Source organism: Pristis pectinata, chromosome 10 (assembly GCF_009764475.1).
Source record: "Pristis pectinata isolate sPriPec2 chromosome 10, sPriPec2.1.pri, whole genome shotgun sequence".
In the NCBI taxonomy this organism is placed as follows: domain Eukaryota; kingdom Metazoa; phylum Chordata; class Chondrichthyes; order Rhinopristiformes; family Pristidae; genus Pristis; species Pristis pectinata.
Window position 1 is genome coordinate 12,215,990 of NC_067414.1, and position 121,896 is coordinate 12,337,885.

A 121,896-nucleotide genomic window follows, 5' to 3' on the forward strand; every position below is an offset into this window, starting at 1 on the left:
TGTCCCCATACTCACAGGTACATTCACTTGGGATGTGGGATACTGAGCTGGGACTCCAGTACAAAGCCCTGTCCAATGACTACAATCTCTCAAGCCTGTCCCACCATTCAATACAGTCATGGATGATCTGCCCCATGCTTCAACTCCCCCTCTGGGTCAGTTCCCCAGAGCCCTCAATTCCTTGATCTTTCACAAAGGTATCTCCCTCCACTTGAAATGCCTCTAATGATCCAGCCTCCACAACCCTCTGGGGCAGAGGATTCCTGAGATTCACCACCCTCTGCCAAAGGAAATTTCTATGTACCACAGTTTTCAATGACCACCCTTTATCTTGAAAACACATCCCCTTTGTTCGAGACTCTCCCATTAGTGAATATGTCCCAAGATCTACCCTGGCAAACCTCCTCAGGATCCAATAAGATCATCCCCCACTCTAAACTCCAAGGGACACAGACCCAACCTGTTCAGCCTCTCATCTCGGGAATGGTGAATCTCCTTTGGATCGTCTCCAATGTTACCATGTCCTTTCTCAGGTAAGGGGACCAAATCTGAGTTGTGGGACCCGGACTGTCCCCCCAAGCAACACAGTGAGTGTTGGCCATTGCTGGGGATGGGCAGTACCTTCCCCGTGTGTGGACAGACTGCCAGGATCCCACCATCTCCCTCACCACCTCCTGTAGAAGGTACTGGCAGCTGCGGTCTTTGTTCAGCTGCACAGCCCAGGGATTCTCATCCAGTGATAGATCCGGGCGTTCCATGAACGTCTGGGCCAGCTGCTGCTAGTCCCCAGCCGTGCAGGTCAGGGTACAGCTTTCAGCCCTGAGTGTCTACACCACTCATTTACGACGATGCTGCCAGGATTCGAGGGCCTGACTTACAGGAAGAGGTGGGCAGGCTAGGAATGTAGGAGATTGAGGGCACATCACGAAAACCAGCCTCCCTTCCATGGACTCTTGTCTTCAGTCTACACTTCTCACTGCCTCGATAAAGCAGCCGGCATAATCAAAGACCCCACCCACCCCGGACACCCCGGACATTCTCTCTTCTCCCCCTTCCCATCAGGCAGAAGCCACAAAAGCCTGAAAACACGTACCACCAGGCTCAAGGACAGCTTCTATCCTGTTGTTATAAGGCAATTGAATGGACCTCTTGTATGATAAGATGGATTCTTGACCTCACAATCTACCTTGTTATGACCTTGTACCTTATTGTTGGCCTGCACTGCACCTTTTCTGTTGCTGTAACACTATATTCTGCATTCTGTTGTTGCATTTCCTTTATTCCTTATACTACCTTGATGTACTGAAGTGATGAAATGATCATAGATAGGAGGAATGCCCACAGTCTTCTTCTCAGGGAACGGGAATCAGAAACTAGAGAGAATAGATTTAAGGTGAGAGGTGAAAGATTTAAAAGGGACCTGAGGGACAACTTCTTCACCCAGAGGGTGGTGTGTATATGGAACGAACTGCCAGAGGAGGTGGCTGAAGCAGGTACAATAACAACATTTAAAAGACAGACTAGGGGCAGCCAGATAGGGTTCAGATCCAGGCTAGCGGTGGGGAGAGGAATGGGAAGGGAAAGGTGGGGAAGATGGAGGAAGGGAAGAGAGAGGGAGGCAAGGACTGGGGTGGAGAGGGATGAGGGACGAGGGGGGGTGGAGACAGAAGGTGGGAAGGAAGGAGGCTTTGGAAGGAAGATAGACGTGGTTTGTGGCAGGGGGTGAATGCCTGAGCATTCACACTATAACGTAACCCTTTCCCCTGTCCCAGTGGAACTCTGCAAACGCCTGGACCCAGATACCTTGCGTCTTGGGCACTAAGGAACCTCTGCAGTGTCATTTCATGAGAAAACAACCTGGCCAGCCAGCTATCAAAGAAAACCTAAACCTGATGGTGAAAAAGCTGAACTGTTGGAAACACTCAGCAGGTCAAGCAGCATCTGTGGGGAGACAAACAAGTGTTTCAGTCCCGAGAGCCTTCGTCAGAACTGAAACATTGACTCTGCAGTTTTTTTCTGATCTTCTAGGGCTGAGTGGTGTTATTTTAGAGTCATAGAATCACACCACACAGAAATTGTCACTTCAGCCCACCTTGTCCATGCCGACCGTCAAGTCCTGTCTATACTAATCCCATTGACTAGCACTTGGTCCACAGCCTACTATACCTTGACAATTCAAGTGCTCGCCCAGATGCTTCTTTTTTTTATATAAGATAAGATATCTTTATTAGTCACATGTAAATGGAAACACACAGTGAAATATATCTTTTGCATAGAGTGTTCTGGGGGCAGCCCGCAAGTGTCGCCACGCTTCCGGTGCCAACATAGCATGCCCACAACTTCCTAATCTGTACGTCTTTGGAATGTGGGAGGAAACCGGAGCACCCGGAGGAAACCCACACAGACACGGGGAGAACGTACAAACTCCTTACAGACAGCGGCAGGAATTGAACCCGGGTCGCTGGCGCTGTAAAGCATTATGCTAACCACTACACTACCATGCCTGCCCTTAAATGCTGTGAGAGTTTCTGCTCCAGCACCTTCTCAGGCAGTGTTCCAGATTCCAACCACCTTCCGGGCAATAAAATTCTTCCTCAGATCACTCCTCACCTTAAACCTGAGCCCTCCGGTTTTAGACACCTCTGCCTTGGGGAAAGGTTTCTCACTCTCTCCCCTATCTTCACTCCTCATAAATGTGTACCACTCCATCGGGCTCCCCCCTCAGCCTCTTCTGCTCCAAGGAAAACAAACCCAGTCTTTCCATTTCTTCATTTCAACATTACAATCACACATTATAAAGTGAAAGCTGGTTCAATCTACCTGTCTTGTTGATCTTTTATCCTTTGCACTCAGTGCTTATGATCCCAAGAAAATGCTGGGACAAGTAGAGGACAACAAACTGCTTACCTTACATGGCAACACTCACACCTTCTGTTAGTCCTCTCTCCCTCCACTTCCTGCCTAAGGCGAGGTCCCAGCCCACGACCCTCAGTTCTCAATCAGCATTTAGTTGGTCGTTCACAGTCCTTAGTTCGACTGATAGATTCACTGGAGAATTCAGGGGGTGCTTGCCTTGACTAGCAATGCACTCCTTTATGCCTGATGCGCTTGTCTCTGAGTCAGAAGCTGGCTGGAACAAATGGCATCACCAAGTAGTCAACAGCCCGGCCGACACAGGGCCCGGTCAATCAACGTAACTCAAACCGATTAAGATAATGGAGGCACTGTGTCACAGCTAGTAGAGCCTCTGCCTCACAGCTCCAGCGACCCGGTTTCAATCCTGGCCTCGGGCGCTGTCTGTGAGGAGTTTGCATGTTCTCCCTGTGACCGTGTGGGCTTCCTCCAGGTGCTCCGGTTTCCTCCCACATCCCAAAGACGTGTGGGTTGGTAGGTGTGATTGGCCTCTGTAGATTGCCCCCAGTGTGTAGGTGAGTGGTAGAATCTGGGTGGGAGTTGATGGAAATGTGGGGAGAATAAAAACGGGGTTATTTTAGGATTACTGTAAATGGGCAGTTGATGGGCTGAAGGGCCTGTTTCTGTGCTGTATCTCTCCAGGCCTCTAGGACTGTGACTTCATGACATTAACCATCTGTTACCTCACTTGGAGACTGCAATTGATTGCTACATTTCTGGCTTATAGCTTCAAAAATATGTATTTGGGGCATTCTGAGGATGTACACAGCGCCATTGAAATAGACCTTCTTTTGTAAGTGGAGCAACACACACAAAGTGCTGGAGGAACCCAGCAGGTCAGGCAGCATCTATGGAGGGAAATAAACGTCGACTTTTTAGGCCGAGACCCTTCATCAGGACCGGAAAGGAAGAGGGCAGAAGCCAGAATAAGAAGGTGGGGGGAGGGGGAGGAGCACAGGCCGGCAGGGGAGAGGTGAGTCCAAGTGAGAGGGGGAAGGTAGGTGGGTGGAGGGGGGGGGGGGGAAGATGTAATAAGCTGAGAGGTGATGGGTAGAAGGGGCAAAGGGCTGAAGAAGAAAGAATCCAGTAGGAGAGGGCAGTGGACCATAGAATAAAGGATAGAGGAGGGGAGGAGAGGAGATGGGCAGGTCATCTGGGCAGGTCAAAGAAGTTGGTGGGGGGAGAAAAAGAAGGGGTGGGGTTACGAGAAATCGATGTTGAGGCCGTCAGGTTGGAGACTCCCAAGGCGGAATATGAGGTGTTGTTCCTCCAACCTGCACCTGGCCTCAACGTGGCAGTAGAGGAGGCCGTGGATAGACATGTCAGTATGGGAGTGGGACGTGGAATTGAAGTGGGTGGCCACCGGGAGATCCTGGCTGTTGCGGCGGTCAGTGATAGTGCGGGAGACGATGGCCTGATGTTCCTTGGTGGGGTCAAGGTGGAGACATAAGTAAGAGGAGGCATCCGAGAGTTGACGTCTGGCCTTGGCGATGTAATGGTCATTCCGTCAGACTACAACGGCACTACCCCCTCGTCTGCGGGTTTGATAGTGAGATTGGGACTGGTGCGGAGGGAGTGGAGGGAAGTGTGTTCAGAGGGGGTGACGTTGGAGCAGGTAACGGGAGTGGTAAAGTTGAGACGGTTAATGACCCGTTGGCAGTTAAATGACAGTGCGGGACAAAATTTTCAGACAAAACCTGCACAAGTCAAAGCGCCACGCCCGGGGCGGCCTGGATTCGTGGCTTCCTGGGGCGCAAAAAGAACATAAACAAAAAGAATTGCCCCCAAACTGCGTGGCACTTACAGTCTTGGAATCGTCACATCAGTCCACAGTTGTAAAGCGGATGGCTTCATGAGGAACTTGGGCATGTCCGTTCAGTAAGTGCAGACACAGAGACAGCTGGAATACATCACTTGTGTCTCGGGTTTTAGTCAACATGTAATCCAGCACCAGGGGTGTGTCGCATTCTGAGCATTAATCACTTCTGGCACTAGACAAGGGCTCCACAAAGTATACAACCCATGCCAACAACCTAGGCCACACAAATTCTAATCATTATCCTCTAACGATGTGGCTCCATGCTACACATTCAAGGGTCAATCACTATGTTAGGGTAAGTGTAACTATAAAAAGTAAGATCCTATCATAGGATTAGAAAGAGCAATAACATGTTGATGTTCCTCCATTGTTATCTCTGAAGACAGTCTGCGTTTGACTGGCTGGTACCTCTAACTACAGGTTCCCCCTTCTCGGATGGAGGCTGTAGCTTGCCAGTGGGATACTTGCGTCCAGTGGGTGAAAATGCCAACCAAACCCTGGATCACATTGGTGGTGGGACTCTCTAAACCACCCTGCCATTCAGGATGGGGTTGGGATGTCCTGTATTAGAAGCTACAATAGAAGATATTAAGATATTTGTTTCTTAGTCACATGTACATCGAAACGCACAGTGAAATGCATCTTTTGCATAGAGTGTTCTGGGGGCAGCCCCGCGAGTGTCGCCACGCTTCCGGCGCCAACATAGCACGCCCACAACTTCCTAACCCATACGTCTTTTGGAATGTGGGAGGAAACTGGAGCACCCGGAGGAAACCCACGCAGACATGGGGAGAACGTACAAACTCCTTACAGACAGCAGCGGGAATTGAACCCAGGTCGCTGGCGCTGTAACAGCGTTACGCTAACCGCTACACTACCGTGCCGCCAACCTCTCCACAAACAACCTCTCCGGAAATCAAAACAGGACTGCAGATGCTGCAAATCCGAAATAAAATAGAAAATGCTGGAAACACTCAAAGTCAGGCAGCATCTGTGGTAAAAGAGAAACATGTAACATTTGAGTTTGAAGATCCTTTATCAATACATTATTTCTTTTTCCTTTACATTCTATTTAAGAAAGTTACATTGCAGAAATGGGCCATTCAGCCCATCTGGTTGGTATGCTCAAGGAGACCTATTTCCACCTTATTTCAACTCACCTCATCAATGCATCTTCTCAACAGCGGTGTGTATCCTAGCTCACCCCAAGTTCCTGTCCACCCTTTGCCCCTGTGTAGATCCTGACCACCTGATCTAAGCCCACGACCCGACAAAAGGTTCGGTAGTGTTACGGTTAGCGTAATGTTATTACAGCGCCAGCGACCCGGGTTCAATTCCGCCACCGTCTGTAAGGAGTTTGTACGTTCTCCTTGTGCCTGCGTGGGTTTCCTCCGGATGCTCCAGTTTCCTCCCACGTTCCAAAGACGTACAGGTTAGGAAGTTGTCGGCATGCTATGTTGGCGCCGGAAGCGTGGCGACACTTGTGGGCTGCCCCCAGAACACTCTACACAAAAGATGCATTTCACTGTGTGTTTCGATGTACATGTGACTAGTAAACAAATCTTATCTGTTCAGGCCAGACATGAAAAACTTGTAAGTCTTCAACCTCATCTCAGCTTCGTAATGGCTGTGGTTGAGTCAGGTTCTTCAATACTCCTTGAGGCTTACCATGAGTGGTAGGGCCAAAGGGAGTATTGGGCAACAGAGAGACCTTAGTGCATAAGTCCAAAGTTCCCTCAAGGTAGATAAGGTGGTGAAGAAGGCATACAGAAGACTAACCTTCATTAGTCAAGGCAAAGAATATAAAAGCAGGGGGTAATGATATAGCTTTAGTATTGGAATTGGTTTACTATTGTCACATGTACCGAGATACAGTGAAAAGCTTTTGTTTGCATGCCCTCTAGACAGATCATTCCATACTCCTGGAATATTGTGTTCAGTTTTGGTCACATCAATGTAAGAAGGATCTGATAGTTCTGGAGAGGATGCAGGGGAGATTCATCAGGATCCAGGCTGCAGTGTCTCAGCTATGAGGAGAGACTGGATGGGCTGGGTTTGTTTTCCTTGGAGTGGAATGGGTTGAGGGGGGACCTGATGTAGATGATCACTTGAATAGCCAAGGCATAGCAGGCTACGAACCAAGTGCTGGTAAATGGGATTAGAATAGATGGGTATTTGATGATCAGCATTAACATAACGCATGGGGAGAAAAGTGAGAGTAGAGACGGGCAGTTGACAGATGGGATTGGAGAGGAAGTCCCTCAGACTGGGCTTGGGAATGCTGGTTTCCAGGGATCAGTGGTGGGTCTTCGTTTGTGCCAGGCTCAACCTCGGAGACAGGGGTGCTGGATTTGACAAAGTGTCAACAAGTAAAAGACTTCTGGAAGACCAGTTAGTGAAGCAGCAGACATGTGGCAGATGGAACTCAATCCGTCTCAGCTGCTTTTCAATGTCTGTTGTAGAATCAGAAGTGGTGATATTCCCCAGTGATCACACAATGTTTCCATCTCATCAACAAACTGCAGAGTGGCGCAGCGGATAGAGCTGCTGCCTCACAGCGCCAGAGACCCAGGTTCGATCCTGGCCTCAGGGGTTGTCTGCGTGGAGTTTGCATGTTATCCTTGTATCACATAGGTTTCCTCCTGGTGCTCTGGTTTCCTCCAACATCGCAAACGTTGATAGGTTAATTGGCCACTGTAAATTGCCTCAGATATGTAGGTGAGGGGTAGAGTTTGGGGGAGGTTGATGGGAATGAGGGGATAATAACATAGGTTAGGGTAGGATTAGTGTGAAAATGAGTGCTTGATGGTCAGTGCGGATTTGGTGGGGTTAAGGGTCTGTTTCTGTGCAGTATGACTCAATCACTCTATTACACCATATGCACCAAGACCTGAGCAACATTCAGGCAAAGACTGATAATTGGCAAGGAATATTCAGACATGCCTGAATGACCACCTCCAACACCAGAGAGTCTAACCAACTACCTTTGACTTTCAATAGCCCCCCCACCATCAACATCCTGAGGGTCATTCAACTGGATCGGTCTTCCAAGAGCAGGCCAGAGGCTGGGTATCCTGTAGCGAGTGATTCACCTCCTGATACCCCAAAGTCTTCCCACCATCTTCAAAACACAAGTAAAGAGTGGAATAAAACTCTGCTTGCCTGGATGAATACACTTCAGAAATTCAGCACCACTCATGATAAAGCAGCCTGATTATTTGATGCCTGATTCAACAGCTAACTCTCCACTGGCGAGCCACTGCGCCCACAATGCATCAGCTCACCAAGGCAACTCTGACAACACTTCCCAATCTCCTGACCAGGACAAGGACTACAAGCTTGTGGGAATACCAAAAGGTGCGGGTTTCCTGCTAAGTCATGTGCCGTGCCTAGAAATAAAACATAAAATGCTGGAACCACTCAGCAGGTGATATACAGCTTCACTGAATGCTCCGTCAAGGTCCCTGAAGTCTCGGTCCCACTGCACCGTAGGAGTGCCTTCCCACACCAACCGCGGTATCTCGGAAGGTGGCCTTTCACTAACATCTCCAGGAGCAACTGCAGAGAGACTTCCCCAGCAATACTCAGATCCCAGGGGACAGAAAATAGTCGCTGATGCTTCAAACAGCAGAGTTTCATGTAAAAGCAGCTAAATCTACATAAGATAAGATAAGATATCTTTATTAGTCACATGTACATCGAAACATACAGTGAAATGTGCCTTTTGTGTAGAGTGTTCTGGGGGCAGCCCGCAAGTGTCGCCATGCTTCCAGCGCCAACATAGCATGCCCACAACTCCCTAACCCGTACGTCCTTGGAATGTGGGAGGAAACTGGAGCACCCGGAGGAAACCCACACAGACACGGGGAGAACGTACAAGCTCCTTACTGACAGCGGCGGGAATTGAACCCGTGTCACTGACGCTGTAATAGCGTTACGCTAACTGCTACACTACTGTGCCATCAAGCCTCACATAAAGGAATGGAAACTGAATTCTAATCCACAATGTCAGCTGACGTTTGTTTACATTTGTACATCCTGCTGCGTCTCACTCACCTCTGCCAGTGATATCACTCCCCATGCACTTGGCATAAGACCATAGACCATAAGATATAGGAGCAGAATTAGGCCATTCAGCCCATCGAGTCTGCTCCGCCATTCAATCATGGCTGATTTTTCAACCCCATTGCCCTGCCTTCTCCCCGTAACCCTTAACCCCCCCGCCCACCCAGCCACCCCATACCAATCAAGAACCTATCAATCACTGCCATAAATACACCCAGTGACTTGGTCTCCACAGCCGTCTGTGGCAACAAATTCCACAGTTTCACCACCCTCTGGCTAAAGAAATTCCTCCTCATCCCTTTATTCTGAGGCTGTGCTCTCGGATCCTCGGCTCTCTTACCAATGGAGACATCCTCTCCACATCCACTCTATCCAGGCCTTTCAGTATCTTGTAGGTTTCAATGAGGTTCCCCCTCCATCCTTCTGAACTCCATCGAGTACAGGGCCAGAGACATCAAACGCTCCTCATATGTTAAATCTTTCATTCCGGGACCATTCTTGTGAATCTCTTCTGAGCCCCCTCCAAGGCCAGCACGTCCTTCCTCAGATACAGGGCTCAAAACAGGCATACACCAGTAAGGGCCTTGCATTCAAGGCTTGCCAATACATGATATAACCCAGGACTGTTGGCAATGGCTGCTGACTGTAGGAAATGGGTGCGCACTGAGTTGCATCAACTATAAGGTAAGTGGAATAACAAACAGAAGTGGGCTCAGGTCAGTGTGATCTCCTGGATTATTTTCAGTCAGCTGTGGATGTCAGAGTAAATCTTTCTAATCTTTATTTTCCTTTGCAGGCTGTTTCCAGGTTATGAAAGCCTAACTTACAGACACCCCTGCACACAGATGAGCTCCTATAATATCATTAAATTCAAGCGTCCAATGTACGTACACACTTCTGTTCCTATGAACGGCAGAACCAGTTTCCTCTCTCTCTCTCCACTTTTAGTAATTGTTCTTTCTGATCAGTCTTGTGTGCTTTTGATGCCATTCATTGCAATGCTGTGGAGGCGTGGTTACCATATCGAGCGATCTTTGTGCATTTTCTGACTTATGGACAAAACGCACCCATGGACGTTGGTATAAACAGAACCCGTTCACAACTCGGGAATGGCCTGCATTGGCTCTGTGTTTCTTTCCCTGATAGTCTTATTCCTAATCCACAGTGATTATGTGTCTGCAGGGGGAGGGGGAGAGAGAGGAGCAGTATGATGTTCCAAGCATCACAAGGAAACAGGAGCAGGATGAGGCCACTTGGCCCCTCGAGCCTGTCCTACCATTTAATATGATCATGGATGATCTATGCTGCCTTCAACTCCTCCTGCGCCAGTTCCCCATAACTCTCAATTCCTCAATTTTTCAAATATTTATCTATCTCCACCTTAACCATATCCAATGATCTGGCCTCTACCACCCTCGGGGGCAGAGAATTCTTGAGACTCTGAGAAGAGAAGAAATTTTTACCCAGCTCAGTTTTAAATGAGAGTGAGTCAGGCCTGGTCGGGGTAAGGAGACTCAGAGAACTAAAGAAAGATAGGGAGCGGACAAGGGGCAGATACATTAGGGACATTTAAGAGACTCTTAGATAGACACATGAATGATAGAGAGATGGGGGGCTATGGGGGAGGGAAGGGTTAGATAGATCTTAGAGCAGGATAAAATGTCGGCACAACATTGTGGGCCGAAGGGCCTGTACTGTGCTGTAATGTTCTATGTTCTGTGTTCTATGTTCTATGTTCTGCCCTATTTGTCCAATTCACATCTCAGAGGCTCCACTGAAGCCACATTATTGGCAATGCCAGGTTCACGGCCAGGGAGATATCCATTTAACTTCTGCACTGGATGACCTGGAACATTAATCTGTATCATCCCTGGCTGAGACATGTTACGGTATTCTTTATTTCTGCTTCAACAACCTTGTAAGATAACAGTAAAAACTTCAAAAGCTGTTATAACATAGAACATAGAACAGTACAGCACAATACAGGCCCTTTGGCCCACAATGTTGTGCCGACCTTTAAACCTCACCTAAGACTATTCCACATATCCCTCTATTTTAAATTCCTCCATATGCTTATCTAGTAATCTCTTGAATTTGACCAATGTACCTGCCTCCACCACCACCCCAGGCAGCACATTCCACACCCCAACCAATCTATGGGTAAAAAACCTTCCTCTGACATCTCCCTTGAACTTCCCACCCATTACTTTAAAGCCATGCCCTCTTGTATTGAGCATTGGTGCCCTGGGAAAGAGGCGCTGGCTGCCCACTCTATCTATTCCTCTTAATATTTTGTACACCTCTATCATGTCTCCCCTCATCCTCCTCCTCTCCGAAGAATAAAGCCCTAGCTCCCTTACTCTCTCCTCATAATGCATACTCTCCAAACCAGGCAGCATCCTGGTAAATCTCCTCTGCACCCTTTCCAACGCTTCCACATCCTTCCTATAATGAGGTGACCAGAACTGGACACAGTACTCTGAGTGTGGTCTAACCAGAGTTTTATAGAGCTGCATCATTACCTCACTATGCCCTGATGTTTATCAGCAAATCTCTTTCTCTGCCACCACAGAGCCACTCAGGTTTGGAATGCCTCGTCACTCTCTCTGCGAGTCCTATCCTCGTTCACAATCCACCTCACCCAGACTGGCAGCAGCCACAGCAACAACCATAAGGTAAACTTCTGCCATTTAGTTTAAATCTGTGCTCTTTTGTCAGTAGACAAGGAAACGTTTGCCCCCTTACTATCCCATAAAAAACCTTTCCACCCTTTGCCTTCACACCTCACATTTGTCTTGCAGAAATATAGGAACAGGAGGTGACTTGGCCCATTGAGTCTGGTCAACCATGCAGTGAGGTCAGAGCTGACCTGTAACAGACTGACAACCTTGCCTGCATTTGCCTATAAAGCTCCTATTTTGTTAATGTTCTCTCTTGGGATCTGGGCTTCACTGGTAAGGCCAGAATTTGTTGCCCAACCTTTATTGCTCTTAAGAAGATGGTGGTGAGCTGCCCTCTTGAACTGCTGAAGTCTTTCTGGGGAAGGTACACCCATGATGCTATAAGGAGATACATCACCAATAGCCTGTCCTGGTCCAACCACGTAGACGCCACGGCCAAGAAAGCCCACCAGCGCCTCTACTTCCTCAGGAGGCTAAAGAAATTTGGCATGTCCCCTTTGACACTCACCAACTTTTATCGATGCAGCATAGAAAGCATCCTATCTGGATGCATCACGGCTTGGTATGGCAACTGCTCTGCCCAGGACCGCAAGAAACTGCAGAGAGTTGTGGACACAGCGCATCATGGAAACCAGCCTCCCCTCCATGGACTCTGTCCATACCTCTCGTTGCCTTGGTGAAGCAGCCAGCATAATCAAAGACCCCACCCATCTGGGTCAGCCTTTCTTCTCTCCTCTCCCATTAGGCAGAAGATACAGGAACCTGAGGGCACGTACCACCAGGCTCAAGGACAGCTTCTATCCCACGGTGATAAGACTATTGAACGGTTCCCTTATACTTTGAGATGGACTCTTGACCTCACAATCTATCTTGTTGCGACCTTGCACCTTATTGTCTACCTGCAATGCACTTCCCTGTAGCTGTGACTCTTTACTCTGTATTCTGTTATTGTATTTTTTTTACTTGCACTACCTCAATGCACTCTGTACTATCTCAATGCACTGTGTAATGAATTGACCTGTACAATCAGTATGCAAGACAAGCTTTTCACTGTACCTCAGTACAAGTGACAATAATAAACCAATACCAATACCAATGTTCAAGTCAGGATGGTGTTGTGACTTGGAGGGGAACCTGCAGGCAGTGGTGGTCTCATGCACTTACTGCCCTTGTCCTTCTTGGTTTATGTGACAATAATAAACCAACTTATTAATTTATTAATTTTAACTCTTGATCTCTTGTGACCCTTGCACTGCACTTTCTCTGTAACTGTAACACTTTATTCTGCATTCTGTTATTGTTTTCCTTTTGTACTTCCTCGATGTACTTACACATGGAATGATCTATCTGGATGGCATGCAAACAGAGTTTTTCATTATGTCTCAATATATGTGACAATAATAAGCCAATTACAAATTACTAATCAGAATGAAGATTGAGATTGAAAAACACGATGATGCTGGAGGAACTCAGCAGGCCAGGCAGCATCCGTGGAGAAAAGCAGGCGGTCAACGTTTTGGGTCAGGACCCTTCTTCTGGACTGAAGATAGGGAAAGGGGAAGCCCAATATATAGGAGGGAAAAGCAGAGCAGTGATAGGTGGACAAAAGAGGGGAGGCGGGGTGGGCACAGGGTGGTGATAGGTTGATGCAGGTAAGAGATAGTGATGGGCAGGTGTGGGGGAGGAGGGGGGAGCAGATCCACCAGGGGATGGGTCAAAGGTAAGGAGAGAGAGAGAGAAAAAAAAGTTAGAAAAAAGAGGCTAGGAAAGGGAAGAAGAGAAGAAGAATGGGGGGGGGCGCGGGTGGGTGTTATGGGGAAAGGGGGTGGGGATTACCTAAAGTGGGAGAATTCAATGTTCCTCCAGCATCACCGTGTTTTTCATCTAGATTCCAGCATCTGCAGTCCTTTGTTTCTCTTTTTTCTGAAGATTGAGATTATCTCCGGGAGTGGGAACATGAAGGGTCGGACGTGGCCGGTCGGATCCCAGCTGGAGATCAGCCCTCGCACCTGGGCTTTGCATCACAGCCAGGATATATGGCCTAGGAAATGGGCAGAACAGGTCCAGCAGAGTGATGCAGGGAGTAAAGGGTTAATATGTGAGGACAGGTGATGTAGACAGAGCTTGCATTCCAAGTTTAGAAGGTTTGCAGAGAAATCCAAGGTGCCTAAAATGATTAGCGTTGATAAAAGCATTTCCTCTGATGCAGGAGTCCAAAGCAACGAGGGTATAATATTAACTTCAAGCTCGGCTGTTTGAGGGTGATGTCAAGAAACAGCTCTCCACACAAAGTAGAGAAAACCTTGAACTTTTTCCCCCAAATAAAACCGTCAAGGTTATGTGAGCCGATGGAACATTTTAAACCCAAGATTGATAGGTTTTTGTGAGGTGGGAGTGTTAGTGGCTACAGAACCAAGACTAGTGGACGGAATAAGGATCTGATCAAAGTGAAAGTGGAACAGGCCAGTGGTCTGAGTGGCTTTCTCCTGAAATTAAGTTCATTTCTTTGTGATGAAAGCAGCTGTGCGATACGCAAACTGTCTGCAGTAAAGGTACTGAGATTTATTCACCTCAAGCAGAATTCAAGTCTGTGCAATATATTAACAAAGCAAGTCCTGCTGCCTCACCAAGAATGCTAATGTCAGGAATTGTGCAAGATTGAACAGTACACCACACCTTCATCCTCTGCATCACTGAATGGAACTAACCCCCAGGCTGAACATATCATTGCTATCAAATAATAAAGCACATAACCAAGCCCAGCTTACTGACAAGGATGTATTCCTTGAGGTTCTGTCACATTATCTCCTGACATCCAACCATCCCAAAGACTAAAACCTGTATTTATATTTAACACAGTGAACATCCCAAGACACTCCATTGGAGTGTAATCAAACGCACCTTGACACATAAGGAGATGCTAGGACTGGTGACCATCACATTGGTCAAAGAGGCAGATCTGAAGCATCATCATAAAGAAGGAGAGAGGTAGACACTTGGCAAACAACCTGACTTTCCCATTTTGAATATTTAAATAATAGAAATATTCAAAATCTGTGAAGTATTTTTTTGAAACTAAATTTGCTTCTCCATAATTTTCCAGTAGTTTTTATTTCCTTCGAGCTGTGTTACGGAGTTTAGTCCTCAATGCCCATAGACTCTGGGGCAGTCCTGGAGGTCTGCCAACCCACCGCTCCTTCCTTTTCTTCCTCAGAGAGTAGCCACTGAGCTTTGTTTACACATAAACCGTGAAAGTGAATAGTCCAAATAGGACGAGTTCCCAAAATCAGGCTCCCCGAAAGGCTTGGGATAAACAACAGGGAGAGGGAGATAGGAATATATGATGATGTAACTGATTCAGTAAAGGAATACTCAGTTCTGCTGCTCAGCTATTTTAGGCTTCCATGGAAACATCTCCGGAAACATAATGTTATAAATACAGCAAACATCAAAAAGGCAGAGGTTCTTTTCTCAAAGAAAAGACTTGACATTTGCCTCAAACGTGTGACGGGACTGAGACTCCGGCTGTGCACAAAGGATCTAATGGGGAGGCCCTTCTCACCACCAGCCAAGCAAGGTCGAGGTGCTTGTTTGAAAGTTCGATGACGAGGCCAGGATGTGTCATCTCCTCTTCCTGCAAGGGCAGACTACAGACTGATCAACTTTTGGACAAAAGTTTCTCTGCGCCATCTTTTCTACGAGGGGCTGATGACGTGGCACAGTGCGACTGAATGGAACGTTCCTCGGTCACCATGCCAGGCCTTGGAAAGTGACTGCTTGAGTCTGCATTGGTGCTGCAGGGAAGGAGTGGAGGTAATGCAGATTCTATTGAAAGAGGATTATCCCCACGTACATCTTGTCCACTGACTGACTTTGATAATGCATCAAGGAAAAACACAGAAGGGGAAGGTTTTTTGGCTGTGGGCCTGTCAGCCTTTGAAGCTTCAAGTGAACTCAAAGGCCAGTGGGACTTGTTGGAACGTTAAACACAGTTCTGTTATTGTTGCTTGGGAGACTTCAGACAGTCTAAGAGAAAGCATGGAAAACATTCAAGAACAACCTGCCTGATCAGTGAAGCATCTGCTCTGTGCAGGAACCCACATTGCTTTCCAGTCAGTTGGAGCCTTCCACTGTGGTCAGCCGGAAACTGACATGTTGTGTACCATCCTACAGAAACCTGGTATCGAGACAGTTGCAGTGAATTAAGTTTATGGACAACTTCAAATTGAATATGAACAAAATTAAGGAATGCATTGATTCACCAGCATCTGTAAACATGGGAAAACAGCCAGCTTCAGAACAAATGAAATACTGGCTAAAACGAGAGAGACTTATAGACTAAAACCACATAAGGAGAGCACAGAGTTGATCAAAGTGATCGTTTGATTGAGACAATGTTAGTTGGCTGCTTATTTTTCAAAACTTTTACAAAGTGCGGAGGAACAGAGGGATCTTGGGGTCCACGTCCATAGACCCCTCAAGGTTGCTGCGCATGTCGATAGGGTTGTTAAGAAGGCGTATGGTGTTTCGGCCTTCATTAGTCGGGGTATTGAGTTCAAGAGCCGCTCTATAGAACTCTGGTTAGGTCACACTTGGAGTATTGTGTTCAGTTCTGGTCACCTCATTATAGAAAGGATGTGGAAGCTTTAGAGAGAGTGCAGAGGAGATTTACCAGGATGTTGCCTGGATTGGAAAGCATGTCTTATGAGGATAGGTTGAGTGAGCTAGGGCTTTTCTCTTTGGAGAGAAGGAGGGTGAGAGGTGACTTGATAGAGGTGTACAAGATGATAAGAGGCATAGATTGAGTGGACAGTCAGAGACTTTTTCCCAGGGTGATAATGGCTAACATGAGGGGACATAATTTTAAGGTGATTGGAGGAAGGTATAACGGGGATGTCAGGGGTAAGTTTTTTACACAGAGAGTGGTGGGTGCGTGGAACGCACTGCCGGCAGAGGTTGTGGGGGCAGATACATTAGGGACATTTAAGAGACTCTTAGATAGACACATGAATGACAGAAAAATAGGGGGCTATGTAGGCGGGAAGGGTTACATAGATCTTAGAGCAGGATAAAATGTTGGCACAACATTGTGAGCCAAAGGGCCTGTACTGTGCTGTAGTGTTCTATGTTCTATGTTCTAAATAAGTTCCAATAGAGGACTTACACTGAGCCATCAACCTCTAGCCCAGAGGTTGACCAACCAAAGCTAACATGTGAGCTTCCAGTACTGTATTGCAACACTGCACCACACAGCACTGTCCCTGTTAAAAACCAATCTGCAAAAATAATCCACATAAAACATTGTCCTAATCTGTTCACTTTCTTCAAGTTGCCATAATAACTCCAATCTGCCTACAAACTCGAGAGGTGTTTTAAGATATCTTTATTAGTCACATGTACATCAAAACACACAGGGAAATGCATCTTTGCGTAGAGGTCCAGCCCTTGAAGGGAATAAAACCTTCTAGAGCAATGCTGTGTGATAAGGTGGACTCACCGCCGCTCTCCTGAACACAAGAAGTTACAGAAAGTGGCAATTGTGAACACAAGAACCACTGAAAACTTCACCAGATGGAAAAATAACATATCCAATACCTATTTAAACAGGAGAAAATATATGAAGCCTCAGAAATGCAGGAAGTTGCAGAGACTGATTACTAAATTGGTTGAGTTCAGTTATCCAAGATTTTACAGTAGTTAGAACATAGAACATAGAAATCCTACAGCACAATACAGGCCCTTCGGCCCACAAAGTTGTGTTGAACATGTCCCTACCTTAGAAATTACTAGGCTTACTCATAGCCCTCTATTTTTCTAAGCTCCATGTACCTATCCAAAAGTCTCTTAAAAGACCCTATCATATCAGCCTCCACCACCATTGCCAGCAGCCCATTCCACACACTCACCACTCTCTGAGTAAAAAACTTACCCCTGACATCTCCTCTGTACCTGCTCCCCAGCACCTTAAACCTGTGTCCTCTTGTGGCCACCATTTCAGCCGTGGGGAAAAGCCTCTGACTATCCACATGATCAATGCCTCTCATCACCTTATACACCTCTGTCAGGTCCCCCCTCATCCTCCGTCGCTCCAAAGAGAAAAGGCTGAGTTCACTCAACCTGTTTTCATAAGGCATGCTCCCCAATCCAGTAATTCTCCAATAATCCGATATCCAACCATTCTGAACTCCCAATGGCTCACCAGGTGATGTCCACTGCATTCCCCATCCAACTGCCATACTCCCCTTTCACTCTCCAAGACCCTGATTCCCGCTCTTCCTTCCTCTACCCGGGACCCCAGTTCCTGCACTCCTTTTAAACTAACCTGGTCCTGTTGACCTTGCTCCCTTGAAACTTACCAGGTTCGCTGGAATGTTACTGAGCAACATCTTTTCAAAAAGTGAATTAAAAGTGTATTAATAAAATACCATCTGATAGTCCAGAAAACTGCAAGCCCCGCATGCCGGATTATCAGAGTATTACTGCACATTTGACTTTGAAAGTTGAAATGTGGCAGTGGCGTCAGAACTATCTGTGATCACGAGGTTCTCGCTTTTGTACAGTTTAATGAAAATCCAATGCACGCAGCATTATGGTAAGTTTGTGTTTGTCTGTTCTGTTCCCCTCCACCTCCTGCGTATCACACAGTACCAGGGCAGGTGCAGAGTTGCCCACCCACTCAAATTCATTTTGCAGCCGTAAGATAATCTGATTGAAATCAAATGAATTCTCTGTTCCAGAGAACATTAAAGGGAAGTTGCACAAACATAAAAGCCAGGGAATATGACCACCCAGAAGAAAGGAGAGCAGAGCCAAACAGTAAATAGTCTCTCACCACCAACATCAACAGTTCTGAAGCCAAACGAGATACTGTAACTTCTTGACTCAAGCTTCAGTGTAGGACACGCTCACACACACTGAAAACTCACCGGGGCCCTAAGCTATTTTGAGTCAGGATGTAGTCAAAAAGTATTTTGTAAATCACTCTAATCTTTGTCTTATATTTCAAAAATAAACTTAATTCATAATAAAAACATATATACAAAAGAATAAACAGTGCAAAACATTTTACATTCATGATCAATACATTCAGTAGTGTTCATTTAACTTTTTAAACCATGCAATCTACTCAAATGATGTCTTTGAACTCAAATTTTGAAAAAGTGAGCTCCGCGACCAATCACATGACAATCTCCTCATCCGTGTAGAAGCAAACACTTTGTGCAGAAGCGAAGTACTGATTTTGGTGCAGGGACGGAGCCTGGGAGGTAAGATAAGATAAGATATCTTTAGTAGTCACACGGACATCAAAACAGTGAAATGCATCTTTTGCGTACAGTGTTCTGGGGGCAGCCCACAAGTGTCACCATGCTTCTGGCGCCAACACAGCATGCCCACAACTTCCTAATCCATATATCTTTGGAACGTGGGAGGAAACCGGAGCACCCAGAGGAAATGCACACAGACATGGGGAGAACGTACAAACTCCTTACAGGCAGTGGCCGGAATTGAACCTGGGTCACTGGCGCTGTAATAGCGTTACGCTAAGCGCTACACTACTGTGCCTGACCAGTTGAAGTGGGAATCCAGCCCGTGGATAGTTGGTGAGGTGAAGGCTGAACTCCTCGTGGGACTGCTGCTTCCATGAAGCTTGAGGGAGATGTTGTCTGCAGCGGACTGCAGCTGTAAGCTCGGATTTGTTCGCAGATTGTCGGAAGTGAGCTGTGTCCCGAGGAGACATAATGATCTCACTGAGGATGCACAGGGCCACTTTAGCTGTTGTATAAATAGTACTTGGTCTGGCAGCGCACTGTATTCATAGCAGTGTGCGGAAAAAAAATAATGGACATTCATTGAGCTATTGCAAGAGGCTACACATATTCTCCAATGACATAAGCTGCTGTGTCCACAGGGTCAGTATCTGTTTCCGTTTACAAGTCCTTTCCCATCATTACTGTGAACCAGTGCCCCCATCACTCAGACAGTGAATCCTGCCCAAATCCCCAGGCTGAACCTAAACAATCACATTTCCCTTTCTTTTCCTTTTCCAGAGGTTTATTCAGTGATTATAGCATGACATTACTACAATACTGCAGTATTCCACGATTCACACTATTTACAGTCAACAGATTATAACCCAGCCATCTCTATCCAGAATGCACTCGAGCCCCTGTGGGGCCCACCGGTCCCGGAAATTCCCCTTTGTACCCGTGGATACTGCGTGCTCCTTCTCCAGGGGCACACGGGCATGGACGTCACCCTGGAAGAGGGGCAGGGAGTCAGCTGGGGCAGAACCCTCGACTGCCCGCCACCTGGACACGTGAATGGACACCTCGGCCAGGCCCAGGCAATCACACCTCTCAGGGGCTGTTAACAGAATGTCGTCAAAGTGCCAAAAAAACTGTGAAGGAATCGGAGAACTTTTCACCCAGCACCTTCACATGGATGCTTATTTTGCAGAATAACAATCTGGCTGGTGCAGTCTGTGTGAAGAAGCTCTCCAATCAATCCCACTTCCCTTCTCCTCCCCAGAACCCTGAAAACCTTCCTCCTTCATGCATTAATGTAGTTCCAGCTCTCAACTGGTCAAAACAAAGACGCAAGCTCATAATAATTTCTGGAACATTATTTAGTAAACTTGTGCTGCATGTCACATGTGTCCAGGCATTGTATGTGTAGGTGCCAATGTGTACAAGCTATATACCTGCTATTATTGGTAGTGTAGCGGTTAGCGTAACGCAATTCCAGCCACTGTCTGTAAGGAGTTTGTACGTTCTCCCCTGGTCTGCGTGGGTTTCCTCCGGGTGCTCCGATTTCCTCCCACATTCCAAAGATGTACGGGTTAGGAAGTTGTGGGCATGATATGTTGGCGCCGGAAGTGTGGCGACACTTGTGGGCTGCCCCCAGAACACTCTACACAAAAGGTGTATTTCACTGTGTTTCAATGTACATGTGATTAATAAAGAAATCTTATCTTATTAATTATGCATGTACCATACAGATGTGACACATACAATGTATATTTGTTGTATATGTGTGTATAAACTCTATCGCACTGAATGCAGATTGATGATTCGAGAAGACAGGCAGCTGCAGGGTGGCTCTGACTTGCCACAGAGAGTGAAAGCCGAGCTGTGCCTCGGGGGCAGTAACTGGGCTGGGTGAGTGGAGCAGATGAGTGCCTGGAACAGATCACAAGGGGAGGCAGGTACCAGGAGGAGTTGAAGAAAGTGACAGCAAAGAGATGGATAGGGCCCTTATAAATCCACGCAATAATAATGTGTCCAACGCTGAGAAATATGGGCAGGAACAATCGGTTTCACACAGCCACAGCCCTTCACATTCCGACATACAACCCCTCGCTTGACAGCTGCCCGTAAATCTCTTGACCTAAATCTTCTTCTCCTTCCTTCCTGCCTTACCTCGCTCAGTCTGAGCAGACAGAAGCCAGGAGCCTGCCAGCAAGTGAAAAATAGCAGCGAGGACCTGCCTTTGAACTTCATTCCAAGGCCCATCTGTCTGACAAGAGACGACCCGGTTGCACTGAAGTGCCTGTTGCGGATTGCCATGCCTGACCCCTCTCCTTCGGGATGGTGCCGGTGAGTGGCACTCTCGCCACGGGGCCGGGCTCCAGCTTGGTTCGATCAGGGCTCAAGCAAAACCCTTGGGGACCAAGGCTGTCCGCATTCGCTAGCTGCAACTGCCTACCTAGTCCACTCAAAACACATTCGCCACTGCTGGGCAGTCCCTCAGGGATGAGGTAACTTGCCTCCTCTACAATTCTGAGGTGACTCTGTGGGGATCCACAGACCATCAGCACTGGGACGGGTAGATTGCAGTGGTGGGCAAGTATTTTGATGGGACGATTGCACCTTCCTTCTGCCCTTTGTGGCTTCCCTCCACCAGCTCCCATTGAAGACGCTCCAAGCGTTTGCAACTTCTCCGCCAGGGTTGAGTGGCCTTGAGCCAGGGATTCACACAAGTTGGTGAGCATGTTACACTTCCTCAAGGAAGCTTCGAGCAAGGAAATGTCCCGTGGAATAGAATGCTTGATTTGGGATAAAATAAAGAAACAAAAAATGCTGGAACTACTCAGCAGGTCAAGCCGCATCTGTGGGAGGGGAAACAGAGATAATGTTTCTTGTTGGTTGAGTGCGATGGGGACGTTGGCCTGAGGGAGGACCTTGACACTAGTTCACCCGTCCTGCTAGTGGATATGGAGGAGCTTGAGGAGGCAATGTTGGTGGAACTCCTGCAGTGCTTCGAGTTGACTGGTGTAGGTTGTCCATGACTCCAGGCCACACAGGAAGGAAGGGATCAATGCAGCTCTGTAGACCGTGAGCTTGGTGCCAGGTTTGAGGACATTTGGATAGCTTTTTTTTCTGTGTGAGTGTGAAGGCCATGCTGGTGCGCTGAAGGTGCTTATGGATTTCATTAACTTCTGTCACACTGAGGGCTGACTCCTGAGATGTGGCCTGGATCCTGATTGTTGGGGGCAGTGTTGTGAGGTGGGGCAAGTTGTTAAAGGATCCTGGTGTTCCAGATATTTCAGTATCAGATCCACCTTCTCGCACACTTCTGTCAACAATGGTAGGAGCTTGTGCAGTTACACAAGCACGGTAGTGTAGCGGTTAGCGTAACGCCCTATAGTGCCAGCGACCCAGGTTCAAATCTGGCCGCTGTCTGTGAGGAGTTTGCACGTTCTCCCCGTGTGTCTGCGTGGGTTTCCTCCGGGTGCTCCGGTTTCCTCCCACATTCCAAAGACGTATGGGTTGGGAAGTTGCGGGCATGCTATGTTGGCGCTGGAAGCGTGGCGACACTTGCGGGCTGCTCCCAGAACACTCTACGCAAAAGAGGCATTTCACTGTGTGTTTTGATGTACATGTGACTAATAAAGATATCTTAAATCTTAAATCCTTTTAACTGTAGTTCGATGACTGAAATTGGGGTGATCTTTGTGCCATAGTGGAGGTGGTGAAAGTTGAACAGCGGAGGTTGGAGGTGAGGTATGGTAATGGAGCAAGGAAGACTGGAATTGGAGAAACAAAGGACTTCAAATGCTGGAATCTAGATGAAAAACACTATGATGCTGGAGGAACTCAGCAGGCCGGGCAGCATCTGTTTTCTCCACGGATGCTGCCTGGTCTGCTGAATTCCTCCAGCATCGTAAGATTGGAATTAGAATCGGTTTATTACTGTCACTTGTACTGAAGTACAGTGAAAAACTTGCCTTGCATACCGTTCATACAGATCAATTCATTACATTAAATCCATCCATTCATTCAATCCACTGAGGTAGTACAAGGTAACACAATAACAGAATGCAGAATAAAGTGTCACAGCTACAGAGAAAGTGCAGTGCAGGCAGACAATCAGGTGCAATTTCAGAAGATCCAGACACAGGTTAGTGTGATGGCTCAGCCTGGCTTGACACTGGGGTTGGGCACGTGGTGGACCTGGGAGGATATCCGTAATCCCTCCATCGAGGCCATAAAGGCGCTGATGGGGAGGGGTGTGGGCTGTGCTTGGTGTTGCTCCTGTACTCTGCTTGGATTAGCCACATAGTGAAGAGCCTCTTGAGGTGCGGAATTGGCACAGTGACCCTGGGAGGAGCTCTTTGGCCAAAGGAGGGAGCAGGTGAGGAAGACCCTGGCAATGACATTCCGTGTGGAGGAGAGTGGAGAGAACCCTCTGTAATTACTGCCACAAAACACACCTCCTTTCTTAAAGATGGTCAAGGTCACAGTGTCTCTGAGACCCGGCTGGCACACTCTGTACCTCCCATGGGGTTGGTGGTGGATGTATCCCCTGGTTATTGCTCAGCAGGATTCTATCCACTCCAGAAGCCCTGTTTGTCAGCTGATCGATGGCCAAGGCTACAATAGACAATACACTGTGGCATGGAGTCAGGAACACTCACAGCTGAGGAGATCTTCAGCGTGATTCTTCCAGGGGTTCCCAGCTGCTTCACTGGCCTTGAAACGCACTTGGCTCTTAATGGGTGGATCTTGGGTGTTTGGGCACCTGACAGTGCTGATGAATCCACGCCAGGCTGGCTCTCTTCCTATCTCCGCACTCATCGCCTGTCCTGTAGGTCACAGGCTTTTGGTTTCAGTCCCCAGTCGCTCTGTTTCTCTCCCTTTGAGCTGCGATGTGGCTCCCAGACTTGGGACAACTTCTCATCAAGACAACACCAATGTTTTCTGGGCGAGAAACTGAGAGTCTCTTCACAGGTGCTCGTTATGGCAGGTTTCGGGCTGATCAACCACTGTCAGCACTCTGAGACTTCGGTTTGTTGGGAGTTGTCACTTGTCTCTGAGGTGAGTAAGGCTTCCTTTGAATCATTCTACGCCGATTCATCCGTGGCAGTGTTGCTGTGTTGGAGAGGACAGACCAGTGGATCAGGCGATGAGTTTGCCCAATAGTCATTGACTTCTTTCATGGTCAAGGTGATGTCCCTCAGTATCTGGGTGGCTGGTGGTATAATGAGGTCTTGTTCTTGCCTCTCTGATGAATCAGGACATTTGGTAGGACCATGTTTGAAGCATGCATCGTGTACTAATAGACTGCCCACAAACTGAAACGGCTTCCTGTTCTTGTTTGAAGAGAGAGGGAAATAATGACTTGGAGACACAGGAGACTGCAGATGCTGGAAGCTGGAGCAACAAAGAAGACGCTGGAGGAACTCAGTGGATCAGGCAGCATCTGTGGAGGGGAATGGACAGTCAACGTTCTGGGTCGAGACCCTTCATCAGGGTCTTGCCCCAAAACATCGACTGTCAATTTCCCTTCACAGATGCTGCCCGACCCACTGAATTCCTCCCGCATCTTGATTAAATAACGACTTGTTGACACCTCTGCAAGCAATGTTAGACATTCCTGAGAGGCCAGGGATTTAAGTGATCCCAGAGTGAATTATAGTTTTCGACTGTGCTGTCAGAACTTAACGGTGCAAGTTCAAGTCAGGAGCCCAGCCTCACCTCAGGCATCCCATTGCCACCAGACCTGGCCCCAGTCTCACTGTGTGAGTCTCCCCTGTCCCTTGTTTGAACACAGATTGAGGCAGGACACACACGGTGACTTGGTTAATAATACAGGCACTGGGATTAGTGAACCAAATTTAATGTATGAGTGGGGACTTAGCTTCCTTTCAACAACTTCCATTTTATATATCAGAATCAGTCAGATTTATTATCACTGACATTTGCTGTTTTGTGACAGCAGTACAGTGCAGACATAAAATTACTATAAATTACAACATAAATAAATAGTGCAGAAAAAAATAACAAAGTAGTGTTCGTGGGTTCATGGACCGTTCAGAAATTTGATGGTGGAGGGGAAGAAGCTGTTCCTAAATCGTTGAGTGTGGGTCTTCAGTCTCCTGTACCTCCTCCCCCCCGATGGTAGTAATGAGAAGAGGGCATGTCCCGGATGGTGGGGGTCCTTACTGGCACTGCCTCTTGAAGATGTCTTTGATGGTGGGGAGGGTTGTACCCATGATGGAGCTGGCTGAGTCTACAACCCTCTGCAGCCTCTTGCAATCCTCCATACCAGGCTGTGATGCAACCAGTCAGAATGCTCTCCACCGTACATCTATAGAAATTTGTAAAAGTCTTTGGTGACATAGCAAATCTCCTCAAACTCCTAATGAAGTAGAGCTGCTGGCGTGCCTTCTTCGTGATTGCATCAATGTGTTGGGCCCAGGATAGATCCTCTGAGATGTTGACGCCCAGGAACTTGGTAAAAAATATCCCGAAGAGTTCCATCTGCACAAAGAACGATAACTTGACGTTAGGAGAGGTAACTGGTCAAAGAAGGAGGTCTGAAGGAACTTCTTAAAGTAAGAGCAGAGTGGTGATTAAATGTGGATGTAGGAATCTAAGGAAGTCTCCGTGCCCACGGATACCACAGAACCAGTGCAGAGAAGTTTACCTTGAATAGTCCCTGAGCCAGCCAGATTAGCCACTGAAGAGAGACAGAGCAGAAGTCTCTGGAATTTAGAAATGATCTCAGCGAAACAAAGTCTGAGTGAGCGAGAGAGGGAGATGGTTAGAGGTCCTAGTCCCTCATTTCCAATTCCATGCTCCCCAGCCTCCTCGCTCCCCTCCTCCCTCACCCACTCTCCACCTCCCACCCCCTCTTCCTCTCCCACCACCCCCTCAGGCCCCTCCTCCCTCCTGCCCGCAGTTCCCCGCGCATTCCACCATTGCCGTGGGGCTGGGTAGGCCTGAAACAGTAATTGTGCCTGGAGCTGTAATTAATGTGAAGTGGTTGGTGCTAGAGGGACATCAATCAACACCAGAGCAAGTTCCAACATCTCCTCTGGCTACAAAAATGACAGGATCCAAATTTAACATCGGTTAAATTACCAAGTGTCAAGATAACAAGGTGTAAGGAGAGGGGTGGAAAGGTATGTTATAATTCTTTATCAATGGGGCGGAATTAACCAACCAGAGGGAATAAACCATCAGGCTCGGTCGCAAAACATTCACATTACTCTCATTGTTTCAGATGTGTTTTTCACAAGACAAGGGAGCAGAAGTAGGCCATTCGGCCCATCGAATCTGCTCCAAAGAAAAGAAAGGGAAAAAGAGAAAGAAATGAGAAATGGGGGAAGAAGTCTGCTCCATGAGCTAAAGGGAAAAAAAACACTATTCCTTTCTAGCCCCAATTTCCGGCCTTATCCCCATATCCCTTGATACCTTGACTAATTAGATACCTCCTCCTTAAATGCCCCCAATGATCGGGCCTCCACTGTTGTACATGGCAAAGAATTCCATAAATTCACTACCCTCAGGTGAATCTCACGAGCATTCTGGCACACTGTATGAGCTCAAAATAAGTAACTTGAGATTTAAGATTGCAGTGTTATTCGACACTGTTCAGTGTCTAACTGAAGCAGGATACTGCAGGCATTGGAAGTCCGGGTGCTCAGCAGATCAGACAGCATCTGTGGAGGGCGAAGAGGTGGAGTGAGAGAGTGAGCTGGCCAGGAACATGCCTTTGGAATCCGCTCTTTCGTGGAGAAGGGGAGTGGTTGGGGAGGTGGGAGGGCCCACTGGTGTGTGTACGTGGTTGGGGAGGTGGGAGGGCCCACTGGTGTGTGTACGTGGTTGGGGAGGTGGGAGGGCCCACTGGTGTGTGTACGTGGTTGGGGAGGTGGGAGGGCCCACTGGTGTGTGTACGGGGAGGGAACCGTGTTTTTAGAATCCTGAAGGGGGAAGGGAGGGGAAGCTGTGGGAAGTGGCGCTCCACACTGGGAGCTGGGGAAACTATGGAGGCTGGTCTGTTGAATGTGAGGCAGGTGGGGTAAAAGGTGAAGGGAAGGGGTATTGGTATTGGTTTTTTATTGTCACTTGTACCGAGGTACAGTGAAAAGCTTGTCTTGCATACTGATCGTACAGGTCAATTCATTACACAGTGCCGTTACATTGAGTCAGTACAGAGTGCATTGATGTACTACAGGTAAAAACAATAACAGTACAGAGTAAAGTGTCACAGCTACAGAGAAAGTACAGTGCAATAAGGTGCGAGGTCACAACAAGGTAGATGGTGAGGTCAGAGTCCATTTCATCATATAACCCTAGTTCTGGACAGGGAAAGGGGGGTGGGGAGCTGGGTGTGAGAGCAAAATTATGAGGAATAGAGGAGACGTGGTTTGGAGCTCGTCAGCTCTGGTAGAAGGGATGGCGTCATTAACTAGCAAGGTAGATATCTTGGGAGCACTGGTTCAGGAAATATAATCAGAACAGATCCAACGGAGTTGGAGAAACTGGGGCAAATAGAGTGGGGTCCTTAGAGGGAGCAAGGGGGTTGGGGGGAGGGAGGAGGAGTTGTACTCAAGATTGCTGGGGGAGTCTGTGGGCTTGCAGTTGATATTGGCCACCAACCTATCTCCTGTAATTACAGTGGAGGGGCTGGAAAAGGGAAGGGTCAGGTATGGACCATGTGAAAGTGGTAGAGAAATCATTGGCTGCAAAGGTAACAGGGGTTCTGATTCTGTAGGAATGCAGGGAACAGCTTCAATACAGTCGTCGATGTAACAAGAGAAGAGGCAAGAGAGGGGCCCAGGTAGAACTGACACAAGTGCTGCTGCACGTAGGCAGGCAGGTGGGTTTCCATGGTTACACCTTTGAGTTGGAGGAAGTGAGTGGAGTTAAAGGGGAAGTCATTCAGCCTGAGAACAGGCTCGGGCCGGTGATGGAGGGGGCAGGAGGAAAGGGACCGGTGGGGCCTCTAGCCAAGGAAGAAGTGAAGGGCCCTCAGTCCGTCCTGGTACAGGATGGGGGTACAGGGAACTGGAATGTCCATGATGAGATGAGTTGGTTGGGACAAGCAAAGGAGGTGGAGGGTTTTGGTGATACCACTGGTGTAAGAGGGAGGGGATTGGACCAGGGGAGGGAAGAATAGAGTCAAGGTAGGAAGGAGTAGTGGCAGGAGTGGACTGAACCAATGGGTCTGCTTGTGGATCTTGGGGAGGAGGTAGGAAGTGGGTGGTGTGGGGCTGGGGAGGGACGATCTCCACAGGAAGTGAGTTCAGTGATTGGGAGGTAATGCTTTGAGGTACAAAGGAAGGGCTAGGGAGAGGTACGAGGAGGTGCCAGCGAACTGAAGTCCAGTCTCTGTGAGCTACGGGACAGTTTACCCAACAACAACAGCACTGCGCTCAGTGGGAGCACTGTTCACACAGAACACTCTGCACACTGGCAGCACAGTGCATACAGAGCACTCTGCACACTGGCAGCACAGTGCATACAGAGCACTCTGCACACTGGCAGCACAGTGTATACAGAAAACCCTGCACACTGGCAGCACAGTGTATACAGAAAACCCTGCACACTGGGAGCACAGTTCACACAGAGCAGTCCGTACACTGGCAACACAGTGTATACAGAGCACTCTGCACACTGGGAGCTCCATGCACACACAGAAAACTGAACACTGGTTTTATGAAAGGAAAATCATATTTTCAAAGGGATTTTATTAGGCATGTCTACAGTTGTGGAAATGACCAAAACTAAAAACCTAAGAAGATAGATGCTAGTAAACCTGGTACAGGTGACTCTCGCATTACAGTGGTTTGGGTAATGGAAATTTGGAATTCACAAATCACTACCAAATGACCTAAGATACAGAATACAAATCCACCCTCACGGAATATGTGTGTCAATTTTTAATTGTATTTTCAGCTCGCATTTCCTGGCGCATGCACAGATGACGTGGCTTCACATTACAGAAAAATCACACTACAGGTGGTTTTCTGGGAGCCCACCTCGCGTAATGCGGGGGGGGGGGGGGGGGGGTTGCGGGTCACTTGTATTAGTTCAGGAGAACCCTCTTTACCCAGAGAAAAGTGAGGTTGTCAAACTCACCCACACACGATGCTTTCCAGAGGTAGCAGCATGGAAAGGAAAAGAAAGGGCAACACAGATCAGCCATGATCTCGTTGAATGACAGAGCAGGCTCGATGGGCCAGATGGCCTCCTCCTGCTCTTACCTCCTTCTTCTTACAGAACACACAAAGCACTGGAGGAACTCAGCGGGTCAGGCAGTATCTGTGGGGAGAAACGGACAGTCGACGTTTCAGGTCGAAGACCTTCACCTGGACTGGTGAAAAGAAGGGGATGCTGATCAGGTGAGAGGAAGCGGTGTGGGAGATGGTGCATGTGGAGCATACACACCGGGCACACGGACCACTCTGAACGCTGTTGGCTTCAAACACAAAGACCTGTTTAGTTGAAAGGCCTGCCTCTGTGATAGAGAATTCCATGTGGTTTAGTGTCGACAGCTGGCTCTTATCATGCAGCTATATCTCAACAAGGCCTCTTTCTGCGCTGTACCTTCTAGGATTAGTTTTAAAGGCCCCTCTTTTATCTTTTCTCTCTGTAATATATATATCTCATTTTATAAAAAGCATGCAAGGGCAGGCGGTACCTGGATGTGGGTTAACATCCGCTCTTTATTCAGCTGTACAGGTTGAGGTTGAGGTTGCTGGCGCACAGTCAGCCACCACGTCAGACAGGCAGATGTTTTTCTCTCTCCTCCTATCTCTCTTAAGTGGTCCTCTTGATTCTGAGTCCTTTGTTTGGCATGAAGTGAGCAGTTTTATCGGGATACCAAAACAAAAATTATTAGACAAAATATAAAAACCCATATTCAACATTCACACTGTGACTCATTAATCATTCTGTGGCTCTAAGATTTTCAGACACAGCTTGAAACATTAATATTTTGATTTATGCTTCCTTCATGGTTACTGAATATTGATGCAAAAAATTATATTTACTTTCAAAGGTTTTCCAAGCAAGGTAAGACCCTTAGAGTCATAGATTGTGCAGCACAGAAATGGGCCCTTCAGCCCAGAACGTCCATGCTGATCTTTTTGCCTATCTGCTTTAATCCTATTTGCCTGCACTGGGATCTTGTACGCCTTGGCTATTTAAGTGACTGTCTAAATGCCTCTTGAACGTAATGATTGTATCTGGTTCCATCACCTCCTCTGGCAGCGCATTCCAGACATCAACGACTCTCTTGCCCCTCAGATCCCCTTTAAAACTCCTCCCTCTCACCTTAAACCCATGCCCTCTTGTTTTTGATACTCCTACCATGGGAAAAAGATTTTGACTATCTGCCCTATCTTTTTTATAACTTTATTTGTCACGCGTACATTGAGACATACAGTGAAATGCATCTTTTTGCGTAGAGTGTTCTGGGGGCAGCCCGCAAGTGTCATCAAGCTTCCGGCGCCAACATAGCATGCCCACAACTTCCTAACCCATACATCCTTGGAACGTGGGAGGAAACCGGAGCACCCGGAGGAAACCCACGCAGACACACGGGGAGAACGTACAAACTCCTTACAGACAGCAGCCGGAATTGAACCCGGGTCTCTGGTGCTGTAACAGCGTTACACTAACCTCTACACTACCGTGCCTGCCTCTCATAATTCCCCAGTCTCCTTCGCTCCAGGGAAAACAAGCCCAGCTTATCCAATCTCTCCCCATAACTAAATTCCAGGCAACATCCTAGTGAATCTCTTCTGCACTCTCTCCAGCGCAATCACATCCTTCGTATAGTGCGGTGACCAAAATTGCACACAATACTCCACGTGTGGCTGAACCTGTGTTTTGCAAAGTTGCAAAACCTTGTCCTTGCTAACAATGGTGACATAAACTGGCCCCCACACTTTCTTCAGGAAGTTTATCCCCCCTGTTTTTCTGGCTGTTAGTGTTCATGAATCATTACTTCCATTTCTTTTTACTTGAATGACAGGATTAGGACATGAATGTGGGGAGAGAATCCAGGAGAGAAACAGTGTTGAGGTAGAAGATCGTCCACCTCTTTGACGAATGGCATTGCAGGCTCGAAGAGCCAAATGACGACAACTGCTCCTATTTTGTATATCCTTTCAGATGGCACAGGAGGAGGTTATTTGGCCCATCGTATTCCTGTCAGCCAAAGAGGAGCCAATCTCACACACCACTTCAAGTGCACATCTCAGGGCAGTTTCAGCCTCTCATCCTTCACAACCTGGGTAAGAACTTGGGTGGCACGGTAGCGTAGCGGTTAGCGCTACGCTATTACAGCACCAGCGATCGGGGTTCGATTCCCATCGCTGTCTGTAAGGAGTTTGTACGTTCTCTCCGTGTGTCTGCGTGGGTTTCCTCCGGTGCTCCGGTTTTCCTCCCACATTGCAAAGACGTACGGGTAGGTTAATTTGGTTTAAAATGGGCAGCGCAGACTTGTTGGGCCTGAAGGGCCTGCTACCACGCTGTAATTAAAATTTAATTTAATTTAAAAACGTTTCTTCTCATCTCCTTCCAAGAAGGAAGGATTTCTGGAGATTCCGATAGTTGACGTTATATTAGCCATCGATTGGGTAGTTAACATCATGGTGAACAGGCATCCAGAGTCAATGGAGCAGTCAGCCATGACTCAGTGGGCATAGTGGATATTAGTTGTGAAGTTGTGACGTTGAGGCTTTCACCCCTTTAGGGATTGTGTTATGTGAGTGGGTTGCAACAATGTTTGGTTGAATATCCCAGAGGGAGCCTGTGAAGCCACACCTTGTTTCTCTTGCGCATGCCTGTACATTCTGCAATGGAGCAACATACAAAGTGCTGGAGGAACTCAGCGGGTCAGGCAGCACCTACGGAGAGAAACGGACAGGCGACATTTCAGCTCGAGATTTCAGGTCGATGTTTCTGGATCCAGATGAAGGGTCTCCACCGGTAACGTTGACCATCCATTTCCCTCCGTAGGTGCTGCCTGACCCGCAGAGTTCACCCGGCGCTTTGTGCGTTGCTCCAGGTTCCGGCATCTGCAGTCTCCTGTCCTCCATTCTGCTATGGACACTGTTAGAGATCAAGAAGACATTGAGCCAGATACTTCACACTGGGGAATGCAGCGGCTCTCAGCCAGGAGTCAGGGGTTCAATTCCTACTCCAGAGAAGTGAGCACATATTCTAGATAAGATATCTTTAGTAGTCTCATGTACATTGAAACACACAGTGAAATGCATCTTTTTGCATATTCTGGGGGCAGCCCGCAAGTGTTGCCACATTTCTGGCGCCAACATAGCATGCCCACAACTTCCTAACCCGTACATCTTTGGAATGTGGGAGGAAACCAGAGCACCCGGAGAAAACCCAGGCAGACACGGGGAGAACGTACAAACTCCTCACAGACAGCGGCGGGAATTGAACCCGGGTCACTGGCGCTGTAATAGCGTTACGCTAACCGCTACACTACCGTGCCTGCTAATCAGATATGACAAGCAGAACTGGATTATCATGGGAAGCTCTGCCATGTGTTGAGCCATTCTCTCTTTGCCCTATGAGTTGGGCTTATGTTCCGAGGCCCAAGTCGAAAAAGGGTAAAGTTTTTGTCCTGGACAATATTTATTCCTCAAGGGTGGCTGGTGACTTATCTGTTTACTGCTTGTGGGATTTTGTTGTGTGTAAATTAGCTGCTGAATTTCCTTGCACTCAACAGTGCTCCATTGAGGTAAAGTGCTTTGGGATATCCTGAGCTGGTGAAAGGGACTTTATGAATGCAAGATCTTTCTTTCAGCTGGTGTGATGCAAAGCCTATTGCACAGATCAAATTCTTGCTTCTGGCTTAATCGCAGAGGGGTTACATAACCTCTCACAATTTAGGGCCCGATCAGTCAGACCACTTAATCTGGGAGCAATTCATCACATCAATAAGAACTAAAAAGGAAAAATATCTCATTCTGATTTTGTGTCGTTAGGAATTCAAATAAGTTTGAAGACTGAGACGTGATATTAGATCCTCATAAATCATCCGCCGTATGTACAGGCTGCTGGTGTGGCTCTTATAAGTTGGAACATGCCTGCAATTTGCATTGAAGGTTTAACAAGTAATCACTTAAGAATTCACTCTCTGATCTTAAACTTCTGCTCTAACAAACGGCATTGAGCGACCTGCCAGTAATCCCTTCAACAATCTGTGCCATGCCAAGATACCTGTTGCTGAAGCAACACCAACATGGTTCTTTAATTGGCTTCATACGGTGTATCATGTGGCCCGTACAAAGCCTCCATTAATGCCTGAGGTTGGTTAACCTTCTTAGAAGTTTGCATTAGCACAACTCTCAGTGTGAGTTCAACCAGAGAGAGAGAGAGAGGGAGGGAGGACAAAGCTCCAGCTTATAAAACACAGCGACAGAGTTAACATTCCTATTCCCAATGTAGTATTTTGTTATAAGACCTCCCACTCCCAACTGGCCAGTTAAACAGTGTTATCCCCCACTTCCAATTACATTGTAACTAATAAATGATAATGTTGAATGAAATTCAAAACAACTCTTAACTTTTGTGGAACCCCCTTATGATATCTCTCCTGTGCTTCTTTCCCTAGCAGTGCCATCCTGGAGAGTAACCTGCAAATCCCGGAAACATTATGTTGATTCCAAAGGGATGAGAGTTAGGACAGGGGAGCTGTTGCTCTTCCATCAGGAGTAGGTAGAGTTTTGGGGATGGACACGAGGATCACAGGTCAGCTCGATAAATTGTTTAGATCACAGCACAGAAACAGGCCCTTCAGGCCATCGAGTCCGTGCCGACCATCAACCCCCATCTACTCTAGTCCTACGTTCATCCCATTCTCTCCACCTTCTCGTCAACTCCCTCTCATCCCTCCCACAACCTATTTATCCCACTGCCGTCTGGTACCAGAGCATCCGGGCCAGAACTACTGGACTGTATAACAGTTTTTTCTCCCCCAGGCTGTCAGGCTCCTGAATACCCTGGAGGCAGTCTCAGACAAATGCCGCGTCAAAAGCCCTGGTTTGCACAACGGCGTACAAGAACTTTGGCGGCTGCTGCTGAACGTGTTTATACATTTAGTGCAACACACTGAGTTCTGTATTTTCTTCGTCCAACTCGGTTTTGCACTAACCCTGCACTAATTTTGCATTCTGTATATACCATTTTTTTCACCATTTGTACTTGCACAATTTTTTTGTCTGCGTTTATTGTATGTCCTCTGTTCTATGTATGTCCCCTGTTGTGAGAGTCTGGGGGAAACAACATTTCGTTCCTCCATGTGTTTTTATAGCATATGGGTGAATGGCAATAAAGTATAACTTGAACTTGAACTCCCCTCCCCAAGTCTGTCACTCAGCTACACACTAGGGGCAACTTACACTGGCCACTTAGCCGACCCACACACACACACACCTTTGGGATGTGGGAGGAAACCAGAGCAACCCTTGCAGTCACACAACATGCAAACTCCACACAGACAGCACCAGAGGTCAAGATCGAACCCGGGTCTCCGGCACAGTGAGGCAGCGGCTCTACCCGCTGTGCCGCTGTGCCATCCTGTGCCTTGTGAAGTTGAAAAATGAACACAAAAAAAAATGAAGCAACTGTGCAAAGTAAATGCAGGTGAGAGGTGAGAGGTGAGAGATGAGAGAGGAACTTTCCAGAACAGTTCTGAATTTTATGTGCATGAGTTTCGCGCCTCTCAAAAGAATGAATGAGCATTTTCACGGCACATTTCATCTGGATGCATCACGGCTTGGTACGGCAACTGCTCTGCCCAAGACCGCAAGAAACTGCAGAGAGTTGTGGACACAGCCCAGCACATCACGAGCACCAGCCTCCCTTCCTTGGACTCTGTCTTTACCTCTCACCGTCTTGGTGAAGCAGCCAGCATAATCAAAGACCCCACCCACCCGGGTCATTCCCTCTTCTCTCCTCTTCCATCGGGTAGAAGATACAGGAGCCTGAGGGCACGTACCACCAGACTTAAGGACAGCTTCTATCCCACGGCAATAAGACTATTGAACAGTTCCCTTATACGATGAGGTGGACTCTGACCTCATGATCTTGTTGTGACCTTGCACCTTATTGCACTGCACTTTCTCCGTAGCTGTGACGCTTTACTTTGTACTGTTATTGTTTTTACCTGTACTACATCAATGCACTCTGTGCTGACTCAATATAACTGCACTGTGTAATGAATTGACCTGTACGATCGGTATGCAAGACAAGTTTTTCACTGTACCTCGGTACAAGTGACAATAATAAACCAATACCAATACCAGCTCATAACATTCCAATGTCTTTCAGGTGACAAAGGACATGTAAGGTTGTGTCACAGCATAGAAACAGGGCTGTCAGTTTGCCCAAGTTCCAGCCTGTGTAGGAACCGTATCATTGCGCGTCCCTGCAGCCTGGATGATCGACAGGTTTTGTCACCCTGCCTGTTGCAGCTGGAATGCAAGGGGGCGCCCTCTGGGGGAAGGTGGGGTACTGCAGGCTGGAGGGGGCCATTCACCACAGGCAGGTACTGGGCCAGCACAAGGACGCTGCTTTAATCCCTGCCGGCACAACACGTTACAGGAAAGGACAACTTCCATTTAATTAAGTCACTGGGGATTCCAAAGCCTTTAAGCCCATGGAGCAGTTTTAATATGCGGTCACTTTTGTACTGTAGGAAACTTGTGCACAGCAAGGTAAGATTTCATCAAGACACACAGTGAAATGCACTTTTTGTGTAGGGTGTTCTGGGGGCAGCCCGCAAGTGTCGCCACGCTTCCGGCGCCAGCATAGCATTCCCACAACTTCCTAACCCGTACGTCTTTGGAACGTGGGAGGAAACCGGATCACCCGGAGGAAACCCATGCAGACATGGGGAGAACGTACAAACTCCTTACAGACAGCGGCCGGAATTGAACCCGGGTCACTGGCGCTGTAATAGTGTTATGCTAACCGCTACACTACCGTGCCTGCCCATCCCACAAACAGCAATCATACAGAGTCACAGAGAGATACAACACAGGTACAGACCCTTCACCACCATCCCCCCCCCCCCCACACTGACCATCAAACACCCACTTACACTAACCCTACATTAGTCCCATTTTTTATTCTCCCCACTTTTTCATCAACTGCCCCCACCCCGCTTCTGATGTTACCACACACCTACACACTGGGGGGAAATTTACAGCGGCCAATTAACTTACCATCCCGCACGGTGACAGGGAGGACATGCAAACTCCACACAGGCAGCATCCGAGGTCAGGATTGAACCCGGGTCTCTGGTGCTGTAAGGCAGCGGCTCTGCTCGCTGTGCCACTGTGGCACTGCTGAAACTGTAGATTGAACTTCAGGGAATTGGGAACAAGGCAGGCAAAACTGTCGAAAAGTAATCCCTACTCTCAATGGATTCAGTAGAGAAAGTGAACAAACAGTCCAGGAGTGGGGGTGGGGTTGGGGGATGCATTCTAGAAATCCTTTGTGTTCGAAAGAGCACTGAGATACTCCGGAAAGAGGGAAGCCACTGGCCGTGAATGTGGACACAAATCCCACAGAGGCTCTGGGTTCAAACACCAGGGAGACCCGGGATGCTGGGACAGGCTGAATGGGAGGCCACTGATACAGAGAGCAGCCATGAGGGAGTCCAGGAGCACTAGCAGTGACCAAGGTCAGAGACCCCCGAGCAATGCCAGAGACCACGGGAGCGTCCTGAAAGGCCAAGGGGACCTGGGAATGGCTGAGGGAGAGAAGGGGGGGGGGGGGGCAAGAGAAAGAAAGTGGACAGAGAGAGAGAGAAAGAGAGACGGCGACACAGCAGGAGTCAAGAGGGAGGACAAAGACCCCACGAGTGGTTGGGAGAAATCCGTCTACAGTGGATTTTATCATCTCTGGGCCACTTGAGACTCAATGAAGATCAAGTTCAAGTTTATTGTGATGGGTATACATACCCATGGTATAAATGGCATGAAGATTAGCTTTATTGCAGCAGCAGCACAGTACATAAATTACATGGAATACTTTTGAAGCATAGTGAAGGAAATGTGGCAGCCAATATTGCACATAGTAAGATCCCATAAACAGCAAGATTATAACGACCGGATACTCTGTTCACAGTGACACTGAGGGAGGAATTAATATTGGTCAGGACACCTGAGAGATGCCCACAAAGTAGTGACAAGGGAGTTTTTTTTAAAAGCCAAACTTTAAAAGAGTGGATCAGCTAAAAGTTTTGGAGGCACAAGAGAGGGCAGGTGCTGGAATCTGGAGCCACAAGCAACCTCAGCGGGCCGGGCAGCATCTGTGGGGGGAAATGGACAATCAACATTTCAGGTTGAGACCCTTCATCTGAACTCCCCCAGCAGTTTGTTTTTTTTTTGGTTTAAGTTTTCATCGAGAAGACAGCACCTTCGGCAGGGGCAGTGCTACAAAATGAGCCACAGATTAACTCAGTCAGAAGGATGTGATGTTGCTAATATGGCTGGTGTGGGCTATCACCCCTTGTGAGGACCAACCAAGTTGAACAGCTCATCCCTAGGCTGTAAAACCCACGTAAAACTTAGCAAATTGAAGCGGCACGGTAGCATAGTGGTTAGCATGACACTGTTACAGCATCAGCGATCAGGGTTCGATTCCCGTCGCTGTCTGTAAGAAGTTTGTACCTTCTCCCCATGTCTGCATGGGTTTCCGCCGGGAGCTCCGGTTTCCTCCACATTCCAAAGGCGTACGGGTAGGTTAATTTGGGTTTAAAATGGGCGGCGCGGACTCGTTGGCCGGAAGGGCCTGTTACCATGCTGTAAATAAAATTTTTTTAAAAATTAAAGACTCCACGGGACAGGCCATTGATCCAACACTCCACATGAATTTATACTACAGCAGTCTTTTCCACTCTGATGGCTCTTCTTCCAGTTCCTTCTCTTCTGACGCCTCCAGTTCCCTGTATTCCCTTCCCCCTCGCACACCTGTCAATCCTCCCCTTCAATCTGTCGCTGCTTTCTGCTTCAATCGCTCTCTGTGGTGATAAATTCCACATTCTCATCACTCCTGAGCAAAAACGAGACTTTCCTGAGTCCTTTATTTGATCAGTTTGAGTATCTTGTATTTATAAGATTTCTTTATTAGTCACATGTACATCGAAACACACAGTGAAATGCATCTTTTGCATAGTGTTCTGGGGGCAGCCCGCAAGTGTCGCCACACTTCTGGCGCCAACATAGCATGCCCACAACTTCCTAACCCGTACGTCTTTGGAATGTGGGAGGAAACCGGAGCACCCGGTGGAAACTCACGCAGACACGGGGAGAACGTACAAACTCCTTACAGACAGCGGCCGGAATTGAACCTGGGTCACTGGCACTGTAATAGCGTTACGCTAACCGCTACACTACCGTGCCTGCCCCTTGGTGGGCTCTCACCTCTAATTCGTTGTGCCCACCCTATTAACTCCCTACACAATATCAAGAATCTCTGTCAGAGCAGCCAAGTGCCTCCGACCCAGAAGCAACTACAGCTAGAAGTAATCAAAGCAGCACAGGCAGACGCCCAGACCTGGCACAGGGTCCTGTTCACTGGTGTGGGAGAGCTGGCACATTCTGACAGCACAGCGCCCAGACACAGGACTGTAGTGTTGAATGGCAATGTTGTGCACAGCAACGGATGAAATCACTTGGTAACATTCATTTGATTGCACGATTTAATCCTGATTAGTTAGAGCCTTCAGTATCACAAGGAGTGCTTCAAATAGGCTAAATGGGTGTTTGCAATTTAGACTGCTTCATTCCACTGCCATTACCGGAAGTAAAACAATGAAGTAACTGGCTGTAAAGTACTTTATTTTATGAATTTCATGGTGCTGAATCACTTGGCAAGAGATGAGCTGTAGCATGAAAGAAAGGACCATGACATGCACAGGCAAGTGGCCCTGATTGAGCGCAGTATGTTGAGGGTTGTGGGCGATTGTTCCACGTGAGCCAGAGTTAGTGCAGTGCAAACACTGCTGAGACCGCTGCGTGCTGTACCAGGAGTGTGGGCCTGGGTTATGTGGTCAAGTCTCTGGAGTGGAACGACACCCCATAACCTTCTGGCCCAAGACAAAACTGACAAGTCTGGCACCGTCACCGACTGTGGCTGAGGCTTTATAAGGCGTTGGGTCAGACCACATTTGGAGTACTGTGAGCAGTTTTGGGCCCCGTATCTAAGGAAGGATGTGTGGGTACTTGAGACGGTCCAGAGATGGTTTATGAGAATGACCCCGGGAATGAAAGGGTTAACACACGAGGAGCGTTTGGTGGCTCTGGGCCTGTACTCGCTGGAGTTTAGAGGTGAGGGGGGATCTTATTGAAACCTACCGAATATTGAAAGGCCTGGACAGAGTGGACGTGGAGAGGATGTTTCCAGTAGTGGGAGAGTCTAGGACCAGAGGGCGCAGCCTCAGAATAGAAGGACGTCCTCTTAGAGCAGAGATGAGGAGAAATTTCTTTAGCCAGAGTGTGGTGAATCTGTGGAATTCATTGCCACAGATGGCCGTGGAGGCTAAGTCATTCGGTATATTGAAAGAGGAGGTTGATAGGTTCTTGATTAGTAAGGACGTCAAAGGTTACGGGGAGAAGGCAGGAGAATGGGGTTGAGAGCAAATAATAAATCAGCCATAATCGAATGGCAGAGCAGACTCGATGGGCCGAATAGCCGAATTCTGCTCCTATCTCTTATGGAATGAACTTCAGTGCCTGGGCATCTTCCAATGGCAGATGGAAACAACAACTGTTACTTGGTCCTGGGTACAAGCTACAGCCCGTGTGGTTACTTGTGGATGGGCTGTGAGAACCCGTAACCCACCAGGTCCACACATTGTATCACGGACAACAGTAACGTGCACTTTCATCGCACCTTCGAAGCAGCGAAACATCTCAGGACTGCCTACTGATGTGCAGACACTGAACTAACAAAGGATATTAGGGAAGCTTGCTGAAAAAAAAAGGTTTTGAGTGAAGAGCAGTGAGAGGCAGAGGCTTAGAGAAGGACTCCAAGGTCTTAGGGCCTTAGTCACCAATGACGACGTGAAGGGTGAGCACAAGATCCCAAAACTGAACACGGAATTCTGGAAGTCGGGTGAGGGAGATGGAGAAAGAGGCCATGAAAAATTTAAGTTGCAGGTGTTGGAGGATCAGGAGCTACCTTGAGCTGCAATGGCCGTCGAGACAACTGGACAAGACTTTGGCTTTGGGCAGGATTGGATCTGTGCAGCAAGGGTTTTGGAGCCACAAGTAACCATACAGGCTGGAACCTGTACCTGGGACTGAGAGTAGAAGGAGTAACACTTGGGGCTTCTGTCTGCCACTGGGGGATGCCCAAGGTACTGAAGTTACTAGAGCGTAAAGTGAGAAGCCTGTCAGAGTAGTGGGGTGGTTGCAGCTGGAGGTTACAAAGACAGGGACGAGTGTTAGGGGCAGGCAGGTTGAGGCAGGCTACGTTGGAATCAGAATCGGTTTACAGGTACAGGTACCGAGGTACGGTGAGAACCTTGTCTTGTATACCGTTCATGCAGATCAATTCATTACACAGTGCATTGAGGTAGTACAAGGGAAAACAATACAGAATAAAATGTCACAGCAACAGAGAAAGTGCAGTGCAGGCAGACAATAAGGTGCAAGTTCATAACGAGGTAGCTTTAGAGGTGGAACTGTATCATTATGGTAGTGTTGCAGAGATGAAGGTATAACCCAAGCTCAGGGTTTGAATCAGATTGGAACTTGTCCAATTCAGGACTGAAATCAGAATGATCACTTCCACATCAGAAGCAGTGAACATCTGGATTTCTTCCTCCAAAGCAGGTCGGGCAAGTGTTGAATCAAAGTGTGCAAAGTGGCGAAAGCTAGTGGTGGACCAGAGGACTGAGTATTTTTCAGGGATCAGGCAGACTATTATCTAAATGGAGAGAGATTGCAAATGTTTGGAATACAGAGAGATCTAATGGTCTTACAGGTGAAACACAAAAAGCATTCAGGTACAGCACTGGCTTTTATTGCCGGGGGCCGGAGTTTAAAAATTGTACAAGGTACTTGTGAGGCCACACCTGGAGGACTATGCACAGTTTTGGTCCCCTAATTTAGTAAAGGACGTTACTGGTATTGGGGGCAGTCAGGAGGAGATTCACTAGGTTGGTTCTTGGGCTGAGAGGGACATCCCATCATGAACACCTAAAAAAGTTAGATCTGCGATCTTTGGACTTGAGAAGAATGAGGGAAAATCTTATCGAAACACACAAATCCCACAGGGCCACAACAGGTTAGATTTTGGGATGTTTCCTCTAGTGGGAAAATCTCAAATGAGGGGACATAGTTACAAGTTAGGAGGATGGTTATTTAAAACATAGGAATGCCATCCCGCAGAGGGCGGTGAATCTCTGGAATTCTCAGCCTCAGTCGGCTCTGGAGGCCAGATCACTTAAAGTGGAGGTAGATACATTTTTGAAAGATGAGGGAATTGAAGTCTCTTGGGAAAGGGCCCAGGAGCCGAGGCATGGTGCAGATCAGCCATGGTGGGGCAGGCTTGGAGGAAGGGGGAGGGAGAGGGGCAAGTGGCCTATTTCTGTTATTTTCTTGCGTTCTTGTGTCCAAAGCCTGTGGATAGTGAAGGACAACTAGGTTTTCAGACCCGGGATTGAAAGGTTTATGACGGATAACAGAGCAGATGGATGAAAGATTAAATAAGGTGAGGACCAAACAAGAGCTGAATGAACAAATGAAGCATTGAACGACCTACACATGACCACTTGAGCCTGTCAGAACAAACCCAATATCCATTTTTGTGTTTCAGATTCTCATCAGTCACTCAGTCTCTCTAACAAACTCCTTCACTCATTCATCTGAGGATAGGTGTGAGTATACATTGTCATTTTCTTTTAGGCAGGTAGTGGGGGTAAGGGACATATCTCAACAGTTAGCATTTCTGTACAGCCCGGGGAACTGTTGATCTCACAAAGCTCTAGAAATGAGTTAACACTGTACTTGCAATCACTTGAATCATCGGTGAGGAATGCATGTTATGTGCTCATCAATTTTACAGTTACATCAGCTTGTCTCTGAGGAACGTCAGCTGGTTGGTGGGGGTGGGGAATTACTTTAAATGGTGAAATATTTAACGTTACCAGTGAAGAGTTGTATCTTCAACTTTAGAAAAAACATTTTTTAAAAAAGAAAACTTTTCAAACATCATTCTTAATATCGTGTTCAGTTCTGGTTCGCCTCATTATAGGAAGGATGGTAGAAGTTTTAGAGAGGGTGCAGAGGAGATTTACCAGGATGCTGGCTGGATGGAGAGCATGTCTTGTGAGGATAGGTTGAGCAAGCTAGGGTTTTTCTCTTTGGAGGAAGGAGGATGAGAGGTGACTTCAAGGTGTACAAGATGATAAGAGGCATGGATCCAAGTGGACAGTCAGAGACTTTTTCCCAGGGCGACAATGGCTAACACAAGGGGACATAATTTTAAGGTGATTGGAGGAAGGTATAAGGGGGATGTCAGGGGCAAGTTTTTTTTTACACAGAGAGTGGTGGGTGCGTGGAACGCACTGCTGGCAGAAGTTGTGGGGGCAGATACATTAGGGACATTTAAGAGACTCTCATATAGACACATGAATGATAGAAAAATAGGGGGCTATGTGGGAGGGAAGGGTTAGATAGATCTTGGAGCAGGATAAAATGTTGGCACAACATTGTGGGCCAAAGGGCCTGTACTGTTGTATGTTCTATGTTAACGTCCAGGCCTGAAGTCGGGAAGAACATTACCACAGGGAGGTTGATGGATATCTGTAACTTCTTCCCCAAAACTCGAAGGATGGTGAGGTCATTTGAAGCCTTGAAGATTGAGGCTTTCAAATTTGTGCTGGCTGAGCATATCCAAGGAAGTGTATCCATGGAAAATGTGGAGCTGAAACTACTGGGTCTGGAGGGGGATAAAAAACATTAATCTCAGCACAAGTACAGGGTGAATGAAGGGTTTGTGAATTACAAAGAAATTGTGAGGAATTAGGAGTGTATCATCTTTTGCTTTGATTACATCTGGGGCACGTTGTAGAACAGAGACACCAAGGGGTAGAAGTACATAGTTCCCTGAAGGTGACGACGCAGTTAGACAGGGTGGTGAAGAAGACACACTTGCCTTCGTCGGTCGGGGCATTGAGTACAGGAGTTGGGACATCATGCTACAGCTGTACAGGAAGTTAGTAAGGTCCACAGAGTATTATGTGTAGTTCTGGTTGCCATGCTATAGGAAGGATGCAATTAAGCTAGAGACAGTGTAGAAAAGATTACACGGAGTTACAAGGAGAGACTGGATAGGTTGGGGCTGTTTTCCTTGGAGTGAAGGAAGCCAAGGATTGACCTTGTAAAGGCTTATATAATCATGAGATAAGGCGTAGATAAGGTGGATGATCACAGTCTTTTTTGCGAGGTGGGGGGGGGGGATTTAAAACTACAAGGTATAGGTTCAAAGTGAAAGGGGAAAGATTTGAAGGGGGCCTGAGCAGCAAGTTTTCCCACAACAGAGGTGGTGGGTATATGGAACGAGCCAGCGAAAGTGGTAGAGGCAGGTACAATCATTACGTTTAAGACACTTGGACAGGTACGTGGACAGGAAAGGTTTAGGGGTGTGGGCCAAATGCAGGTAAATAGGACTAGCTCAGTTAGGCACCATGGACAAGTTGGCCTGCTTCAGTGCCGTATAACTCTGAAAAAGGTAGTCAACATTAATTAGGTGCACATTGGTGCTGCTGCAGATAGAGCTGCTGCCTCGCAGCTCCAGTGACCCAGGTTCAATCCTGATCTCCGATGACATCTGTGTGGAGTTTACATGTTCTCCATGTGACCACATGGGATTTCCCCTGGGTGCTCCAGCCTCCTTCCACACCTCCAAAAACACGTTGGCTTGTCGGTTAATTGGCTACTATAATTTTCTTTTATTGTGGAGGGGTGGTAACAGAACCAGGGTAGAGCTGACAAGCATGAGAGAGTAGGTTGCCGGGAAATGGAACTGATGGGAATGCTCTGAAAGCTGGCACGGACTAGGTCAGCCATATGGCCTCCTCCTACGTCAGGAGAAAAATGCTCAGGTGAATTAAGAAGAACAAGTGATGAGAGGCGGCCTTAAGGCTATGAACAGTCAGAGACAAAGAGTTAATGTGAAGGGGGAGGTGGTGTGAGGAGATTATGAATCAGGGGAGAGAATAGAATCAATTCATATTCCAATCCAAGTCTCCAAGGAGGACAAGTTGCTCGTTTAGACTCGATGCGACTTAAATCAGAAAAAGGCAGGAAATAAACAGAAGACACGGGAGTACATCTGACAGGTCCCATGCATTCATAATCCTCAAACATCCGACCCTTCAAATCGTTCCAATTCATCGCTACATTTTTCCACATGTGAAATTAATTCAATTTGTTTGGTGGCACCAACTGATTCCAAACGCAGTCCCCAGTGTCTAAAGATTTCTCACATTTTCTTATGACTTAGTAGGCCATTCAGCCCATCAAGTCTATGCCAGGTCTCAGAGCAATCCCATCAGTCCCATTCTCTGTCACCTATTCTCTCTCACAAGATCACAAGACAAAGGAGCAGAAGTAGGCCATTCAGCCCATTGAATCTGCTGCATGAGCTACACTAAAAACTATTCCTATCTAGCCCTAATTTCCAGCCTTGTCCCTGTATCCCTTGATACCTTGACTAATTAGATACCTATCTATCTCCTCCTTAAACGCCCCCAATGATTGGGCCTCTACAGCTGTACGTGGCAAAGAATTCCATAATTTCACTACCCTCTGGCTAAAGAAATTTCTGCTCATTTCTGTTTTAAACTGGTACCCACTAATTCTAAGATTGTGCCCTCTAGTCCTGGACTCACCCACCAGGGGAAACAGCTTAACCACATCTACTCTGTCCGGTCCTTTCTTTCTTTTTCAATCTTTTTATTAGTTTTCAAATTAATACAGATTAGTATATAACGTCAATGATTGTACATGTAATACAAAGAGATCAGGAGAACAATCATGGCATAGGTAATCATAAAGAACAATAAAATATTTTTAAAAATCTGTAGATCCAACGATCTCTTAGTAAATGAATATAATATAAAAGAAAGGAAAGAAAAAGATTTATTATATATAAAAAAGAGAAGAAAAAATCCCCAAATCAATAAGAAAAATTATAAACAATATATCAAACCAAACTAAACAGAAAAATTTCAAAAAAAAAACAAAGAAAAAAGGAAAAAAAAAGACTGGACTAAAATTTCTCAGTAGAAACAGAGCAATATTATGTTGTCAAATCCGTTCCTCTAAATTGGAAAGTTATTGAAAGGGGATCTATATCCTGTGAAAATATTGAATAAATGGACTCCAAATATCTTCAAATTTAAGCGAAGGATCAACAGTACCACTCCTAATTTTTTCCAAGTTTAAACATGATGTAGTTTGAGAAAACCATTGAAAAGTAGTAGGGGGTATTGGATCCTTCCAGTTAAGCAAAATGGATCGTTTGGCCATTAATGTAACGGTTAGCGGAAGCAGATAATTGGCCAGACTCTATCTTTGGTAATCCAAAAATTGCAGTGATGGGGTGAGGTTATAAATCAATATTCAATACAGTTGAGATAATGTTAAAAATGTCTTCCCAATATTTTTCCAAAAGAGGACAGGACCAAAACATATGTGTCAAAGAAGCCACATTCGATTTACATCTGTCACATGTAGGATTTATATGGTGATAAAAACGGGCTAGCTTATCTTTTGACATATGGGTCCAGTGAACTACCTTAAACTGTATCAAAGAGTGTCTGGCACACATTGAAGATGTATTAACTAAATGAAGAATTTTCCTCCAAGTCTCTGTAGGTAAAGATGTCTGGAGTTCGGTCTCCCATTCATTCTTAATTTTGTCCAGTGATTCTGGACGTATTTTCATAATTAAATCGTAGATTATTGCTATCAAGCCCTTCTGATAAGGATTAAGACCTAAAATTTTTTCCGTAATTTCAGTTTTGTAGGTGTCGGAAAAGAGCTTTCAAAAAATTTCTAATCTGCAAATATTGAAAAAAGTGTGATCTAGACAAATTGTATTTGTTAGACAATTGTTCAAAAGATGAAAAACAGTTATCAATGAATAAATCACGAAAATATACTATTCCCTTCCTTTTCCATGTGGAAAAAGCTGAGTCAACTCCGGATGGATGAAAGAAAAAATTAGATTGAATGGGACTTGACAGGTTAAATTTATTCAATCCAAAAAATTTACAAAATTGAAACCATATTTGTATTGTATGTTTAACAATTGGGTTAATCATATGTTTACTTAATTTGGTAAGTGCAAAAGGGAGTGAAGCTCCTAAAATAGAAACTAATGAAAATCCAAGTACTGATTGGTGCTCAAGGTGTACCCATTTGGGACATTGAATTACATCTGAATCTTGTATCCAAAAAATTAAATATCTGATATTAATTGCCCAATAATATAATCTAAAGTTAGGCAGGGCCATACCACCATCCTTTTTTAGTTTTTGTAAGTATTTCTTACTTAACCTTGGGTTTTTATTCTGCCAAATATATGAAAGAATTTTAGAATCAATAGTGTCAAAAAAAGATTTTGGGACAAAAGTTGGAATCAATTGAAAGTCCTTTCAACATTCTAAATGTTTCTACGAGGTCCCCTCTCATTCTTCTGTACTTCAGTGAGTACAGTCCAAGAGCCAACAAACGATCATCATATGTAAGCCCTTTCATTCCGGGAATCATCCTCGTAAGTCTCCTCTGAACCCTCTCCAACATCAGTACATCCTTCCTAAGATATGGGGCCCAAAACTGCACACGCATCCACTAACTCACATTAACTTAGTGGCCTACCAACCCGCATATCTTTTGGATTTTGGAGGAAATTGGAGCATTTGGGGGAGACCCGCATGGTCGCAGGAGAACATGCAAACTCCACACGGATATTACTGGAGGTCAGGACTGAACACAGGTCACTGGAGCTGTGAGGCAGCAGCTCTACCAGCTGCATCATTGTGCTGCCACTAAGAGACAGCTCCATCAAAGTAAGTTTATTCTGGCCCCACTTACAGCTGACTGACTGATGTATTAACTGTGATTTAGATTTACTGTATAGGATCTAGTACAGGGAAGAATTAACAAACTGAACACTTGAAATGTTTTGTTTTTTGGTTACTCTTTCAGCCCGCTGGATGTGAAGACTAAAATGTATAAAATTTTCATTGCACATTACACATCATCCTTCCTCTGTGCTACTGCCATGGATAGGAAGGGTTTAGAGGGATATGGGCCCAATGAGACTGGCTCAGGAAGGCACCTTCGTCAGCATGGTCGAGTTGGGCCAAAGGGCCTGTTTCCATACTGTACAACTCTGACTCCAGAACTTTTATCTCTTCCCCTATAGAGGCATAGTCATAGAGTAATACAGCACGGAAACAGGCCCTTCGGCCCAACTGGTCCATGCCGACCACAGCATCGTCCCTGCTAGTCCCAATTGCCTGCATTCGGCCCATAACCCTCCAAGCCCCTCCCCTCCATGTACCTATCCAAATGACTCTTAAATGTTGCAATTCTACCTGCCAGACCACTTCCTCTGGCAGCTCATTCCAGGTACTCACTACCCTCTGTGTAAAGAAGTTACCTGTGAAACAGACCCTCGTCTAATCCCAGCTAATGCCCCTGAGAAATAGATACCTGTATTTCACAACCTCAGGACACCAGAGACACACCCCACTAGATCCTACAAACAGCTATGTCATAATGACTGGATAAACCATTTCAAGCGCAAAAAACAAGATGCTGGAGGAACTCAGTGGGTCAGGCTACATCTACGGAGGGAAATGGACAGTTGACGTTTCAGGTCAAGAACCTCTGTCTGGAACTCGTCCAGGTGAAGGGTCTCAACCCGAAACGTGGACTGTCCACTTCCCTCCATAGATGCTGCCTAACCCACCGAGTTCCTCCAGCATTTTGTTTTTTGTTCCAGATTCCAGCATCATCAGTGTGTCTTGTGCAAACCATTTTCAACCGTTGGTGGTGGGGGAATGGTAGAAAATTCTACTGTTTGCCTTGAAAATAGTGCCACGGGATCTCTTATGTTCTCCTGCAAAAGGTAGACAATGTCTTAGTTTAACGTCTCATCCGAAAGATGGCACCTCTGACAGTGCAGTACTCCGATGATGCCATATTGGGAAATTTGCCTGCCGCTCCACCTTCAATACTATAATTCCAAGCAAACTCATCACCAAACTCCAAGACCTAGGTCTCAACACCTCCCTTTGCAACTGGATCCTTGACTTTCTGACCAACAGAACGCAATCAGTAAGGATAGGCAGTAACACCTCCAGCATGATTATTCTCAACACTGATACCCCACAAGGCTGCATCCTCAGCCCTCTACTCCCTATACACTCATGACTTCGTGGCCAGATTCTGCTCCAACTCCATCTCCAAGTTTGCAGATGACACCACTGTATCTCAAATAACGATGAGTTTGAGTACAGGAGAAAGAGAGCTTAGTAACGTGGTGTCATGACAACAACCTTTCCCTCAATGTCAGCAAAACAAAAAGAGCTGGTCATTGACTTCAGGAAATGGGGCTGTCTACGTGCTCCTGTTTACATCAATGGTGCTCAACCCCGAGTGGGTTGAGAGCTTCAAGTTCCTAGGAGTGAACATCACCAGTAGTCTGTCCTGGTCCAACTACATTGATGCCACGGCCAAGAAAGCTCACCAGCACCTCTACTTCCTCAGGAGGCTAAGAAAATTTGGCATGTCCCCTTTGACACTCACCAATTTTTATCGATGCACCATAGGAAGCATCCTATCTGGATGTATTACGGCTTGTATGGCAACTGCTCTGCCTGGGACTGCAAGAACCTTCAGAGAGTTGGGGAGGTAACTCAGCACATCACAGAAACCAGCCTCCCCTCCATGGACTCTCTATACTTCTCACTGCCTCGTTAAAGCAGCCAGCATAATCAAAGACCCCACCCACCCCAGACATTCTCTCTTCTCCCCTCTCCCATCAGGCAGAAGATATAAAAGCCTGAAAGTATGTCCCACCAGGCTCAAGGACACCTTCTATCCCGCTGTTATAAGACTATTGAATGGTTCCCTAGTACGATAAAATGGAATCTTGACCTCACAATCTGCCTTGTTATGACCTTGCACCTTATTGTCTTCCTGCACTGCACTTCCTCTGTAGCTGTTACACTTTATTCTGCATTCTGTATCGTTTTACCTTGTACTACCTCAGTGCACTGTGTAATGAATTGATCTGTACAAATAGTATGCAAGACAAGTTTTTCACTGTACCTCAGTACATGTGACAATAATAAACCAATTCCAAGTTTGGTCTGGATCCTGTATCTCTGGCATGAGGTACTTCGGGGACCTTGTCAAACAGGCCATGGTCTCTCATCGTTTATGAGAGTTTTGGGGTCTGCAGGGCAGGTCCTGGTTTACTGCCACTGGGAAATGTGGCCTTGCATCACAGGCTGGGGCAGTGGGCCCGAGGAGGCAGACTCTTTCCAGGAGGTGGGCTGGTTTGGTTTGCAACTTCTTATTATGAAATGGAGACAAACACCTGCACTTGAGTCAGGGCAATCCCAGACCACTGGGAGAGAGCACATTGGAGAAGGTGCTGAGGCAATGGAGGTTGTTGTGAGGCATCCATTGCAAAGGCTTTTTATTCTGCAATACTAAATTATTATTCATTTTGCACGTCACTGAATGCATGCAAAATGATATGAAATTCAGTTCCCCAAGTTGGTATCAATAGCTGCTGGCTAGAGATTGAGGCCAGGTGTTTTAGTATGTAAGTGAGGGGGGGGGGGGGGGGGTGGGGGAGGGAGAGCTCATTTGCCCTTAATCTGATGCTGTTTGATTGATGTTTAAAGGTTTGACTGGAATTTGGGTTTGGACAGAAAACAAATCCCCACTTGATCTGGAGGACTGGAGGATTTACATTTGAATGTGTGCATTTAAAGTATTATTAGAACACTATGTGTTGCACTTAAATAGGAGTATTGTGTAGTATTTTAAGTTTGAGATATGCACTTGTATTTACTAATGCATTTGGAAAGAGGTTTTTCAACCAAAAATATTTAAAAGCTGCTGTCACTTATCTCAGTTTTCCTAGGATGTCCCTGATCCACAAAACTCATTCCAGCGATGGAATTGAACATCTTGGTACGGCAACTGCTCTGCCCTGGACCGCAAGAAACTGCATAGAGTTGAGGACACAGCCCAGTGCATCACGGAAACCAGCCTCCCCTCCATGGACTCTGTCTTTACCTCTCGCTGCCTTGGTGAAGCAGCCAGCATAATCAAAGACCCCACCCACCCAGGTCATTCTCTCTTCTCTCCTCTCCCATCAGGCAGAAGATACAGGAGCCTGAGGGCACGTACCACCAGGCTCAAGGACAGCTTCTACCCCACTGTGATAAGACTATTGAACAGTTCCCTTATACGGTGAGATGGACTCTTGACCTCAATCTACCTTGTTGTGACCTTGCACCTTATTGTATACCTGCACTGCACGTTCTCGTAGCTGTGACACTTTCCTCTGTACTGTTATTGTTTTTACCTGTACTACCTCAATGCACTGTGTAATGAATGGACCTGTATGACCAGTATGCAAGACAAGTTTTTCCACTGTACCTTGGTACAAGTGACAATAATAAACCAATACCAATCTTGTGTCAAACTGAACCCCATTGACAGAGCCGTACAAGTCCTTTTTGCACCCCACTTGTTGGGGCACCCCAAGCATTGGTCTGCAGTGTCCCAGAGCTCTGTGGGAGGAAACTGGAGAAAATCCACAGGATCACAAGGAGAAAGTACAAACTTCAATACAGACTGCCCTGGAGATCAGCAATGAATCCAGGTTGTTGGAACTTAGACACGGCAGCTCTACTACCTGTGCCACTGTAGTGCCCTGCAGGCTTCAGTTGCAGAAAGCCTTCATTAAACCACCATCCAGAATAGTGTTTACTTTTGGAGCTCTTGATGATACTCCCACAGCACTATCCAAACTACAGGGGTGTTCTCCCCAGCATTCTGCCATTCCTGAACTAACAATAAAACAAGTTCTAGTCATTAGTACAAGAGGATGAGAGGAGATTTAATAGTGTACAAAATTAAAGGCTTTGACAGAGTGAATGGAGGTGACATTTCCCTTTGTGGAAGGATCAATAAGTAGAAATATTTGAGGGAAGTAGGCAGGAAAAAATTCATCCAGAGTAATAAGGATCTTGGACCCACTGCCCAAATCACAATTTTAAATAGTGAATGGGTGAGTATTTGAAGTGTAATGTCCTGGGATGTGTTTCATAGCTTTTCTCTGGTTGGTACCGATACGATGGACTGAATGGTTTGCTTTTGTGCTACAGGATTCTACCATTCTAACCTCCTTCTGACACTACCTCAGAATCCAAAAACCCATGGAATATCATTAAAGACCCTCACCATCCAGGACACACCCTCTTCTCATTACTATCATCAGGGAAGAGGTACAGGAACCTGAAGACCCATACTCAATGATTCAGGAGTAGCTTCTTCCCCGCAGTCATCAGATTTTGGAGCGGTCCATGAACACTACCTCATTGTTCCTTTTTTTAATCTGTAATTTTTTTGTTTTTATGTCCTTGCACTGTACTGCTGCTGCAAAACAACAAATTTCATGTCGTATAAGGCAGTGATAATAAACCCGATTCTGAATGAGAGCCCTCCAGGGTAAAATGTTCCAGAGATTTTCAACATGAGCAAAGGAGTTTATCCTCATGGTTCTAATCTTGGGGTCCAAGTCCATACCTTCCTGAAAGTGGCAACACAAGTAGACAGAATGATAAAGACGACATATGCATGCTTGCCTTCATCGCTAGGGGCACAGAGTACAAGTGACAGGAAGTCATGATGCAGTTGTATAAGACGATAGTTAGGCCATACTTGGAGTATCGTGTATAGCTCTGGTCGCCCCATTACAGGAAGGATGTGGAGGCTTTGGAGAGAGTGCAGAAGAGGTTTACCAGGATGCTGCCTGGATTAAAGGGGATTAGCTACAAGGAGAGGTTGGATAGACTTTGATTGTTTTCTCTGGAGTATCAGAGGCTGAGGGGTAACCCAACAGAAGTTTCTAAAATTATGAGACGCAGAGATAGGGTCGGCAGTCAGAGCCTTTTTCCTAGGATAGAGATGACAAATACCAGAGGGCATAGCTTTAAGGTGAGAGGGTGTAAGTTTAAAGGAGATGTACAAGACAAGTATATTAAAAAAAAGTGGTAGGTGTCTGGAATGCACTGCCAGCAGTGGTAGTGGAAGCAGATACCACAATGACTTTCAAGAGGCTTTTAGTTAAGCACATGAATATGCAGGGAATGGAGGGCTATGGATCATGTGCAGGCATAAGGGATTAGCTTAATTTGGCATCATGCTCAGCATAGATATCATGGGCCGAAGGGCCTGTTCCTGTGCTAACCTGTTTTATGTTCTATATAACCCCTTATGCTGAGACTATTATATCTTTCTTTGTCACATGTCCATCGAAACACACAGTGAAATGCATCTTTTGCTTAGAACGTTCTGGGGGCAGCCATAGGTGTCGCCACACTTCCGGCGCCAACATAGCATGCCCACAGCTTCCTAACCCGTACGTCTTTGGAATGTGGGAGGAAACCGGAGCACCCGGAGGAAACCCACGCAGACATGGGGAGAACGTACAAACTCCTTACAGACAGCGGCCGGAATTGAACCCGGGTCGCTGGCGCTGTAATAGCGTTACGCTAACCACTACACTACCGCGCCTGCCCATCTGGAGAATCAAACTGCTAGCATCAGGTTTATCAGGCCACTTAAGAATTTCCCAAGTTCCAATGTGTTTAAACTAAGTAATAGAGATCTAGTGAGAATTCACTGTTGCCTGCTTTCTCTGATCTCACCTGCATTCCCTTTCCAACCCACCCCTTTAAAATCTTTGTGTCCTCTCCACTCTTCAGATTGGTTTGCAATTCATATTTGAACAATTACATCTCTACTTTCCACTTTGTGGAATTCCAGGCAATAATAAGCGAATTTTCTATCTAATGTCCATTTCATGCTGGTGTTAATCCTCGGTGTGGAGAAGGGGAGGGGAGGAGAGAGCTACTAAAATAACATCTTATCATTCTACTCATTCACTGGTTTCCCTCCCTTTAATGGTAAGGGAATGACGGCACCCAGAGGCCAATCTGGGGAGCTGCAGATTTTTATTAAAACACCAACTTCAGCTGTGATTATGGAGCTTGAACCTGCATGTAATGTCACTGAGCATTAGAATCAGCTAGTCATTATACCTAGTCTTAGCCCTCAAATTATCGAGACTCTCACTTTCACAACATCACTGATTTCCATCTTGCTTCAAGCATCATCTCCATGTCGTTGACACTTGTGGACTGGACTATTCCAAAGTTTGCAAATATCTAGGAGAACTTTCCACTCCGAGTCCATTTGAGCTCAACCAAAACTACGCTGCCTGCAATTCGCCAATCACCTCTGCTCATTGATGTATAACTGCCCCCCAGTGCCTCAGAATTAATATTCTTTTCACCATTTTCAATTGGCCTGTAGCCACTCCAACCTGCAGCAGCCCGAGTATCGTGTCCCCCATTCCAGTCCCACCGTATCATGCTCTGACCTCTCCCTGCTCCGGCATTAGCAGGTATGACTGCAGCGGCCAGCTCCCAAAGCTGTGGAATTTCCTTCCCCAGCCTATCCTTAAAACTGTTTTATTCCCACATCTAAGAATAAGAAATTAAAGCAGGAGTAAGCCATACCAAAGCCTGCCCTGCCATTAAGACTAAAGTTCTCCCTTTGACCGCGTAGGTTTCCCCCAGGTACTCTGGTTTCTTCGCACATTCCAAAGATGTGCAGGTCAGTAGGTTAAATGGCCACTGTAAATTGCCTCTAGAGTGTAGGTGAGTGGCAAAATCTGGGGAAGGGGTGAAATATATTGGGAATACTGTAGGATTAGAGTAAAACATGATAGTTGGCGCAGACTCACTTCTGAACTTGACCAACCAGCCAGCATAATCAAAGACCCCACCCACCCGGGTCATTCCCCCTTCTCCCCTAGATACAGGAGCCTGAGGGCACGTACCACCAGGCTCAAGGACAGCTTCTATCCTGCAGTGATAAGACTATTGAATGGTTCCCTTATACAGCAAGATGGACTCTTGACCTCACAATCTACCTTGTTATGACCTTGCATCTTATTGTCTACCTGCAATGGATTTCCCTGTAGCTGTGACACTTTACTTTGCATTCTGTTATTGCTTTTACCCTGTACTACCTCAGTGCACTGTGTAATGAGTTGATCTGTACGAGTGGTATGCAAGCTTTTCACTGTACCTCGGTACAAGTGACAACAGTAAACCAATACCTCAGCTCCTCGTTCCTTCCTGTTCCCTCAAATCCACAATAGTCCAAACATCTGACGTCTCCCAGACTTGAATTGGCCTCCATGGGGTTCTGGAGTGGTGAACTACAAAAAATTCTCAACCTTTGGAGAGAAGAAATTCCCATCACCTCAGTTGTGAATGAGCAAATAGTCATCCTGAAACCATGTTCGTGCAGCTCAGTGTCAACTTTAGTTTGATTTTGTTTCAGTGAGGAACCCTTGGGGCATTTCAAAATGCTAAAAGCATTATAAAAGCCAGTGCTGAGTTATTTCCTCTAGCAATTACCAAGACAGCAATGCTGCCTGCACTACCTTCCAGGCTGATGTCCAGATGCTTGCATTGTACTACAAATCCTCCTGCTCACTGGCCTCCAGCTCTGCAAAAAAATAAAATCACGGGCTTCACAATTCCCAGAGCTTGAATTAAAAATTTATTTATCAATATATTAGACATGAAAAACAAACAGACCAAAATAAATCATTCATGCATATCTATACAAAAAAAAATAAAAGTTCCAAAAATACAATATATACTAATTGGGACACTTCACCTTTCTCTATACCAGTTTCAGCAGTACCAGAGTGTTGGAATTACAAGTGTTAAAATAAAACAATATCACTGTCTAATCTTGAATACCATGCTCATAATTAAACTTCCTACTCATGTCAAGTTCAATGCAATGATGTAAAAATCTGTTAGAGGATCATTAAAAAGTTATCAAAGTTTGAAGAATTCACACGCCAGTTAATTGCTTTGCATTAGTTAATGGTCATATCGATAAGAGTTTCAGCAGTGTAAATTCACAGACTACAGCTAGAAAGTTTGGAAGAGAGTTTCAAAGCACAGATTCAACTAAATAGCAAAGGTACTCGGTATTTACTTTCAGGCCTTTCATTATTTCAGTGCTCTCTGAATTCTAGGACACTTCATTCCTACTCAGTGTCTGCAGTCATTGCCTTTCAACACAGGTCTCGCATTCGGATAGTCTGCAGTACAAGACCTTGCAGTGGTTACAAGATATTAAAAGCTCTGCTGATTTGGTTTGGTCAGATGCATCTCAAGAAAAAAAACTAACTGTGCACCACGTAATAAAGCCGCAAGTTATCAGGTTCACTAGCTCAGCACAACTGTCTAATGAGGTAGAGTTGGTACAAAAAGTTACTTAAAACCTCCAAAAACGGAACCACCTTCTTCAGTTCACAATGATCAGGTTACTCCAAGAGCCCACCTCCTCCAGCATACAGACACACATTGGGATCCCCCTCAACCAGAATTCAAATGGAAAGGCTCTGGAATGAACAATCTCCACTTGAAATCACTGGGGGTAAGGAAATTATAATATTAACTGTTTTTAATTCCAGGGTGATCATTTCTTCCAAAAAGTGAATTTGTATAACAAGCATTTCGTGATCTCAGGGCATGCCAACCACATTACCAATAACTACATATGTTTTAAAGTATAGTCACTGTGTTCTAGGAAATTATTTTGTACCGTTAACAAAATGTAACATTAACATATAGCATTTTGTCAACATTAAGACAGAATTCATGGGTTGTTGTAGGATCAGGAACATAGTGATAAAGTGTAGCTGCACAACCTTCAAGGGCAAACAGAACAGCACAAATAAATGTGGTTCACACAGGGGTCAATGATGAATCTGTTGCTGTTTAATAATAAGCACACTGGGTGACCTCATCCAGAGGCTACCTTAAGGGAGATGGGTAGATAAAAGCATTCCGCCTCTGGTAATTGATTTTCGTGGAACTCAATTTTGATTAAAAAGAAATACACTCTCTGACATCCTCCCTCCTAACATTCTGCCTCCCTACTGTGAACTGTGATATCGTTAGCAATGACATGTGCAGGAAATTCTCTCCAGATACGCTTCTGGGACCATGACCACTGTGTCACCTGTGCAACAGTTCAGGAGAAGAAATTTCTAAATAGTAATTCTGGTAATAATAGCAAAGTGAGGAAGATTAATGGAGTAAACTCAGGATTCAGGAAAAGGAACGCAAGGAAGAAAGGAGAATTTAAGAGAGTTCAGATGTTATATCAAAAAGATACAAAGAGCTTAGGAAGACAACTTATAGGATAGCCCAGACTTACCTCAGTATTATAAAATTGCATATAACCCACCCCTGCAACAATATTTTCAAAAGATTCAGCCAAATAAAGGAAAGAATGGTGGGAAGAAAAAAAATCACACACTGAACTGAACTGTACAAGCAATATTTTGCTATTCCTCCAACACGTGCAAGCCTTTTGTACCAAGTCTATCTGATAAACAATGTGCCGGAACATCCAAAGAACAAGGCAAAGTTATTTAGTGGTAGAATGGTTCAAAATAAATCAAGTTACCCAAAATAAAGGGAGAAACTCTTGAAAGCTGATGAGCACTGAAAATATTCATTTCACAAAGATATCATTTTGTTAGTGTGCAACCAGCAACTTATTTGGCACTGTTGAACAGATTTGATCATCTGTAATAGATGAATAATGCTAGTGGTTTTTTTTAAAGAGAGTGGATTAGTTATAGGAGCAAAAGGACCAAAAATGATAGGTCATAAGTGTACTGCAAACTTAAGGCACGATTCTTCCTATTGTTGTGCTTCTACTAAGTATAGTCTGAACAGGGACCAACTTCTTTACATCAGAAACAAAATATACAGATGATATACGTGACTATTTCTAAACCCTAAGCTCAATTTTCATTGACTGCCAGTTATGTGGTCAAAGATCCAGAAGCACAAAGACTCCTGAAACTTGGATTAAAAGCACGTCATGGAAAAGAGTCAGTTTTGTAAACTTATCCCGTTAGCTTTTGTGTTCCTGATTCCAGTTAGAACTTGTGATGAAACAACTTTGGATGCCGTTTACTGCTAACAACCCACGTCACACTCCTTGATCAAGTCAAGTCCATTAAAACAGTGACCGGAGCCGATACTGGTTTGATCCATCATGAATTAACAGCAGTGTCTCCGTAGTCCTCGTTCCAACGCTTGTATCCCTCGAGAGTCTGAGGGCCTACACTGCGCTTTATCTTCCTTAATGAATCCTCAAAGTCAGAAAGTCGGATCTTTCTCACCTGGACAGGCAGAAGGCACATAAGTCATGGCTGGTTAAGTAACGTGTGGTTTACTAATATAGCAAAATGATCAGGGACCAAGATTAAAAGTGTGTTTTTGAACTGCAGCTACAATTAGATACACTGTGGTGGTACAAACATAATGAGGCAAATGTTGCTATTCAACACGGGAATATTTTGAATACAAGAGAAATGAACCACACCTCACTGGCAGCCATACTCCTTACTTCTTCTGGCTTGAGTTCTGCAGTAAAAGGAAAATGTAATTTTGATTACTCAAAACATCAAACCAGAGCAGAAGAAACTCTAGCAACAGCAAATATTCATACTTAGGCACCTTTGAGTAAGCAGAACGTGGCAACAGAGCTAAAGGATTGTGGTAAAAGCCCAACTGGTTCCATTGGGAAGGGAGTCTGTTGTCACGTTCAACCTGAAACATCAACAATTCCTTTCCTCCCGCCCTCCCCCCCCCCCCACCAACCGACACTGCTCAACCCCCCCACCCCCCGTTCCACCAGCAGATTGTTTGCAGCACTTAAGTGTCCAGATAAGCACTTAAAATCACTTAGGTATACAATGCTATGGGCCACGTGCTGGAAGGTGGGATTAATACAAATGGGTACCCACTGGTTAGCCTGGATGTTGTGGGCTGAATGGCCTGTTTCTGTGCTGGATGCCTCCATAACCAATGCAAATAATTAAATCCTCCACTGCATCAAGTTACTATTGACATATTCTCAAGTTGCCCAAGGATGGACAACAAATACCAATTTTGTCAGCTGTGCCTGCAGTTAGAAAATACAGTGGCATGCAAAAGTTTGGGCACCGCTGGTCAAAATTTCTGTTACTGTGAATAGTTAAGTGAGAAGGTGAACTGATCTCCAAAAGTCAAAGTTAAAGATGAAACATTCTTTTCAACATTTTAAGCAAGATTAGTGTATTTGTACAATTTTAGAGTGAAAAAAGGAGAGGAGCACCAAGCAGAAGTTTGGGCACCCCAAGAGATTTGAGCTCTCAGATAACTTTTACCAAGGTCTCAGACCTTCATTAGCTTGTTACGGCTATGGCTTGTTCACAGTCATCGTTAGGAAAAGCCAGGTGATGCAAATTTCAAAGCTTTATAAATACTCTGACTCGTCAAACCTTGTCCCAACAGTCAGCAGCCATGGGCTCCTCTAAGCAGCTGCCTAGCACTCTGAAAATTAAAATAAAGGATGCCCACAAAGCAGGAGAAGGCTATAAGAAGATAGCAAAGCATTTTTCAGGTAGCCGTTTCCTCAGTTCATAATGTAATTAAGAAATGGCAGTTAACAGGAACGGTGGAGGTCAAGTTGAGGTCTGGAAGACCAAGAAAACTTTCCAAGAGAACTGCTCGTAGGATTGCTAGAAAGGCAAATCAAGACCCCCGTTTGACTGCAAAAGACCTTCAGGAAGATTTAGCAGACTCTGGAGTGGTGGTGCACTGTTCTACTGTGCAGCAACACCTGCACAAATATGACCTTCATGGAAGAGTCATCAGAAGAAAACCTTTCCTGTGTCCTCACCACAAACTTTAGCGTCAGAAGTTTGCAAAGGAACATCTAAACAAGTCTGATGCATTTTGGAAACAAGTCCTGTGGACTGATGAAGTTAAATAGAACCTTTTGGCCACAATGAGCAAAGGTATGTTTGGAGAAAAAAGGGTGCAGAATTTCATGAAAAGAACACCTCGCCAACTGTGAAGCACGGAGGTGGATCGATCATGCTTTGGGCTTGTGTTGCAGCTAGTGGCACGGGGAACATCTCACTGGTAAATACCAACAAATTCTGGAAGCAAACATCACACCGTCTGTAAAAAAGCTGAAGATGAAAAGAGGATGGCTTCTACAACAGGATAACGATCCTAAACACACCTCAAAATCCACAATGGACTACCTCAAGAGGCACAAGCTGAAGGTTTTGCCATGGCCCTCACAGTCCCCCGACCTAAACATCATCTAAAATCTGTGGATAGACCTCAAAAGAATAGTGCATGCAAGACAGCCCAAGAATCTCACAGAACTAGAAGCCTTTTGCAAGGAATAATGGGCGAAAATCCCCCAAACAAGAATTGAAAGACTCTTAGCTGGTTACAGAAAGACATGGTCCATGTTGGCACCAATGACATGGGTAAGAAGGGGGATGAGGTCCTGAAGAGCGAGTTCAGGGAGCTAGGCAGAAGACTGAGGAACAGGACCTCAAAGCTAGCAATCTCGGGATTGCTGCTGGTGCCGCGCGATAGTGAAGGCAGGAACAGGAGGAGGTGGCAGATAAATGCGTGGCTGAGAAGTTGGTGCAGGAGGGAGGGTTTTAGATTTCTGGATCATTGGGATCTCTTCTTGGGAAGGTGGGACCTGTACAGAGAGGACGGGTTACACCCGAACCAGAAGGGGGCCAATATCCTTGCGGCTAGGTTTGCTAGGGTGGTTCGGGAGGGTTTAAACTAGTTTGTGAGGGGGAAGGGAACCGGAGGAGTAGGTCAGAGGAAGAAGGGGATGGGGAAAAGTTAGATCAAACAGGTAGAGAGGCTTTGGAGAAGGAGAAGCAGAATACAGGCTATAAAAGTAGTAAGGTAGATGGACTGAAGTGTGTTTACTTAAACGCAAGAAGCGTCAGGAATAAGGGAGATGAACAGAGGGCTTGGATAAGTATGGGGGACTATGATATTGTGGCTATTACTGAGACGTGGCTGACGTCAGGGCAGGAGTGGATATTGAATATTCCTGGTTTTCGGTGTTTTAAGAGGGATAGGGAAGGGGGGGAGAAGAGGAGGAGGGGTGGCGATACTGGTCAGGGACACTGTTACAGCTGCGGAAAGGATGGATGTTGTAGAAGGATCATCTCTAGAGTCCGTATGGATGGAAGTAAGGAACAAGAAAGGAGCAGTTACTCTACTAGGTAGTAGGGATAGTCCAGGGAATTACAAACCGGTGAGTCTCACGTCTGTGGTGGGTACGCTGTGAGAAAGGATTCTAAGGGATAGGATTTATGAACACCTGGAGAATCATGGACTGATTAGGGACAGCCGGCATGGCTTTGTGAAGGGAAGATCTTGCCTCACAAGCCTGATAGAGTTCTTTGAGGAGGTGACGAGGAAGATTGATGAGGGTAGTGCGGTGGATATGGTCTATACGGATTTTAGTAAGGCATTTGATAAGGTTCCTCATGGTAGGCTTCTTCAGAAGGTCAGAGGCCAAGGGATCCAGGGAAGCTTGGCTGTGTGGATTAGGAATTGGCTTGCCTGTAGAAAGCACAGGGTTGTAGTGGAAGGAGTGCCCTCGGATTGGAAGGCAGTGACCAGTGGTGTCCCGCAGGGATCGGTTCTGGGACCTCTACTTTTTGTGATATTTATAGATGACTTAGATGAGGGGGTGGAAGGCGGTTAGTAAGTTTGCGGACGACACTAAGATCGGCGGTGTTGTGGATAGTGTGGAGGGCTGTCGGAGCTTACAGAGGGATATTGATAGGATGCAGAGCTGGGCTGACAAGTGGCAGATGGAGTTCAATCCGGTGAAGTGTGAGGTGGTACACTTTGGAAGGACAACTCCAGGGCAGAGTACAAGGTAAATGGCAAGGTACTTGGCAGTGTAGAGGAGCAGAGGGATCTGGGGGTTCATATTCACAGTTCACTGAAAGTTGCCTCACAGGTGGATAGAGCAGTTAAGAAGGCCTATGGGATGTTAGCTTTCATAAATCGTGGGGATTGAGTTTAAGAGCCGTGAAGTGGTGATGCAGCTTTACAAAACTCTAGTTAGACCACACTTAGAGTACTGTGTTCAGTTCTGGTCGCCTCATTATAGGAAGGATGTGGAGGCATTGGAGAGGGTGCAGAGGAGATTTACCAGGATGCTGCCTGGATTAGAGCATATTGAATATGAGGAGAGGCTTAAGGTGCTAGGGCTTTATTCACTGGAAAGGAGGAGGATGAGAGGAGACATGATAGAGGTATATAAAATATTGAGAGGAATAGATAGAGTAGACAGTCAGCACCTCCTTCCCAGGGCACCAATGCACAAGACAAGAGGGCATGGCTTTAAGGTTATGGGTGGGAGGTTCAGGGGAGATATCAGGGGGAGGTTTTTCACCCAGAGAGTGGTTGGTGCATGGAATGCACTGCCTGGGGTGGTGGTGGAGGCAGATACATTGAACAGGTTCAAGAGTTTGTTGGATAGGCATATGGAGGAATGTGAGATAGAGGGATATGCGGGAGGAAAGGGTTAGATAGTGTGAGGGTGGTTTGATGGACGGCACAACATGGTGGGCTGAAGGGCCTGTTTTGTGCTGTATGGTATGGTTCTATGGTTTACAAGCTGTGATACTTGCCAAAGGGGGTGTTACTAAGTACTGACCATGCAGGGGGCCCAAACTTTTGCTTTGGGCCCTTTTCCTTTTCTGTTATTTTGAAAGTGTAAACGGTGGAAATAAAAAAGTAATCTTGATTAAAATATTAAAGAAATGTGTCATCTTTAACTTTATGCCTTTTGGAAATCAGGTCATCTTTTACTCGCTTAGCTATTCACAGTAACAGAAATTTTGACCAGGGGTGCCCAATCTTTCGCATGCCACTGTAAGTTTACAAAACCTGTGGACATTGAAATCATGTCAAACTTGTCAGAGTGGGAGCTCAAGTCTCCAAGGTCATGGCAGAAATCAGAATCACAAGTACAGCTAATTGCACCGCCTGGGGATGGTTACATAACACAATAAATGTGCAACAGAAAAATGCCAGAAAATCCTCACGTCAGGCAGCAACTTTTGTTTCGGGTCTGCAGCCCTTCATCAGAACAAAATGAAAGTGGAAGTGTCAACCATAGTTACTTGAAGGAGTTTCTCTAATCTCTGGTCTGTTTAGAAATACAATCAATGTATTTCCAGCTGTCAAAATATAAAAGATGTCTCTTTTTATTCTGCATTTAACAGGTAGTGGACTAATCTGGGCAGCACAATTTAGGAAGAAATGCAAGGCTTTGAAAGAAGATAAGAGAATGAAAGAGAACCAGTGACCAGGTATAAAATTAAAATCACACCTGACAATTGCCAATAAGAACTCCACCAGAGAGTGCATACGTATATTTCTTTCCAAACCCTATCTGATTCAAAAGGCATTTGCAGAAAAGCAGGGGGAAAAGAAAAAGGCTTGCTACACTGTACGTACTGCATCAAGAATAGAGGCCAAGGCAGCAGTACCATGCAAATCAACCTATCCTGGATAAAACACAGAGCAGCGCAGCCCTCAAATGTTTTGTCAGAACGTACAACTGACCCAAAGTGAGCTTGGGTTGGGCAATCAGGCTCCAGACCATATTGCCCCTCAAGCCAGCTCTACCATTTAGTACTGTCACTGGTGAACTGATCTTAGCTCAAACTCTACATTCCTGCCAGTTCCCCTTAAACTTTGATTCCTATATAGCCCAGAAGACGTGGAAGAGATCTATTACAGTATTAGGATACAAGGACTTCCACTGGAGAAGCTGGCAAGAATCAGTAAAGAGAAGTTAAACCATTCCCAGTGGCAGAAAAGTGGATGACCAGAGGACATATTGACAAAAGAACCAGGAAAGAGATGAAGTTTTAGGAGTTATGGAGATCTGGAATGCACAACTGAAGGATGACAGAAACAGTTACCAGTAACTTTCATAGGGGATTTGGATACATACGTTAATGGAGAAAAAAATTACGAGAAGAACAGAAAAACAGACGCAGCTGGAAGTAACATTCAATGAGTTGGCACAGGTGTGATGGGCTGAGTGGCTTTCTTTGATTCCGTAAGATTGCCTACCTCGAATTGGACCCAGTGCCGCATCCTTCGCCAGTGCAGTCAGGTCACTCCCCGAATATCCTTCCGTCTGCCTGTACAACACCAAATATCACTATTAAGGTTCATACACCCAACACACATAAAAAGATTTGATACTTATTGAAAGTATGCAGCTTCTTTTGAAATAGATAGTAACGAGCAAGGGTGATCCTAAAGTAGTTGTTTAGTCAGAGTATATGTGGAAGTGATACAGTAACATGCTGCTGCCATAAACCACCAGCATTAAGTTAGTCTATTTGCCTCAAAATTATTGTTCTTTGTTATGTGGTACTCTTTATGTAAAAATACTCTAGAGCACTATACTCAAGGAATGGAACAACAATTAGGAATGGAACAGCAATTAATATTTGGGCAGAAGACTTGGGAGTGTAGCAACGCAAACATATATAACCAAAGAGCTTGTTCTGGCATTCAACAGGATCACGACTGATACTTTGACCTAATTCTACATACGAGCCTTTGCTCTGTATCCTTTTCACGCCTTTGGTTAACACAAGGTAAATATTGAAACTACCCTTTGCATATGGAAATATTTCCTAATCATTCCTGAAAAGATCTGGCTTTCATTTTTACACTGCAGCAAAAGTAGCTTATCATTTTGCTCAATATCCTGAAGACTCATGGAGTCACAGCTTACTAAGTTGTGGGAAGTAGTCTGACTGAGATGGTGTGTGCAGAGTGGTGAAGCCAGTTTCTGAACATTAGTCATTGCTTTACTGGGGAAAATTAGGTCAAGAGGCACAAACTTTAAATTGGAACCTGCTATAGGTCAGTCTCAAACAGAATGTAATCAGTAAAACAGAACACAAGTGTCCTAAAAAAGTGCCTCAACAAGATTAACAATCTTAACAGTTCAGTGTTGGTGAATTACTTACTTGGCCAGATGCTCAAGATCCTTTCGATTCAGTGGATTGCCATGTTTGGCCAAAAGATTTGTAAGCAGCAACAACCGTGTCTGAGGAAGATGGTGAAAAGAGAAAGAAAATGAATGCTGCTCCACAACGTTCTTCAGAAACCTAACAGGTCACATTATATATCGCTACCCTGCCATTTCGGCAAGATTTGAATTGGAGAATTTATATAGAGAACATTAGGGAGGGAGGAAAGCATGAACAAGAGGGAGAAGGGAGATTCAGTGTTCACTGGTTTTCGAGTCAAGAACATGCAACCATCTGGGTAGGTTTTACTTCTTCCTCTTGCTCCAACTTGTTCTCTGCACTTTCTTCATACCCTCCTTCATCACTAGGGATTGTAGGGGACAGAGGTGGGCCAGCACTGTGACTCGTGGGAGACACCAGGCCGTTGTGTCACCCAAAGTAGACAACTAGGCCATTAGAGTGACTAGGGTCTATGGTCCATTTTGCACAGTCATGATGGCTGGAAATGAAAAGTACAAAATAAGAGAGTGAATATGGGAAGGTGAATGGGCAAAGGGGATAATAAAGCAATTCACAAATACAAGTGTTTACTTAGGAAGTGTCCAGGGTTAATGCATCAAAAAAGCTAAACATAATTTCTAGTGGTTCCATTATATTAGAATAACTCATGACACGAGACAAACTAGAAGTTCCTAGCCCAGAGAGCCTCGAGAAATGTCCAAGAGGTATACTCTGACAATTAAATATTTTGAAACAAGATTGAAAATTGTTAAATGTCATTCACATACTTGCTTATTTGGCAGCGAGACAAACACCCTCTTTGTAAAACGCCTGTAGGGAAGGAGAAAGACCAATGAAACAATCACACTTCCAAGTAATCTTCAGAATAACTTGAATAATTAAGCTTTATACTAAACACAGATTAACATGTCAGCTTTCAAAATGTTAAACCTACCCTTCTGGTATATTCATATCTGTAGAATTACAGTAGCATGCCGCTTAAAAGGCTATTTGGCCCATTGTGCCAAGGCAGTGCTATCTAACAGTCCCATCCCACTGCTCTTTCCCTGTGGCCCTCTAAATATTTCTCTCATCCAAGTCCCTTCTGAAAGTTATTATTGAATGTGCTTTCTTTGAGAGTATATTCCAAATCATCACCTGTCCCGTAAATATTTCTTCCCTTTTTGCCAATTACCTCAAATTTGTTCTCTAGTTACATCACTAAACAGTTGCACTTTATTAAACTCCAATCAAAACCTTTCATGATTTTGAACACTATCAAATTTGCTCTTAAATTTCTTTCCCAAGAACAGAACCAGCTTCTGTCAAAGCTGGTGCTTACAACAGTTTTTGAACTTCTAAGATCATCTAAAAACCAGTATCAACTGAAAAATAAATTAAAATAATTCACAAAAAATTAAAAACAGTAAAATGAGAAATAACCTTCACCTTTGCCTCCTAATTTTTCAGGCCTGAAGAGAAAAAAAATGTTTGCCGAAATAAAAGATGAGAGATGTGCAAACACCTGCTGATACTTGGGCTGTTCGTTGTATGTTTTGTTTTCCCTGCCACTCTGATAGGCAGCAAGTTTCCAATGAACACATTTTACAAATCAAAATTTCATTACAGTATGTTCTCTGCTACACAAGATTGCCATAAAAATTGGTGAACGGTATATCTAAAACTAAGCAGAGCAAACTACTTAACAAGCTATACCTATAGCAGTATAGAAGTACCGGTTACTCACCTGAGGACAGCATCATCTAGTTCCTGCGGCCTATTCGTTGCTCCCATTACTAGAACTCTATCATCTCCACTGGACTGTACCTGAAACAGTGCAAAATTGATATTTAATGTTTTGTTGACATTGGTGATGACTTTGCATGTGGAATTGGAATCTTTATTCTTTTAAGTTATTCCTTCATATTCCATTTAGTGTTCAGCAGCAAACAGTGAAAGATCAAGATTCAAGTTTTTGCTCACTGAGAATTCAAAAAGAGGCTATTTTTAAAGTGCTCAGTGGCAATGAAATAGGTTTGTCAGGAGTTCAAACTTGCAACAGTGAGGTAGGACACCCTGATACTCACGACTGTTTTCTTGCCATGGTTGATAGACCCCAGGCAAAGGCCTTGTGACGCTCTGCTGGGAGGTTCAGAGAAATTGGGAAAGGTGGGGTGTGGGGCGGGTGGAATAAAAGAAGAGAAACTGGGGGGGTTGGGTTTGGGAGTTAAGTGAGCCAATTCCAAAAGCAGAGCAATGGGTTAGCTAGCAGACTGAAGCAAGTTGAGCTGGAAGCACAAAAGGTTGGAGGCAATGAGGAAAATAGTTCTCCTGTGACTCGAGTAGGAACACTATTTCTCACAAGAGAAAGGTGCAGAATCACAAAAGAAATCAGACCTACTAGTGGAACAGAGCACAAATTTTCCCCTTTCCTTTGTGGTAAGCAATGCAAAATAAAGCAGAGTCTTGCTTTACTATTGACTTGTTTTTACTATCATCATGCTACCTTTCGTGAGATAGAGAAACACACACCCAACAACAGCAGGCTCCTGGTCCTGAGGGATGGGAGGTCTAATTAGATGAGCATCCAATGTACACCATGTCCAATTGATATTTACCACTGGATTTTGAGGAATATTATCCCTTCTTACCTCTAATTTACAAACAGATTAACTACACCATAATGAACCTCCTCTCTGCTCCAACTTGCATAGGATCATAAGATGAAATGAGCATTATAACCTGCCATTAGGGCAGCAGGCTCCCAAATGTCAACATAATACATAACACAACATACAGACTACATTAGACAGGTACATGGACAGGAATGGTTTAGAGTGTTATGTGCCAAACACATGTAAATGGGACCAGCTCTGGTAGGTAGCTTGGTTAGCATAGACTAGTTGGGCCAAAGGGCCAGTTTCTGTGCTGTATAAGTCTATGTTGTGACAATCCATACTCACCCCATCAAATTCTATTAAAAATTCTGTTTTCAAGCGCCTGCTTGCATCGTGCTCTCCTTCTCTCCTCTCACAAAGGAGGCTGTCTACTTCATCTGCAAGGAGAATCAACACATTTGTAAGTAAGATAACTCACTGTTTCAGGCAGAACTTGTTGAACACCAGCACTTTAAAAGCTTCTAGATAGAGTAATGACAGAATTTTAGTACTGCACTCACCAATAAAAATGATGGATGGCTGAAGTTCTCTAGCTACTGAAAAGAGAGCTCTCACCAACTTTTCTCCCTCTCCAACCTGAAGCAGAAACAAATATTTAATTAGACATGATTTAATAATTCAGTCCTATTGTTGAAATATTTGTAATTTGCCATAACATCTCCAACATTGAAAGCCATTATATAAACTGTAATTAAATGTTCAATTACTTTGGAGGTGTTCTCTTATCCATGATACTACATGTGTTTTACTCAATGGAGTTTACAGTATTACTTTAGGTTTGGCATGAGAAATATAACTGACATCAAGGAAAACTATAGAGACCAAGTGGACTGGGGTGCTTTATCACATTCCCACTGTTTTGGACTTTATGTCGTGCCCAATGCCAATGCAAAGCACTTTCCTCCCATTCCCTTCCCAAAATGTAGCCACTAACCAAAAGGAAAGCATTCAAAAACTTGCTTTAACTCTTGAGTTTACATGGTTACTCACATATTTGGAAGTAAGACTCGCAGCACTGATATTGAAGAAGGTTGCATTTGATTCGGAAGCCACAGCTTTAGCCTAATTGAAACAAGGGAGCTGATATGAAACATCAAAAGTCTATTACACAACAAATTCATATAGATTGGAAAAACCACAACTTGCTTATCAGAGATCTCATTTAGGTGCAACTGTACCTGAAAATCAGTCAGGCATTGAATTTATTTCTTTGAACAACTGCGCGGTGCGTTCAACAGCAAGCCATTACAGTGGTTTCAGTAACTGAGCACAATTTTGATTTTGTGTCGAATCAGTTTCCATACATCAGATTTCTTTGAAGTTAAAGTGACGTGCTATTAAATAAAGGAGTATGTACACACAGCTACATGATGAATGATAATTTATTTGTAATGATGAACCTTGATAGCCAACTACTTACATTTAGGCTATGGATTTAACATAGCAAACTGTTCTTAGGTAATTTACAAGTGTGTTATTAAACTCTGGCACCAAGAGCAGAAGAAAGGTAGCAAAGTGAAGAGGTTAAGGCTTAGGGGGCAAGCATCTGAGGCATAGGCACCACTGGAACAAATCAGACAGTGGAGAGATCAAGAGATAGCGTGATAAAATTGAATGCTTGAAACATAAGTGGATTGATATGTCAGGAATGTTGGAGATGGGGTGATAGTTACAAGAAACAGTAGATTTATGGATGAATCTTTGGAGTCAAAAGACTGTCAACAGATTTAATGGGGAAGGGAAATAGCTGGAGGAGAGAAAGCAGTTACCAAAATCAGGAAGGAAGTTCGATGGTCAGCAGTTTAGTGAGATTAGGGTCAAGGAAGCTCATCTCAGACAAAAATGGAGATGGGATAGAATCCAGAAAAAGATGGAAGTTCAAGGTTAGGACCATGAGGTTTGACCCCATGAGGTAGAGGAAAGGAAGGAAGCAGCAGAGGCTGCTAAAGAATGGTCTAATCACTACCATAAAAAACTACCTAAAACTCCTTAGATTTATCACAGAGGCAAGAGTGGACAGTTTAGACAACAACTTGTAAAGGTGAAGACAGGACAGGGTTTACCTTTGCATATGTTTAAGGCCATAGTGAGCAATTTTGGCAAAGAAAGAGAACTCAATCATGGGTTGCCTGCTTCAACCAAGTTCACAAGCAAATGATTAAGAGTCATCTGTCAAATATGCTTTTATCTCTATCTTTGGACTGCAAAAGAGCAGAGATGAAGGCCCACTTCGAAGAAGAACTGGAGTAAGAAAGCAGTAGTTTAATTGGTCAGAGACAACAGCAATAAGCACAGTGGAGAGGGCACAAATGGGCAGATCGGTAGCTATAAAAGAGTTCCTGATAAATTTACAGACAAAATAAACAGTTGGAAAAGGATGTTTTGTATTAGAGAAAGAAATGGAGTTTGGGGGGGGGGGGGGGGGGGGGGGGTGGGAATATTAAGCCAGAACAACAGAATGTTTTCTGAATACTTATTTAGAACCTTTAAAACAGATCAAATGACAAGAACATAAATCGGACAAGAATTTTATTGCAAATTTGTACTGAGATTTTTAACCTCCAATTGAAAGGAAACGGGAGCTCACTTTAATATCCTCATCTAAAACACGAGAGTGCTGCCCTCTCTCAACACTGTACTGGGAGCATTAGCCTTAATTATATGCCCAAGATCTAAACCCCAAAACCACTTAACTCAGAAAGTAGTCCCACTGAGAAATTAGATATTAGAATGCATGCCTAAAACACCATGCATGTAATAAGAATGCTGAAGATTCCAAAAACCTAAACACGCAGACAAATGAAACACTATTTTTAAAAACTTTATACAACAGTAAACAGACTGCATATCTGGAAATAGATTTTGCCCACACTGTGAAACAAATTTATGTTAAAACTCGTCCACCCATAGACAAATTTTCTTTTCCACTTATGTTTTTCACATTACTGACAAAGACCTCCCATGAGACTACACACAATCTCTGTTAACTAACTAGCTTCAAATGTGATCCATGCTATCTGAGAAATGGCTGTTAATAACTATAACATTAATATGCAAGTCTTTTCTGCCAACTTTTCAGCTAAGACAGCACTCCATTTCAACAACACAAGGCAGGCATTGTTCTCTAAGTCAAGAGAACTGGGTAAGCTCTGGCATTGTTTTTAAACACCCCCATGAGTGGCGGCCCTTCACATTAAAAGTCTTAACTGTGATTCTGGTTAAGTCTGTGTGAAGTAATCAATGGAAATATCCTGCCATCAAGTATAATGATGAAGGAAACCATTCAACCAGTATTAGCCAAAGTGCAGTGCAGAGCATTCACCCAAGTCAGATAACATGGATTCAAGTTCCATTCCAGACTGAAACTCCATTGCAGTTCTGAGTGAGAACTGAACCCTCAAGATTGCCATGTTTCAAATGGGAGACGAGGTCAAAAGACACTATTTCTAAAGACAATATGTGGGCATTAGTTACACTGTTGTTGTGGGACTTTGTTGTGCAGAGTCCAGTTCATTTCCCTTGTCATAGCAAAGATTACAGCCAGAAAACACTTGTGAATGAAAAGTGCAAGTTAAAATCTCCTGAGATCACCTAAAGTTTCTACAGAAATGCAAGTTTTTATTTATTTCTCTTTGCTCATCTTTCAGTTATTCCAACCCCAAAATCCACCCATACATTTACTGTTCCTTTATTTCCATTTTTAAAATTATCCTCACATTGTAAACTATACTACATTTGACAAGTGTTTCTGAAAAGAGCAGTTGCATAGAATGACCCATTTTATTTCCAATCTTTGTTAAAGGATTAATGAGTAGCTTCCCCCCCCCCCTCCCCACTCTCTATTCTTTACCGTCAAACCAAAAAGCAGAAGAAACTGGGTATTGAGAGTCAGCTGCAGCATGCAAACTTATCCTTGATCTCACATCGTGCGGTTTATACATATGCAGCTGATACTACTGGTTGTACTGATAACAGACTGAATTGCCAATTCTGTATGACCACAGACACAGCTATTGGCAGACAATGACATGAGCCTTCGCCTCGTTCCAGTCCTATGTCTTCCAGTCACGAGGGCTTGGAATCTGCAGTCACAGCTAGACCAGCAATGAATGAAAGCCACTGTGAGCTTTGAATTGGAACAGCTATTGTTCAAGGGGGATAGCGTACCATGGGCAGAAACCGAGTGTGGGATAATCAGGCGTCATCTTCTGCAGCTCAAAATGCATTTGAAAGTAGGCTTGTTTGGATCCCAATCAAGAATGTTGAGCACAAAATAGCCTGTTAGCTGCAGGGACCAGCTGAAGTTCATGCAAACCACACAGCAGGACATCAAAAGTGTGCACACTACACTTACCAAAAGTAAGGAAACCTTCAGATGATTATGATACCTGCCTCAAAGTGACAGAACTCAGAGGGAGGGGAATACTAATAAACCAGTCCTTAGAATTAAAACTATGATTGATAATTTTGTAAAACAGCTCTGTTTTATCCAGCACTGTGCTTACAACACAGTAAGGTAAAATTTTTACATTTTTGTTTTAAAGTGTAAAATCACTCATGTAACATGGACACAGCCACTTGGAGATGAAGTGAATGAAAGGTGGCTAATAAGAGCAAAAAAATTGCAATTATATAGCCTTTTTCATGGCCTAACTTCACATCAAAGCAGATTTTCAAATAATTTTGAAGTATTGTCACTAGTATAGTATAAATAGCACATTAGCCGATTTACAGGTAACCAGAATGTGTGCCATCAACCAAGATACCAGAGAAAACTCCTGCATTTCTTCAAAGTAGTGCCTTTCTACATCCAGCAGAGGGCAGACAGTTTAACTTCTGATCCAAGAGGACTCAGTGAGCTGACGTCCTAGATCATGTGTTCAAGTCTCTGACGTGGGTCTTAAACCTACACAACCTTCCAATTTGACTCTATCCACTGAGCCTCAGCTGGCATTAAAGACCATGTCCATTCAGTGATACAATTCAAATTCAGAAAACAATAATGCAATTGTATGTACTGCGAGAATAACCTTGAGGCATCACAGCTTTGAATTTTTACACCTGGCCAGGTACATTTGATTTTACATACCAGCATTGTTTTCCCATTTCCAGGTGGGCCAAACAAGAGTAATCCTCGAGCCGGAGCTCTTAGTCCTGTGAACAACTTGTGGAAAGAAAGAGCAAAACAAATTAAAGAACTCTCACTTTAATCAATTCCTAGATTTGATATCTCCAAAACCAGCAAAATGTCATTAAATGGCATCTGTATAATGACATGGCACACTCACGCTTTTCTCAGAACTTCACAGCCAGTAAATTACTTTGGAACTGCAGTCATTGATTCGATGTAAGTGCTGCAAGCCAATCTCTGCAGACCAAGGTGCATAAAATCTCTATACCCCACTCACCCTACAACACAGTTTCTTAAGATGGATTGGCTTTGGTGGGGGAATATCCCTCCCACACAAGGCTAATGGAGTTGTTTAAGGCTGTTCCAAATGAACAATTTTCCTTTAAACTTTCACTTGCAGGATGCAAGTATCACTGGTAGGGCCTTAATTTGTTACCCATCTCCAATTGTCCTATAACACACAGTCTATGTCAATTCACACTATATGCTCCAACTCTATATAACAAGATAGCCATTAATGAATTCCATCGAGAATTCACTAGAACTTTTTTAGCAATAAATTGGCGAGAATTGGATTTACTGCTACAAAGAGTAACTGAAATTAATAGCGTGCTTGCTTTTAATGGGAAACTAAGTAAACACGAGGGGGGGGGAATGGAATGCCAAAGGTTTAGTGTAAAATTAAGGCAAGTATAAGTTTGTGTACGTGAAAGATTACCATCGGTGAGTTCACCACCATCACCATCCTGGGGATAGGATGGTCATTGGCCAGAACCTCAACTGGACCAGCCACATAAATAAAATAGCTAGAGTGAGTCAGCAGCTGGGTATCCTGCATCTAGACACTCATCTCCTGATACACTAAAGCCTTCCCAGCATCTACATGGCACGTCAGGAATGTGATGGAACATTGTTAACGTCCCTGGACAAGAGCAGCTCCAATAACTTAAGAAGCTCAACGTCATTCAAGAAAATGCAGCCCACTTGAATGGCAACCCATAAACTGACCTGAGTATTCATTTCCCTCCACCACAAGCCCAGTGTGTACAGTCCATAAAATGCAATGCAGTTACTTGCCCAGGCTACTGTGACAGCATCTTCTTTACCCACAACTTCTCCTATGAAGGACAAGAGCAGGAACATTACCACCTGGAAAGTTCCCGTCCAAACTGTACACCATCCTGATCTGAAAAGGTTTCGCTGGGTCTAAATCCTGGAATCCTTCCAAATAACAAAATAAGGAAAAGATGAAGTCTTCCTGCAGACAGTACCTCCAAAATAGCAAAGGAGGCAGAAGGGAAGTTTAAGCATGGTTCCAAAAAGTGTTAAAAGGGAATGAGTGGGTCCTCCATTTTTATACAAAAAGCATTCTCAAAAATACATAGCAAGGTTTCATCCAGAAACATCAACAGTTCAAGGGAGAAGCTCACCACCAATTTTGGGTCTTGGGCAATAAATTTGGCTTTGCTAAATCCATACTGGTCCCAAAATATTAATTTTTAAAAAGTGGCCAGGTTCAATGCTGCAACTCTTGTATTAGGGCAATTAGGAATTAGGGTATCCTAATAGTCAATAGGTAGGGAAGTTATGTATTGGGAGACACAAGAGGCTGCAGACGCTGGAATCTGAAATAACAAAATCTGCTGGAGGAACTCAGCAGGTCAGGCAGCATCTGTGGAGGAAAAGGAATTGTCGGTGTTTCTAGATGAAACCTTTGCTATTTCAGAGATACTGCCTGCAGGAAGACTTCATCTTTTCCTTTATTTTTGTTGCTGGTGATAAATTTGGCACGACTTCTCTGATTTGCATCCAGCACTTAACAGCAAAAGCCTCTTAATATTAATTGACCTTTAAGAGATAACCTTGTAGTGTCTGCCAAGTCCAAGTAAGCATGAGCCAATGACATGAAGTCACCCTTTTTACTGCCTGAGAGTCCTTAAGGCCATTGGTGGAGAGAACAAAAAGCACAGCAGGGTTGGCAGCTCAAGGTTAGGGCGATGGGCAGGGAGCCTGATTTATTATTTGCTATGAACTCTTTCCAACAGCAGGCTGTTCAAGTGGGAGTGTTAGAGATGAAATCACAACGAGTCATATACATGGCAAAATAATAAACCTCACAAGGAGCTGACTTAGCTTACTTCGGGCCTGAGAGTCGGAAGAATGACAATCTCCTGCAGAGCCTGCTTCGCCAGCTCTTGCCCAGCAACATCTTCAAAACGGACAGATGGTGCACTGTGCAGAAAGAGACATTAATAAACACTGCTGCCCTTCCACACAGTTCCATCCAGGGCTCTACAGACACATCTACATCAACTGCTGTCCTGTCAAGTTTACACCCATACATCTAATTACAGTCACTAACTGGAAATGCCATGGTTTGGATGTGGCTCACAAGATGATATTTTAACTCACTGAAGCCTGGGTTTCCATGCTCTCTTTAAACTGACCAGGATCATGCTTCCTGCTCTACATTTAAACTTAACAGGTTCACTGAAAAATTATTATTTGTAACGTATTACAAAAAGAGGAATTTAAAAAAAGTGTTTGGGTATTAATAAGAATAACACCCAAGAGTCCAGAAAATCTGCTAGTCTGGCACCAAAGTCCCATGCGTGCCAGATTATCAGTGTTTTACTGTATTAGCTCTTATCTGCTTCCCTTCTTCCCCACAATCTTAAGCCCTGCAGGAAATGAACAATGTTGTTTAAAAGTAGACCAATAAGTGTTGGTAATAATTAAGAGCTTCCCTCTTAAAAAACAAACCTACAAATCTACACCAAAGCCTACTGTGTTCCCAGGAGGCAATGCATTAATGCTTTACTGTACAGTCAAAGTTCACCCCTGAAGAAACAACTGATATTAAAATCAGCCAACAATTTGAACTTGCAGCAAAATGCAGGCTGGGATGAGAGGCTAAAGGGAGACAAGGCACTTTGAAATATTATTTCTGCTCCTGATCACAATTCTTTGTCCACATGAGGGGAAAGACAGGAACATGATATACTGTGATAAAAAGACAGATGATAGCCATAGGAACATTTACTTTCAGATATCACAGAGTAACTGCAGGAATATAAGAACACTGCTGAAACACAATGCATTGCTGCTGGAAAGCAGCATGGAGGTCAGTAATACTTTCCTTGGTCACCTGGAAATGAAACAAATGCAAATAATCAAGAAATAATTCTTACTCCAGTCAAGGAATTCAAATTCAGTTTAGGAATTCTGAAAGTAAAAGAAAAAAAAAATTCAGCGTCTGTGACTATGAAGCTGTGGATTTTCATGAAACTCCCAGCTGGGTCATTAATAAGCTTCAGGGAAGGAAGTCTGCTGTCTCTGATAAAATGTAGAATGTGGATTTTCTTTTTAAACCGCATGTCCAATCCAGTTTAAATCCATGCCATATGTCACAGTTACCTGTCCACCACTTCATTCAGGATTAGGTTTGCCAGCTTGCTGTCAACATTCCGAAAATTTTTCAAATCCTTTTTCTTCTGAGGAGTTCCAACAGGGGTTGTGGGTTTGTTTGATCTGTTGTGCTTTGAACTTGTGGCCTGTTTAAAAAAATCATATTGAATAAACCTTCAAAACAAAATATGATAAAACTCTGGAGTTGGAAGAGTCAAAACTAGAATGACAAATCTCTCCACCGTCTTGCTGATCCTTTTATCTGCAACCTCTTCTGGCACTACAACCCTTTCTATCCTCTAACTCCTCAAATTCTAGGCACTCGTGGATCCCTGATTTCCTTCTCTCTACTACTGCAGCTGTGGCTTTCACCATTAGAGGAAACTCAAATTTTCTTCCCTGAACCTCATCTTTCCTTCCTCCTTTATTATGCACCTTGCATGTCAAATTTTCTGATAACATTGCTGTGAAGTGCTCTGGGAGATTTTAAGGATATAATGTGAATGGAAAAAGTTTAAAAAAAAGCACTGGCAGGTTTTTCCTGGTTAATCAGTTCAGGAAAATATCAGAACAGAAGTTTCAGTGGAGGAGAAACAAGTTTTTTTTTTGTGTGCAAGTTTTGGTTCCCTGGGGCTGATCTTAAATAACTTTTTCCTGCCCCCTTTTCAGAGCCATTTACATTCATTTAACTAACCTGTACCAGCAAGGACTACAAGGCAGCTTGGGGATTATTGATGTTTGTGAAGTCAATCTGAAAACTGCAACACCAGTGAAATACTCTTCTGGTGCAAATCACTACTTGTATCCCTTTGGCACCATTGGAACAACAGAGTTCATCTAATATCCAAACCAAGCCGAATAAAAAAGGTGATCATAAAAGGTATTAAAAATCAGTTAATCCTGTACTCAAACTTCACTTATTCCTTCAAAGGAGCCAATGATGTACTAACTATTTTGGGATGTGCAAGGCACATAAAGCACTGGGGAAGTCTTTCTGTGAACAGGTCATGATCCAAGAGTTTGCGGCAGAGAGTACGCACCATAGCAAATGTCATCCATGCAGTACTGCCCTTCTTCCCTCCCCCCCCCCACCCCCCACACCACCCCCCCATCTGCCATTAGATCATCTGATGAACTAAAGACGGACTTGCAATTCTACAACAGTTTTTTTTTAAATACAGCCTCATGTCATCTCAAATATAATAATTAAAGGCAATGAATTAGTTGTAGTGTGGCCAACGTTCTGATGTGGAAATACAGCAGCCAATTTACGCACAACAATTTCTCACAAGCATGATAACGATGAGATAATCTGTATCAGTGATGTTAATTTGGGGGGCAAGTACCAGACTGGACACTGGGGAGAATTCCTCGGCTTCTTTAAACCAACACTGTGGGATTTTTTTCATTCATTTGAAGGGGCAGACAAGAGCTTCAGTTCAACAGACGGCCTGAAAGGTGATCCCTTTGGCAATGCAACTCTGTCAATGCTGTAGAGGGCACTTTGTGCTTTATTTTGGATCTGAAGTTTCTGGGGTGGATCTTGGGCCCACAGCTTTTGACCTCAGCACCACCCACCACATCAGTGACATCAGGAACCAAAGACAACAGAACAAGGGTAGACCAACAGAAACACTAGGAACAAGGGAAAAAGTCTGAAATGACAAACTTCAATTCTTTAAGTATTTAAAGAGGCCATGAGTCAAAGGGGTAGCACACATGGGAATAGGAGGCAACAGGGAAAATACTTAGGAAAGTCTTGAGTAGCATTAGATAGATGTGCCTTATTTATTTTTTGCCTCTTAATCTGTAATAACATATTTTATACTTACAAACATATCTATGGTTTAAAAAATGGAAAGATTGTCCCAAAAAGTAATCCTATCCAGCCCCTTGAATCATTAGCAGGCAGCTCAGAAATCAGTGAGTCAAAAGAAATTTAAAACCAAAAACACAGAATTAACTGCACTGCTTTAAGTATTACATTTAGTCTACAAATTATTCCATGCTATTGACAGCAGCAATACATCAATAAGCTGTCCTGTATGCCACAGTGCCTGGAAATTCACAGCAAACAGCAAGGAGATTTAAATTTCCAGTGGCAGATGTTTTAGAAGGATTTTGGCTGTGGGTGATAGCTTCACTGTGTGTCTGAAGATTGCTTTTGCAGTTTATTAGCCATATATAGCCTGCTTAGTGAGTGAACTGCATCTGTTACTTTAATTTGGTCAATTTTAAGGATAATACATACGTATGCATGCATATTTCAGGCCAGCAGCAATAAAACTGAAATCCTTAAAGATTAACCATTTTGGTATATATTTCAAAGGAAAGATTTTCAGAGCTGTTCTGGAAGAGTAGAGGCTCACGACTAATAGCTCTTTCAGAGAGCTATCACAAGTGTGATATGTCATGATTCTATAAATTTATCTGGAGAATTTAACCACTTTCCACACAATTAAACTGAACCACTCATCTAGTTAATTCCATTCTTGTTCTGAATAATCTATTACCTTCTAAAATTTTAAAATTAGGCTAATGAATCTTAAGATAACAATTACAAAACCAAAGTGAAGCCAAGGCATTTCACAGCAAGGACATAAAAACAGATTCAAGTTCCATACTTTAAAGTGCTGTTTATTAAGTTTGGAGATATAAAAGAGATTCAGGGATCCACATAAACTGAATGTTAAAACGTCATGGACAAAATAATCAAGAGGTTGATCTTTACATCTGGTTGATGGGAATACTATGAGCATTAAAAACTCTAGTGAGGCTGCATCTGGATTCATGAGAGCAGTTCTGGGCACCTTGTACACATGCATATATTTACTGACCTTGAGGGAATGTAGTACAGACTTACAAGTATGATGCCTATTTGACAATGATTAAATTATGATGAGAGATTACATAAACTAGGATTATATTCACTGGAACTTTGACTGGTTTTCAAAATAGTTAGGGAAACTAATGGGTCAGAAGCAGAAGCAGTTGGAGAGTCTAGGACCAGCTAAAAATTAGAGCCAAGCCTTTCAGGATGACTAGGAAACACCTCAGCATGCAAAGGGGGATAGAAGTTTATAAAACTTCAGCAAATGGCAGTTGATGCGAAACTGTTATCTTTGTCATAGATTTCTGTAAGCAAAAAGCTATCAAGGGATATGGAGTTAGATCACAAATCCACCTTGATCTTACTGAATGGAAGAAAGGAATTGAGGGCTAAATGCCCTACATCTGTTCCTGTTTCCCTGCAAGTTAAATTAAATTCAACTTGATGTAAAATAATGCTTTAAACATTACAAGATATTAACACTGCAGTGAACTGACCAGCAAGGTACAAGATCTGCATGGAAACTTAACACTAAACTTATCCAAATCAAACTAAGAAATGGATCTGTATGTCTTAGCAGTGTACTCAGGTGAACTGCCATTTAGTCAAAATGAGCTTCTGAAGAGACAACAGTCTTTAATTTGTTTTACTTATTCTACATCAATAAACCACTTCATAGATAGTGTAGAGGATTAAACATCAGCCATTACCCTCTCTGAGGCAGGGTTCAAAACCCATGCCTCTTCTTGGTGTTCTCCCTTTATCTTCCAACATGAATGAACTTTCCAAGCTTTTAGCCAGTTTCCTGTCAGCTATTATATTTGTCCACCACATTGGCCAGAAACAGCAGCTCAGTGTTTCTTGCACTGTTATTGTATTTGACTTTTAGAGTTAAACTCACCGACTCCATTTGTTCTAATTGCTTATCAGAGCCTCAGGAACTGCATTCAAATAATTTCAGGTCAGCAATTTAAAATTATAGTTGCATTGCCCAAAATTCTTTAATCCTGTTTGATCCAATTAAATTTTAGAAAATATCACACATCCGCTTTCTTAGTGAATTCATTTAGAGGCTTACCAAAACACAGCATTAAGCCAACAGGTGCATATCCATCCAGGAACACATGGGAATTACAAGGCTTCAAGAAAAAGGTGAAGACATTTGGGTTTATGCTACTTTCCAAGGTCTCATGAGTGACTCAGTAATACAGGTGACACCCACGTTACGGCCGTTCAGGTTACATAATTTACAAATCATTAGCCAAAATTTTGAGACAGAATAATATTTGCTTTCATGGAATGTGTGTGAAAAAACATGTAAATAAGCTAATTTTTTTTTCAACTCTCACTTCTTGACACATGCACAGATGACAGGGCTTTGGTTCACGGGGGAAAACAAATCACAATGCGAGCTGTTTTCTAAGAATGCAAACACCTCTGTGACCTGGGGTCACCTGCAGTGATAAGCACAGGATATGATAAAGACAAGATAAGACATCTGGCCAACAATGATACCTTGGCAGTTGAGGTACTGGGTTGAGCAGGTGCTCGGGATGCCCCAGCAACATTGGAGATTCCACTGTAGCTCTGGGCCCTGTGATGACCACATTGTCCCGGTAAAGCAGTTTTTGCTGTGCACTTCGAACGAGGGAGAGAATTGCTTGTCTGTATCAAAGGATCCTTTTTCTTTGGAACAGCTCCACTTTCTACAGTCAAAACAGAACTGGTGTCAGAAGAACAGACCACATAACCAGCAACATACTAAACAGTGCTCCACAACCCTTGTTATCCATGTCCAAACTCACACCAAGTGTCCTGGATTCATGGCATTATACAGCACAGAAACAGGCCCTTCAGCCCAACTCACCCATGCTGACCAAGTTCTGCTCACTGATTCTGATTCAGACTCAATTTTAAAGTTCTTACCCTGGTTTTCAAATTTCTCAGTACTTCCCAGCTCCACAAACCTCAAATTCTGCACTCCAATTCAGGCCTCTTCATAATCCTCAAATTTAATTAGTCCACCACTGATGACTACATCTTCAGTTGCTTAAGCCCTGAAACTGATACCTCTCGCACTAAAACTGATATCTCTCAGGAACAGCTTCTTCCCCTCTGCCATCAGATTTCTGAATGGTCCATGAGCAATACCTCGTTATGCCTCTTTTGCATTATTTACATTTGTAAGTTATAGTAATTTTTATGTCTTGCACTGTACTGCTGCTGCAAAACAACAGACTTCACGTCATATGTCAGTGATAATAAACCTGATTCTGATTCTCCAAAACAACGCTTGAAACTTTACTCTTCGATCAAACTCTTGGTCATCTGACCTAACATCTCCTCATGGCTTGGTGGCAAATTTTGAATGAAAGCATTCATGAAACACCTCGCTTTGTTATGAATTCTATGTGAAAATTTGAAGATCATTGCCTCTGGGAGAGCTCTGCAGGAATTTACATTGATTAATGGGGCAACAGACAAAGCAAGAGAACAGATTCCTTCTTTCAAAAAAAATGGATGAGACACCCATAATTAAATTATCTTTACATTAAATCAAAAGAGATCATTCTACAGAGCTCCAATTGACCAATGCTCCAAGCTAAATGTTATGATTACAAACGAATACTCAAAGAACTGGCAGATAAGTTTACCACAGGTCATTCACACAACTTGATCCTGCAACATGCCAAAGCCCATGAGATTCGGCCCATGCCTGTTTGCTTGCTGCTTGGTTGCAAACGAGTTAAAGAAATATCATTCATACACAATATCAAAGGGAAGCTAAACAAGCCACGGGGTAGCAAAGTTGATAGGGCAAGAGCATTATCTAGAGAACAAGCATCAGATCACACCAAATGGCCAACCTGTGCAAAGCAAATTCTTTATAATTAAGATGCCACGTGGACAGTTCCTATAATCCTGCATTCATTTTTACAGGAGATGTGTTAACCCAGTAATAGAGATGATTTGGTCATTACCACCCAAATAGTTTCAGGAGCCCAGAGGAAGTGAACTGGCAGGGTATTTTTTGAAGCCAAGTAAGGCAGAGAAAACTGGAGGGGAACTCTGGGCAGCAGAGTGGTGCAGCTAGCAGAGCTGCTGCCTCACAACTCCAGTGACCCCAATTCAATCCTGTTCTTGGCTGCTCTGTGTGGGGTTTGCTTGTTCTCTGTGACAACATGCATTTCCTCCAGGCGCTCCAGTTTGCTACCAAAGACATGTGGGTTTAGAGGTTACTTTTTTGCATTGTAGGGGAATTAAGGGTTATGAGGAAAAAGGCAGGTAGGTGGATCTGAGTCCATGGCCAGATCAGCCATGATCTTATTGAATGGCAGAGCAGGCTCAGCAGGCCAGATGGCTGACTCCTGCTCCTAGTTCTTATGTTCTTATGTATCTGGCCACTGTACATTGTCCCAGTAGGATCTGGTGTGGGGACGGGGAGGGGAATGGAGTTGATGGGAATGTGGGGAGAATAAAATGGAAATTAGTGTAAATAGTGCTTGATGTTTGGTGTGGACTCAGTGGCCCAAAAGGGCCAGTTTCTGTGCTGTACGACTATGACTGAGAAATATACCATATGCCAATTATGCAACATGAAATTGAGGCTTTGTCCGCCCCATTGGGTGGATGCAAAAGAATGCAATTCACAGTCAGTATTTACCCCTCAATCAATGCCACTGAAACAGTTTATCAGCTCATTATTTGATTGCCACTTATGGACCTGACTATGCACAAAACGGCCACCTACATTATAGAAGTGACCACACATAAACTGTATTACTAATCTGGTTAATCTTGAAGTTCATTATAACCACAATCTTTTTGTTCTGCGCTTAGATTTTCCATGAAGGGAGAATCTTTGTGGGAAAGGAGATTCTGATTAAACTATCAGGCTCTATCCTTATAGTTCATAAGACATCTAGGTAGAATCCTTTTGTGAGAGTAAAGGTAGGACTGATTAGAGACAAAGGTGGAAAGATGTGCCTGGAAGCTGTGGAAGTGGGTGAGGTTGTCAATGAATACTTCTCTTCAGTATTCACCAAGGAGAGGGGCCTTGATGACGCTGAGGACAGTGTTGGTAAGGTTAATGTTCTAGAGCATGTAGGTATCAAGAGCAAGGATGTGTTAGAGCTGTTAGAAAATATTAAGACAGATAAGTCCCCAGGGCCTGACGGATTATTCCCCAGGCTGGTCCGCGAGGGGAGGGAGGAGATCACTGAACCGTTGGCTAGGATCTTTGAATCCTCTTTGTCCATGGGAATGGTACCAGAGGATTGGAGGGTGGCAAATGTTGTCCCCTTATTCAAAAAAGGTAGTAGGGATAGTCCAGGGAATTATAGACCAGTGAGCCTTATGTCTGTGGTAGGCAAGCTGTTGGAAAGGATTCTTAGAGATAGGATCTATGAGCATTTAGAGAATCATGGTCTGATTAGGGACAGCCAGCATGGCTTTGTGAAGGGCAGATCATGTCTCACAAACCTGATAGGATTCTTTGAGGAGGTGACCAGGCAGATTGATGAGGGTAGTGCAGTAGATGTGGTCTACATGGATTTTAGTAAGGCATTTGACAAGATTCCACATGGAGGCTTAGCAGTGTGGATTCAAAATTGGCTTGCATGTAGAAAGCAGAGGGTTGTGTGGAGGGAGTGCATTCAGGTTGGAGGGCTGTGACTAGCGGTGTCCCACAAGGATCAGTTCTGGGACCGCTTTGTGATTTTTCTTAGTGACTTGGATGAGGGGGTAGAAGGGTGGATTGGCAAATTTGCAGATGACACAAAGGTTGGTGGTGTTGTGGATAGTGTGGAGGACTGTCGAAGCTTGCAGAGGGACATTGATAGGATGCAGAGCTGGGCTGAGAAGTGGCAGATGGAGTTTAATCTGGAGAAGTGTGAGGTGTTACACTTTGGAAGGACAAACTCCAAGGCAGAGTACAAAGTTAATGGCAGGATTCTGGGTAGTGTGGAGGAGCAGAGAGATCTGGGGGTTCATACCCACAGATCACTGAAAGTTGCCTCACAGGTGGATAGGGTAGTTAAGAAAGCTTATGGGATGTTAGCTTTCATAAGTCGTGGGATCTAGTTTAGGAGCCACGAGGTAATGATGCAGCTCTACAAAACTCTGGTTAAACCACACTTGGAGTACTGTGTCTAGTTCTGGTCGCCTCGTTATAGGAAGGATGTGGAAGCGTTGGAAAGGGTGCAGAGGAGATTTACCAGGATGCTGCCTGGTTTGGAGAGTATGCATTATGAGGAGAGACTAAGGGAGCTAGGGCTTTATTCTTGGAGAGAAGGAGGATGAGGGGAGACAGATAGAGGTATACAAAATATTAAGAGGAATAGATAGAGTAGACAGCCAGCGCCTCTTTCCCAGGGCACCAATGCTCAATACAAGAGGGCATGGCTTTAAAGTAATGGGTGGGAAGTTCAAGGGAGATATCAGAGGAAGGGTTTTTACCCAGAGAGTGGTTGGGGCATGGAATGTGCTGCCTGGGGTGGTGGTGGAGGCAGGTACATTGGTCAAATTCAAGAGATTGTTAGATAAGCATATGTAGAAATTTAAAATAGAGGGATATGTGGGAAGAAGGGCTTAGATAGTCTTAAGCGAGGTTTAAAGGTCAGCACAACATTGTGGGCCAAAGGGCCTATATTATGCTGTATTGTTCTATGTTAAGTAATTAATTAAATCTGAAATAATTAAAAGCCATTATCAGTAATGGTGATCATGAAATCCCCACTAGGGTCCTTCAGGAAAGAAGATATAGTGTCCCTATCTGGTCTGGCAGATGGGTGATCCCAAATTCACAGCAATAACTGCGCTCAGAAATGAATGAACAAGCCACTCAGTTCAGGAGCAATTAGAAAAGGACGATGAATGTAGTTAACCAGCAACATTCATTCTGTGCAATAACAACAAAAGACACTCTGGACTGGGGAAAACTGAGCCTCTAGAAATAGAAATCATGAAAGACCACATTATATACAGCATCTCCTCACGATAACTCAAAGCATTTTACAATTAATGATGCTACACTGGAAAATTGCAACAGATGTGATCTTGCACTCAACAAGTCAGATGATGGAACTTGTGATCTAGTTATTTTTTCCAGTAGTGTTGAGGTACTGGTCACTCTAACCTTGTTCAGTGCCATGGATGATCATTGGCCATCTGCGCAGCCAGATAGGACCTTCGTTAACAACTTACATAATCAGACAAAAGCCAAACCAACAGATTGCCAATTCAACAAAGTAAAAGTGAGGAAGAATAATATAAGCCAGATAAGGTGCTACAATGTCAGAGGTAGCTCATCTGCCAGATCAAGTGGATGTAAAAGATCCCATGGATTGTTCCCCAACTTATCAAATAAATGGGAATTTTCCTGATATTTTATTCACTGCTGCTTCTTCTATTAACTCCAATAAAAACACTTAGTCAACTTTGCTGCCATGTTTCTTTGCCACAATGACTAAATTTAAAGACTACCTTTACCAGACTTCAAGGTGATAGGAACACCATACAAATGCAATTCCTTTTTTCCCCTAGGGTTTGTAACAATGTTTTAATACCTTAAGCAAGAGACACAGTCCTCATTGTGCATGGAAGCATGGTATAAGCTGGGGGTGTTAGGAAATACATGTAAAAAGTTATTTCCTTTTAGTAAAAGTTCAATTTTTCTTACTATTAAGTTCAGGACATCAACATATGGAAGAGCATTTTTAAAAATATATTATACACATCTCTCTAAAGCCTGTTAACTATTAATGGCAGGAATACATGTCAAGCCTTATACTTCGAGCAGAACTTGCTCTTACCCTGGAAAGAATGGGAATATTTTTCTCAGCTGAGAATCAGTACACCTATGCGAGCTCAGCCCACATCAGAGTTTCAACATGCTGAACTGTGTTCAACCCACTCTGCTCTTTACACACACATTTCTGTAGCCCTCTGGGTCCAAACGTCCTCCAGAACTTGCTGCTATCACTGTTATCCTGTAGAGTGGAGTGGTCCCAGGTCTCAGACAGCAGATCCTCAGGTAATGGCCTTTTGACATTTCACTGCCATCAAAGACCATTGGACTGCTTTCAAATATCTTAGACAACTGCTTTAAAGCACATTTATATGATGAAAATTAGAATTATTTAGAAAGCTTTATCCCTTCAATCAAGGTCAGCATTCAAATGAATGAGCCCTCAGCTCAATAAATTTACCTTGGATAGGGATGGATCCACCGATGGAACAGGAGGCCAGTTGTGTCGATATATGACACAGCCCTTCTGACTTCTGCCTTTCAAAGCACAAGTACAGAAGATGAGATAACTTGCAAAGACACCTCATTGGCAGTTCTCCGATGAGCTGCTGGTAAAAAGTGGATACATTCTGGGCCCATCTCTAAAGATCAGAGATGAAGAGGGAGCTCAAAGCACAATATCTTTTGTAAAGCTTGGGCTAGGAAAAAAAAAGACACCAGGAAAAGCCACCAGTACCAATCCTGGGAATTTTAAACAGGAGTGTGGAGCCATGTATTGTGCAGGTGCAATAAGATGCAAATTTCAGAGGCATGTTTAAGTATAACATTTTGGTCAGGCAGGACTTTTGGCACAAAAGTCAGGTCATTCAGCCTAATGTTCAATTGGTTTTGATGGTTCACCTGTACTAGTTTGTTGAAAGTTGCTACAATGGTTTGGAGAACAGATTTCCCCAAAACAGGCCGAGGAGGCTTGGTTAGAATTGCTCTGCAACACATCCAGCAAATTGCTGGTCAGGATGTTTTGTGGAGCTGGGTTTTGTAGAAGGTGGCAATGGTGCAGCTAGTAGAGCCAGTGCCTCAGAGCGCCAAGGTTCAATCCTGATCTCAGGTGCAGTCTGTGTAGAGTTTACACGTTCTCTTTGTGGCTGTATGGGATTTCTCCCACATCCTAAAGATGTGCGGGTTGGTACATTAACTGGCCACTGCAAATTGCCCCCCGTGTGTAGAATCCGGGGAGGAGTGTGGTACGAGCTGAGAATGTGGGGAGAATAAGAATGAGATTAACATAGGATTAGTGTAAATGGGTGGTCGATGCGGACTTGGTGGGCTGTAAGGACCCACTTCCAGTGCTGTCCCAATCTATGGACAAGATTCCACAGCACTATTTTGAATAGGAAGAGGGGAAGTTATCTTCGGTGGTCCAGCCATTATTTACTCAGAATAACATCACCAAAACAATTAACACATTGCTGTGCATCCTAATCCTAACACTAAATGTACTTTATTGACTGCAAAGCATTGGGACATTCTGTACATACACACCTTTTCTTTTGAGTTTGCAGACTCAAAGGAAACCAATGAAGTATAACTTGCTCCATCAAATTTTGCTATCAGTCTTCATCCTTCCATCGCCTTCATATGACTGATCCACTGCTTTTCCCATTTTGTAGACCACCAACAACATTCTAATCCAATAACTCTGATGATTACCTTAATATACTTCCTTCTGCCAGTCTTCCAATAAAACCCTTCAGTCTCCCAGTTTCTCCATCTCTGTCACTATATTTTGATACCACCTTCCAAACCAAGGTAGGTCATTTTTCCTCTACTCCAGATTCTCTTCCACAACAGCTGACAGGGCCCTGCACTGTTTGTTCATCCCATTTACTGAACCATAGTTTTCAATTTCCCTTACACCCCCAAACCACAACAGGGTTCCCTTTGTTCACAAACCTCCACTCAGACAACCTGTTGTTGGCCATTCTGCCAGTGCTTCCAGTCCAACCATGATTTAGAACAACCTCATTAAATCCTCATCAACAGATAACCAACACAGAATCTTAAACCCAACACCACACCACAACTTAAATTAGCAAAGAGCTGGTTGGCTCAGCCTCATGTGTTAGTAACTCAGCAATGCCCGTGCTGAAATAATGAACATATTAGGACCATTTGGCTCACTAACATAGAACCAACATGCTACAGTCATCACGGCATAAGCTCCAAGCCCAGAAGCTTTCTACACCAACCTTTGGGTGGGGGGGGGGGGGGGGGGGGGGGGGGGGTTGGTGGAGGAGGTGGAATCCTGGTCTGCATCCCAGAGACAAATTGATCCACCTGGGTGACTTCAACACCAGGTGGGAAGGGATGCATCCCTCTGACAAGGTGTGATTTCCAATGAGGTCCTTCTTGTGACAAATGCTCAGGACAGCAAGTCATAGCAAATGCCCTGTTTTGTCAGAGGGACAAGCACAAGGTGCCATGGCAACTTCCCCAGTGCAAGTACAGGCACCTGTTAGATAACATCATTGCCCGACTGAGAGACAAGGATGTCCGAATCCCCTCTGCCACAACATTAGCATCGATGACTGCCAGACCGACCACTGCCTACTCTGCTCTAATATTTCCATCAACTGAAGCATTGCCACAAGCAGATCAAAGTCAAAGCTTTCACAAAGGCAGCTCTTCTCAACAACTCCAAATCCATCAGCTCCTGGATTTGGAGCTTCAGTGTCCACAGCTAATGGGCAGTGCTGAAATTGGCCATAATTCAACATGAAGAGAGACTCAGCTTTTTCAGGCAGAACAACCAAGAGAATGCTCACAGATCGGAAACTCTACTTTTACTCAAGGGGGAGAAACCCATCTCTACAGGCACCAGAAGACAGAGGTCCAGCAGAGAACCCAGCACCTATAGAATCAATGGGGCCTAGAGAGAGCACAGGAGGCTCAGAAACTCACCAACACATGCAATGGTTCTTCAGCTTAGTACCCAGAGCTCAACCCCACTGAGAACCAAGAATGAGGGTAGATTCACCAGCATCAGGGAGCCAGTCAACACACACTGGAAGGAACACTTTGAAGATCTCAACAGCAACACTTGAGTCCTTTACACAGTTCCATAGTAACCCATACTGGCCACTTCTTACCCCTAGTCACTCTGAAGGTTAAAAGGGGCCATATCCAAACTCTAAAATAACAAGGCCTCCAGGACAGACAGTATCACTACTGAAATTCTAAAACGTGGCAGTAAAGGACTTCAGTCACAAATACACTATCCCATTGCCCATCTGGGAAGAGGTGGATTTACTAGGAGACCAGAAATATTGCATTTGTGACCATTTTCAAGAATGAAGACATGTCCAGATGTGACAGCTACAGAGGTACCTCTTGCTCTTTGCCACAGGGAAAATCATCTCTGGGGTCCTCCTCAACTGCCTCATCCCAATGGACAAAGAGCTGCTCCCTAAATCAGTGCGAGTTCTGTCTACCTAGAGGCACAGTGGACACAATCTTCACTACATGATAACTCCAAGAAAAATGCAGGGAGCAGCACCGGCCACTGTACATCCAACTGTACTAAAACCTTTGACTCCATCCATCAAGGGGTACTGTGGAACACCTTCCTTATATTCAGTTGCCTTGCTCTAGGACAGCATGCGAGCCAAGATATTAATCACTGCCTCAATATTTTCCTCAAAATTGCTGACCACAATGTTGCAGCTCTCCTCCAAGTAACTTCCTGTAAAAGTGAAGCCAATCTTCAGAACTAATGAGAATCTGTTCCAAGGCAACCGTGCTCCAGAACCAAGGTCACCTGAACCTCCGTAGTCATGCTGCAATTTGCAGACAATACTTGCCTTTGCATGTGATTGGAGGCCAAGCTCCAAAATGTCATCAACTCACTCTCACCAAAGCACAGGAGAGGATGAACAACACTCAGTATCCTCAACACCAAAGTGCTCACTTTGCACCACACTACCCTCCAACAATAAAGGTTCACGCAAGAGCCTGGCAAACATCAACTAGTTCCCATATCATGAGAGCCACCTCTCGGCAAAGACAGATATCAAAGATGAAATTCAGCACTGCCTTCAATGTGCAAGCATAGCCTTTGATTGAATGAGGAAGGTATTTGAAGATCTAGACCACACCTGACACAAAGCTCATGGTCTATCAGGCATCAGTGATCCTTGCCCTTCTATGATTCTGAAACCTGACAGTTCAAAGCATGTCATTAGCATGCTCACACACTGGAGCCATCACTTAACAGGGGATGACTTTCCATCCATCAGAACTGGAAAAGGAGAGGAAAGAAGCCTGTTAAGCTGCAGTGAGAGGGGATGGGGGGTGGGAAAGAGAGTCTCAGATAGGATGACCACCCTCCCTGCAGCTTAATGAGCTTTTTTTCTCTCCTTTCCAGTTCTGACAAAGGGCTTTCAACCTGAAACATTAAACAGTTTCATTTCCCACAGATGCAGCCTGACCTGAGTATTTCCAGCATTTTCTGTTTTTATTTTAAAATTTGCAGCATTTGGATTTTATTTATGGATTTTCGATTACTTTCTGTACAATCTATTCACAAGACAATTGTATTTTTTTTAAAAACTTGCTTATAAAGCCATTGTTGACAAATTGAAGAAACCCACCTGACTGGGACCATGCTCTAAGACATGGTGGGGTTGGGTTGCCTCTACACATCTCCCTCTCAGGCTTGGAAATCTTTGTGCATGCTAGCATCTGCTCTATACAATACCGTGCGGGCAGAAACAGGAAAAAAGAGAGCACAACAAAATAAGTATACAAAGAATAAATAAGATAGATAGTGCTACAGCACTAAAACATGCAGGTATTCTACTATAAAATAAATTTAGACTGATACATTCCTAAAAATCATTTCAAAGATTGCAAACAAAAAGGATGTTTTTGTTGCTTTTAATAAAGACATTTTAAAAACAAAAACAGGATTTAAATTGAACGCTGACTGGGAAATGGGATGAAGCAGGTTCAGTAGCTGATAAATTCTGTTCCCTTGTAAGGTAAGTTGTTCTTGTAAATTTTAAGAGTCTCAGAGAAATGCAAGATAAAAGCAGGCCCTTTGGCTCATTGAGTCTGTACCAATCAGCCACCTCCTATTCACAATAATCCTACATTTTGTTTTAAAATTCTCCCCACATTGTCATCAGCTTCCCCCAGATTCTACCACTCACATACACATTAGGGGCAATTTACAGCAGCCAATTTACCTATGAACCCACATGCCTTTGAGATGTGGAAGGAAACCAGAGCATCCAGAGGAAACTTGTGTGATCACAGGGAAAATGTGCAAACTTCACTCAGTAAGTGCCCGAGGTCAGGACTGAACCCAGGTCTCTGGTGCTGTGAGGCAGTGGCTCTACTCTTTGCACCATCCCGTGCCGCCTAAGTGATTAAGACATAGAAAGTTTGGAAACAATTCAAGAGCACAAGGTGGGGGGGGTGGAAAGTACATCAAAAAAACAGATTTTCATTTTCAAACCTCCATTGAGTTCTTACAGCCAAACCTTAAAGGATCCTCAAATCTCAACTACCTGCCCCAGAAAGATTTTTAACATGAGTTTCAGGGCCAATAAAAGCCAAGGGTTTAAGCATCAACTCCAATCTTCAAAATTGGTGCAAAACCATTTTTTTTCAACTGGAGGTCAAGTGGTTCATCCCTGGGCTGAATAAACTCACCCCTCAAGCTATCTTCTACAATAAGTGCCAGCCTTGCCAGTAATAGCCACACCCTGAGAATGGTCACTTTGGTTTGGGGGCAGTAGGGAATCATTTCAAGTCAAAATCCAAAAAGAAGGCAGACTGAAAATTCCATCCTCATTGGAACAATGCAGTTTGTATTACAAGACAAAGAATTAAGAGATTGATCAATCCCTGTAAGAGTGATTTAGGAAATATAACACAGAAATAATGGCACAAACCATGATGTAGTTCAGAAGAACAGACCACAAGAAAGGAGATCTTTCAACACTTTTAGTATTCTTTGCACTGTAACTGTCACTTCCACTGCCCCACTCTGTACATTTTATTTTAAAAAGCTGTGCAAATATGCATTGCTTTAAAAATCCCAAAGAAAATGCAACCCATTTTCCCCAAATTCTTTGAGGGAAAAACAGCCAAACACATGAGCTTTCTACTTCCTGGTTTGCCTCCAAAAACTCTATGATCAGCTGCCAAGACTGCCTGATGACTGCACTGTTGCTAGATGCCAGGGATTCTCTAAAATCACTAAGTCATTGCAGACATCTTTTGCTGAGGCCTGTAACAACTCCTATAAATCTCACAGGTCACTACTAAACATGGATCAGTAAAAAAAATTAGCCATGCACATTTGCTAAATTTAAAATGTCAGAATCAGGTTTATCACTGACATATGTCATGAAATTTGTTGTTTTGCGGAAGCAGTACATCGCAAGACACAAAGACATAAAAATTACTAATGTTATAAAAATAAATAAATAGTGCAAAAGAGGAATAATGAGGTAGTGTTCATGGACCACAAACTCAAATAAATGTGAAAATCGTTTAAGAATACGTTATTGGGAAAAGTGCCTAGCAACCAATGTACAGCAACAACATTATGATGAACATAATGTTGTTGCTGTACATTGTGGTGAGTGGTGACATTTGAATGATAAATGCTGGCCAGGAAACTAATAAGTATCTAAAGCACTGGGTTAACAAACTATTAATGAAGGTCAATTGACGCTATTTTGATTTGAAAATTCAGCAAGAAATACACCCAGACATTTTAGCTGATAATTAAAAACCAGTTACAGCATCTAGCTAGGGGGAAAAGAGCTATTACAACGGTGCAGGAGCTATTATAATGGACGATAGAGAGATGGCAGAGGAATTGAATTAATATTTTGCATCGGTCTTCACCGTGGAAGACATCAGCAATGTGCCGGTTAGTCAGGAGTCTCACGAAATGGAATTGAGTTCAGTTAAGATTACTAGGGAGAGGTGCTAGGAAAACTAAATGGACTAAAGACTGATAAGTCTCCCGGACCGGATGAGGTGCATCCCCGGGTTCTGAAGGAGGTGGCTTTAGAGATAGCGGAGGCATTGGCGATTATTTTCCAGAAATCGATAGATTCAGGCGTGGTTCCGGAGGACTGGAGGGTCGCAAATGTAGTTCCGTTGTACAAGAAAGGAGGGAGGCAGCATAAAGGAAGTTACAGACCTATTAGTCTGACGTCAGTGGTGGGAAAGTTATTGGAATCTATCCTCAAAGACGGGGTTACGGAATACCTAGAGGCGCAGGGCAGGATAGGTCCTAGCCAACATGGTTTGTGAAGGGAAGATCCAGCCTGACCAACCTATTGGAGTTTTTTGAAGAAATCACAGGCAAGGTGGATAAGGGAGAGGCGGTAGATGTTGTGTATTTAGACTTTCAAAAGGCCTTCAATAAGGTGCCTCACAAGAGACTGATTAATAAGATGAGAGGTCATGGAATTACGGGTAGGATAACAGAATGGGTGGAGCATTGGCTGGTTGACAGGAAGCAAAGAGTGGAAATAAAAGGATCTTGTTCTGGTTGGTTACCGGTTACTAGTGGTGTGCCGCAGGGGTCGGTGTTGGGACCGCTCCTTTTTACCTTGTACATTAACGATTTGGATGATGGAATAAATGGTTTCGTGGCTAAGTTTGCGGATGACACCAAGATAGGGGGAGGAGTAGGGAGTATTGAAGAAATAGGAAGGTTGCAGAGGGATCTAGACAGTTTAGGAGAATGGGCAAGGAAATAGCAAATGAGATTCAATGTAGGGAAATGTGCAGTTGTACACTTTGGAAGCAGAAATAAGCGGGCAGATTATTATCTAGGAGGAGAGAAAATCCAAAGCACGGAAGTACAAAGGGACTTGGGGGGTACTCGTGCAGGATACCTTAAAGGTTAACCACCAGGTCGGATCGGTGGTAAAGAAAGCGAATGCTATGTTGGCATTCATTTCGAGAGGTATAGTGTATAAAAGTAAGGAAGTGTTGATGAGGCTCTACGGGGCACTAGTGAGGCCTCATTTGGAATATTGTGCGCCGTTTTGGGCCCCACATCTTAGGAGGGATGTGTTGACGTTGGAGAGGGTTCAGAGGAGATTTACGAGGATGATTCCAGGAATGAAAGGGCTTAAGTATGAGGAGCGTTTGTCGGCTCTTGGACTGTACTCGCTGGAGTACAGAAGAATGAGAGGGGACCTCATAGCGACATTTAAAATAATGATAGGAAAGGACAGAGTAAATGTGGCTAGGCTGTTTCCCTTGGTGGGTGAGTCCAGGACCAGAGGGCACAATCTTAGAATTAGAGGGTACAGTTTCAAAACAGAGATGAGGAAAAATTTCTTTAGCCAGAGGGTGGTGAATTTGTGGAACTCCTTGCCACGTACAGCAGTGGAAGCCAGATCAGTGGGGGCGTTCAAGGAGGAGATAGATAGATATCTAAATAGTCAGGATATCAAGGGATATGGGGATAAGGCCGGTAATTGGGATTAGAATAGTGTTTTTTTTTTCTTCTTCTTCCCCCATTCCCCATTTCTCATTTCTATTTCCCTTTCCTTGGAGCAGACTCGATGGGCCGAATGGCCTGCTTCTGCTCCCTTGTCTTGTGATCTTGTGATCCAGGCAGAGCTGTTAAGTTGGATGCATAAATTTTTCAAAGGTCAAATGTTTCTCAAATACATTGGCCATTTCGAAAATATCAATTATAGTGCCAGATCTTCTGCAACACTGAGGTTGCTGCTCCCTGCCACCTTCACTATGCAGTTTCTCTTAATGTGGATGGAACACAATCTTCTATGAAGTTGGGGGAAATCATGTCATCTTCCACTATCTCCCCCACCACCACCCCCCCCCCCCCCCACCTTCTCTGTTGCATGGGTACTGCTCACTTCTCCACTCCCTGGCCTGCTCTTCCATTCTCACCCACCTCTCAGCATCCCACAGCACATTCCCAAGCAACCAGAGATGTCACACCTGTCCATTCACCTCTTCCCTTCCCAACATCCAGGGACCCAAACAATCAGTTCTAGGGAAGCAGCAATTCACTTGCACTTCTTCCAATCTAGTCTACTGTATTTGGTGTTCACAATGTGGCCAACTGTACACTGGAGAAAGCAAACGTAGACTGGGCAGTCACTTTGTGGAGCAACTGTGCTTGGTCCAAGGACTGACCCCAAGCTTCCAGTTGCCTGCTAGTTTAATCCACCATCCCACTTCCACTCTGATTTCTTGGCTGTGGCCTCCTGCATAGTTACATTGAGGCTCAATACAAACTTGAGGAGCAACACCTTTTCTCCCCTGGGCACATTACAGCCTGCGGGACTCAATACAGAATTTTCCACCTCTAGATAAATTGCTTTTTGTTTATATCAGGACAGGTCACCCCCAACAACCTCCCCCCCACACTCCCCAAATATGTATATTCTGGCCTGCTCAGCATGTCCCTGTATGCCTGAATATACACCACCCAGACTTTACAACATCAGCAACACATTAAATGATTTCACCCTATTACTGACATTCCCCTCGTTCCACCCATTGCCTTCTCCCACCTTCTCTGTCACATAGCCTAACTTGCTTTCCCTCTTTCTCAGTTCTGAGGGCCTTCCACCCAAAACACTGTTTCTCCTTCTACAGATGCTGCTCAACTGTGTTCTCCCAGCATTTGTTTTTCTACTTGAGAAAAGCCCAGTTATTGACTGATCAGCCACAAATATAGGTGACTCTCAGTGGAAGACCTGTCCCCTGGAGACATCACTAAAAGGATAGACTTGCTGCAGAATACACCATAGAAATTTTAGGAGACCTCCCTACGAGAATAAAATCTTAGAAATGTGAAGGAAAGCAAACGAGCAAAAAGAAGTTGTACAGAGATAGCCGTGAGGGGAAAATGTAGTTCAACAAGCATTTATTCTTCAGATGGTGCAAGAGTTTAAGATTAAAGTGTGATCAAAGAATGACACAAATGATTTCCTCTAGTGCAAGGAATCCAGAATAAAATTATAGACAGCCCATTCACAGTGATCAAAGACAACACATGTTCACACAAAAAAAAGTACAAATCTAGAAAACTCTCCCCAAAGGGTTATGGATCAGCTAAACATTTCAAAATTGGTATTGATGGACTTTGCCTGGCTAAGGGTAGCAAGGCATGAGACCATAATGTAGATGGAGCAGAGATACAGGTTAGCCATGATATAATTGTTTTGTCTCCAGCTACCACCATGTCCTTCCTCCATTCCTAACTAAAATCTCTTGCTCAAGTTTTTGACAATTTCATAGACATTTTAATTTGCTCTTTATTCTCTCAAAAAGTTTGCCTTTTGTATTCCTGCTCTAAAACTATTTAGGCCAATAACTTGGCAATTGAAGTGCTCTCTCCAATTCCAATAATCTTATGGATTTAAGTGACTACTTTTGTATCACCATTTAAGTAAATAATTCTAAAGGCAGTGAAAATGACATGTTCCCTGATAAAGATATTTATCTGCACTTCAGATATACCTTTGGTAATGAATGAGGGCCAAAGACACCATCACCTTAGAACCATTCATGGATGGAGAAAAAGAAAAACAAAAGATGTTGGAAGCCAGAAGCAAAAAAAATTGCTGAAGTGTTCAGCATTCTCCATTTGTTACACATTACTAGATGTTGCTTGCTCCCCATTTACAAAGCATTCTAGATTTTTTTTTACAGTAAATGCAGGAAATGGGGCAAAATTCAATATGGCTGCTTATCAAGAGAGAGACTAGATGAGTAGAACGCTTGTATTTATCGCATGATATTCATTTTTAGTAAATAAATTTAATCAATTAAAACACCACACTATACTGACAATAATCTTAAAGTAGTCTTCAAATGCTGCAAGAGGAATGTGCCGCTATAGGAATTGTGACAGCACATACAAATGTAAATATAAATGATGAACAGCAATACTCAAGTCCCAAAAACCCTACAATTGCATACATGTCCACAATCAACAGTAACAAGTAAATGTCTGTCTTGCATCCAAGTTCAATTGTTTAAAATACTCCTATGTTAAATCTACTAAAATTATCAAATAACACAGAGCTCAGCTTAAACGTGTCTCCATACCTAATCAATAAAAAAGTTATACTTTCAATCAGAACTGAATTTTTTATTGATTGGTTAATTCCTCCACCACCCCCCCCCCCCCAAACGATATACATGCAGATTTGGACAATTTCTATTATTTAAAAAAATTAGGCAAATGCATCAACTTACAGTTGTAAATTTTCAACTAAATTGGCAGTAACAATTAATAATAAATTGAATTCAAAGTCCACTGTGATCTACACTGTTACTAATCCGGCCATCTCTTTTGCATGCTCCTCCCTCCAAGTTACCCAGTCAAATACCCAGCTATTCTTTGCATTTACAAACAAATGCAATTGCTCAGTAGTGTATGCACAATAGCCACAATTTGAAAGACAGAAACTTAAACCACAATGCATGATTGATATATCCGTATAAGAAATAAACAACACTTTTAAGCATGTCTTCATGAATACATTTACTTATTAACCATAAAACATGAAACATTCTAGCCTTAAGTATCCAGTTTGCCACAAAATTAAATACGAAACATGCATATTAAATCAGAAAGGTTCAGCTTCCATTGCTGGTCCTTGCTTCAGGCAGTAGCAACTTCAACAGCCTACTTGGTTTTTTTGTGTGGGGGTGGGGGGGGGGTGGTGGGAGGAGGCACGAGCAAGGAGAAAGGTGAAATAATAAAACACACAGGACTTATTCAACAGTCCCTACAGAAAAGGCAGAGATGAACTGAGACACGAGGCTCAGATGCTGTTTCCCTCGAAAATAGATGGACCACAGGGCGCTTTGGGTGTGTCAGATTGGAAATGGTACAGATTCAGCGATCCCATTCATTTCAATGATGAAAATGGCATGATGGAGACAGACAAGTTGCAGATAATGCACATTTTGTTTGAATTAATTAAATTACCTTAAACCTAATTATTTAAATATTTTCTAGAATATTAAATACTTACGTTTCATTTAACATTCAAGAAGTGAATAATTAATAGTTTCAGAATGTGAAGTTTAGAGACATTCATAAACATTCAAACAATGGCAATTCTGACAGATTGAGACAGCTAAACCACATCCCCTAAAGTATTTCTGTAGGTGGCGCTTTCCATTTACAATGGAGACAATTTAGCGGACTAATCTGCTGCAGGAAGATCTGCTTCAGGTAAGCATGGATCCAATGGTGAGGAGAAAGAGAGAGACGAGGAGAGGTGCACCTTTCCCAGGGGACTCCTGGCTGCAGGCTTCACTGGTGGAAAATGCAACCTTAAGCAAAAACAACACACGTACACGCCCTTTACTACACAATTTTGACTCCCTTTACTACTGAACTTTCTCCCATAATTTTCACTCTTTGGTTACATCCCCTTCTGTTATGCATGTCTTGCTATATTCAAGCATCAGACATGGGCTGAGACAGAAACCAACCTTTTTATTCACTTCCATTTACATTCTACATCCAGTCTTTGGATGTGGACTTTTGGAGAATTGTGGATCTTTAGTAATTGATTATCCTTGTATCTTGTGAAGTAACAGGGTTCCTGAGATCAACAGACTGATGGAAATGTCAAAGAAAATAATCATGGGTCACCTTTGCTTTCAGTGTTTTGAGTGCTATCTATGAGGAAATAGGGAGGCCAATAATGTTTGCCACTGATGACTCTGTAACTTTGACCGCCATGGTAATAAATTACAGGCAGATGGTTCTGTCAATTGCAGTACGATGAGGATTAATAAAACCTACAAACCAACTTCATGAGCAGTTAAGTAAACAAGACTCATTTTATAGAAGTAAACTGGTTATGTAAGCAGATACCTTTCAAACAAATCAAGAATAGATATAACAAGGTTTTATTTGTGACGTGAGCCTATGATTAGGGCAAGCTAAGGTTTATAAAGAGCATAGTTTTCAATAGTTCTTCAGAGTGCATGAAACACTGAATGAGAAACCAGAAGTCTCTGTGCAGTATTGACTGCCTAATATGTTGTTTATGAATAAAATCTGTTTTGTACATTTCATTAAATGTATAATGCTGATATAACATATAAGGAAGATGGACTGATGTGAATGGCACCGCTATCACATTGCTAGGCCAATTTGGTGGATGTTTGAGAGTCAACCACATCAGTGTGTTATGGGAATCTGAGAGTGTATGGACCTAGGGAGTATAGGCTGGCAACTTTGCATCCTAGACTTGTAATGTCCTGGCTCCCTCCCCTATTATCCACCGAGCCATTAGTGGGAACTTAAAACAGAAGAGACTTCTCCAACAGACAGAAGTATAAAACGCAGGCACAGCACAGTGACATGAAATGATAGGAAAAGATTGAATAGGGAACATGTGAAATAAATTGAGCAGATTGAAAGGGATTACAGCAAGTTCATTGCAACTATAAAAGAAGTTTTAAAAATGGAAAACTAATGGTGAACACCCAATCGAAAGCCAGTTTAGCCAGCCTGATCATTGCTGGTTTGTATCTCAACTCCATCCAACCACCTTGGTTTTGCAACTCCTGCCCAAAAAAAAATCTAATTTTCATAGTTTTCAATGTACCCTCACCCACCCAGCCTCAAAGCATTCTTGGGAAAGGGAAAGGACCATTCCCGATTTCCACTATTCCTTGTATGGAAAACAAAATACTCCTGACAACACTGTGAAGGTTTCTCTCTAAGATTGTGATGCTCTTCATTCCAAGATTCCCCCAGGGGAGGAAGCATCTACTCAACTGAATCCATTAAATCACCTTAAGCACCACAATTAGTTTACTGCGAGCATTGGGTTTACAGCTGAGAAACAGTATAATCTCTCACAAGAGACTTCTCAAAATGAATGTATGAAAGTAATAGCGATAAGGAAAGCAGAAAACATTAATGAATGACAAGCAGTGGCGGGTGACTGACTTATTACATTATTAAGCTAAGATGCAAGATTGCACAACTGGAACCCATTCCTGTAGATTGGAAAGTTGTGAGAGAGCGCGAGAGCAAGAGAAACCAGTGAGCAAGGAGCAAATCAGTTCAGCAGTTATTGTGGAAAATTACTACCTGCATAGTTTACTATTCATTCTCCTATTGAAGAGTCTTCTCATTCTCTTCAGGAGTTACAACAGATACCCTTTTACTTCACCATAGAACATAGTACATTACAGCACAGTACAGGCCCTTCAGCCCACAATGTTGTGCTGACATTTTGCCCTGCTCTAAGATCTATCTAACCCTTCCCTCCCACATATACACATGAATGATAGAGAAATGGGGGGGCTAAGAGATGTTGCTCTTAGATACAGTGGCATGCAAAAGTTTGGACAACCCTGGTCAAAATTTCTGTTACTGTGAATAGTTAAGTGAGTAGAAGGTGAACTGATCTCCAAAAGTCAAAGTTAAAGATGAAACATTCTTTTCAACATTTTAAGCAAGATTAGTGTATTACTTTTGTTTTGTACAATTTTAGAGTGAAAAAAAGAAAGGAGCACCATGCAAAAGTTTGGGCACCCCAAGAGATTTGAGCTCTCAGATAACTTTTACCAAGGTCTCAGACCTTCATTAGCTTGTTAGGGCTATGGCTTGTTCACAGCCATCGTTAGGAAAAGCCAGGTGATGCAAATTTCAAAGCTTTATAAATACCCTGACTCCTCAAACCTTTCCCAACAATCAGCAGCCATGGGTTCCTCTAAGCAGCTGCCTAGCACTCTGAAAATTAAAATAAATGATGCTCACAAAGCAGGAGAAGGCTATAAGAAGATAGCAAAGCATTTTTCAGGTAGCTGTTTCCTCAGTTCGTAATGTAATTAAGAAGTGGCAGTTAACAGGAACGGTGGAGGTCAAGTTGAGGTCTGGAAGACCAAGAAAACTTTCCAAGGGAACTGCTTGTAGGATTGCTAGAAAGGCAAATCAAAACCCCCGTTTGACTGCAAAAGACCTTCAGGGAGATTTAGCAGACTCTGGAGTGGTGGTACACTGTTCTACTGTGCAGTGACACCTGCACAAATATGACCTTCATGGAAAAGTCATCAGAAGAAAACCTTTCCTACGCCCTCACCACAAAATTCAGCATCAGAAGTTTGCAAAGGAACATCTAAACAAGCCTGATGCAGTTTGGAAAGAAGTCCTGTGGACTGAAGAAGTTAAAATAGAACTTTTTGGCCGCAATGAGCAAAGGTATGTTTGGAGAAAAAAGGGTGCAGAATTTCATGAAAGAACACCTCTCCAACTGTTAAGCACTGGGGTGGATCGATCATGCTTTGGGCTTGTGTTGCAGCTAGTGGCATGAGGAACATTCCACTGGTAGAGGGAAGAATGAATTCAATTAAATACCAACAAATTCTGGAAGCAAACATCACACCGTCCGTAAAAAAGCTGAAGATGAAAAGAGGATGGCTTCTACAACAGGATAACTATCCTAAACACACCTCAAAATCCACAATGGACTACCCCAAGAGGCACAAGCTGAAGGTTTTGCCATGGCCCTCATAGTCCCCCGACATAAACATCATCAAAAATCTGTGGAGAGACCTCAAAAGAGCAGCCCAAGAATCTCACAGAACTAGAAGTCTTTTGCAAGGAAGAATGGGTGAAAATCCCCCCCAAACAAGAATTGAGAGTCTTAGCTGGCTACAAAAAGCATTTACAAGCTGTGATACTTGCCAAAGGGGGTGTTACTAAGTACTGACCATGCAGGGTGCCCAAACTTTTGCTTTGGACCCTTTTCCTTTTTTGTTATTTTGAAACTGTAAAAGATGGAAATAAAAAGGTAATCTTGATTAAGATATTAAAGAAATGTGTCATTTTTAACTTCATGCCTTTTGGAAATCAGGTCATCTTTTACTCGCTTAGCTATTCACAGTAACAGAAATTTTGACCGGGGTACCCAAACTTTTGCATGCCACTGTATGTTGCAATTGAACCCACATCTACCACTTCCACTGGCAGCTCGTTCCACACTCGCACCACCCTCTCAGTGAAGAAGTTTCCCCTCAGATTCCCCTTACATATTTCACCTTTCACCCCAAACCTATGTCCTCTAGTTCTAGTCTCACCCAACCCGAGGGGGAAAAGCCTGCATGCATTCACCCTATCTATACCCCTCATAATTTTGTATACCTCCATAGGATCTCCCCTCATTCTCCTGCACTCCAGGAAATAAAGTCCTAGACCTATTTAACCTTTGCAAAAAGTTTCTGCTGAACACACCCAACCTCCTCCACAATAAGAAAGCCTGCAAAAAGAAAACCTGGAAAAGCCTGGAAAATGTGGGTTTCCTCCAGAACCTCAGGAACTACCTCTTAGTGAAGGCAGACACTAATGACAAAACTCATCATCGAGTCATTGCACTAGCACAGCCTTTGGCTGAAGTAAAGAACCTTTGCCAAGATTTCAAACCTAGCACAAAGCTCATCATTTCCTGGGCATCAGTGATACCTGCCCTCCTGTACATTTCAGAGATGTGGATCATCTAAAAGCAGGCACCTCAAATTAGTAGAGAGAAAGTGCATACACAGTTTCAGCAAAATCCTTCATATCTACTGGCAGGATAAGCTAACCAATGTCAGTGTCCTCTCCTGGGCCAACACTTCTATCATTGAGGCCCCAATAACCCTCAAGGTTTCGATGGACAAGCCTGACATCAGACTCCCGAAACTTTTGCAACCTCTATCACGGCAAGTGATAAACAAGTGGACAGAAGGGAAGACTCAGGCAGGTTCTCAAAGAATCTCCTAAAAGATACAACGTCCCCACCTACTTGTGCAAACCACTGGCCCATGATTGCTCAAAATGGAAAAGCAGCATTCAAGGCAGCATTTAGAATCTCAAGACTAGACCATTCAGCAGGAACCCAGCAAAATAAAAACAGCCCAGACCACCTCTCACACTACTCACCCATCTGTCCCAACAAGCACCTCTGCCCCATTTATGGCAGAGACTGCAGGTCCCACATTGGCCACCTGAGAACCCATCGAACTAGAGAGGAAACAAGTCATCCTTACTTTCTTCCCTTCCCCCAGTAGCCACCCTCCTCCTTGGGGCTACTTAAAAAGAGGAAGATCCTGACTTGGAACGATCCCCTAGGCTTGTTTCATTGTCACTAGGTTTAAATCCTGGAACTCCCTACCCAATAGCACTGTTGGGAGTATCTTCATTGGAAGGGTAACAGCAGTTAAAGGCAATAGCCCACCATCATCTTTTCAAGAGGAATAAATGCTGACCTCACCATGTCAACCACATCCTGGGTACAGATTAAAAAAAAACTGGATTTCAGTGTTTGCAAATGAGGTTATGTTATATGTACAATGGATAGGACAATGAGTGATGAAAAGCTTTAACTTGAACACTTAAAAATTAACTACAAGATTAAAAATGATTGATGAATCATCTTTGATCATACTGTTAAAAAACAATACAATATTTACTACTTCTTAAATAGGTCTGTTAATTAAAGCCATTATAACAGAAATGTGTGAGGAATAACAATCGAGTTGAAGCAGGTAATTTATCAGAAATTACGAGCAACATTTTAAAAGCAGAATGATCCCGATATTAATATTTTACCATAGTATAAGAAGTCTAATTAATTTTCTAGTGAAAAGGGATTTGTATTTTTTATGTTAATAATTCAAAATATAAACACTAAAGCATTGAATAAGCTTAGAATCTAGGGCTTCCATAATTGACAATAAACATTAAACTTTAATATTGTATAAAGCTATAGAGATGATCAACTTGAAGAAACCACTTTTGTTTCCTACTAATTTGATTTGTTAAAATATCTCTGAAAGTACAGCAAGGCATGCAAGCCCATTTAAAAACTGTACAATTCCCAGCACTTAGCTTGTGCTTGCATTAGTCACTGGAGTGGGTGCAGAGGAGATTCACCAGGGTGTTGTCTGGGATGGAAGGTTTCAGCTCTGAGGAAAGTCTGGATAGGCTATGTTTGTCTTCCTTGGAGCAAAGAAGGCCGGGGGCAGGGGGAGGTGGGGTGTGAGCAACCTGGTTGACAAAGTTAAGAGGGGCACAGATAGGGTAGATGGCAAGAAACTTTTCCCATTAGCAAATGACATTGGTTTAATGGGCAGGAAATTTAGAGGGAGATTTGAGGAAGAATTTTCCTCCACCCAGAGGGTGGTTGAAATTTGGAAAACAAAATTTGCCTGAGAGGGTAATAGAAGCAGGTACTCTCGCAGCATTTAAGCACCGTGGCACAGAAGGCATCAAGCACTGATACCGTAAATGCAATTAGGTACTTGACATCTGGCACAGACATGATGGGCTGAAGGGCCTGTTTCCATGCAGTAGGATTCTACAAAAGAATGCCAGCAGATTCTATATCCCAGCTGTCTCTTTGAAATAGAAAAAAAAAGAGGAAAAAGAGATTGAAATAAGATCTAAAGAGGACATGTGAACACTATAACAAAATACAGATAGGTTAAGCAAGTAGTCAAAGATTTGGCAAATAGAACATGCTGTGGGATAAACATAAAGAAATCCAAATGGCTAGAAATTGTTCTGGTATACAGAGGCATCTGGTGGTATCCCCAGTTCCCAAAAGATGGTATATGCAGGTATAGCAAGTAATTAAGGAACATAACAATGTTATTGTTATGACTTATTTCAAAGGGAATTGAATACAATAGTAGAGAGGTTTTGCTCTAATTATATGGAGAGCTAGTGAACTCACATCTGGAGTACTGTATACCATAGTAGTCTCTTTACTGACCGATGTTAATGTGCTGGAAGCAGATCAGAAAAGGTTTACAAGACTAATACCTTGAATGGGCAGGTTATCTTTTCTCTACAGATGCTGCCCGACTTTGAATCCCTCCAGCAGCTTGACTTTTTGCTAGAGATGAGGCAATTTTTTTGTATACACTTTGGAACTCTCTTTCTCAAAGGATGGTAGAAGTAGAATCTTTGAGTAACTTAAGGCAGAGCTAGATAGATTCTTGATAAACAAAGGGATGAAAGGTTACCATGAGCAGAGAGACACCCAGGAAGTAAGGCAGGCAGGCAGAGGCGAGGTTATAATCAGATCAGCTTTGAGCTTAATATACTGTATGGCAGAGCAGGTGCAAGGGGCTAAATAGTCTACTCCTCTGTTCACAAGTTCTTTTGTCAAATTTTAAAATGCATTTTGCGATCATTAATTGATTTCTTAGTTGCATTTAATCCAACCACTTTATTCACGTTGGTTCTAAATTCAGTAGCTTATTCAAGATATCGACAGATATTTTGCATCATTTGCAGTGTTTAATCATTAGCAAACTCAAAGATGCTGCCTATCTTGTAATGAGTCACTCAAGGCATGGACACATTTCTGAGCAAATTGTGCACAAGTCAACTGCAAAGATAACAACTGTCAAACATTAGTTGTTGGGTTAGTATGTACAAACCTTTGTCAACCTTACACTTTCTGTTAATATCTCCCCACAACAATCCTGTATGTAAAATTCCCACCTCACCTTCCACCGATCTGTCTTTCCTGCTCTTTGCCCTTAGATGCATCTTTCTTTGACACTATCAATCCTTCTTTCTTTTTTCTTAGCCCCCATCATAAATAAACAGATCTGCAAATGCATCTCAAATTGTTAGAGTATACCAAATTCAATAATTCTGTACAATTCTCAAAAATGCATGTGTTACTCAGACCCAAAGTGCTTTCAATGTAGTACAAAAAGAAAATTGACCGGATAAGCAATCATATTATGACTGTAAATTATACTGAATTTGAGAGACATACCCCAAAACATTTTAGATATTACAGTTATTTGACATCACAGATTTCTGCATTTTAATGCCCAAGATTGCAGAAGACCAAACAAATTTACTAAGTTCCAGGTAGACACAGCAAAGGGTACCTATTTTTAGCCGATTAACGTGTGCTTTAAGAAATTCATTCCATCTCCATCTTGAATGAGTGATACTTTAGTTTTAAAGGTAACCTGTAGTTCTAGATACTACTACAAGAAACAGACCCTCCACATCTACCCTGTCAAGACCCCTCAGGAGCTCATTTCAATCAAGCCCCTTCTTGCTCTTTTAAACTCCAGCAGATACAAGCCTAGCTTATTCAAGCTTTCTGCATAAGACTTCACACCCATTTGAGGTAATGGTCTAGTAAACTTTTCTTGAACTGCTTCCAATACAACATCCTTCCTTAAGTAAGGAAATTAAGCAGGAAAGAGAATAAATTTTCAGCGTTACAGAGAAAAAGCTGCAGATTTGGACTTTTGGGATGACTCTACAAAAAGCCAGCACAGACTTAAGGGCCAAATACCATCGTTCTCTGCTGTACATTGCTATGATTCTGTGGTGCATGATTAACAAGCTAACAGAATTAAATATATTAACAGCCATCATTGTATTAATCCCATTCATTGACAGCAGTACAGGTCCAAAGAAACTCACAGGTCCATGCATATAAATCATTAAAATGTTATTGGCAGATGCAAGAAAATAATCAAAAAAGTTAAATGGAACGTTGGCCTTTATATCTACAAGGGAATTGAAGCTGTACTTGTTACATTTATGCAAAGCCCTGAAAAACTGCAACCTGTTGTATGCACCACACTTCAGGAAGCACATGTTGTCCATGGAGGGAGTATAGTTTAGAAGATTTACCAGAACAGTATCTGGACTACTACGGGTTACATAGAGAAGAAATCATAGAAACTCGTGTTATGTGAAATTTAAGATTATGGGAAGATTTGATTGCTTAAAAAGCAAATTGATAGAGGAGGCAAAAATTAAGTATTTCCTTTCTAGGATTCACACACAAATTCTAGTTCCATACAAAGTTACAATTGCAACCTAACTGATGTCAAGAAGCACTTCAAAAAGAGTAGAAATCTGGAGTCTAGGATTAGGATGTTAATCCAAAAAAACAGAGCTAACACTTTCAAGATTGAAGTTAAGCAATATTTCTATGTAGAAGATGCAGAAATTTGGAACAAAAGGCAACTGAAGCTGTTAATTTTAAATCCTTAAATTTTGTTCAAAACTTATTCAAGTATATGTGGAGGCAGAGGAGGGGAAGAGGATAAAAGGATGGGTGGAAGGAGGTGGGCAAAATTTGGTCATGGATCAGGTACAATCATCTTGAGCAATCATGGAACTGGCTTGAGACTATGAGAATTAACCTTCTACAATCAACAGAAAAGCACTTAATCTGTGCAAACTGCTCACAACACAACTGTCATATGCAATAATCCCATTTATAAGCAGGGAGCCATCAATCTGTAACCAACATTTACAGTACTTACCTAGCTGTTCAAGACGATCCTTGGCCATAATCAAATTAGTTGTCATTTTGCTCTGCAGTCGCTTGGCTCGATCAACCTGCTCACCTGACAAGATAAGAGGTTAGTGAATATTTAGTAACAAATAAACCTGTCAAAGACCTGGTCATGTAGCACTCAGATTTTGACCAAAATGCAAACGGCACGGTAGCATAGCAGTTAGCACGACGCTATTACAGCGCCAGCGATTGGTGTTCGATTCCCGTCGCTGCCTGTAAGGAGTTTGTACGTTCTCCTGTGTCTGCGTGGGTTTCCTCCAGGTGCTCTGGTTTCCTCCCACGTTCTAAAGGCATACAGGTAAGTTAATATGGGTTTAAAAATGGGCAGCGCGGACTCGTTGGGCCGGAAGGGCCTGTTACCATGCTGTAAATAAAATTTTTAACAAAATTTAAGAAACAAAAAATGCAAAAATACACAGGAAACAAGGATTTAATTATGTTAAGACAAATGTACTGAAATATTGAAAAATTGGAAATTAAAAAATTGTGGAAATATACTGGGGCCAGAAAGCATCCATGGACAGAGGAAAAATGAGTTAAGTGTTTCAAGTCAGTTAATACTTGCACACTAACAAATGGTCACTAATTAACCAAAATACTAATCGGTAAATTGGTTTATTCTTTTTCCCCACTGTACCTTAGTACATGTGACAACCTGTCTTGCATACCATCCATACAGATCATTTCATTACGACAGTGTATTGAGGTATTACAAGGTAAAACAATAACAGAATGCCGAAAAAAGTGTTACAGTTACAGATAAGGTGCAGTGCAGGTAGACAATAAGGTGCAAGGTCATAACGAGGTAGATTGTGAGGCCAAGAATCCATTTTATCATACTAAAGAACCATTCAATAGTCTTATAACAACGGAACAGCGGGATAGAAGCTCTCCTTCAGCTTGATGGTTTGTGCTTTGCTTTCAGGCTTTTGTATCTTCTGCCCGATTGGGGGGGAGAAATAAAAGAGGAGAAAATGTCCAAGGTGGGTGGGATATTTGATTATGCTAGCAGCTTTACCAAGGCAGCGAGAAGTATAGACAGAGTCCATGGAGGGGAGGCTGGCTTCTGTGATGTGCTGAGCTGTGTCCACAATTCTATGCAGTTTCTTGCAGTCACGGGCACAGCAGTTGCTGTACTAAGTTGTGATGCACACGGATAGCATGCTTTCTATGGTGCATCGATAAAAATAGGCGAGGGTCAAAGGGGACATGCCAAATTTCTTTAACCTCCTGAGGAAGTAGAGGCGCTGGTGAGCTTTCCTGGCTGTGGTGTCAACGTGGTTGGACCAGGACAAGGAGTGATGTTCACTCCTAGGAACTTGAAGCTCTCAACCCTTTCGACCTCAGCGCTGTCAGGGGCATGTGCACTGCCCCCCTCCTGAAGTCAATGACCAGCTCTCTTGTTTTGCTGACATTGAGGGAAAGGTTGTTGTCATGACACCATGTCACTTGTATTGAAGGCAGAGCTGTAGTCAATAAACAATAGTCTAATGTAGGTGTCTTTACTGTCTAGATGAGCATAGGGTCAGGGAGATGCCGTTCACCGTAGACCAGTTTTGGCGGTAGGTGAATTGCAGTGGGTCAAGGTTGTCTGGGAGGCTGGAGTTAATGCGTGCCATGACCAGCGTCTCGAAGCACTTCATGATAGTCAATATCAGAGCCACCAGGTGGTAGTCATTAAGGTACGTTATCTTGTTTTACTTAGGTACCGGGATGATGGTGGTCTTCTTAAAGCAGGTGGGAACCTCAGATTGAAGGAGGAAAAGATTAAAAATGTCTGCAAATATCACCACCAGCTGACCTGCGCAGAATCGAAGGACACAACTAGGGACACCATCTGGGCCAGATGCTTTCCACGGGTTCACTCTCCAGAAGGCTGATCTTATGTCCACAACGGTGACTGTGGGTTCAGGTGCATTCGAGGCCTTCAGAGTAAGTGGTGACATTCCAATCCCCTTTGGTTGCAAACAAGCTTAACGAATTCTATGCGCATCAGGAAGTGATGCACTGTTGTCACGATGCTGCCCGACATTGTTTTGTAGCCCGTTATAGCACGCAAGCCCTGCCACAAATGACTGCCGGTCTGGGACTCAATTTTGGACTGGTATTGTCTCTTGGACATCCCTGATAGCTTTACGGAGGTCATATCTCGATTTCTTGTATAGGTCAGGGTCACCTGATTTGAACGCCACAGTACAGGTCTCTGGTAGAGAGTGGATCTCCCAGTTCATCCATGGTTTCTGGTTTGGGAACACCCAGAATGTCCTTTGGTGCACAGTCCTCAACATGTTTGCTGAGAAAGTCCACGTTAAAGTTCTGCAGCCCAGCCCCCTTACCATGCTTCCAAGGCAAGTGGCTGCATCTGGTTAGTCCTGGAGTGGAGCCACTTGGACTGGAAGATAAGTGACTGCTTAATGATAGACCTGGAAAACCTGGAGTGGATTAATCTGGAGTGGATTAATCTGGACTGGAAAGCAAGTGATTTCTTCTGGGTAGACCTGGAGCGGATCCAGCTGGCCTGTACAGCAAGTTGTTGTTCCCATACAGGTCTGAAAGTCCTAAGAGGAGTGGGCTGCTCCGGCAGGTAAGTGTGGGCGTGTAGGGGACCCTCAGCTAAACAGTTTCTCTCATCACTGACAATGCCCAACATGAGAGTTATAAACTGGAAACAAAGTTAAGTGACTAGTGCTGACAGGACACTGCATCAAGAAGACTAAACTGTCCAAGACAGCCATCATTGGTGAAGCTGGTCTGCAACTTTTCTATTGCTTTTATTTCCCTTCCTATGACAAAGGGACCAAAGTTCCACACAGAGTTACAATTGCAACCTAACTGATGTCAAGAAGCATCAAAAAGAGTAGAAATCTGGAGCATTAGATCAGTCATTATTACCCAGTACAGCTTAGAAGGCAGCCACTTAACCCATCAGATGGATGCCAGCTCGCAGCAGAATAATCTCATCAGACCCACTCCCCTTCCCTTTTCTCCTGTAACTTTCTTTCTCTCATGACCATCAACTCCCCTTTGGTACTTCTGCCACTTACCTACACGATGGTGAAATTTACAGTAATCAATCAACCTACCAGCACACATTTGGGATGAGAAGGAAACCAAGGCATCCAGCAAAACCCACATGTTCCCAGGGAGGATGTGCAAACTCCACAGCATCCAGGATCAGGATTGAACCCAGGTCCTCTGAGCTGTGAGCAACTGCACTAACTATTGGGTCATTGTACTACACTTGCCATAGGTTGCCCAACCGCTGATCCACTCTTCTAATAAGACTTTTTACATGGTCAATCCACGGTATTGATGGTGGGAGATTTGGTCTTGGCAATATCACTGACCATCAAAAGTAGGTGGTTACACTCTTTCTCAGCAATGGTTGCTGCCTACCACTTGTGCAGCAGAAATATTACTGACTCAGTCTCCCCATCAGGAGGATTGATTGGCTTTCAATCTGGGTGACTTCCAAATGCCACTCTGGCCATATTCCATTCATACAGTGTACAGTGCCCCAGAAGTAGACCAGCATTTAATGTTCATCCCTTAATTGGCTCCCGAGCCAAGTGTCTGCTGGACCATTACAGAGGGCAGTTAAATGTCAATTTTATTGGTGGGTCTGGAGTTACACAGACAGCAATGATGGCAGATTTCTCTTAAGGAAGTCCAAAGACATTAGCAAACCATTAGGAGTTTTAAAAAAAACAATCCATTAGTTTCATAATTGCTTTTACTGGGATTTCACTTTCTGTCCAGGTCAGATACTTGAGTCTTTATGATCAGCATTTTGCAAAATTGACTTGATTTTGCAAAAACGTAATTACTTGAATTCAACTTCCCCAGCTGCCATAATGAGATTCAAACTTATGTTCCGGGATCACTGGTCCAAGCCCTTAAGCAATAACTTAACCAGTGTGCTACTATACCCTTAAGGTAGGCTGGTGGATTACAAAAACACTGGCATACTTTCAGTTATGGAAATCAGTAATCTGAAAACTAAATTTTAAAAGTGAAGAGACTGTAACATTGCAAGTTATAGCTAACTGACATTTTTGGCTAATAAACCCAGACAGAGTCTGGGGAACTGCTTCATCAACAGGAGGGGTTAGACTTTCTTTCAAAAGTGACAACCCTGATCCACCTCATCCAAGTCAAAGGTTCAGGTCCCAGTCCAAAAAGTGTGGGCAAAGAATCCCACTCCAGTACAAGACTAAAGGAATGCTGAAGTATCAGAGCTTCAATGTTTCAAATGAGACATTAAACAGTCTTAAAAAGGAGAGACGTAGAGAGGAAGTTCCAAAACCTAGGGCCAAGAAAGCTCTTGTATCACCACTGGTGATGGAATGAAGAAAAGGGTTATGCAAGAGGAACACAGTTTTGGACAAGTATGGGGATGGATAGAGAAGATGAGGGAAAGCCAGAGGAACTTGAAGATGTTTTTGAAAATCAAGAATCTGCTAGACTGGTAACCAATGTGCCTTAATGAACACAAGCCTTGCACGTGATTATGAATCCAGCCAAGAGTAGTTGCAAGGATGACTGTTTTAAAACATGCTACAGCCAAATATTCAAACATCAACTGCTTCATTCACTTACAAACACAAGAACTTTACATTATGTTCTGCATTCCATTATCTCATGATTGATCGGTTTCTACACTCCATCTACACACCCACATTCTACTGTCCAACAAAGACCAAGTTCAGTTTTAAAAAGTCCCCAACTTCAGCAAGTTTTTTGAAGAAGCACTCCAGGTTTTTGCCACTTGATGAAAGTTTCCCAATTATCACCCTGAAAAGGCCTAGTACTAATTTTAAAATTATGTCATCAAGCCTTGAATTCCTCCAAAAGGGAAAATAATTTCCCTTTATCTAACCTTTCAAATCCAATAATAAACACCTAACTTCATACTTTATTTCATACTTTAAATCATCTGTGCTTAAAGGAATACAAACCTAGTCTATGCAACCCATACTCATAACTTAAATCTTTTTAATTCTAATAGCATTTTGCCACACCATGTCCAAGGCTGAGATAATGATACCAGAACCAAACAGTATTCCAGCCGGGGTCAAACCAGAGCTCTGTACTGCCACAATACAATTTCTACTTCCAAATTTTTGCCCCCTCAAGGTAAAAGGCCATCATTGCAATAACCTTTGGATTTCTGCAACTGTCCATTATATTCACATGATTTTCACATTTGGGCCTCTAAAGTTTCCACCCCTTTGTACAAGGAACTCCATATTTTGGTCCCCAAAGCAGATGATGTTTTATATTCCCATGTTGAACTCCACCAGCTACTATCTATCAACAGACGTGGCAAATGTATCTACTGAGCCCTTGACCGATGCTTTGACAATTGAGAGTTATAGCACAGCAGAAGCAAAAGGAAAAGTACAGTCCAAGTTTCAAAGATCCAGTTCAGTCAGGGCTCAGAATCGAGATACCACATGCCAAGCCTGAAATGAGTTCCAATGGTTCTGGTACTGTCCATTCACCTGCCTTTGAGCACAGCAGCAGCCTGTAGCCAGTCATATTCTCTCTCAACCAGCATTCTGGGACCACACCAGATTTGTGCATGACATGGGCTTCCAGTTGCAAACTTAACTTGCAGGGCAAAAATAAAACAAATGGCAGCAGAAAATATAACAGCACATTGGACGCAGTGCAGTAGAAGTCAGCTAGGGGAAAAATAATCCAACCGTGAAGTCGGGAGTCATCCTCAGTTTGAAAAAGTATTTGCAACATTTTGATTGTGAAGTGCTATCTAAATGGCCAATATGATTTTCATTCACAAGCAACTTAGATTTCTTTTCAAGATCAGTATTTCTTGTGAAGCCCTTCTCTCCAAATATTCACCAACTGGCCATCCCTTGACCAATCTATTTTAAATCCATTTGCTATGTTAAATCCCACTCATCCTCCTGGATGAAACACTCTCCTCTGCACTGGCATCAAATGGAACAAGTTTTCATTCATTGAGATCTTACCTGATCCAGAGATCTGGACTGCAATCCCATGCTCTAGTTCTGCAATCCCTTTCTTGTACCACTCCACAGCTTTCTTCTTCTGTCCTATTCAAACAGAGGAACAAATTTATTCGAGCCCTTTGGAGCAGTGAACACAATTTGCTGTTTTTTTTTAAAAACTGAAACTGACTACCCACGAGTCCTGCCATTAGAAACAGATGATATCTGCAGATAAAACTGCACAACCGTAATTTTTTTTTGCCACTCACAGCATTCTGTAAAGTATTCTGTTTCCTTTCTCCACCTTATACAATTTGAGGGTCAGCTCGACCCAGCCAACATAACTGCACAGTACCAGTCTGAAATGTCAGCATGCAAACAATTGCTGATCGTGTGTGGAAAGAAAGAAACAAGGAAGGGGAAATCTGGAAAGACACTTTAGTTTTCTGCGCATTTTCAAATTGAAATTAAGGATGCAATTATTTCATGCCCTGCCTCAACTCTAATTTGAAATACAGGTAATGATGCAAAACAAACAAGCCGAATGGGGCCTATCTGCATTCACACATGTAGATCCCTCTCCTTTCCACCAACCTCTTGCGTCCCCTTAATTCCTCCCCCCCACCCCCCCAAAACAAACACACAACAACAAGGCAAAGACTAAATTACAATTGTTTCAGGTACTAAATAGTAGGGGGGTGGGTTCAACAGATTGGAAAAGTATGGATAAAGTAAAAGGGAAGGAGAGTGCAGGAAAGGTTGAAGTCTCCAGAATAAAGAACAAGACAGAAAGTTTAGAAAGGGCTAAGAATTTAACTTCAGGCAACATGGAGACAAATTTGAAAAGGGTGGTGAATACAGGGCTGAAGGTGTTATATTTGAATGCACGCAGTATACGAAATAAGGTAGATGAGCTTATAGCGCAGTTAGAAATTGGCAGATATGATGTTGTGGGCATCACAAAGTCGTGGTTGAAAGAAGATCACAGCTGGGAGCTAAACATCCAAGGATACACATCCTATCAATAAGACAGGCAGGTGGGCAAAGGGGGTGGGGTGGCTCTGTTGGTAAAAAATGAATTCAAATCCTTAGCAAGAAGTGACGTAGGATCAGAAGATGTAGAATCCTTGTGGGCAGAGTTAAGAAACTGCAAGGGTAAAAAGACCCTGATGGGAGTTATATACAGACCTCCAAATAGTAGCCAGGATGTGGGGCACAAATTACACCAGGAGATAGAAAAGGCATACAAAAAGGGCAATGTTACGGTGGTCATGGGGGACTTCAATATGCAGTTAGACTGGGAAAATCAGGTTGGCACTGGATTCCAAGAGAAGCAATTTGTAGAATGCCGACAAGATGGCTTTTTTAGAGCAGCTTGTGGTCGAGCCCACTAGGGAAAAGGCAATTCTGGATTTGGTGTTGTGCAATGAACCAGATTTGATTAGGCAGCTTAAGGTAAAGGAACCCTTAGGAGGCAGTGGTCATAATATGACAGAATTCACCCTTCAGTTTGAGAGGGAGAAGCTAAAATCAGATGTATCGGTATTACAATTGAGTAAAGATAACTGCAGAGGCATGAGAGAGGAGCTGGCTAAGGTTGATTGGAAGGGGACCCTAGGAGGGATGAGAGTAGAACAGCAATGGCAGGAGTTTCTGAGAGTAATTTGGAAGACGCAGGATCAGTTCATCCCAGAGAAGCAGCAGCATTCTAAAGGGAGGATGAGACAACCGTGGCTGACAAGGAAAGTCAAAGACGGCATAAAAGCAAAAGAGAGGGCATACAATATTGCAAAAATTAACGGGAAGCTAGAGGATTGGGAAGCTTTTAAAAACCAACAGAAGGCAACTAAAAAAGCAATAAGGGGAGAAAAGATGAAATATGAAGGTAAGCTAGCTAATAACATAAGAGGATACCATAAGTTTTTTTCAGATACATAGAGTAAAAGAGAGGCAAGAGTGGACACGGACCGCTGGAAAATGACACCGGAGAAATAGTAATAGGGAACAAAGAAATGGTGGATGAACTGAATAAGTATTTTGCGTAAGTCTTCACTGTGGAAGACACCAGCAACGTGCCAGAAATTCGAGAATCAGGGGGCAGAAGTGAGTGTAGTCACCATTACCAAGGAGAAGGTGCTTCGGAAACTGAAAGGTCTGAAGGTGGATAAGTCACCTGGACCGGGAAGGACTACATCTCAGAGTTCTGAAAGTGGTAGCTGAAGAGATTCTGGAGGCATTAGTAGTGATCTTTCAAGAATCGCTAGAGTCAGGAATGGTTCCAGAGGACTAGAAAATAGCAAAAATCACTCCACTCTTTAAGAAGGGAGGGAAGCAAATGACGGGAAATTATAGGCCAGTTAGCCTGACTTCAGTGGTTGGTAATGGTCCATCATTAAGGATGAGGTTTTGGGGTAGTTGGAAGCTCTTGATAAAATAGGCCAAAGTCAGTATGGTTTCCTTAAGGGGAGATCTTGCCTGACAAATCTGTTGGAATTCTTTGAGGAAGTAACAGGCAGGATAGACAAAGGAGAGTCAGTGGATGTTGTTTACTTGGATCTTCAGAAAGCCTTTGACAAGGTGCCACACGAGGCTGCTAAACAAGGTATTACAGGAAAGGTACTCATGGATAGAAGATTGGCTGACTAGCAGAAGGCAAAGAGTGGGAATAAAGGGAGCCTTTTCTGGTTGACTGCTGGTGACTAGTGGTGTTCCGCAGGGGTCGGTGTTGGGTCTGCTACTTTTCACGTTATATGTGAATGATCTGGAAGATGGAATTGTGGGCTTTGTGGCCAAGTTTGTGGATGATACAAAGATAGGTGGAGGGGCAGGTAGTGTTGAAGAAGCAGGGAGTCTGCAGAAGGACTTGGACAGGTTGGGAGAATGGGCAAAGAAGTGGCAGATGAAGTACAGCATAGGGAAACTTATGGTCATGTACTTTGGTAGAAGGAATAAGGTGTAGACTATTTTCTAAATGGGGAGCAAATTCAGAAATTGGAGGTGCAATGGGACTTGGGAGCCCTAGTGCAGGATTCCCTAAAGGTTAACTTGCAGGCTGAGTCAGTAGTAAGGAAGGCAAATACAATGTTAGCATTCATTTCGAGAGGACTAGAATATAAAAGCAAGGATGTAATGCTGAGGCTATACAAAGAGTTGGTCACACCACATTTGGAGTATTGTGAGCAGTTTTGGGTCCCATATCCAAGGAAGGATGGGCTGGCATTGGAGAGGGTCCAGAGGAGATTTACAAGAATAATCCCGAGAATGAAAGGGTTATCATATGAGGAGTGTTTGATGGCTCAAGACCTGTACTCACTGGAGTTTAGAAGGATTGGGGGTGGGGGAGAAATCTCATGGAAACTTACCAAATATTGAAAGGCCTGGATAGAGTGGACACAGGGAGGATATTTCCAATAGTGGGAGAGTCTAGGACCAGAGGGCACAGCTTCAGAATAGAAGGATGTCCCTTTAGAAATGAGGAGGAATTTCTTTAACCAGAGGGTGGTGAATCTGTGGAATTCATTGCTACAGATGGCTGTGGAGGCCAAATCATTGGGTATATTTAAAGCAGAGGTTGATAGGTTCTTGACTAGTAAGGGAGTCAAAGGTTACAGGGAGAAGGCAGGAGAATGGGGTTGAGAAGGAAAAATAAATCGGCCATGATCAAATGGCAGAGCAGACCCGAAGGGCCAAATGGCTAATTCTGCTCCTATGTCTTATGGTACGACCAACTTTGGAAAAAAAAGTTTTTGAAAGGTGTGCCCCCAAATGATCGAGCAGATCTGTTGCTGGATAGAGTTCTGAACAAATTCCAAAGGAGTCATCTTTAAGCAAGATAATATGTTAGTCAATTCCTGGAGAGGTGCCCGGAGAACGAAGACCAAATGCAGTCTTCAGGTGAAGTGGCATTAGATGGCCATAGTAGTTCAATCTCCATTTTGATAATTTCAGTTTCAGATAGTCCATTCGGCTTGTTTGCATTTACCCTTATGAATAAATGGTCCCAATCTCATTCACATAATATTCAATTCCCCTAAACAATCTTCAATGTTCATAGGCATTCAGTTTCAAACATTAACACCGGAAGTACTTCCCATCCTCATCTGCATAAAGAATTTTCTCTTACAACACCCCCCACCACCCCCTCCATTTTAATTTTCTTGGCTTCCTCAACTCCTTGAGAGAATTATCATTTGTTGAACTGTTTTGGAACTTTTCATATTGTCCCCACATCTTCACTGTACCTTCAAAAAGGATGCAGCTTTACTTCCTATCTGTGTTTCAATTTAGAGTTGAGGCAGAGCATGAAGTAATTTCGTCCTTAATTTCAATGGCAAAAGATAATATAAAAGAGGTATACAAGCAGTGAAAATGATTGGAAATGGGTACAGTTTTATGGGGCGGCAAAGAGCCAGGTTCAATCGTGACCTCTGATGCTGCTTTGTGGAGCTTGCACTTTCTCCCTGTGACTGTGTGGGTTCCCTCCCACATCCCAAAGTTGTATGGATTAGTAGGTTGAATGACCACTGCAAGTTGTCCCTTGCAGGCAAGCAGAATAGGGGAGAGTTGATGGGAATGTAGAGGGTAAAGTGGGATTAAGTGTAGGAATAATTTAAATGGGCACTTGATGGTCAGCATTGGCTCGGTGGGCCATAGGAACTGTTTCCATGCTGTATGACATATCGCTCTAATTAGGAAAAGATTTAAAAGTGAGACTTGAATAGAGAAGCAGCTCCCAAGTGGTAGAACATATTAGTGCAAAGATTAGGCATGCATCCAGCAAATATGAAGTGACTTTAAAGGGAAATTTTAACTTTCACATTGAATGGAATAATCAGAAAAGCTTTTGCCAGAAAGGTAGCAAATTTCATTAGCATGTTCAAGACAGTTTACGGCAATAATGAGTTCCAAAAAGTGTGCAAGTGTTAGAGAGGCAACAGTGGTGGTGGTGAAATATGTATTATTTAATAATGAACAATGAACCATATTTAGTTAATGTTCCTAAAGGTGCAAGATGTTTATCACTTTAGCATGAATTTTACTGAGAAACCATCTGCTAGTATTACTTAGCATAAATGCAGAGACATTTTAGGACTACCATGCAAACTTGGAAGTCTCACATTTACTGCCCTAGCAATTTCCCAAATGTGCTCCACTACCAGAATTCAGCAGCAGTGCTTCGTCTAGCTGAGATTCCTCACTCATGTCAGGGAATCTACTCCAGGATATTGTGAGAGTTTAAATCTGGCACAAGATCCACTATTCTACTAATTTTCCCTGAACACTGATTTGTTAAATATTTAATTTAAAAGATTAAAGCAGTTTTACATTCTCCAAACGTAAGGGACATTCATAACTACTTAGAAATCACGACAGCATCAACATCTTGTGAAGCTGGACGCTGGTGGGCTATACCAGCTGTCAAAGATTTTCAGGGGAGAGTTGCAGACCATGCTTTTCTCCTGCTTCATCTGAGGCCCTCCCGCAGCCCAGGAACAGCTTCTGCCTATCCAGCTTAATTACACAAGCCAGGGTGGGGTCAGGTATTAAAACAATTCTAAATCCTTGGATTTGGGTTTGGATTGGGTGCAATTCTAATTTTATACGTGAGCAGATCTCTACTCAGAGCCTCAACACTAAACTATAGAAACCTTTAGGGTAACAGGACAAGTCCTCCAGAATCGGCTCAAGTAAGTTTGGAAGAGTGGCAATTGCAGGCTGTGGCCCAATGTCACCAAAATCCAGGCCAATATAAGAGAGTTCAAAATTGGTCTAAAGTGGAGAAATGTAAGACAGCTACAAAAAAAAGTCTATATTTAAGCAAGCCAATATTTTCTTTATTGATTTGAGGCCTATGGGAAAGGCTAGTGTTTATTGCCTATCCCAACAGGATGAGTCAGTGACTGAAAATCTGTTAATGGGCAAGCAACCAAAGATTGATTGGAGGAATTTAATGCAATACAGACCAATTCATACCTCTAAGGAGAGAGTTCTTACTGCAGAGCAAAAACTAACCAAAGGTAATAGCCAACATAAGATTAAAAGTCTGCAAAAATCAGAACAGGGAAATGCTACCGACTGGCACATTCCAGGCTGCAGGAGTACGTGCTGAGGGATGCACTGAAGCTGGGTGCAGCCAGCGCGAAGGCTCGGTGGGGAAGGATAACAGTTTAGGATTCTTCTACCACAGGAGGAGGGGCAGGGTCAGGTGAGGAAGCCGCTCATATGTTGTAAATATGGGATTGGGGCATCGGTGCTGTGTTTTTTATATATAAAAAGGTAACACTAAGAATTGAACTGTACACGAATGTAAAAGTTTGAACTGTTTTATTATTGTATATAGTTTCCTTTATTATGAATAAAGTTTATTTTGATAAAAAATTACTCCTTGGGGGAATCCAGCTCTATGGAGCAGCTTCAGATCAAGGGTCACCCATTTAAGACAAATGATGTGGAATCTCTTCTGTCAGTACAGTTGAAATAACGTGAATCATTGAATATATCTGTTTATCTCAGCCTTGAATCTTGATGATCTGTTCAGGGAAACAGATCATGACCTTGCCTAACTGATGGTGGAGCAAGCATACTGTTACTTCAATTTTAAAGTTTTCTTACATAATAAATGTTACAGTGCAACAGTACAGCAATGCATCATCTTTTAACAAGTGTGCTCATTTAACACAGCTACTCTAATACACGCACTATATTATGTAATGCAAAAATCACAGTAAAGGGTGATGTTTGATACATTATAATACAACAGTGATAATCAATTAGTGCATCATAGCAAAGTTGACATGCATAGAATAAATGAACATATGCCATGCAGTGACTTAGACCAATACCAGGCACAGTAGTGTAGCGGTTACCATAATGCTATTACAGCGCCAGCAACCCGGGTTCAATTTCGGCTGCTGTCTGTAAGGAGTTTGTACATTCTCCTCATGTCTGCATGGGTTTCGTCCGGGTGCTCCGGTTTCCTCCCACGTTCCAAAGACGTACAGGTTAGGAAGTTGTGAGCATGCTACGTTGGCGCCATAAGAGTGGCGACACTTGTGGGGCTGCCCCCAGAACACTACGCAAAAGATGCATTTCACTGTGTTTTGATGTACATGTGACTAATAAAGATCTGATCACCTTTTAGCAAGTGTGCACGTTTAACATAACTACTCTAATACATGCACTACATTATGTGATGCAAAAATCAAAATCACAGTAAAAGGGATGTTTGATGCATTATAGTACGTGATATTCAATAAGTGCATCATAGCAAAGTTGACATGTATAGAATAAATTAACACATGCAATGCAGTGACTTAGACCAATACCACGGCCTACCTTACAATCCAACATATATTGTAAAACACTACAATGCCATGCGGACATGGTGCATTCTTCCACTCAGATTAAAAACAAAATACAATGCAGTGCACCTGAACCGAGTGGTTTCACTAGCCACCTGGAGCATCCTTAAAGGGGCAGTGGACATACCCAACATCCCTTGTACTCGGGCAACAAAAGCCAGCCTCCCTCCTGACTCTCCCTCACCTCTTTCGTCTTCGTCGATGCCGAGAGCGGTGGAGATGTACTCGAAGGCCAGCCGGTGGGACTGGCGGATCTGCTCGGGCTCGGCCGTGGCCACGGTCGGGGTGCTCTTGCGCGATGCCATCTCGGCCAGGCGCTGGCAGACGTAGGCGAAGAAGAGCCAGAGGTGGAAGGCCAGGAAGCGCAGGAAGGTGAAGACAGCGACCAGCGGGTAGGAGAAGTAGTAGAGGTTACGTCTGTGGAGCGAGAGCCTGTCGCTGTTGCCTTCGGGCGGATCTCGGGCCGGTCCCTTCTTCTTCCTGCCTCGGCCGCCGGGAGAATTCATTCACCCGCCCTCTCTCCGCCATCACACGCAAGGCAATGCGCATGCGCCAACGCCGCTCCAGCGTTGTCCGGCCTCCCACCAATCGCAATGGACAAAGGCTCCGCGCTGTCGTCCAATCAGGAGGTGGCCGCGTCCTCCAATTAAAGTTACCCCAGGGGTAGGAATTGGCCATTGGGAGGGACAGCTTCCATAGAACATTACAGCACAGTACAGGCCCTTCGGCCCACAATCTTGTGCCCACATTTTATCCTCCTCTAATATCTATCTAACCCTTCCCTCCCACATAGCCCTTCAGTTCTCCATCATTCATGTGTCCAAGAGTCTCTTAAATGTCCCTAATGTATCTGCCCTCACAATCTGCTCTAATACCTATCTAACCCTTCTCTCCCACATAGCCCCCTGTTTTTCTATAATTCATGTGTCTATCTAAGAGTCTCCTAAATGTCCCTAACCTCCGCAGGCAGTGCGTTCCATGCACCCACCACTCTCTGTGTAAAAAAAAAACTTACCTTTGACATCTCCCTTATACCTTCCTCCAATCACCTTAAAATTATGTCCCCTCGTGTTAGCCATTCTTGTCCTGGGAAAAAGTCTCTGACTGTCCACTCGATCTATGCCTCTTATCATCTTATACACCTCTATCAAGTCATCTCTCATCCTCAAGCCCTAGCTCACTCAACCTATCCTCAGAAGACATGCTCTCCAATCCAGGCAACGTCCTGGTAAATCTCCTCTGCACGCTCTCTAAAGCTTCCACATCCTTCCTATAATAGGGCAACCAGAACTGAACACAATACTCCAAGTGTGGCCTAACCAGAGTTCTATAGAACTGCAACGTCACCTTGCGGCTCTTGAACTCAATACCCCAGCTAATGAAGGCCAACATACCATATGCCTTCTTGACAACCCTATCGACCTGCACGGCAACCTTGAGGGATCTATGGATGTGGACCCCAAGATCCCTCTGTTGCTACACACTGCTAAGATTTCTGCAATTAACCTTGTATTCTGCCTTCAAATTTGATCTCCTGAAGTGTATCACTTCACACTTATCTGGGTTGAGCTCCGCCTGCCACTTCTCAGCCCAGGTCTGCATTCTATCAATGTCCTGTTGTATCCAATCTAATGATGTACTTCTCTCTTGAAGACAGCAAAATATAAGGTGCTGGGAAATGGAAAAGGGAAATGCAATATCAAGTCAGGCAACGTTTGAGATACTGGAGCAAAAAGCAAACTGGTTGATGAACTCAGCAGGTCAGGCAGCATCACTATAGGGAGATGGACAGTTGATGTTTCGGGTCGAGACCCTTCATCTGGACTAGACGAGTCACTGGAGCAACACGCGGAAAATGCTGGAGGCTCTCAGCAGGTCAGGCAGCATCTATTGGAGGAAAACGGACAGTCGACGTTTCGGACCGAGACCCTTCATCAGGACTGGGAAGAAAAAGGGCAGAAGCAGGAATAAAAGGGGAGGGGGAGGAGCACGAGCTGGCGGGCGAGAGGTGAATCGAGGTGAGGGGGAAAGGTAGGTAGGTGGGAGAGGGGGGGAAGTGGTCCAGATTGTAGATTCTCTCTCTTCTACTTTTTATTCATTCTCCTTCTCGGATCATTGTAATTTCCAATGGCTTTATATTTATCTAGGAGGGAAACCTTCAAGTGATGGTGTTTCCTTGTACCAACTGCCCATGTTCTTCAGGGAAACTAGAAAATGGAAGTGTTTCCAAAGAAGTCTTAGCAAGCCACTGTAGTGCATCATGTGGATAGCAAATACTGCAGAACTGGCGAATGAAGAGAATATGGAAGTTGTTGGACCAAATACCAACCAATCAAGCTGCT

The 121,896-nt window shown here is 43.8% G+C and overlaps 1 protein-coding gene across 2 annotated transcripts; it reads right to left on the reverse strand.

Moving 5' to 3' along the window:
• Positions 1-54,640: 54,640 nt before the first annotated feature.
• spast (spastin) lies at positions 54,641-120,108 on the reverse strand. Of its 2 annotated transcripts, XM_052024506.1 has the most exons (17): positions 119,739-120,066; positions 112,215-112,298; positions 106,184-106,267; positions 89,479-89,574; positions 79,597-79,787; positions 75,261-75,397; positions 73,982-74,075; positions 71,802-71,876; positions 67,703-67,774; positions 67,213-67,288; positions 66,998-67,089; positions 65,782-65,861; positions 64,823-64,865; positions 64,032-64,111; positions 63,118-63,188; positions 57,524-57,564; positions 54,649-57,320 (listed from the first exon to the last, which is right to left on the reverse strand). In XM_052024506.1, exons 1-17 carry the CDS (start codon positions 120,058-120,060, stop codon positions 57,192-57,194), a joined length of 1,767 nt encoding a protein of 588 aa, XP_051880466.1. In that variant the 5' UTR covers positions 120,061-120,066; the 3' UTR covers positions 54,649-57,191. The 2 variants fall into 2 exon arrangements, with proteins under 2 accessions (XP_051880467.1, XP_051880466.1); XM_052024507.1 differs by lacking the exon at positions 89,479-89,574 and having other exon boundaries at positions 54,641-57,320; positions 119,739-120,108.
• Between the last annotated feature and the right edge of the window lie 1,788 nt (positions 120,109-121,896).

What these genes read in the sequence shown, in the direction of transcription:
- spast (XM_052024506.1), bottom strand. Translation starts at nt 120,060, where the DNA reads ATGAATTCTCCCGGCGGCCGAGGCAGGAAGAAGAAGGGACCGGCCCGA. An exon ending in GGATCGTCTTGAACAGCTAG is followed by an intron (nt 89,575 to 106,183) that starts GTAAGTACTGTA and finishes GGTATTGTATAG; the next exon opens with AGCAGATGCTAGCATGCACA. An exon ending in CTAGATGATGCTGTCCTCAG is followed by an intron (nt 64,866 to 65,781) that starts GTGAGTAACCGG and finishes CCTTCCCTACAG; the next exon opens with GCGTTTTACAAAGAGGGTGT.